The following is a 144,179-nucleotide window of genomic DNA, read 5'->3' as shown; positions in this document are numbered from 1 at the left end:
TACCCTGTGGAGAACAAAACAACCCCACCTCCTGTTGATTTATAGTTCAAAAATGTGTCAAAAGGTTTCTGAGATGAAAGATCAGAACCTGGGATTATTACAACAATGGATGCAAGACATGCTATTGAATTCCCTTCCGGGAATGTACAGAAATGTGTTTATAACTGGCTCAACCAAGCAGAGAAAAGGAACAAGCAGGAAGAGAAAAGAAATATGACAGTCATCCGAAGCCCTTCTGTAAAAGAGAAGGAGAAATCGCTCCTCTCTCTTTTGCTCTCTCTCTCTCTCTCTCTCTGAAGCCAGGATGTCTTCATCAGAGTGCAGACCTGAACAAAGTCAACTCCAGACTATAACAATGACAAATAAAACTGGGAAATGCTGGAAATACTCAGAAGGTCTGGCAGCATCTGTGGAGAGAGAAACCGAGTTAACATTTCAGGTTTGTGACCTTTCCGATGATATCCAGCAGAAGCCATAAATGCAGGAGCATACACTTGTGATAAGTTTAATGCAAGTTTTTACTTTCACTTCCCAAAAATGCAGTTCGCATACGGGAGATGACATCATATATCACTCTGTTTCCCAAAATGTTCTCCGCATTCTGATGCAATCCCAGGTTCATTTAGTCTCTACCTGCTGGACCGTGAACACAATTCCATTTTGCAAGTCTTGCCTAGTTGTACAAATTCATCACCCAGATGCCAACAGGAGAAATTCTCCTTTCACTTTGGAATGGGATATTTGGTTCCTCCATTGGAGGTTGATCACCTTTACAAACTCTTACCAAGGATAAGTCGTTTATAAATTTGACAGTCATCCATTAAAAGCCTCTCTTGAAAGGATCCTCTCTCACTTTAAAAAATCATTTAAAAAAAATTATTTCAGGGTGAAACTTCCTTTATTTTACTCCGCATTGCTTGTCTCCTTGGCATCAAGAAAGTAGTTGATAAACTCTCAAAGTCACTTTTATTAAGAAGATATTTATTTATCATAAATCCTAAGCATGCTTTCTTCATTCTATTGAGCTTCTGCCTGAGAAGGATGATTTTCAAATAGCTTGAAAGTGCCATCATCCCCTTAATTGAGGATAATGATTTTCAGCATCTCTAATGTGTCCAGATATTTATGGCGTCTCAACACTCAATGACAATCGTTCTTTGATGAATGGGATTTCATATCTTGATCTACCTCAATAGATAGGTTGCTGACGTCACATTCTTTTGTGCAATGAACTTGAAGATGTGTATCACGGACTTGTTTAAAGGTCTTTTGGGTAATACAACATTGAGTCTGGCTGTTCCTTTCACAGTTGCCTGGCTGAAGGGTGAAAAATGGCTCCAGCCTAAAACTCACTGATGTACATGTTAATCAGTGCTCAGTACGGTTTGGACAATAGCAACCGCATGTTAAGTACAAACAGCAAACATCCCAGTGTAATTGTTTGATTCGGATAGTAATCCATGGCACATAAGCTACTTCAATGTTTTAATAGCAAACTCTTAGCTTTATTCTGGGAGCTTAAAGGACTGTGTGAAAAAAAATAGTACTGGCAAATAAGTTTACCTCAAGAACAAGTGACAATTTATATATTAAAATATTAAATTAAAGCAAATTATTTACCACACATCGGTTTGAATGACTTGCACTACTTTGCATCATTAGAATAATCTTACAATACTAAATTGGTACTTTGCAAATTAGCAAGACTTATTTGATGCAGCTACAACATCAGATGCCCTACTATTGTTATTGGTAGAACCAATTTCTTTGAATAATGAAAGGCAAAGATTAAAGCTAAATTATGTAATCATAAAACTTACTCAGGCTTAACCATTTGTTCACAGTTCACTAGGATTTAATAGTTTCCAAGAACTAATTGTATAAATTATTTCTTAAAGGTTAGTAAAAAGAGGCAGCCAGTTACATATTAGTTTAAAATTCACTTATCTGTGAAGGGTAAAGTAATGAAATATAAGATTTCAAACAATATTTGAACTAATAATTTGAACTGTGTATGGATGTATAGGCAATTTGATACTCCATTATCACTGTTTTTTTACCATTTAGTTCTTCATGGCTACCTCCCAATGCCAAACTGCTACCTTTACCCAGGTGGCCTGAACAGCATTGCATGGCCCTTGTTCCTCTTGTACATTGGGAATAAGATGCTGGGTGGACGAACAGGAAGTGCTGTCCTGTGGAGTGGCAAGTTGTCCTGACAGTTCTTCTTTCCCCCCTCTTTGAGATGAGTTGGGATGCCAAGTTTTTTTTAATGCTGCCAAGTGTGAATTCTTTCCAGAAAACTCAAGTATCTCCAATATGTTGCCAGAAATTCTGAATGGAACTACACTTGACCACATGAACTTTTTACTTCTGTCAAAAGTTTCAAATTTCTAACATTTATAATGAGACAACAGCCGTGAGACATATTTTTGACAGGGCTATTTTTGTTCTTCAATTCATTGTCCTTTTCTAATCCATTAAAAGCATTTCTGTTTTAAATTTATATCCAAACAAGTATATTTGGCATTCATTGCATTGGATACATTAATACTTCAGTTGGACTCGATGTCATAACATTGACCTACATCACAACAGTAATTGCACTCCAAAATTAATTTATTGTGTAACTATGTTGAGGGAGTTTGATGCGGTTACAAAAAACTTTGTAAATGCAGTCATTTTTTGACATTGGATGATTTAGACAGTCATGTTTAGCCGCAGGATAAATATCAACTCCAATAAATCCTTGCATATTGTTATATCTATTATAAAGTGGTTTGCTATTTGTAGTTATCATTGACCAGTGAAGGACGCTTCATTTGAATGCTTGATTAACAATGTTTTTGTTACAATGACATCTTTTATAACTAGCCATTTATCTCATGCTGTCTGGGATCTTGCCATGCACATATTGGTTACCATGTTTTCCTACACAATAACAGTGAGGCTGTGAAGATCTATGAGTTTTGCTGAAGGGATGAAAGGCCCTATATAAATGTAAATTCTTCCTTTACCTATATATTCAGCTAGCAAACTTAAAGGTGACCGAATGAGTGTTTGAAAGTTTTTTTTAAGGAGCCTTTTAAAGACAAAGAATGAAGCAGCAGAATGAAAAAGTTTAGGGGCAGCATTCCAGAGGGTTGAACGTGGATGGCTGAAAGCTTTGTCAGTATGTGAAGAGAGGGGAAGTGTATAGCTCGTAACTATAGTATTATCTGGCCCTCAGCAGAAACTATCATCCTGTTAATCATGCAGGGTGGAATTCTTTGTCAGCACTCATGAGTTTCTGTCAGTTTGATAAAATGTAAGGAAAAAGTGTGACAGTCTGATGCAAGACAAATCACATTTATTATCTATGGGATTCAAACCTCTTGAAGCACAGACATGTGATCAAAGATGATTGTGTGAGACATGGGGGAAGCAAAGTTGCCATGTCTACATATAATGCTTCACCATCATGAATTGTTCCATTTAGTGCCTTTGTTAAAAGCTAGTAAAAGCATATCTAGTGACAACAGTTGAAGCTGGATTGAAAGACTGCAGCAAAATCTTTAGGGCATCATTTCTGAAGCCACTATGACAACATTCCTATAATTTAAAGAGACCTTGCTATTTTGTGGGAACGGGCATATTGCTTGCATTTAACTACAAAAACCTTTCTATAATATTACGAATAAATAACTATCATATGCTTAATAGTTAAAGCTTTTAATGGGCATCACACATTTTTAAATTTGTAAAATGTCTGAAATAAATCTGTGGTGATTTTTTTGGTGAGAAAAAAATAAAGAAAAAATAGATTTGAGGAACTTTTCAAAATCTTGATGATTTTTCCTGGCTCAGGAATATAACTACGCTCATGGATAAAACTTCAGGATTCCTCTGATCATTATCTTTCATGTCTTCTCATGTAAAATATTACTATGTCATAGATCATTGATGTCAGCCCTTTATTATTTATTCTTTATACATTGGACAATGTTAATGCTTCATAGATAGTTCACTATAATTTAGTTTTCCTGTTAGTTGAATGAAGGTCTTGTGTTGCAGTGGGTTGCGTCTGTCTTTGAGACAGGACTCTGTGTTCAGGTCCCACCCCAGCACTTGATGGCCAAGAAAGGTGCATTCATAACGTGGCCAAACAGGTTGAGGTATCAATCTGTAAATCCTCCCAACACATTCCAATGGCAGGATGTAAGAGCGGGAGAGATTCTGGGTCAGCTATGTGATGGATTTACTTCCATGTGATGGAAAGAAAGTTGGAACCTCCACCATCACGATCCATATCTCCAGGCTACAGTTTACATGTGAAAGTGTACACAGCAACTCAGACTTCCTGAGTGAACTGTAACACGCCACCACCACCAGTCAGTTGAATAGGTAAATAAAAGCAAAACACAATGGATGCTGGAAATCTGAAATAAAAACAGAAAATGCTGGAAAAACTCAGCAGGTCTGGCAGCATCTGTGGAGAGAGAAACAGAGTTTGAGTTTTGAGTCCAATATGACTCTTCTTTGGCCTCGAAACATTAACTCTGTTTCTCTCTCCACAGATGCTGCCGGACCTACTGAGTTTTTCCAGCATTTTCTGTTGTTATTTTAATTAAACAGATAACCTCGCTTTACTTCAACATATTTGCAATTGCGGCTTTCCAACAGGTTGGGCCTAACCCCATTGGAGTTTAGAAGAATGAGATCTTATTGAAACATATACGATCCTGAGGGGTCTTGGTAGGGTGGGTGCTGGGAGGATGTTTCCTCTGGTGTGGGATACAATTTAAAAATAAGAGGTCTCCCTTTTAAGATCCAGCTGAGAAGATTTGTTTTCCCTCAGAGGGTCGTTAGTCAATGGAATTATCTTCCCCAGAAAGCAGCGGAAGCTGGATCAGTGAATTTAGTCAAGGCTGAGTTAGTTAGATTTTTGATAGTCAAGGGAGACAAGAGTTATGGGAGACAGACAGGAGTGGAGTTGAGACCACAATCAGATCAGCCATGATCTTATTGAATTCTGGAGCAGGCTCAAAGGGCTGAATGGTCTGCTCCTGCTCCTAAGTCCTATGTTCCAATCATTGTATTGGTTAATGAATTGCATGCTGGAATAGGAAGCCACATATCCAAATTGGCTGATGACACAAAGCTAAGTGAATTGTAAGCTTTGTAGAGGGAAGTTTAAAATTACAAAGAGATAATGATAGATTAAATTAATGGGTGAAATGTGATAAATAGATTTCAGTGTAGGTAAATGTGAAATCTTCTGCTTTAGGCCTGAAAATTATAGAACAGGGCACTTTCTAAATTAAGAAAATCTACAAACTGTGAAGTCCAAAGAGGATCTAGGTACATTGTTAGGAAATAGAGATAGCTTAAGTAAGTTATACTTGTATTAGTGGGTGTTAGGAATGAGTTTAAGCTTTAAAGTTTAAGCTTGATTTGTATTTCTGCATTTGTGTGTTAAGAAAGGTCAAATGGAGTTTTACTTTCACTTTAAGAGGCTGCTTGCATTTCTAATGAGACGTTTACGACCCCTATAAAGTGAAAGTAAACACACAAGAGTAGGAAAAACAGTGTTGTTGCCTAGCAACAGGGGGCCAGATAGATAGGTTCCACCCACAGACATACACACAGAAGAAGAAAGACAGCAGTTTGTTTTGGAAGCTGTTTGAGTTCAGTTGGTTTGAAGACAGTTGTAAAGCAGAAGCAGCCTAAAAGGGAACAGATAGCAAGTCCCAAGCTAAGAAAAACCCTCAAAAGTCCAGGGGAGTGAAAGAAGAGAAATTCCAAAGAAAAACTTCCAGTTAAAGGAAGGACAGGGACCTGGGCCAGAAATTTTCCCCCGTCAGGGGGGTTGTATAAATTTTTATTAGATCTTAAAACATTTCATGAAACTTCATCCCGCCCGTGGCTGAGGTTTCATGAAAAATGTGAAGGCCGCCTGGGCTCTTCGCCTGCCCGCCAACCTTAAGGTTGAACGGACAGCTCATTAAATTGAGTTAATTAGTTGTTAACAGGCCTTAACAGGCCTTTGACAGTTTGGCGGGCACACAGCCGAGTCGGCTGCACACCCGCCGAACCGACAATCTAAATGTCGCGCGATGCCGCCGGGACACACGCCCAACGTCAATGAGCGCCATTTTACGCGTCAGAGAGTGGGCCCCCCCCCTGCTCGCCACCAGAAAAATGCTGCCCTTGGAAAAGGTCCTGTTAAGTGAAGCTAAGAGTAAAGGGCAGGGAGAAAGGCTCCAAGCTTCAGATTTAAAGTGAGAACAGCTTGCAAGAAGCAAGAAGGTTCAAAGAGACAACTGAAGGCCTGTAACTCTTTCTTATGGGCATGTGAAACAGTGGTGTACTGTTAACACTGAGTTGCTGAGAAAGAGTGCATGGAAGATAGCTTGAGTGCATGTGGTGAACCAGGGAAGAGGAACATCAGAAGGAGAGTTTTAAACCCTGAAGGTGAACCCTTGAGGAAGACATCTGAGTGAAAACGTCAGTTTGTGAGAAGATTCCAAGGCGAGGTCTTGGAGAGTGGAGATCAGAATCACTCATGTGATGGACGGAACTCAGTGAGACCAGTTGGCTCATGGTGTGGCAAGTGTCTGGGGGGAGTTGAGGAGAGATCCATAGCATCTGTTTGAGAGGAGGCATCTTTCACTTGGTTTCAGAATGTGGTGTGTCTGACCACAGGGTGCCATAGACTGTGGACTTACTGTGAACATTAGAGTATAAGATAGCTTTTGTAACTTGTATTATCCTTACAAATCTGTGTACAACTGTAAAGGTATAGTTGTGGGTGAAGAAGTATTGTAATATAGCTCATCTTTTCCTGTTGAATAAATTTTGTTAAAAGTTCATCAGCTGACTCCTGTGACTCTGTTCAGTAGCTACTCTCCACGTATCTACACAAACAAATAAAAGTTAGGATCTATCAAGTTGGGTTCCACTCTGGGATCAGGCTTGTCTAGGCTCAGCTGTGAGCATAACAACATAAATCATTAAAATGCCATGAACAGGTGCAGAAATAATCAAAAAGGCTAATGGAATGTTGTCCTTTATATCTGGAGGACTAGAATACAAAGGGGTAGAAATTATACTTCAGCAACACGAAACCTATCAGACCACACCTGGACTACTGTGAACAGTTCTGGACACCACACTTCAGGAAGGGTACATCAGGACTGATGCAAGAATGCCAAATTCTGATGCATACAAGATGAAAAGCTTCAACATCGTGGGCAGAACCTTGCCCTTGTCAGGCGGGCCCAGCAAGGGCGAACGAGGGCGTTCGGGAAGCCGACCGCCGCTTGTGATTGGAGCCAGAAGGCGATTTCACACTGGTGGGCCAATTAAGGCCCACCCAGTGTGAAATGCGAGCAGCAGCGCTACCCGTGTGGGCAGGGGGAGGATGGCAAACAGGGCGAGAGCGAACTTTGCATATGCGCGCGAGTGCGCACTTGATAATCTCTTGAAAAGTTATATAAAAAAAAGACATTAAAAATGTAATAAAACACATCCCCTCATGTGACTCTGTAATGTAAAGGTATAGTTGTGGGTGAAGGAGTATTATAATATAGTTCATATTTTCTTGTTGAATATATGTTCTATTCTTTTGTTATTTTTGTTATTCTTTGGTTGACTCTGTCACATGAGCAGGGACATGTTATTAATTAAGTTTTTAAAAATTAATTTTGTTTTTATTTGCTTTAGGATACCTCATCCCACCCGTAGATGAGGTTTCCTAAAAAGGTGCAAAGACCCCTTGACCTTCTCGCCAGCCCACCCACCATAAGGTTGGATGGGCAGTGAAAAATTCTATTTAATTGATCATTTAATGGCCTTAACAGGCTTTTTCATTGTCAGCGGGTGTGCTGCCACCTTCGATGTGTGCCCGCTGAACAAATTATCATGTGACTGCACGTTGCCGTCGGAATGCTCGCCCAACGTCAACGCGTGTCATTTTATGTTCAAGCAGGTCGGGTGTGCGCCCGCCCGCCTGCCGAGCTAAACATTTTGCCCCATGTCTCTTTTTTCGGCAATACTCAAGGAAATATTGGTTTTGGAGGGAGTGCATCGTAGATTTACCAGGATAATACCCCAAGAGTTAAATTACAAGAGGAGATTGCGAAAACTAGGGTTGTATTCCCTGGAATGTCGAAGGTAATGGGCTGATTTGATCAAAGTTTTCAAAACTTTATGGGAAACAGATAGGGTAGATAGAAAGAATATATCCTTCAGGATGGGGAGTCTAGGATTAGAGTACATTAAAATTAGAGCCAGGCCTCTCAGCAGTGAAATTAGGAAACACTTCTACATAAAGATTGTTAGAAGTTTGGAACCCACTTCCATAAATGATCATTACTGTTAGATCAATTATTAATTTTCAAACTGAGACTGATAAATGTATTGAGGTATTAAAGGACATGGAGCACAGTTAGTTCACAGATTAGGCCACCGTCTCACAGAATGGCAGAACAGGCTCCAGGAACTAACTGGCTTATTCTTGTTCCTATGGTGATTGTACTGTATTAGAACTACTTGTTAAATAATTCTGCATTGCTTATTTCTAAACTCTTCAATAGCAATTCCAGAGACACATAAAATGCCATTTAACTCATTGATCATGATTACATCTCCACATTATGTATCATGCATAAATACCATGCCAGATATATGTTGCATGACCTGTTGTTGCTGTATTACAGGAATATCCATGTATGTCCCACCTTACACCTGCGTTAAGTTCTGTCAATGATATTTTAAAAAGCTAAAATCGGGCAAAATGTTGACGATCAGTTTATTTAAATGATATGCAAATACTTTATTATGTTTATTATTTGGGAATGTCTAGCCCACATCTTTTGTCCATGCAAAACCTTCCTTTATCCAAAAGGATAGGAAAGAACTTTATTTACAAGTCTCTGTTTATTCCGTTTTCTAACGACATCTCAGGCTTGGCTCGTAGGTTGCACTCTCTCCTCTGGGTCAGAAGTTTTGTGAGATCAGGGACTTGAGCACTTAATCTATAATGACACTTCAGGGGAGAATCAGAGGATTGTGGCACTGTTGGAGGGGCTTTCTTTTGGATGAAGCACCAAACTGAGATTTCAGGTGCACATTCAAAAGCATTATTCAAAGAAGAACAGAAAGTTGCCCTGATGTCTTGGTCAACATTTCTCCTTCTATCAACGCCACCACAAAACAAAACGTTAATGATTTCAGTATTGTGTGTCACTGACTGCTGCCTTTGCATTCCAAATAATGGTAAGTGTATCTAAAAGTAATTAATTGGTTGTGGTGCTTTGAGATATCCTGTAGGCTAGATAAGGCATTATATGAATGTATGTGATTTATTGCAACAGTTGAAAAACATTTCCCTTCTTAAACATTAGCACTCTCTATACAAGGTTAAATAAACAACACTACATGCTGCATTAAAATATTTTTAATCATTCCGTTTATAATATCCACAAATGTTAATATTCTAAAAATTGGTTAATGTGCATCATTTTTAAATATCACAAAATTGTCAGTTGTCCACACAATGACATTGCATATGGTGAAGGAATGCTTAATCCCCTTATCTCCTTTCTTTCATCCAGTTATTTTTGCTTTAAACCTGCCCAATTGAAGTTGTAGTAAATTACAATCATCCATATTCGGAGTAACAGTTTTACAAAATATGAACATACCTTATTTATTTTGGCAATGGCTAAATCTGATAAAGGATGTATCAATTAGATTCATCTTTGTGACGGTCTGTTATTGCATTCCACTTCAATTTCTCCTTCCCATTACGATAATCCTTTATTTTGTTTTTATTTTCTCTTGGAGCAGTTTCGAAGGATTGTCTTCTATTAAGTTTTAATTCAGAAAGTCACCAGTCCATAACACTTCATCATTAAATTCAACACTGCATTTTCCTGGAGCAATAGCGTACTATTTATCAAAAGCATTATTTGTTATGTCCCACTTTTAATATCCACTTTATTTTCTCCTATTCTCTCTGTTTCTCCCTTGGCTGTGCATTATTCCCACTGAAAAAGTGGGCAGGCAACAGGCTCCTAGCGTTTTACTTATATTTCCATTGACTTGGTTACTGGAGCAAAAATAGACCAGCATGACAGGTATGGCAATTTTCCATCTATCCTGTTGAGTGAAGTGCTTATCTCCATTTGGTAAATTCCATTGGTGGTAAAGGTGTAATTGAGAAATCAAAATGTAGGACTTCGTAGCAGGAACATTCATCTACGTTGCATGGTATGCATGCTCTGCCTGAAGGCAGCTCTTTGGCCCATTGAGTGCTGCTGCTTCATCTATTGGAGCAAAGGTGCGGTGTGCTATCCTCTTTAAGTATATTGATTTTGCACTTGAACTGACAGTACCTCGAAAGAATGCTATTGGACAAGTAATTTGATTTGCAATCACATAATTTGGTTTGCAGTCTGGAATCTCGATGGAGTGAAATTGTAAATTTGTTAAGAGGTTCACAAGCTATACTGTGATAGGTCCAATAAAATATTATCATTTTAAATTCATACCTAGTATCTCATGAATGAACAGCTAGAGCTAAAAATCCCATAAACCTGACAATGGGCTTGGGGATTGCATGCACAATTAACCCGGACCCAATGAAAGAATGCAGGCTCAATTCTATGTTTGTGGCTAGCAGGCCAATGCTAAACATGTGACTGAGTGCTGCACACTCAGCAGGAGGGCCGAGTTTGTGCACCAATTAAACATAGCCCGCACTTCTTAAAGTCAGCCCGCACTTTTTAAAGGGGTTGCCCATTCTGACTACTTATTTATTTGGGTTGGAAACACATTAGGAGCTGAGGGAGCCTGAGTAATGGTGCAGCAGCCCAGGGGGAAGGTTCCAAGGTTTTTGAATGCAGTGCTGGAGGCCTTAGTGCAAGAGGTTGAAAGGAGGAGAGAGGTAATCTATACTAGGAGCCCCCTAGCCAGACACTGCAAAGGCAGCAGAAGCAGGTAGCTTGGTCAATGCCAGGACTAAGGTTCCAAGGACTTGGATACAGTGCTTGAAGAAGTTCAATGACTTTACATGAGTGATCAAGGTAAGTGAGTGCATCTTCAACTGTTACCCCTTACCCACCGTCCCACCACCCTCACACATTGCTCGATGAGTGTGGCAGTTAAAGATCAATAATTCTCCTTTCAGTTCCTGGAAAATTCTTTTCCTACTCTTTACAGGCTTAGGTTCAGCCACTTCTAAAAAAGACGCCGTCCCCTGAGCAATTGGGTTTCGCTAATGGGCGATTTACAATGGATGCCATACTTCCTCTCTATCAATTGTCTGAGCTTCATGGCAAATTCAAACACCCCCTTACAATGGAATGCATAGATTTCAAGACACCTTTGATTCTAATCATGGAAGCACCCTATTGAAGGCTCTGCAAGACACTGGCAGCCTTGACAACCCCTGAGGTTAATTCTGTGTTTACATAATGAACCTGGAGCATGGGTCTGACTGGGGAAACTACAAGTCTGAGAGGTTCTACACCAGATCTGGAGTTAGGCAGGTTTTCTGGCTCCAACCCTGTCATGCAATGGTCTGGAAGTTCTACATCTCTACAAATGTTAATGTTACTATCGATCATGTGTCTTTTACTGACCATGTTATCCTTCTCCGTCAGGACATGTGTGTTGTTAGGGTTGAGTTGGAGAGCTTTCAGTCAAAGGAAGCCACCTTTGGGCTGTTGGTATCTCAGGCAAAGACAGAGGCCCAGAGTCTCAGAGCAAATGCTGTGGCACAATACATTCAAGTTGATGGACAAAATCTACCTGGGTAACAGAATGTCATAAGCTGGGAGAAGTGAATCAGACGTCCTGGAGAGAATATGCTTAGCAGCTCCAGCAATGAAGAACCTGCACAGGCTCTGTGTTGTAGGGTGTTAAGAGTTCGGTAGGCCTGAAGAAGTCTTCATAGTCATACATAGGTTAACTGTAAGTCTTTACTCACTCTTAGAACTATTTACAAGTATATGGTAAAGGGTACAAACTAGGAGCTGTCTCCATGCTTGCTGGCACACCCGGCTCTGTCCAACATTCAACTGAATCTGGGTGCGGGTCATGTGCTCTCTTACATCACTGCGTGGGTGGTACTGTACTCAGTCCCACATTAACCCTAATATGTGCCAGCCCCCTTATACTACAGTCTGGAGTCAAAAGAAGATGAGAAATCCCTTCAAAAGCACAGATTTATCAGGCCTGTGTCTTTCCGATACTTTTGTATGGTACTGGAACATGGACACTTCTTACACAAGAAACATTGCATGGTGCTGTCAGATGCAACTAAAGTTCAACATTATTCTTTAACAATGAAAACCAGTTGCCAGAAGATTAAAGCCATCATTAATCATTGTTGCTGGGCACCCTTTGGTCATGCCGCCTTGGAGACTAAGTCCCTGTCAACAGGTCACTAAAGGTCGGAATTGAGATCAGGAGAAGGCTCCGAGCTGCTACAGATTGAAGGGGTCCACACAGTTGTCCTCAGTGAACCTTGTTATATCGGATTCTTGACAACCCAATGAAATTCTCTGGCACTAGGAATAGAGCCTTACAGTGTGGCCATGGATGGTTGACATTACAGGCTTCAGCTGGATGAACATTATTGCTGTCTTGCTCACATTCTTGCATAATCCTTATGTGTTTTCTTGCCCCTGGTTTGCTCCCTTTCTCACCTCAGGAGATGGAAGTTTGTGCTAGTCTAGGATTCCATTCCACCAGCACCTCACCCAGGTCATCCTTCATTTGCGAATATAGTTAGCGGGAATTAGTGAGCTACTTCAATTAGGACACGTTACAATTGAGGATGATCATGTCCTCGGCCAGCTTCTGCTCATGTCTTTTCCAGCAGAAGTCACTGGATAGTGATCAAGAGTGGGAGCCTTACATGCTTATTTGCCTCTCTAAGCGGAAACCAGTTATTTGCAACCCTATCATCATCCCAGCTGAGGTTAGCTAACAGAACATACCAAGAACCAAACTTTCCCAGTCTGGAAATGTCAGCCGCAGACTGGGGACACTTTGGAGTTAAAACCAGTTGAAGACATTGCATTAACATTAGTCTCCAGTGCCATCTGTATCCCACAAAATGTCTGGAGAAAGTTTTAGCATTTTATTTCCTAATAATAGTGATATCTTAAAATGCCCTTACTTTTCTAATTCTTCCTAAAAACACATACAGGACTGACGTATGGACAGGAAATGCTGGAAATACTGAACAGTTCAGGCAGCATTGTTCTGGGAATGAAAAGTCATCAATCTTTCTTTTATTCGTTTATAGGCTGTGGGTGTCACTTGCTAAGCCAGCATTCATTGTCCATCACTAACTACCCTTGAGAACTGAATGCTTGCTAGGCATTTAAGAGTCAACCACATGTGCTGTGGGTCTGGAGTCACGTATTAGCCAGACCAGGTAAGGACAGCAGACTTCCTTCCCCAAAGGACATTAGTGAACCAGATGGGATTTTACAATAATCAGCAATGGTTTCATGGTCATTGTCAGATTTATAATTCCAGATTTTTATTCAATTCAAATTTCACCATCTGCCGTGGTGGGATTCAAACCTGGGTCCCCAGAACATTACCCTGGTCTCTGGATTACTAGTCCAGCAATAATACCACTGAGCCACCACCTCCCCTAATCTGAAATATTAGTAAGAATTTTACCAGCACGCTGTGTGTCCCGATGTCGGAACCAAATGTGGGTCCCGAGCTGTGGAGGCAGACAGCAGGACCTTGACAGCAATTTTACCAGCAGCGACCATTTAAGAGGCTGCAGTCAGGGCTCCTGTCCAATTAAGGACAGCGGCCTGCCTCTCCGAGCAACTAGCCCAGTCAGAAGGCCGGCAGCTCTGCAGCCTTGGCAGCACCACCGCTAACAGTAGCCACTGCTGAGGCTGCAAGAGGAAAGGGAGGACGCCTCCATGTGGAGGCGTCCTCAAGAGGTTTGGTGATGTGTCTGAGCCAGGCAGGCAGGCAACTGGGCAGGTGAACTCTCCAGCAGCGGCGTCAAAGCTGCAGGAGTAACATCACCGCCAAGGGCCCTCCCATGACACATGAAGCCCCCGGAAAGGAAGACCCTCCCCCAACCCCTGGGAAGCTTCTTGGGGGGCCAGTTCGATACAGCTAGCAGAATCACCATGCCTTTCCCATAAAATCTCAGCCGCCCGATAAAATGGATTTTGAACGGGTCAATTAACGGGATTGATTGGCCACCCACTGCCAGTTGGTGGTTAGCTGAGCTGCTACCCTTTCCACCTTTGGTAATGTTCCCTGGTGTCGGGAACGCATCGGGTTTCTCTCTTGACGCCTTCTGCCACCATTTTGCCACCCTTCCCATCACCCAGGCCATCTCCAAAGGGCTGATAAAATCCCAGCTGTTAATTGTTTCCCCACTGCTACTGCTGCCAGGTTTGCTGAGTATTTTCAGCATTTCCTGTTTTTATTACAGCCTAGGGCTGAGCCCTTTTGGCACATACAGTATCAGCCTGGTTTGCTCAATATTACCTTTATTCAGCAGCATTGACATTTTTGTGCATTATTTTGTTTCAGTTAAGTTTAAAGAGCTTGCCACTTGACAGCTTGAACTACTTTAGGAATAAAAAAAAACATCTATTTGCCCCCATTCATCTTCCCAGAGTGGCTACGCCTGTTATAAATTAGGCACTCCCTGTGAACAATAAATATTATGCGGTTTGCTTTTAAGACAATCAGAGACATTTCTGCATAGTTGTGGAATGGACACTAAGTTGAGTAAGTTAAGTTTCATCTAACTCTGCAGTAGTGGATGAATGCTGAAATCAAGCCTTGCACACAAAATATACTTTGACGAAAAAGAAACCATCGGCAGAATTTTACTTTCCCGCACCATTGGATTTGCAGGCAGACAGGGCCCATAAAATTCCTCAGATGTCTTTCCCACCAGGCTCCCAATCGCAGATGAGCACTAGGCCAGACCTTGTCCCAGCTGAGGCCATTCAGCTGCCAACGAATGACAACATAAGGGCCATTTCCCGCCTGATGTGAGGAGTTCAGGGGAAGCCCAGAAAGTGACCCTGCTCAGGCCTCGGGAGGGAGGGAACTGGGGGGGGTGCAAGTCACCTCCATCAACGGCCTCCTTTTAACATCGAGCACCCTGCCCTGCCCCACAACAAGGTCTGCCCTGCGCGGGTGCTCCCTTCCACCTGGCCTCTTCACCAACACCCCCAACACCTCCCCCTACCCATCCCTCGGATTTACCTCCCCTCCCGTCCCTGACACCCCCACACTTACTTGGCCCCGGACTCCTGGGACTTCGACTACTACTGCTTGTAGCCCCAGCGCTGTCCACCGCAGCTTCTAATGCTGCTGGGAGCAAAGAGTCGCCAGCCAATCGGATTGGCCGACAACCCTCTGTGTCGGGGCTTCCCCCCGAGTGAGGGGGGAGGAGGGGGGGTGGGGGTTAGTGATGCCCTGCCACCAGTCCATTAACGTCTTTTGGAGCGTTAAGTGGCTGCAGGGCAGCCAGCACTGGCGACGAGCGGCAGGGTTTTTTTGGGTTGTCGGGCGGGAGCGGTGGGAGGGCCTGGGCGTTGTCGGGAAAAGGTCCTCCGCCCGCGATCGGACCCCCCACCCCCCCGACTGCGATTTCACACCTGCTGGTCCACTAACAGGCAGCCCAGTGTAAAACATACACTGAAAGGCTCACTGCTGCCGGGGTGGTGGGGGGTGGGAGGCTGGAGTCTGGGCAGGCGCTGGGGAGCGCCCAGTGGGAGAGCTGCCCCAGGGAGCTGAAGGGTTTTAAAAACAAAAATGAAGATTTGGAAATTCTGGGGAAAAAAAATGCCCCCACGTAGGACTCAACTCACCGGAACATACAGGTTGTAGGAATTCTGGCAAAATAGATATTTTTTTAATTACAGTTGGAAATCTCATCCCACCCGTGGGTGAGGTTTCCTCAAAAATTCGAAGGTCGCCTGGTCGATTCACCCGCCCGCCAACCGTGACATTGGACGGGCAGCGAAAAATCTCTCTTGTTTAATAAATTAACGGCCGTAATAGGCCTCTTAATTGTCGGCGGGCGTGCGCGAGTCGGCGGCGCGCCCGCCAACTGAAATACCGTGCTAGTGCGCGATGGCGTCGGGAGGCTCATCCGATGTCATCACGCGCTATTTTACGCCCGATCGGGTTGGGCGCGCGCCCGCCCACGGGGCGTAAAATTCTGCCCGGTGTGTTCCCTGTCGGCCACTCGGGTGTGGGAAACCCTGCCATCCTCAAAATTTTGACCCATGCCTACATTAAAAACAGTAAGGGCATCTAACAGGAAGTGACCCGATGTATAGAGGAATAAATGGGGTCAAATCACACTGCGCGCACTATAAGTATTTGAATCAATCTGTAAGAAATTCCTTTGTCTGAAATTTAATTGGGAGCTTTATCCCTCTTATTTTAAGTTCTTCAACTAACATGGCAAATAAAGAAATGTTCTAAACGTTAATTAATGCTATTTCTTAACTGGTCATTTTAAAACACAGAATCTACAGCATAAAGAAATTGTTTAAATAATTCAAAGAAAAACTGTAAATTTTAATGGCTGGAGAGAATATAAAAAGCGAATAAGTTATACTTTGAAAATTAATAAAAGCAAAATGCTGCCGGGAATCTGAAATTAAAACTGAAAATTGCTGGAAAAACTCAGCAGCTCCCGCAGCGTCTGCGAAGAGATAAACAGGGCAACCATTTCAAGTTCAACACGAGCCTCCTTCTTGTACAAATGTGGCATGAGCATCTCTTGCAGCTCACAGCTGAGGTGAGGTGAATGTGACTGCCCTCGATTTCAACTAGGCTGCATTTGACCAAGTGTGACACCAAGCAGCCCAGTAAAATGGATGCCAATAGGGATGACGGTCTACTGGCTAGAATCTTAACTGGAACAAAAATAAGATGACAAAGGGGTGTTGACAGTGGTGATATTACCCCTTTGCCCTTTTGTCTATGACATCTTTGGCAGTCTCTTCTTGGCCTCCACCTATCACTGGCCCCCCCCAATCGAGCTCTACCTGTCCCACCCACCTCCCTCTACCAGTTTATATTTCATCTCATTTCTTTTTGTCTTAGTTCTGATGAAGGGTCACACGGACTCAAAACGTCAACTGTATCCCTCTCCGCAGATGCTGTCAGACCTGCTGAGTTTTTCCAGGTGTTTTTGTTTTTGTTCTAGATTTCCAGCGTCCGCAGTATTTTGCTTTTACAAAAATAAGATGCTTGTGGTCGTTGCCTGACATCCTTCAGCCATACTTTGTGCAAGTCCACCTACCTGAATGGGCTGTGCGATTGTGGAGTCATCCCTTAAATGTGGCAGTCTGATGTGCGAATTAGTTCATATGATTACCTGAAGGTCAAAGGACTGTTAATGACTGCGAATGCCTGTGTAAGTCAGGATTTGACAGTACCCTCATTGCTAATGCTGTTATCTATTCTGCCACTGATGTTCTTGGATTTTACCATCAGCATTTAGCCCAGTATTATTCTCATGGGTCCATAATAGTGCATCATATTCAACCACAACTTGGAATCCGTTCTCTCTTCCACCATCCTCACCCTGTAACAAATACCCCTGGACTGCACTTTGGCTGAAGTCCTATAGCTAAAGATTGTTTCTTAAGAAATCTGACATTTTAAAAGAAAACTTTGCTATTTATCTTAGCCTGTGCTGATTTAATGCAGCTCTGACAAGATAATGTTACTTGTAAGAAGATAGATCTTCCTTCCAACGTTGATTTGGAGATAAAAGCAAAAAAACTGCGGATGTTGGAAATCCAAAACAAAAATAAAAATAAAAATACCTGGAAAAACTCAGCAGGTCTGACAGCATCTGCGGAGAGGAGCACAGTTAATGTTTCGAGTCCGTATGACTCTTCAACAGAACAAGATTTGGAGATGTTTGGTGTGATAAGATCTTTTCTGGGACTGGCATCACATCCAGTCCGAATATACTTTCCAAATGTTAAAATTTAGAGATGTCAGCACCATCTAGTGGAAATAAGCTCTCATTACAACCTCAAAGAACAGACGAGGCTTTTTAAGGTGGTCATTTTTAGACATTCAGAATGAATGTCAATAGCAATTTTGATTGCTCGTGTCACCACATTAACCCTGCAGCATTGGGTGACTGTCAATCATTGTAAACAGAATAGCATTAGATAGATAGATAGATAGATAGATAGATAGATAGATAGATAGATAGATAGATAGATAGATAGATAGATAGATAGATAGATAGATAGATAGATAGATAGATAGATAGATAGATAGATAGATAGATAGATAGATAGATAGATAGATAGATAGATAGATAGATAGATAGATAGATAGATAGATAGATAGATAGATAGATAGATAATGCAACAAAATGTTAATTATGGTAGCAGTATGATTAAGATAAAATAAAATAAATTTGGGATCACCCCCACACCCACACCTCAAATACTACACAATCAAAATATGTCAAATTAAGGGCAGGGTTTAGTGGAACCAGGCATGATGGCAAGGGGTGGCAGCAGAATCAGGCAGGAGTACCCATATCTGATTCCCAGCGTAGGGAAAACTGTACCCACTTAAGTTCAGGGCAGGAAGGGCCCTACAAAAGAATCCTGGCCACTGGCAGTGGGATGTCAATTAGGTTCATTAATGGGACACATGACATCAATTGTCCCTGAGCCCACCAGCGTACTGTGTGGCAGTGGCTCAGGGATTTAACAGGACTTGCACAGGTCTCCCATGGCTCCTGAAGGACGCCCAGCAAACCCTGTCAAGTTTGCCTGCAGCCTCCTGATGGGGGCTTTCTTGCTGACAGTCTCTCAGTGCCCAATCAGGGGCAAGGTGTCGGGAAGGGCAGGGCCACTGAAAGCCACATCCTGCTCTTGCCTCTGAACCCCTTGCACACACCCCCTCCAGTGACCCCCTTCCCTTCAATCCCCATCCCACCCCACTCACCTGTGTCCGGGGATCAAGCAGTGACCCTCTGAGTAGGCCTCGGAGCATTAGCAGCAGCAGCCACTGCTCCCAGTGGTGCTGAAGGCAATGGAAGCTACCGGCCAATCCTGGGGGCAGTATTTCCGCTGTCTGGGGTCTTTGATCCCGTGGGAGGACCAAAGCTAGCCAATCAGATGCCTGAGTGAACTAAAATTGTATCGAGCTTCCCCCACTGAAGTGACACGGGGCTCCCAGCGAGTCTGCAACTGGTGGAGGGACCCACAATTCAGGAATTGAATTCCGCCCTTAGTATCAGTAGGTGTGTAAGGCCAAGGAAACCAGGCTAGTTTCAAGTTGGATTTTATTTTGTCAAATAGTTTGGAAAATAACAAGTCAGCGCAGCAAGTAAACAATAAATCTAATGGGGCCTGAATGGTGTGGGGTTGCTTCAAAGTTAGATGCATGTTCTGATGGGTCAAAGAACAGGAGACATAAGCACCAGCTGTTTATCCCTACGCAAAACCTCCACTTTTGTGCGCGCAGCTAATAGCATCCAGGTCATTGGGAAATAAGGCAATTGTGCTCTTAGCTAAAATTGCTCTGACATGTAAGCACAATGTGTCTCAAACAATATCAATGCTGCACAGTGTCAAAATGTAATCACTGGGAATTCTCTTCGAGCCCCCTGTTGGCCTCTGACACATCTGCACTGGACACACAGTGTAAGAAAATTTCTGGTGAATACAAGTTACGTCAAGCAGAAGATTAAGCCGCTCTGTACAAATTGCACTGAAATCCAGCATAAAGCAGAATGTAACTCTTAGTCCAACATGTAGGTTATCAAGTTTATTTAATTATGGGCAGAATTTTACATCTCACGGGCACGCGCCTGACCCGATCGGGGGTAAAATAGCGCGCAATAACGTCGGGTAAGCGCCCTGACGTCATCGCGCGCTCGCCGGGTATTTCAGTCGGTGGGCCACGCCCGACATTAATTAAGAGGCCACTTAAGGCCATTAAAAAGGCAACCAATGCCAATTCTTTGTTGCCCGTACCTAGTTTGCTGCTGGTGACTTATTGGTACTTGGCAGCTTCATCTCTGCTTCATTGTCAGCATTTCCAGGCTTCATTTCAGATCTCCTTGGTGTCTCCATGGCACCCAGAGTATTCAGACCGTGTGGACTCTTCCAGGTATCAGACAGCCTTCCGTTACCCTGGTAATTAGGATTGTGGTCTCCGCTTGTGTCACATCCTCTGAGGAGGAAAACAGGGGCAGAAGGGAGAGGAGGGCAAGTGTCCCAATGCAGCTTCTGAGGGAGGGACCTGTGTGAGGAGAGGCGCAGGCACAAGGGGCACCGGGCCAGATGGCAGTCCAAGGCGGAAGAGGTCACTGAAGACGCCACTATCCTGTTGCCAGGATTTACAGGCAGCGATGCAGCTACCTTAATATGTCTGAGGTCCAAAGCCGAAGGAGGCTCCGTCTCTCCAGGGAGACCATGTCAGGTGATTGCACCCGAGACCAGCTCTGACTGTGGGTGGACACCCCATGCCAGTAGACCTGAATGTCACGGTGGCCCTCAGCTTCTATGCCTCCGGCTCTTTCCAGGGCTCAATGGGGGATCTGTGTGGAGTCTCCCAATCAGCTGTCCACAGTTGCGTCAAGCTGGTGACAGAAACTCTGTTCAGGTGGATACTGATCTTTATTCTTTACCATACGGACGAGGCCAGCCAGGCTGAGTGAGCCAGAGCCTTTGCAGCGATTGCTGGGTTCCCCTGTGTCCAGGGTGCAATCGACTGCACACATGTGGCCATCAAGGCACCAGCGGGTCAGCCCGGTGCCTTCATCAACAGGAAGGGCTTCCACTCCATGAACGTGCAGATAGTGTGTGATCACAGGATGCTGATTCTGCAAGTCTGTGCAAGGTACCCAGGCAGCTCCCATGACGCCTATACACTGAGACATTCCCAGGTGCCGAGGCTATTAATGCTCCAGCCCAACTGGATGGATGGCTGCTGGATGACAAGGGCTATCCCTTGAAAAGGTGGCCCATGACGCCTCTCCACCATCCAAGAACAGAGGCAGAGCAGTGGTACAACAGGAGCCATGCCTCCACAAGGGCAGTGGTAGAAAGGACCATAGCTCCTCTCAAGATGTGCTTCCAATGCCTGGACTATTCAGGGGGTGCACTACAGTACCCCCCAGAGTGGGCGTCACTGATAGTGGTTGCATGCTGCACTCTCCACAATCTGGTACTGGCAAGTGGGGACCTACTGGAGGTTCAGTTGTGAGTCAGAAGAGGAAAACGGTGAGGAGAATGCTGAGGGCATAGAGGCAGACCTCAGTAAACATCCAGGGAGACAGGGACACTAGGGGCACTGTTGTAGGGTGGCCGAGTTGTGCTATTAATGATAGAGTTGATCTGCAGACACTTCTTGGTCATAATTACTACAGACGCCTTAATCCAACGCTCCTTCAGCTAGGCTGTCAAAGACCTGCTTCCACCTCATGCCAGGGCTGCTGTCTCCATCCCAGATGTCTGAAATGACCCTTTCATTTGCACCCAAAGCCCACTCAATGCCTCTGCAATAAAGTATCCAGCCACTCACGCCCAGCATTACATCCTAGCATAACCTGCATCAGAAAGAAAAAATGTGAAGCTTACTCGGGTCATCAGAACCAAAGCAACTTTAATGTTATCATCACATTGAAATCATTATGACATTACAATTATTGGTGTTGATGTCCACACCAGTAGACACATAAACCAAACATAAATTAACAGAAAATCGCCTGTGAACTGTCCCTCTCGTGCTCAAACTTACATTTGCAAGTGCTACATCTTGGTGCCCAACCCACCCCCACCTCACTGGCACCGGCATTGGAGAGAGCCTGCAGACTCTGGTGCCTTGTTGGCTTTGATGACCTTGATGGTCGCCCTCTGGTCAGTGGAGCCTGTGCTGGCCCTGCCTGGTGGAAGTTGAACCTGGGTCCCCAGATGGTTACCCTGGGTGACTGGATTACTAGTCCAGTGACAATACCACTATGCCATCACCTCCCCCATGACCGAGCTGCTGCTGAGCCTGCAGAGACGATTAGCAACTCATGCGCCAACGTGAGGTCACTCTGGTCCTCCCTGGTCACCATGGATGGACGGGCACCTCACTGGGATACTGGGTGCCTCATCCATCTCCCACACTGGCACTGATCACCTGAGCTCAGTGCCTGTGTGAGGGTTTGCAGGTCCGAGCGCAACCCCAGGAACCCCTGATTCTGTCCCTGGAGCTGCCTCTCCATGAGAGTCGCTGCTCTCTCATTGGAGGAGGCAGTGCGCTAGACCATGACGGTCAACTCAGTGCTCACACTCTGCATGAACTCATCCATAACTCCGCCAGATCCTCCCACATATCCCGCTGGACATCCAGCATCTACTGCCTAATGGACAACTCCAGAGGCTCGTCATCTGCCTTCACCTCAGTATCGTCCTGGTCTCCAGCAGTCCTCCAACTGCCAGCGCCCTGGGCACTCTCTGCCTCTGCCTGCACCTCAAGCGAGTGTGAAGTGCCCTCACCAATGTGCACCGATATTCTAGCCGCCGATCTAATGCCCACCGAGGTGCTGGTATCTGTGCAGGGGCCTGCTTCAGAGAACGGGTGTGACACAGGTGCAAGTGAAGCCCGGTGGTCCTCCGGCATCAGGGGTGGCCCCTCGGGGCCTGCACAGCGAACGCCTGCTGACGAATCTAAAAGGGAGAATGAAGTCACCACACTGTCACTGTGCATGCCAGGCACCCTGGTGAGACACTGGAGATCTGCATCATGGTGCCATCGTCTTTCAATGATCAATGGGGATCCAGGTTTGAGGCTCTCACCATTGAAGAGACTACAGTAGAATGGTTGCACAATTTGAAACTCTCACCTCTGTGCCCTGCACTCTTACCTTCATCTGGCACCCCCGCCTCCCCATGCCCAGTTGAATGGGGAGCATGCCAGCCCTTGAGCTCTAGGGTGTCTTGATCGAAGCTGCTGAGCAGCAGCAGATTGAGCAGGCCTCCACCTCCTCTGCCTGGTTATAGCCTGTCTTCTCCTGAAAGGATAGTGGAGCATTGATTAGTCCACTCTCTACCTGCAGCGCCATTGCAGCCTGGCCAACCCTAGCTGAGGAACACCTCGCAGGGCTCAGCCCATTCGTGACCCTGGAGCTGCAAGGCACTCAGTCCAAGCAGCCAGGGCTCACCCCCCTTGGCCAGTTCCAGCGTTGTTGACAGTTGGCACTCAGGCTCTAGCCCCTGGAGGTCCACGGCGGGCGAGGGGGGTGGGCAGATACCTGAGCACTTCTGCACATTGATCCATGCCAACGTGTTACATGCCCTTCTTGAGTGCAACAGGTCATTGAACTGCTTCCGGCACTGCAGCCGTGTGCACTGCACCACATCATAGCTGCTCACCAGCGCTGCCACCTCCTCCTATGCCCTCTTTGTGAGGTGCGTTGGCCTCCCCCTCCCATCTCTGAGGACAATGGTCCCCCCCCTGGGAGCCACCCCCTCCAGCAGGACCGTGAGGCACTCATCTGAAAACTGGGGGCTGAGTGCCCACCCGACCTGCACCCCCCCCGCCCCCCCCAGCTGACATATCCAGTCACACTCGGCTCCGTCAGGACAACACAGAACAGACATCGCTCTGTGGTACCTTACTGGGGCTGCCTGGGCCGCTTTTAAACTGGCCGCCAGGTCACCATTGGACCCGGAGTCTGACAGGGCCCCCGCCCGCACTCGACCTTTCACAACCAGTGAAGAGCCGTGTTTCACGCTGGGAGGGTCTTATTCATCCTGCCAGCATGAAATTGTAGTCAGGGGCCGATCGTGGGTGGCGGGCCATTTCCCCAGCCGCTCCTGGCCCCGCCAACCAACACCCCCGCTACCCGCCCACCTACCTCAAAATTCTGCCCATGTATTTTACTCACTTATCAATAGCACAGAATAAAGTTGAGGAGGGGAAAAGGCTACTTAGGCCACGTGGGCAGGATTTTTAATATGGCGGGCATGTGCTCAGCGGGAGCGGGCAGGTGTGGATGTGGAGCCAATCGCCGCCCGCGATCAGCTCCGCGCCGCCATTTTACGCAGGCGGGCCAATTAGGGCCCACCCAGCATAAATCGCGGCTCGCGAGGTCAGCGGGAAGGGGCAGGAGGCGGCAAGAGGCCAATGACCATCAGCTCCAGGGGCGACCAGGCAGCCTGTTCAGAAACGGCGCAGGCAGCCGTCCAAAGTCTGCCACTGATCTCGGTCAGGAGCATGATGGAGGACATCCCCGGAGAGCAGGCCAGGCGAGAGGGCAGGTTGGCGGGGCAGCTGGCCCCGAGGTTCTCCGATGAGTGCCCCACTGCCCTCCTCGAGGAGGTGGCAGAACACCACGAGACCCTGGTCCTAAGGGACGGGAGGAGGAGGCCCCACCCCCCCACCTAACAAAACGTGCCTGGGAGGAGGTGGCAGAACGGGTCAGCTCCCACAATGTGGTGAGATGCATCTGGGTTCAGTGCTGCAAGCGGTTTAATGACCTATTGGGATTGGGAAGGGTGAGTACCATGTTGGCATGGGTCACTTAGCACAGCAGTTAAGTTGGCCCCCTCACACCTCAGAATTTTGTTTTTGTAATCATTTATTCACAGGATGTGGGCTTCGCTGGCTGGGCCAGCATTTATTGCCCATCCCTAGTTGCCCGTGAGAAGGTGGTGGTGAGCTGCCTTCTGGGTCCACTGCATGTGGTGCAGGAACGTCCACAGTGCTATTAGGGGCTGAGTTCCAGGATTTGGAGCCAGTGACAGTGGAGGAACAGCGAAATATTTCCAAGTCAGGGTGGTGAGTGACTTAGAGGGGAATTTCTAGGTGGTGGCGTTCCCACCTATCTGCTACCCTTGTCCTTCTAGGTGGTAGGGTTCTTGGGTTTAGAAGTTCTTAGGGTGTGAGTAGCACATTTGATGGAGGCAGCATCTGGGCAAGGGGGTGAGCCCTGGCTGCTTGGAATGAGTGTTTTGCGGTTCCAGGGTCATGAATCGGACGAGCCCTGCAAGGTTTTCCTCAGGTGGGGGTGGCAAGGCTGCCATGGCAATGCAGGTACAGGGTGGACTAATCAATGCTCCTCTCTCCTTTCAGGAGAAGACAGCCCACAATAATGCTGAGTGGCTGTGGACTGGCGGAGGGCACCAGATACGAGCAGAGGGCACTGTAGCTGGAGAGGCGCAATGCGCCCAGGTCAACCGGCCATGGTGATGTTGGGGTGCCACTGGGAGGTAAGAGTGCCGTGCACTGAGTCACAATGTCTGTCAGTGCAACCATTCCACTGTTGACTGTATATTGATTTCAGCCTCCAACATGGGATCCCATTGATAATGGGAGGAGGAGCGCATCCTGATCCGGGTGCCAGGCCTGCACATTAACAGTGTTACGACTTCAACTAATCAAATGTCCTTGTTCTTCCTTTCAGCTTCACCGGAGCAGCCCGGACTCAGGAGGCAGAGGGACCACCACTGACCCCTGAGGGCACAGAAGACATTAACACACCAGCATCGCACCCTCTCAGCCAGGCCGGCACCGGCGCAGATACCAGCACCTCGGTGGGAATAAGATCATCGGCTAGTATCTTGGTGCACAGCGGTGAGGGCACTTCACACTCGCTTGAGGTGCAGATGGAGACAGAGAGCGCCCAGGGCGCCGGCAGTCGGAGGAACGCTGGGGACCAGGCACATGCTCAGTCAATGGCTGATGATGGGCCTCTGGAGTCGTCCCTGAGGCAGCGGATGCTGGAAGTCCAGCAGGGTGTGCGGGAGGATCTGGCGGAGATACATGAGGCTATGCTTGGCTTGGTCTCCGTGATGGAGGAGTCCATGTGGAGCATGAGCAATGCAATGACCCTCATGGCCGAGCGCACTGCCTCTTCCATGGAGAGAATGGGGACTCTCATGGAGAGGCTCCTCCAGGAGAACAATCAGGGCTTCCTGAGGATGCGCTCAGACCTCCAAGCCCTCACAGCAGCAATGACTTCAGGTGGTCAATGTCAGTGTGGGAGATGGATTGGGCACCCAATATCCCAGTTAGGTGCCCACCCATCAATGGTGAGCAGGGTGGTGTAAAGTGACCTCATGTTGGCGCACGAGCTGCCTGTCATCTCTGCAGGCTTCTCTCAGGGTGCTCCGGATGATAACAGCAGCTCCTCCCCCCCTCTGCCAATGACTGTGGCATCTGATGAGGCTGCAGTAATTGGGGAGATGCCAACTGTGCCACTGGCCACTCCCTCCCAGGCGGAGCCAGCACAGGCTCCACGGCCCAGAGGACACCCGCCAAGGTCAGCAGAGTGAGCAGGCTGTCTCCAATGCCGGTGCCAGCGAGGGGGGAGCACCTAGACGTAGCACCCAAAAGCATAAACATAAATCACCTTAGGCACAACACGGGCTTATCACTAGAGATTTTCTTTTGCCCTACTTTTAGGTTACTGTTAAGTTGGTGTGCTGTTCAACACCTTTTAATGTACTTTGATTTCTGTATGCCAAGTTGTCAATCATTAAATGTTTTGGTTCTCAACAAGCCTCTGGGTACTTCACTAGTTCTGCAGCTGAAGGGTAACCCATGACATTATGAGTGACTTGTTTGTCATTGAGCTTTATTGAAATGACACATAGTGCATGTTGTTCACTAAGCAAATGTTGCTTTCAGGCATCGAGTATGGAGCCTGCAGCCCTGGCATGTGTTGGTGGTTCATCTGTGGTGTGCTAGCTGAAGAACCGTTCGATCAATGCCTCCCAGGTGTCCCTGCCTCCCTGGAGGTTGCCCAGGTCAGCTTCTATCCCTTCAGCGTTCCCCTGAGTGTGCTTGTCCTCGGACTCACTGCGGGACTCATCATCTGCTGCCAGAGCAGCTGCGTCTACATCTTCTTCCTCCACTGTGTCCCCCGCTTTCCAGTGCCAGATTGTGGAGAGCGCAACATGCAACCAATATCAGAGACACACGATCTGGGGGGTATTGCAGTGCGCCCCCTGAATGGTCCAGGCATCAGAAGCGCATTTTGAGAAGATCGATGATTCTCTCCACCCCAGACCTTGTGGAGGTGTGGCTCCTATTGTACCACTGCTCGGCCTCTGTTCTTGGATGGCGGAGAGGGGCATCATGAGCCACCTTTTGAGGTGATAGCCCTTGCTGTCCAGCAGCCATCCATCCAGTCGGGCTGGAGCACTGAAGAGCCTCGGCACCTGGGAGTGTCTCAGGATATATGAGTCATGGGAGCTGCCAGGCTACCTTGCACAGACTTGCAGTATGTGCATCCTGTGGTCACACACTATCTGCACGTTCATGGAGTGGAATCCCTTCCTGTTGACGAAGGCTCTCGGCTCACCCGCTGGCGCCTTGATGGCCACATGTGTACAGTCAATGGTACCCTGGATATAGGGGAACCCAGCAATCATGGCAAAGCCTCTGGCTCGCTCAGCCTGGCCGGCCTCATCCGAGTGGTAGTGAATGAAAGTCAATGCACAACTGAACACAATGTCTGTCACCAGCGTGACACAACTGTGGACAGCTGATTGGGAGACTCCACAAAGATCACCCACCGATCCCTAGAAAGAGCCGGGGGCGTAGAAGTTGAGGGCAACCGTGACCTTCAGCGCCACTGGCATGGGGTGTCCACCCACACAGTCGGAGTTGAACCCAGAGCCGATCCACTGACAGATGGAGGTCACGGTCTCCCTTGAGAGGCGGAGCCTCTTTCGGCATTGCACCTCAGACATATTGAGGTAGCTGCATCCCCGCCTGTAAACCCTGGCAGCAGGATAGTGGCGCCTTCTGCAGCCCCTTCCGCCTTTGGTCCTGTGCCCCTTGTGCCTGCGCCTGTCCTCCCACAGGTGGTTCCCCTGGAGGCTGAATATGGACTCCTGGCCTCCTCCCCCTTCTGGCCCTCTCTTCCACCTCAGAGGAGGTGCCTCCAGCGGAGACCACAATCCCCATTCCCAGGGTCAGGGAAGGCTGTCTGATACCCGGAAGGCCCCAAGTGGTACGACTCCTCCAGAGTCCTGAACTGAGGCCTGTTCTTTCTGTCAAAGCAGCTCTGAAGCGAAAAGAAGTTGTCCTGTTCACACAAGCAAGTAGCAGCAAGTAATAAACTAAAGTTCTAACAACTCGCATTAGCGAGCCCACTCACCCCTCTTATCCCACCCGTGGATGAGGTTTTTAAAAATGTGGCCTACCCGCCTGCCTGTTGCGCCCGTGCGACACGTTGAAAATCGCACGGGCTGCGAAAAAAGCGTCTTCAATTGCTGCCTCAGGGGCCTTAACTGGCCTGTTAATTAATGGCGGGCGTGCCTCGGAACTCATAGCGCACCTGCCTTCCGAAATATCGCGATGGTGCGCGGTGACTTCAGGTCGCACGCCCGACGTCATCGCACGTCATTTTACATGTCAGCGCCCACACGCCGACCGGAAAATTCTGCCCAGGGTTCACTGCAAGTGTAAAATAGCTTCACTTTGCATGGATGCTGCAGTTACACAGGATTAAGTTTCAATTTCAAAATGCAACATGGGTAACCTTGCCCGCATGCCTTGGATGTCATACAAGCACAGGGGTACTACCCACAATTTCCAGATAACTAAACCAACCGGGCAAGGCTCCTACTGTTAATGCCCCTTCATTCTGCCAATCTAACATAAAAATACTGTTTCAATACATTAGTAAACAACCTTCAGCCAATTGGAGCAAAATAACCATAAACGGATGTGTAACTTATCAGAAATCTAGCACACCGTAATCTCTTCAAACATGTTTGTTTTCGTATGGGCAGGATGATATCATTAAGTCACAATGCCTCCTATTGTGTAGCAAAAGGGCACTGATATCCATGAGTTTTTAAGAAAATAGCTTTGGGACCGGTTTGACAGTTTTAGAAATATCTTAAGTGATAACAGCGATGTGATGCCAGAGAAACAAAGAGAAGTTTCAGTTAGAGCAAGATACATGATTGTCACGTGATAGTGACAGGAGAAGATATAAAAGGTGATGTTTAGATAAGGAACTTGGATTCAACCTAGAAACAGAGACTCCTCACTGCAACTTGCTCATTCTTCAGGCTAAGCTTACACTGGGTCTCAGATTGCTTTATGTTTCAATAAGCTGTGCCTCTGCAAGCACATTTGTATTTGAGGTCTTGAATTGACAAGGAATGAAGGACCATTTCAGCAACAACACCATGTATACCTGACATTCTTGGTAGATGATTCCAAATGTTTAGTACCTTATAAGTAAAGCAATATTTTCTGATTTACAGTTTAGCTCAGTTAGCTAACTTATGACAACAGTGTGGGTTTGATTCCCATTGCAGCTGAGGTATTGGGATCTGCCTCCTCTCTGCGGTCCACCAATTCTGGCACCTTGAGCATTGCTAACTTTAATCATTCCACCATTGATGGCTATGCCTTCAGTTGCCAAGATCCTAAGATCTGGAATTTCTTCCTAAATCTCTCAACTTATCTACCTTTCTTTCCTCTTTTAAGGCACTCCTTAAAACCTATCTCTTTGACCAAGGTTTTGGTCATATGACCTGCTGTATGTTGTATGTTCAGTAGGTGAAGACGTTCTGAGTCTTGTATTGTTAAACATTAAGTGTTTATTGGTAACACATAACTATGTACATGTATACAGGGTATAGTCCAAGCTAGGAGCTAACTCCATGCTGGCTCCTACACAGGTCTCTGTCCGGTCCACAACTCTCTCTAGTCTTAGGTCATGTGTCTCTTTACATAATCCTGTGGAAGGTACTATACCCAGTCCCACATTAACCCTTGCTATGCCAGAAACCCTTATACACATGGCCTGATGCCTGCTTTTAACTCATTCAAGACACACCCACTTACACTTTTGTTTGGTAATGTTTGTAAAATGCCTTGGATGCTTCATTCCATTAAAGGCGCTCTATAAATGCAGGTTGTTATTGTTGTCCTCTGTAGCTGAAGGGCTCTGAACAAAGTTACACCCAGTGCTCCAAATACGGTTTCACCAGTGTACTATAAAGTTTAAACATGACCTCTGTTGATTTATATTCTTGTTAATTACAAATATCTCAATGCTCCATTTTCCATTTTAATCCACCTTGTTTGACATTGTCAATGAGAATGCTGCTACTACTCCCAGGGCCCTGTCTAAATTTCTGAGGCTAATTATATTTCCTTCAATGTATACTGGCATTGCTCAATTTCTAATCTAATACTTGAAAGTTGCTCATATTAAATTCCATTTTCCATTTGCCTGTCTCATTTCATAACTTAAATATTCTTCACTGTAGACTCTTCCCTAATGCTGGTGCTTATGTCAGTGTCATTCACACATTGAGCAAACTTACAATGATTTCTGTGTCTAGGTTAATCACATAGATAAAAAAGGACAGGGGTTCAAGCGCTGACCCCTGAAATGATTTACACAATACTATTCTCCAGTCTTCCATTACACTCCCTAAAGTGCTTTTTTTCAGTTATTATTCAACTTCTTCTCCAATTCTATCCTGGATGTTGATGGCCATTAGAAACACAGGGTGTGAATCCATCATGGGTTGTGACACAAACCAGGCAAGAATGGATCGAAAGCTTCTTTCACACTACAGCTAATTTTTTTCCCCCATTGACCTCAGTTGAAAACAAAATCAGGCAGAGTGTAAAATGGCTTGCCAGTTTGCCATTGCCCTTTTGGCATGAATGCCCAGGCCAGGTCTCGCCCCCAGAATGAGCAAGAATCTCTTTCTCTCAATACAATTCTAACAGCAAATTACCTGCTTGACCTATCTTTCTCAAATTATTATTTTTTAATTAGTTTTATGAGGTGTGAGTTCCATGGCAAAGCCAACAATTGTTGCTCACTCCTAATTGACCTTGAGAAGGTGGTGGTGAACCGCCTTCTTGAACTGCTGTAGTCCATCTGGTGTAGGTACGCCCAATTTGACTTTTCCATACAAGTGAGGATGGATTGTCCGGCCATTTCAGAGGGCAGTTTAGAGTCAACCACATTGCTGTGGGTCTAGAATCACATGTAGACCAGACCAGGTAAGGACAACAAAATTTCCCTGAAGGGCATTAGTGAGCCAAATTGTTTTTTTACGACAATCCAATAGTTTCAAGGTCACCATTACTGAGACAAGCTTTTAATTTCAGATTTATTAAGTGAATTTAAATTCCACAAGATGCCATGTCCCTGGAGCATTAGCCTGACCTCTGGATGACTAGTCCAGTAACATTACCGCTACGCCACTGATCCCCCTGTGGCTTATTTTGTGCTGGCATTGAATGCAAAAAATGTGAATCTGTGCTAATACCGGAGCTATTTTTTGGGAGGAAGGCCATCTTATTTTTATAAAGTAAAAACTTACATTATGGGGAGAATTTTCTCCCCGTTGTGCAGGCTGGGCGGGTGTAGGCGGGCGCGCTGCCGATCGGTGCCTACGATCGGCTGCGCGCCGCCATTTTACATGGGCAGGCCAATTAAGGCCCACCCAGCGTGACGCACACCTGGAAGTGTTCAGCGCTCTCTGTGCAGTTGGGTGGGGGGGCGGGGGGGGGGCCTGCACTCTTTCGCACATGCGCGTGAAAAAGCGCAGAAATCTCCCTGAGGCGTGGAGCTGCCTCAGGGAGATTACTTTCATTAAGAAGACTTCAAAAAAAAATAGAAAAAATTATTCAGACATGTCCGCCCATGTGACAGTGTCACATGAGCTGGGACATGTCAATGAACTTTAATAAAAAATGTTATTTCATTTATAAAGCCTTCACGAAACCTCATCCCACCCGTGGATGAGGTTTCATGATAAATGCGAAGGCCGCCTGGGCTCTTCGCTTGCCTGCCAACCTTAAGGTTAGTCGGGCAGCCCTGTTAATTCTTTCAATTGGTTGCTCAATGGCCTTAATAGGCCTTTGACAGTTCGGCGAGCACATAGCCGACTCCGGTGCGTGCCTGCCGAACTGATGATCAGAATGACGCGCAGTGACGTCGGGACGCACGCCCGATGTCACCACGCGTCATTTTATGCGTCGGCAAGCGGGACCCACCCCTGCACGCCAACCAGAAGATTCAGGCCTATGTATTGATAGATTTATTTTCACAATTAAAAAGGAATTCCTTCTTTTAAGTTCCAAAACAGATAATTGCTAAAATGGAGAATTTTCAAAAATATGTTATGCAGGAATCGAACCGAATGTAGGCAAATCTTTTGATAATTTTGGAGACTCATTCAAAACTCACCATCGCTTAAGAGGATGGCGCATTCATTTCTGAATTCACTGGTATTTTTTACTATACATGCAACTTGCGACATTAATTACTCTACCAGTATATTTTGTATCATCTCAAATAAATGAAGTGTTTATGACAATCCAATACTCTCGGGGCATAAGACTAGCATCTAAATTACAAACAATTTTTTTCTACATCTTGCACTTTTGGTACTTGGCAAAGTTTTCGCCCTCCTAAAATTCTCATTAGGTTGCGAGGTACATTAATGGGCTATCTTGCCTAATGTCAGGATCTGGGAAGCAAGAGAGCCCAGATCTAACTCTGCCTCAGGGCTAGCTAAGGAAGGTTCGGGAAAATGCAGTGACCCATTCACATTCAACTGACAGGACTTACTGTGGATGATAATGTGTTTATACTGTTTCCATAGCTCCCCCTACCAAAAAAAAAACCAAAGCCCAGAGCAACTAATGCTATAAGCTAGCACAGAATTGGCTTTGTTTTCTTCCCGAGACAACAAACAAAAAAAATAGTCGATTTTAATCTGTCTAGCCATTATATTTCCTCCGTTTTTTTTTTAAGAGGCCTGATTGTTAAAGCATTCCTTTTCACCTTACTGCATGCAGAGGCTGGACAGTTTTCTTGTAGGAAGGACATTCGAGCCGTCTAAAAGGTACAAAATGATTCACGAGACTTAGGCTAAAAATGAAAAGCTGAAGTTGGGAAGAAAGGCTTCGAAAATTTACACTTGAACAGAAATAACAAAATCGGATTCTCAAAATTCTGAAAGGTTTTGAGGGCAAATGGAGGAGACTGTTTCAGCTGGCTGGAAAAATCAGTAATAAGAGGCTATAGATTTTAGTTCATCATCAGAACAATGAAGATGGAAATTAAATGATTTATTTTCAGTCAGAGGGTTATTAAAGTTTGGGAAGCTTTACCACAAGCGGTTACTGAGGCAGAGACTATAACATCACTTCAAAGGAAACTGGTTAAGTGTTTGAAGAGGCAGGATATAAAAAGAGACAGGGAAAGATTAAGGAAATGGAACTGTGGTGGAGAGCTGCCTACAGGCACAATGGGCTGGCCTCCTCCTGTGCTGTATATTCTATGATTTCCTGGTCCTCCAGTTCGACATAACTTCTATATATTGTGTCCCCATAAGTTTTCAGCCTTCCGCCATTTTTTCGAAAGGGGATCATCTTCTTATGCAAATAAAGTTATTATTGCCATGTCCTGAGAGGCTCTTCTTTCAGCAAATCCTATCCAGAGACAGAGCAGTCAGTGAAAAGGTAGCATAATTAGCATTGCCAATAACTGAAAGTGCTTGAAAATACATGTAAAATGCTGCACGTTCAAATATAGAATAAATCCTTTCCTTGCTGGTTAAAATGGAACTGCACTTAACTGGTGGATTAAATTCTATCTCAATCACACAGAATAAATATACTTCCATATGAAAGAAAGGGAGAAGATAGTGCGCATATTAAGTACAGTAAGATGTGCTACACACTAAATAGCCGTGCCATCGAATTTGTTGTTAAGCAACAAATTCGATAGAACATTCGTTGTTCTATTTCCTCTATTAAAATCTTTTGGCCCAATACGTTGGAATTTTGTTCACTAAAATAGATACAACAACAATTTTTGCTTACACAACACCTTCAATAAAACGTTCCAAGACATTTCACAGAAGCATTATAAAGTAAAATTAGACACTGAGCCTCAGGAGGAGATAAGCCATCAGATGAGCAAATGATTGGTCAAGGAGATAGGTTTTAAGGAGCTTGATAAAGGAAGGGAGACAGGTAGAGAGATGGAGAGGGTTAAGGAGAAAATTCCGGAGTTTTGAGTCTGAGCAGCTGAAGGTATGGCTGCCAATGGTAGTGTGATTAAAATCAGAGATGCTCAAGAGGCCAGAATTAGAGGAGTACAGATATACCAAAGTGTTACAGGGCTGCAGGAGTTTACAGAGATAAGAAAGGGTGAGGTAATGAAGGGATTTGAAAACAAGGATGAGAATTTTAAAATCTAGCCATTGCTTAACTGGGAAATGATGTAGGACCAGCAAGTATAGGGGTGATAGAGGGGAATGGGGCTTGGTGTGAGTTAAGGCATGGGCAGCAGAGTTTTTGACTGCCTGAAATTTATAGAAGGGTAGCCAGTTAGGAATGCGTTGGAATAGTCTAGAGGTAACAAAAGCATGAATGAGGGTTTCAGCAGCAGATGAGTGGAAGCAGAGGCAGAGCTGGTCAACGTTATGGAGGTGGAGATCGGCAGCCTTAGTGATTGTGCAGGTATTTGGTCAAAACTCATCTTGGGGTCAAGTGTGACAGCAAGGCTGGTTCAGCCTCAGACAATTGTCAGCTAGAGGTATGGAGTCAGTGGCTTGGAAATTGAGGTTGCCACATGGATGGAAGACAATGATGTCAGTGTTCCCAATATTAATTGGAGGAACTTTCTGCTCATCCAGTACTGAATGTTGGATAAGCAATTTAGATATTGTGGACGGGTCAAGAGGTAGTGTTGAAGCAGAACTGGGTGTCACCAGTGTACATGTGGAAACTGATGTTATGTTTTTGGATGATGTTGCCAAGGGGCAGCATATGGTTGAGAAGTAGGAGGGGGCCGAGGGTGCATCCTTGGAGGATACCAGAGGTCATGATGTGTACGTGGGTGATTCTCTGGCTATAATTATGATGATGTTAGATTTGGGTGAGGAAAACCATTTGGCCATCCATACATGCCCTGAACATATTGTCCAGCTGTTTTCAAATGATTCCAGCATCTGTCCTCTATTACCTAACTGAGGCATCCAGTCCACTTACTGATTATTCCTGACCCCAGTCTGAAATTTGACTTTCACTAGTTTGAAGCTTTGTTCTCTTGCCTTTCTGTCATGAAGGTGCTCCAGATTAGCTAATTCTATGCAGTTTCCTATCTTACATAACTGTATAACACAATCTCTCAATTTCTTCCTTTCAAGCAATGGTTCGGTTTGCAGCCCCTTAACCAGAAGATCATGGTTTCAAGTGCCACTCTGGAACCTAGACACAAAATCTCGGTTGACACTCCAGTACCAATCCTGAGTGAGTCCTGCACTGTCAGCAATGACGTATGAGTCATTAAATCAAGGCCCTGTCTGCCCTCTCAGACAGAAGTAAAAGATCCTATGGCAGTCATCAAAGAAGAACAGGGGAGCTCTCCTTGTTGGCCTGGCCAATATTTATCTCTCTATTAACAACACTAGAAACAGATAATCTGGTCATTTATTTAATTGCTTTTTGTGGGATCTTGCTGTGCTCATATTGGTTGCTATGTTTCCTACATCACAACAGTGGCTGCCCTTCATAAAGTACTTCATTGGTGCTTTGAGACATCCAGCGATCATGAAAGGAAATGTATAAATGGAGGCTCTTTTTTATCTTAACAATTAGCTTAAGTTTCTCAGGTCTTTCCCACTAGTTTAGTCCTCTGATGTGAGGGACCAGGTTCAGAACACTTTTCATTGGAATGTCCTCTTGTGCCTTGCTGACTATCACTGGAGTAACCAGAGCACTGTACAGTTGCAGCGTGTGTTCTTTCAACTATTAATCTCCTATTTAGATTACATAGCTCAGTGTTTGACTTGCTTTGTTGTCCACAGCTTTGCAGTTGTTGGACATCTTAAGCAAGTCAACCAATATCCCTAAATATCTTTTGGCATCATCCTTTCAACATTATTCCCAGAAGACTTATATCCAACCTTTTGTTTTATTTTTATATGAAGTACCTTATAGTATATAGTTCACTTGTCACAGTTTGGCCCACTCTTATGTTTCATCTGATACATTTTGTAATTCTCGTGTATGTCTTCAGATTGAAGACTCCTGTCCCTTCCCCCAAACACCATCACCCCCCCATTCACTTTTGTTATCACCTGTTATGTAAGATAGGTTGAGAACAGGCCGAATGTATATGTCCAATGGAAATGGTTAGTCTGTTTTTTATAGTTTTGCAATTTTCTTCATAAATGCATTTTGAGTTGATAATTTGATGATTATCAAATGATTTGATAATTTGATAATTTGATGATTTTCATAGGCACAATGGTATTTATTAAAAGCAAACTGAAAATTAAGTGGTGCAGTAATTTAGAACTAGAGACAAGCTCTGATGTATCTTTCAAATCCAATTGATTTAGCCAATAGACAAATATTGACAATAATTTAGTTTAGATTTAGACTTGTTTATCTGCATAGAGAAGCAATTTCCATATTTTGAATATTTTGCAAATATCCAATGGTATTTCGACACTGCACAGCCTTTCTGTCTGCTGAGCTATATTTCCCTCTGTCATTAATGGGGTGGTAACCTTTTCTGTTCATGAATTTTGTTGTCTAGAGTTTTGTTGCCATGATGGCAATATGTATGCAGCCACTGCCTGCTCCCCTTAAGGTAAACTAAATAGTCCTTCAAAAGGCATTATATCCCTCATGTACATATACAAGGGGCCCAATGCTTTTTTTAGGCAAATTTAGCAGTGACCCAAATGTTTGAATAGATTAGCTGCGGGAAGTCCCACTGATAAGTAAGTTGACTAACACCTATTTTACGCAAAGAAAGGGGGCACAATGTGCACCAATTTCTAACCCTTTCCCTGCTTCCAATGAGAAGGATGTGACCTTCTTAATCAGTTAGCTGCCTGACTAATGTGATGGAGGTCACCAGATGTTGCCTGGAATGATTCAGTTGTAAAGAAATTCAGGCCAATGGTAACTTTCGGGGTACTTTTTGGTTTGGGCATCAGGCGGTAAACAAGCAGTCAGGGAAATGGTTGCCCACCATATATCCTTTCTATTGGCACTACCCATTTCTAGTCATTGGAAATTATAACTGTAGTATATTGTAAACTTGCCCTCTCTGCTGCCCTCTCTGTTGGGGAGGTGTAAATAAGGTATTTTATAATAATGGCTGCCTGCAGTAGGTATGTGTTTGTCTTACTCAGTGCAAGACACAACAATAACCATGGACTCAGTAGCTGGACGATCATTGGTGCTCAAATTAAATGACAGAATGAAGTCATTTTCCAAATTAATTGCAGCATTCCTTCCCATTTGGAGCACTCATTCTTCAGGGGTGGAGGGTTTGGTTCAAATCCAACCAAAATCTGCCTCTCATGGTCTGTTTCTAAAGATTCAAAGTGAATAGTGGCATTTTTTATTTATGCAGCTTTTAATAGATGAGTCCATACTACAAGACTGTTCATAAATCAACACTAATTGTCACTAGTGCTTTGAAACACACTCTTTAGAGGTTGGGTTGAGAGGTATCCTTTCAGCAGTGTTACAGAAACACTTAAAAACAAAAGGCGGAATCTTGTGCCCTTCCTGTGGCAAGTTTGGTGGCCGGGTGGGGTGGGGGGGGGTGGTATTTAATTAGGTGGGAGGGTGGAAAATGGGGACCGCACCACCTTCCTGCCTCCACCCTGATTAAGTCCATGGCAGGAAGGTCTGTGGATAGCATTCCCACCACTCTGCCAATTGAGGCCCTTCAGTGGGTAATTAATGCCCACTTGAGGGCTTCATCCTACTACCACTTGTATTAACTCAGTGGCGGATGAGGGACTCACCAAACATGAAGGACAGCAATGCGGGCTCCCAGGAGGACTCCCTTTCAGAGGTGCTCAGTGCTTGATCAAGGGACATGGCACCAGGAAGGGGTGGAGATGCTGAATTCACCCCCCCACCCCCAAGCCATTGCTGCCAACATCCCTCCACATGCCCCCATAACCCACACATCGTGACCCCCTTCCTGCCATCACTAACCTGTTCCTGGGTCCGTTCCTGATCCAAGGCCTTGAGTGGGTGCCATACTGGCAGCAGCCATCACTTCCAGGGTGGCACTACTGAGTGCAGAATAGTTGGTGGTCCTTGAACAGCTGGCAGTGCTTAGCGTGCGGCACATCTGCCCCTAGTGTCCTTGATCCTGATCCTGTCCGGCGTACACACGATAAGCTGAATAGTCTCTTTCTGTGCCTTAACTTTTCTATGGTTCTAAGTTCTTGAGTGGCAAAAGATGCAGCAGGCCTTCTCAAAGGAGGCGACCCAGGGCTAGCCGGTGGCTGAGACCCCCGTATCTTCTACCCAAAATGTGTGTCAATCTTTTATGAGCGTGTTCGATGTTGTCTATTGGATTGAACTCTCAAGTTATGTTAATCTTCATGGTCGCACAAAGCAGAAAATACATATAAAAAGTTATTTATTTCTGTTGAGTTCTACATCATATTGGTATGAGTCCATCGCTGTTAAGGAATAAAATGCCAGATTTGTACAGCAACATATGGCATACATATGGCTGATTTTGCTATGAAGTCTTAGAAGTGCCTTTGTTGCACACAATGGAATATCAAAGGAGTATCACGGAACTGCAAACTTATTAAAAAGGCTTTCGCCTTCCAGTCATAAATGTGAGGCTAGAAATTCTAATTGGGCTGCTGTGTCACGTGACCTGTGGAGGGGGTGGGGTTTCCAGCTGCCAATCAACCTGAGGTTGACGTATCACAAATTCTGGAATGGTGCCATTTTCATCTAAAGAATGCGATCCAGACCATGGTTAGCTCCCTATGGCCATTTAGCCACTCTGTTGTGAGACACAATCTGATCTGGCTGAACAATTAGCTCTGCACCAATCCAAACCTTCTCTCAATTTAAATTTCCCCTTTGGAGTCCTGAAAGGAGGAATTAGGCTGGATTGGCCATCTGGTTATTGATTGGGAGGCAGGAGAGGGTGGGACGAGGACAATGGACAAAGGCATTGAGCAATAGTAAAGATGGGAAGTATATGTGTAAATGAAAATAATAAGGAACATGAGCAACAGGGAAATGTGAGGTTAAAACAATGTGAAAACGCAGAAGGCTCTTTTGATAGAGAAGAAAAGATGAGCATTAAACCCAAACTTAGAGCTTTCCCATGTCTAATGACACATGAGGCAGACAAAGCACATGCTTATGTCTATTTCCTTGGCTAGTTTATTTCCTAGAACAGGTCACCAGCCTGTTGCAAGAGGCTATAGCTTGAGGGGCACCACTCTGCATCAAGCATAGCTGACCAAGAGACTCTCCTGCTCTTACCACCTACCATAGGCACATTGGAAGGATTTGCAGGTTGGTAATCAACCTGTTTTGGCCATGTAATGAATGCCATCCTGTCTTGGAGTGGGACTTGAACCGGGAACTTCAGACTCAGAGGCAGGGACGCTACCCACTGCACCACAAGACCTCCCTGTTAATCCCAAAACAGCTCCGAAAATGAATTACCCAGACTGTGATTAAATATACATTGTAATTCAGCTCACTGAAATCTAAGGGAAAATGGAGAGGGTCTCTGTCTTAGCGAAAGTGGCTGTGGAAGCATGAATACGCAAGTCCAGCCCCCACATCTGGCTCCCGCAATTTTTGCAGTGGGAATAATGGGGATGGGTTCTAAATAACACATCCATAATTCACAGAGGTAAGTGTACATCTTAAATGCAGCTGCCTCAGTCAGATCTGATTTTTATCAGAGGAATGTCCAAAACACGACTTGTGCAGTTTAGACCTGGTAGGGGAAGGTCTAAACTTACCGGAGTCCTTTGGAGTGATAGGGTACCCTTTTGGAGAGCTAATATACCCTTTGGGATATGGTCCCGGGCACCTTTGGGAGAGGTCAGGTACCCCTTGGGACTGTTAAAGTAGACATGAGTATATGTGAAAAGTGGATAAACTTATTGGAACTATCAAACTCATTAGAACTGTCAAGAGAGCTGTCAAGCTATCAGGGAGTTTAAATCTCCTGCGAACTAGATTTAATAATAAACTATCTGCAGTGTTAAAACAATCAGTGCTTGCAATTTCACTTTGTCTGATGACATAAGCCTGAGGGGTGCCAATAAAGAATTAGTGTTGCGTGACTGATCTCAAAATCTATCATTATCACAGTAGGATGCCAGTCACTTCACAGTTTTATTGACAGCTGTAAGCACTTATAAAGTCTTTGATGTAGGATTATGAATATGAATGCTTGTTTTTATAAGGGATTAAAGGAAATTAAATTTGGCGAATGATTTTTAATCTCTGAGAGTAATTTTTTTTAATAGTGAATTCATCAATAGACTGAAGACATTTATTTAATCTCAGCATGGGTCCTGAGGTCTACCCATGGTGGATACTAAGTGAGTTGACATGCAGGGTGCAAAGATAAAGGGTGTTGGGTGGGGGTCATGAATTGGCATGGAGAGCATGAGGGGCCAAGGTATTGGTAAGGGCTTGAGGTAGCATGGGTTGGCATATAGAGTATGAGGAGCCATGGTGGTGAGTGGAGGGGAGGATGAGGTGGCATGTGTTGGAATGGAGGGTATGAGGGGCTATTGGGTGTGGGTGGAGGTATGATGCTGCATGGTTGGCATGGATGGGGCATGGGGAGTGTGTGTAGCAGTGAAGGCATGTGTAGGATGAGGACTGCTTTTTGTTTTATTCCTTTCTTTCATAGCTTTGACAAAGTGCCAGGGCACCGAGGCCAGCTTTTCACCCAGCATGTACCTACCAGCAGCCTCCAAAATCTTTCTGGGGTTGGCAGGTATGATTCTCATTTTCACGTCACACTCCCCACCCCACCCCCTCCCCCCCACACCCCACTGCTACCCCAGAATGAAAATCCAAATTTCCAGAGCACTTTCTCCCAGGTATGGTTTGCAGAGATGGGAATTGTCCCAATGCTGCATTCCCAAGTCAGGGGCGAAAAGTCAGGCCTAAATCTTTTACTTCTGTGGAATACAAATATTTTATTTGGCCACGATGATATGGCGAGAAACAACTAAATCGAATGCAATAGCTTTAGCAAACACCGGATGAAAGTCATGCCATCAATTGCCACATGTTTGAATGCCACACGATCAAGTAACACGTGAACAAATAACACACGCTCAATCAGGATTGGCAATCCTGATCCTAAAACAGAAAAGCAATTGCAGAGGTTCTGACCACAATCTTTTCAACATTGTTGGAATTGGAAATGGTGGCAGGGGATTGGAAGGTAACAATTCCCATCAAAAAAGGGAAACAAAACAGGAAACTATAGACCAGCGGATAAGCTTCTAGTTACCTTTAAACGGGTTTAAATTAATGTTCACTCAGTACCACCTTGCAAGTTTATTCACGTCCTCCTTTAATTTATTTGATTTCTCCTCAGCTTGACTATTCTGCCCTTTCCAATTTGATGTCATGTGCAATTTAGCAATTATATTTTTGATTCCAAAGTCCAAATCGTTAATGTAAATTGTGAACAGCAGTGATCCCAGCACTGATCCTAATGGAAAACTTCCCACCTTATGCCATTCTGAATAACTACCCTTTAATCCCACCCTCTGCTTTCTGTCTTGAAGCCAGTTAGCAATCGATTCTGCCATTTGTCCCTTGACTCCACATTCTCTGACCTTATTCATTAGCCTATAAGGTACACCTTATCAAAGGCCTTTCGAAAAACCAGATAAATTACATCCACTGAAGATAAATTTCTCTCTCACTCTTTACCGTCCCCTCCCCCCTGGCCATTTTCTCTCTCTTTTGTTTTTTAGAGAAAGAAACTGGCATTTGTGCACAAGGGCACAATATGATGTTTAGCAAAGAGTTGGCACAGATATGTTGGGCTGAATGGCTTCTTTCTGTGCTAAAACCTTCATTTCTTCCAAGTCATCACAGGTCCCTATTTCAATTGGAACAATGCACTCTGGCAGTTTTAATGCAAGTGAAAGGGATACCCACAATTAAGACAATTAAACACATCGAATTGTGCACATCCATGAAAACCAATCTCTGCTACTGTTGAAACCAAAAAGGTCATGGGCTGGGGGTAAAACTATGTACTTGCCATGGGCTGCGCTCTCCTAAAGTAAAAAACCTTCAGGGGATATGTAAAAGTGAGCTGGCCTCTCATTTCTCTGCTGGTCGTGAAGGATAGCACTATTCTGCTTCGGGCAGAGGAGCGACCTCCCAGCCTGTCACTCTGCAATACAGGGCAGAATTTTTACCTCGGCAGGCGGGTGTACGCCCGAGCTGCTCGTGGGTGAAATGACACGCACGTTGGGCAAGTGTCCCAACGTCAATGCACACTCTCGCAATATTTTGGACGGCGGGTGTGCACAGGAGCAGGAGCCGCACCCACCATTAATTAAGAAACCAATTAAGGCACTTGACACCCCAATTGTTGGCGATTTTACGTTGCCCGTGTGATTTCTTGGCTGTCGCATGGGCAAAACGGGCAGGCGGGCAGGCCACAATTTGCAAAACCTCATCCAAGGGCGGGATAAGAGGGGTCAGCAGCATTGTCAATATGAGTAGTGAGGAGTTTTGGAGATCAAGTGCTGCTGGTTACTTATTTGAACTGGACAGCTTCACCTCGCTTCAGAACTGCATTCTGAGCATTTCTAGGCTACATTTCAGGACTCATTGTTGTCTTCCAGGCGCCGGGAGGATTCAGACCGTGTGGACCCTTCCAGGTATCAGACAGCCTTCCATGACCCTGGTAATGGGGATTGTGGTCTCTGCTGGAGGCACCTCCTCTGAGAAGGAAGAGAGGGGCAGAAGGGAGAGGACGCCAGGTGTCCCAATGCAGCTTCCACAGGAGGGACCTGTGGGAGGAGAGGCGCAGGCACAAGGGGCGCAGGGCCAGTAGGTAGTCCAAGGCAGAAGGGGCCACAGAAGATGCCATTATCCTGCTGCTACAGGCAATATGTCTGAGGTGCAATGCTGAAAGAGGCTCCTCGGGGAGACCATTAACTCTATTTGTCAGGTGATCGGGCCTGAGATCAGCTCTGACTGTGTGGGTGGGCACCCCATGCCAGTGGCTCTGAGGGTTACAGTGGCCCTCAACTTCTATGCCCCGGGCTCTTTCCAGGGCTCAGTAAGGGATCTGTATGGAGTATCCCAATCAGCTGTCCACAGTTGCGTCAAACTGGTGACAGAAGCTCTGTTCAAGCAGGTATTGACTTTCATTCATTTCTGCACGGATGAGACCAGCCAGGCTGAACGAGCCCGAGGCTTTGCAGCGATTTGCTGGATTCACCCGCATCCAGGGTGCCATCGACTGCACACATGTGGCCATCAAGGCGCCAGAGGGTGAGCCCGGTGCCTTCATCAACAGGAAGGGCTTCCACTCCATGAACGTGCAGATACTGTGTGATCACAGGATGCAGATTAAGCAAGTCTGTACAAGGTACCCTGCCAGCTCCATGACGCTTACATCCTGAGACACTCCCAGGTGCCGAGGCTCTTCAGTGCTCCAGCCCGACTGGATGCATGGCTGCTGGGTGACAAGGGCTATCCCTCGAAGAGGTGGCTCATGGCGTCTCTCCTCCAACCAAGAACAGAGGCAGAACGGTGATACAACAGGAACAACACCTCCACAAGGGCGATGGTAGAGAGGACCATTGGTCTTCTCAAGATGCGTTTCCGATGCCTGGACCGCTCAGGGGGCGCACTGCAATACCCCCCAGAGTGGGTGTCACTGATTGTGGTTGTATGCTGTGGTCTCCACAATCTGGCATTGGCAAGGGGGACCCAGTGGAGGAAGAGGGAGTTGACGCAGCTCCATAGGACGATGAATCAAGTGGTGAGTCTGAAGGCGAGCATGGTGAGGAGAATGCTGAGGGCATGGAGGCAGACCTGGGTAACCTCCACGGAGGCAGGGACACCCGAGATGCTTTGATCCAACGCTCCATCAGCTAGGCTACCAAATAAGAACCACCACCACATGCCAGGGCTGCTGCCTCCATCCTCAGTCCCAGAAAGGAGCATTTCCTTGGCCACCAAGATACACTCAGTGCCTGTGCATTAAATTTTGAAGACACATGTCCATCATTAAATATTAGCCTACCCTGCACCTACAGAACAAATGAAGCATACTTAGGCCAATGACACAAAATCAAATGTCATTTAATTTTGGAAGTGACAGATTCCTGAACTGAAAAATAACCAGTGTTGGTAGTCACACCATTAAAAAACTAAAAGCAAAATGGGAGAACAAAACATCACCCATGACCAGCCCATCTTGTGCTTAAGGTGCTTTAAACTTATGTTTATGGGTGCTACATCTAGATGCTCCCCCCTTGCTGGCACCAGCATTGGAGGCAGCCTGCTTTTGTTGTCCTTGATGATGTTGGCGGTTGTCCTCTGGCCAGTGGAGCCTGTGGTGGCCCCGACTGGGAGGGAGAGGCCAGTGCCACGGCTGGCATTTCCCCAGTCACCACAGCCTCATCAGATGCCGTGGTCACTGGCAGAGGGGCAGAGGAGCTGCTGATGTCAACTGGAGCGCCCTGAGAGGAGCCCGCAGAGATGACAGGCAGCTCGTGCACCAACATGAGGTCACTCTAGACCTCCCTGCTCACCATTGATGGACGGACACCTAGCTGAGAAACTGGGTGCCACATCCATCTCCCACACTGGTAGTGACCACCTGAGGTCATTGCCTGTGTGAGGGCTTGCAGGTCTGAGCACGTCCCTAGGACCTCCTGATTCTGTCCCTGGAGCAGTCACTCCATGAGAGTCACCATTCTCTCAATGGAGGAGGCATTGCGCTTGGCCATGAGGGTCAACGCAGTGGTCGTGCTCTGCAGGGACTCCTCCAAAACAAGGCCCATGGCACACATATCCTCATGGATCTCCACCAGATCCTCCTGCACACCCTGTTGGACACCCAGCATCTGCTGCCTAATGAACGACTCCAAAGGCCCATCATCAGCCTTTGACTGAAAATCGTCCTGGTCATCAGCAGTCCTCCGATTACCGGAGCCCTGGGTGCTCTCTGCCTCCACTTGCACCTCAAGCGAGTGTGAAGTGCCCTCACCAAGGCGCACTGAGATACTAGACGGAGATCTAATGCCCACTGATGTGCTGGTATCTGCACTGGTGCCTGCTTGAGAGAGCGGGTGTGGCGCAGGTGTATGGGAAGCATGGTGGTCCTCTGGGGTCAGGGGTGGGCCTTCAGGGTGAGTGCGAATGCCTGCTGGTGAACCTAAAAGGGAGAAGAAGAACATGCCATTAGTTTAAGTCATCACACTGTCACTGTGCATGCCAGGCACCCTGGTGAGACAATGGAGTTCTGCATCATGGTGCCCTCGTCTTTCGATTATCAATGGGTTCTCCAGGTTCGAGGCTCACATCAATGAAGAGACTACACTAGTATGGTTGCACAAGCCAAAACTCCCCCCTCAGTGCACTGCGCTCTTACATCCCAGCCTCACTATGGCTGGTTGACCGAGGTGCATGCCACCTCTCAAGCTCTAAGGCCTCCTGCTCATAGCGGGAGAGGATGAGGAGACGTGGAGCTCCCCTGGGGGAATGGCCAGCCCTTAAAACTTCTCCACACTGACCCATGCCAACACGGTGCTCGCCCTTCCCGAGCGCAGCAGATCATTCAAGTGCTTCCAGGAATGGAGCCAGGTGCGTCGCACCACATCATGGCTGCTCACCCAGGATGCCACCTCCTCCTAGACATTTCAGGCCTGTTTGCAGTGGCCACTTTAAGGGCCCAATTAGTTTCCTCAATCCTTGGTTCTCCCAGAAAGAACATGCAGTTTGCCCTTTGAGCCTCCACAATTGTGTTGGGTTCCTGCAAACGGCATCGGATCCCAAATTAAATATTTCACAAAGGGCAGTATCATCTGCTGCCATTGGCATCGGGCGTCATGATGGGTGTGAGCGGACAATATGGCGGGGAGTCCAAAAATCGGTTTCACGTCATTGTGAAACCAGTTTGCAATTGTCCGCTCCACCCACCAATGGCGGGCTGCCTTTTCCACCACAGGATGGCAGGAATGTCATTTTAATACATCTGCCTTTCATTATAATTTCTGCTCGCCAGAATCATCTCCCCATGTTGGATCATCTGAGCATGTTGGCGTGTTTCACGACTGTACATAAGTGACGTGCACTTGGCAAGCTGCACTTTGCTCGGGACCGCGATGTTTGTTTGCCTGCCTTTCTTCAGGCAGCGCTCGTTGTCATCAGCGCCAGGCTTCGTAGGCAGCACCACATCACTTTTAGGCCAGGTCTCTACCTACCAAACGTGCCATAAGGCAGGTGTGGCTTTTCAACTGCTGCAGGGCTAGGGCATGCTTGGAGAAGGGAGAGAAATGGCCTCAGGCAAGGGAAGAGACTGCAGGGCGAGGGCTGTACTGGAGAAGGGGTGTAACCCAGGGTGTGTGTGGGGGCACATGTTGATCTGTGCAAGTGGCCTCAAGATGGTGAGGGCTGAGGGGGCAGTCTCCAGAGGAGATGAAGCCAGATGGAGATGTGAGGGTGTGTGTGAGAGAGTGAGTGGTGATATCCCTTGAGCTGGCAGTGAGTGAGATGCCTCTGAATGTGTGATGCCTTGTGAGTGTGTGAGTTTAGAATGATGAGATGGTTGCCTTACCCTGGCAGCACGGATGAGATCATTCATCAGTTTTCAGCACTGGATGGCCGACCTCTTGTGTGCAGCATTGGCACTGACCACCTCTGCCACCACCTCCCAAGCCAAAATGGTGGGGCTGATGGGCCTCCTGCGGCCAGAGCTTGGGGGGGTAGAGGACATCATGGAAGGAATCCGCAGCATCCAGGTGTCCCAGGGACGCATAACTGAATTGGGTGGCTGCACTCTTCTTGGCTTTTGGGGCCATGTCTTCACCGGTGCCCTCCTGGGCTGCAAGCATTGAGAACAGTGGTGATGCAGCAAGGTAATGGCATGGTGGGCAAGTCGGAGGCCACCTGCCAGTGCGATGGCGTGTTTCCTGTGTTTAATGAGGTGGAAATGGGACAATACTGCTCGAAAACCCGCTATTGCGGCCGGCAAGTAAAACGGCCTTTCTTCTGTCCGCTAACGCACTTTGTGCAAATCTTGGACGATTCCGCCCAAAGTCTCCTGCCTATTTTGTGCAGGTACACTGGCCACTTATTTTGAGGCCCAATCAAGTCAGGGCAGAGAGCCCAGGGTGAGCAGTAGGTTTTAATATTTTATCAGCTCCCTTTTTTTCAGCATGAATGGGATGGTAGCAGGAGTAAATCACCCTCCTCCTAACTCTGTTCCAAAATGTACAATAAAATGAGTTACCTTCTCCCAAATAATTCTGCGATGCTTCTGAAAGTGTACACCTCAGGTGCGTGAATTTAATTCGCAAGTAAGGCTTTCCACTATGAGCACAAGGTTGCAAAATTATATCATTGCTTGTTGGAAATTGAGGCAAAAAGATACAGCAATTGTAAGGGGCTAGATATTACGTTAAAAAAAGTTAAAAAAAATCCAGGGCCGGGATTTTCTGTGCCCGCCAGTGTTGGGCGTGTTCAGTGGTGTGAGCGGACAATATGGTGCGATCGGTTTCATGTTGGCGTGAAACCAGTTTGCGATTGCCCGCTCAGCCCGCCAATGGCGGGCAGCATATCCCACCATTGGACGTTGGGAACCTCATTGTATACGTCAGTATATCATTATAAGGCCAGCCCGCCGGAATCATCCATCCATATCGGCAGGAAAGCGCGCAGATGTGTTTCACAACAGCAAATGAAAGGCGTGCACTTGACGGGCTGCACTTTGAGGGCAACTCGGAGGTGAGTGCACAGCAACAATGTGCAGCACACTCCAGGGTCACCTGTTGGGCTTCAAGCTTAAGGCCTATTGGTGGGGATGGTGGGGGCAAGGGTTGCCTTGTGGTTGAATATAGTGCACAATCATTCAGGGTGGGAAATAGGGTGGACGAGGGAAGCGGCCACGCATTAGGGACACCATATGTAAAGCGACTATTCCTCTGCAACTGAGACAGTTCAAGCGCAGCCATTGATCTGATTGGAGCCGGGCTTCTAGCTTACCTGCCCACTCAAACAAACTCAAACAGAGGCGTCGAAGTGGCACCAAGTGCTCCAGAGCTTTTCAAACCCCTGGACACAGACTGCAAAATCATGAGCATTTTAGTGTACTACGCTCCTGGTCTACGGGCACCTGGTGCGGAGTGGGGCTGGGAGGGAGGAGTATCTCCTCATGAACCTGCTCCTGGGCCTGGCCAAGTTGGCCATTAACAGGTTCAGGCAGCGGGTGATTGAGGGGGTTGTCTGGCCTGGCTGTCTGCCCCTCTTCTACGGCTATGTTCGCGGCCGGGTATCCCTGGAGAGGAGCACACAGTGTCTGCCAGTACCCTCGAGGCCAACCGTGTTTGGTGGGCACAGTGGGAACTGGGGTGCTTTATTGACCCTTTTCATCACGTTTTGGTTTAATGTTTGTAAGTTTCATTTAAAATTTGTTTTTTGTTTTTGCAGTTTTCCCTTTATCCCTTTGTCCCTGATTTTGTTAATTTAGTTTATTTGTTTGTAACCCGAAAGAGTTACATCTTCGTACCCTTTAGCACAACACGGAGGGGTTTCCAGTACGGGCTGTTGCTGCACACCCTTCGTTCCTCACCCTCGCCCTCACCCGGACTCACCCCAGTGTGTCTTGTTGCCGTCCGGCAGCGGCGATCCCCAGTGGAGGGCCATCTATGGGGGTGTCCTCCCACTTTTCATTGAGACCTGGGGTGGAGGGTATTGCACGCAGCAGTCCCATACAACCATAGGATGTGTTAGTTCACAGACCCCCAAGATGCCTGCATTTTCTGCGACCTTATGGAGCGGGTGGACCATGCACATGTAGTATGCTGCACCCCCTTTTTAATTATTTGAAGAACTTTATGCCTTTGTTTTGTTTACACTTCAGTCCCACGCTCCTGACCTATGGACACCTGGTGCAGAAGGGGGGCTGGAAGGGAGGAGGACCTCCTTGTGAACCTGCTCCTGGGCTTGGCCAAGTTGGCCATTAACAGGTCCAGGCAGCGGGTGATCAAGTGGGTCATTTGACCCGACTGCCTGCTGCTCTTCTGCAGCTACGTTCGCGGCCAGGTATCCCTGGAGGGTTAGCACGCAGTGTCCGTTGGCACCATCGAGGCCTTCCATGCTCGATGGGCACTGCGAGGATAGGGGTGCTTTATAGACCCCTTTGATTACATTTGATTTAATGCCTGTAAGTTTTCTTTGAATTTGCAGTTTCCCTTTAAGGGGCTGCCCTTTAATTTATCCCTGATTTTGTTAATTTAGTTTATTTATTTACAGCTGAAAAGAGTTACATCTTCTTAACCTTCCTATCCCTGCCACTACATCTGTTACATCTTCTTAACCTTCCTAACCTTGACACTACATCTTGGTGCTCCCCAGACATCCACAGCAGAGGTGCAGGCAGCCTGCTGTCTGCAACGCCCTGTCTGCGATTATTTTGGTGGGTGTCTTCTGGAGGGCCAAGGTCTGGAGGGCCCTGGTCCGCTTTCGGGGACCTGCTGTGTGGCAATGGCACCCTCCTTGGCCTGTGGAGCTGGAGCTGCTGAGGTCATAGGAAGAGGAGATTCGGAGGGGCTGGACACTCCTGATGTCACCTGGATGGATAGCTCTGGGGTGTGCACTGCTGATCCTCCTCCCTATGGGTGTCCCAGGGCCCCTGGCTGACTCCTTGAGGAGAAGGGGTAGCTGGAGTGAGATCAAGCTGCCCTGCATCCTTCTTGTGTACACACTGTTGGAGGCCAGCTATGGCATCAGCAATGGAGTTAAGCCCGTGCTGCAGTGCAGGACCGAATTCCTGGACCAAGGTCATGATGATGGCAGCCATCCTACCAGTGTTGACCTCACTGCATTGGCATGCCGCGCTATCACCTCAGCCTGAAGACGGACAGACCCCTCCATTGTGCCTTGCAATCTGAGGAGTGCAGTGGGCATCCCTTCCTGATGTTCCTGAGCTTGCCTTTCAGCTCCAGCAAAGCTAGATCCCACTGAGGTGTGTGTCTCTGCGCTGGTGGAGGGTGTGGGTGAGCGCTGTGATGGAGGGTGTCTCCAGATTCCTCTTCAGAGGTTTCTTCAGGGTTTGATCAGAGGCCCTGGGACATAGACTCCGTTGACTGTTTCCCAGATGTGCCTGTAGAAGCAAGGGGAGGTAGTTAGTGCATGGCAGTGGCCTGTAAACATATTACTCACAATATGATTGTCTGATGGATGTTGCACTGCTGGACCCTCACTTGGTAGAGCATCATCAACCTCAGCGTCAGCACAGGTCCGGTCCAGATCCTCGCTGGCCAGCTGGATGGTTGTTTTCAAAGTCCATGAGGACCCTGATTTCAGGCATTCCTCCACCAGTCTGAGACCTCTCCCTGTTGTTGTGTGCCAGCTTGTCCTGCTTAAATAGAGATGGAGAGAGTGTAAGCAGGACGCCTGCCAGGCCAGATGATAGGGATGTCTGGCATGTGTGGGTGGTGAGTGGTCCCATGGAGAGGATGAGAACACCGAAGGTGAGTGTGAGAGAGTGAATGGTGATGTCCCTTGAACTGGCAGTGAGTGAGGGCCCTGTCGATGTGTGATGGGTTTGTGAGTTGTGAGAGTTGAGAGTGACGAGAAGAGTGACTTACCCTGGCGGAACAGAGGAGATCATTCAGCCTCTTCCAGCACTGGGTGGCTGTCCTCTTTTGGCAGGGCGTTGGCGCTGACTACTGCTGCCACCCTCTCCCAAGCCTGGTTGGTCATGCCGCTGCCCATCCTGTGGCCAGAGCTGGGGTACACGACATCCCAGCGGGTCTCCACGGCATCCAAAAGGCATTCCAATGCCTTGTCACTAAACCTGGGGACTGCAGTCTTTTTTGCCTTTCATGGGCATCTTCCCTGCAGCACTCTTGGGCTTGAAGCACTGAGATGTGGTGCGCACAGCTGGACTTTAAATAGGGCGCCCGGCGTGATGAAGCAGTTATGCGATGGCGTGACGGGTGAATGAGAGCCATCGAAACAGCGTGTTTCCCGGGAATGCATAAATAACGCGGTGGGTTTGGGACGATACGGCGTGAAAAGCCGCCATCTCAGCCGGAGGTTAAAACATCATTTTACCTGCCGCTAACACCCTTAGTGCAAATCTGCGGTGATTCCGCCCTTAGAATGCACTGCCTGACAGTGCGCTGGATACAGATTCAATACTAGCCTTCAGAAAGGAATTCAATAAATACTTGAGTGAGAAAAGGTTGCTGGGATATGGAAAAGAGCAGGGGATTGGGGTTAACTGGATCCCCCTTTGAAAGAGCCAGAATAGACTCAATGGGCCGAATAGCCTATTCTGTGATTTTTTTTTTATGTTGTTATACAGCCACCTAATTGAAAGGTTGACCTGTTCAAATTAAAAGAGAATTTAATGTGCAAACGTTAATCATTCACAAAATAACACTGCTGACACTAAGGGCGAGAATTTTAGGTCCCACATCAACAGAACTTATGCTGGTCCGTCAAATTTTCCATATCACCCATGGCGATTCCGGTGGTGGACGGGACCAGAAAATCTTTCCCTAAGTTCCGGATGATGAAGTATCTATTTAAACTTGTTTTTGTTACTTAAGAAATGAAGCCACGTCTACTAAAGCTTTGGAGATAAAAGTCCAGATCATTCATTGCACTTATGCCAGGGATAGGGCATTACCCACAAACAATGCAATGGAGCTCCTCACTTGCCCCTGCCATGTGGCATTTACTGTCAGGAAAGGCAGGTGGTGAGGGGATAGTATAATCGATCATATAATTTCATTCCAGTTTGGTGCAAGCATATTCATAAGCCATTACGAAAATGTTGCAGGTGACATCCCTTCCAACTGAGCAAGTGCAAAGCATCGCAATGTACGGTAAAAGGAGAAATTTATAAATTTCAAGGCCTTTGCAATTGATCACAGGATCAGAGAAGGGAGAATTATGCCTGAGTGATCTCCAGCTTCTCCTGGTGACAAGCTGGAGGAGCTGAATAGGCTAAACATCTCTCATTTTCAATGGCAAATCAGGTGGAGAACGTAAATAGGGTAAAAATGCAAATGATCAAAGCGCACTACTTAAGTTCGAACAAACCTCTTTAGAAACAAGTACAACCACAACAATAAAATGCACAAATGTAGTCCCAAGCCTATCACTGGGTGTTTAATTTCACATGAATTTTAACAAAGGCTACAGAGCTCCAGAAGAACTCAAGATCCTAAACCTTCCTCTGCAGGAAAAGTAAAGTGGTACCTTTACTACAAGGAAACCAACTTAACAAAATTAACAAAGAATTTAATCAAAGGCCTTATCAGTGTTGAAAAAAGCTTTTTTGCATCAAAATGTTCAAACAAATCCAGGCAAATATACATATATACACTTTGCAATATGCAATATAAATATATAGCTTATTCACTAAATATTCTAAACCACAATAAATATCTAAAATAATTAGGCACCAAATTAACTGTACTGATCAGTTTGATAGTAGTCAGTTTTGACTCTTGAAAATAGGACTTTACCTCTTCAAATTAATAATAGCAAACACTTTACACAAAATATACAGCCAGTTTTAAAATTACAGCTCCCTCTAGCTATCTGTAGCTCATGCCAGCCACTCACTTGTGGTCACACAGCAAAAAAAGCACATAATCTCTATTTTACATACAACTGTTAAAGGGTAGATGCTGTTATCAGTCTGTCGAGGGGGAAGTTCCTCTCCTCAGAAACATCAATGGGAGTAGGCCTGTTTTTCACTAGAATTAACAAACTAGCTAAAATAAATTGTAGTAATGCATGGTGTTGATATATGTAAATTTTGAGAATATTTTGTTAGGTTACCAATTATGGAGTATAACTGGAATTCTTAGGGAAACATTCCATGGTGCTGCTCCTCCTCAACAGGAGGCTGCAGTGTGGGTGGCCCAGAAATTCGACCTCCCCAGATACTGGACCTCAGCCTCATTGTAACAGCTCACTGGCAAAGTGTAGTGAACAATTAGAATGCTGCTATAGTGCTAGTGGTACATGAATCCAGGGGAAAGGGACTGGAAAGGGATCTAGAATCTGGCTGGGGTGAGTGCAGGGGCGTGGGAACATGGGGACAGGGAGCTCAGCCTGGATTAGGGACCATGTTGGGGATCATTGGGAGTAGTGGTGATTGGGCAGGGAAGTGAGGTGGGGGATCCTTTTAATAGAGTGTGCTCCTCCCAGCTCCACAATCAAGCTATTTTACTTACTTACACTCTTTGCTGACTCAGAATGAACCAATCTTGGAAAGGTGACTTTAAACAAGTGCTTAGACCATTTGCATATGCAAGTAACAGGCCAACCACCTGCTTTGTATTCATTTGTGGGATGTGAGCATTGCTTGTAAAGCCAGCATTTATTGCCCATTCCTAGTTGCCCTCGAGGTGGTGGTGGTGAGTTGCCTTCTTGAACTGCTGCAGTCCATGTGGTGTAGGCATACCCACATTGCTGTTGGGAAGGGAGATACCTCTTAACAATCCTTACCCACTACAGCAGGCAAAGTACTTCTGACTAGAAAACTGCCCATGCTTGCTGCCCACCATACTGGGCTTTAGTGGTCTGAGTAGCATCCAAAAATGGGTGCTGCGTGAATTAATTCCTGGGCTTGTGTGTCAGAGAATTGAAACCTCAACACCCATTCATGTCCCCTGCGGATAGGATTGAGAAATTACCCTTTACATGGCAGAAAAAAAGTGTTCCCACTAAATGTCTTTTTTAAAATAAAATTCTGAGAACGTACTGTGGTTTGATAAGCTACTAAATAATTTAGGATAATATCAGTTTGTATATTGATTCAGTGTTGAAATCCGTTTCAAATATTTGCATAAGTTACAGAAAAGTTGAGGAATGAAAAACTCAAATTTACTAATCTCAGTGACATGGTGAGAAAGAATACTCTAACTAGGAAGTAAGTCGGTGTCCTTTGAGAAAAACAACCTTTCTTTTTCCTTAGAGGGATCACTGAATAAAATCTGTCGGATGCAGAAATGTATAACGTTCAATTTTGCTCACAGCTACTTGTATTTCAGACAGTATCATTAATATGGAAAAATATAGTCTATCTACAGGATATACATGATACATGTGCCACATCAGTACTTTGCGTGCTTTTGAGTGGCAATTCTGCTCAATGTAGCAACATACATATAGACGGGCAAAGCTTGCTCAGACGCTACAAGTCTGATTCAGGCATGTCAGCCATTAAGTACCCAATGCCATAGCGGCCATTTGGAGCCGTGTCTGCTTCTGGGGTGGGGGATCCATTTTGTTTGCGGTAGATGCTATTTCCAACCATTGGGGAGTGCATCTCACTTGAGGTCTTGCTGTGTAGAAGGCTGGCGTCGTCTTCCTCCAGGTTGGGGTTCTCTTTCAGAATCCGTCCTTTCTTGTATGAGACCGAGGCCAGGGAGTTGGAGCCATCATCGATTATGTTAAAACAACGGATGATAAAGACTATTGGGACAGGGAGTATTGCCACTACCACAAGGCAGATACAGACAGTCAAGCCCCATGTTGGGTAATTCAGAAATTTTTCACCGCCCTAGGAAAATGGATAGAAGAATTCTGTAACTGAGTCACTTGAATAATCAGTCATTTGCTTTTATCATGGATTCAGTAATTCCTCGATTTTGTTTTGAATTAGTATTAATTCTCAAGGGGAGTGAAATTGGTCTCCACCAGCACTCAAAACAGGTTCATACAGGGAATGGGCAACCTCTTCTACTTCAATGCAAAATGGTTTGAAGCAAGCTGCTGATTCACTGTAAGACTGTTTCGTATTCCTGCCCCGCAGAACCTTAGATTTTACAGTCTCACTTTACAGTTTTCAGTATTTCTAAAACTGAGCTTGACTCCAACGCTCAAGCACCCTTGGTGGAATCTAATGTGGCAATGACGGATAAACAAATGAGATGCACACAACTATTCAATTCAAAGATCTAAAGGCTTCACATAATGAATTAGGGACATTTCAGGTTTAAAATTTGCCAGGGCTCACTCTTAAAGCATGCAACTAACAAGGATGACCAATCTAGTGGTGTTGGATTTGGCCCCAAGATGAACTTCTGACTGCATATCACTATAGACTATGCCTATTTCCACCTCTGTAACATTGCCCAACTCCACTCACCTGCTACCGAAACCCTCAACCATGTTTTCATAACTTTAGGTTTGACTATTTTAATACACTCTTAGTTGACTTCCATTTTCCACCCTCCATAATTTTAAGGTCCTCCAAAACTGCAGCCTGAGTCCAAACCTGTGACAGGTCCCATTAGCCCAACGTCCCTGTCCTTGCTGACCTGCTTTATCTCCAGGAGGGGCAATGCATTGGTTTTAAATATGCTCATCCTTGTTTTCAAATCAATTTATGGCTTGCCCCTCCTACCCTACAACAATCCAAAATATCTGTGCTCCTCCAGTTCTGGCCTCTTACGCATCCCCGATTTTAATCTCCACCATTGGTGGCTGTGCCTTCAGCTGCCAAAGATTCAAGCTCTGCAATTCCTTCCCTACACCTCTCCACCTCTCTAACCTCCCTTTCCTCCTTTAAGTCACTCCAAGACAGAAATCGACAGATTTCTGGAGACCACTGATATCAAGGGATATAGAGACAGTGCAGGAAAGTGGCATTGAGGTAGATGATCAGCCATGATTAAATTGAATGGCGGAGCAGGCTCAACAGGCCAAGTGGCCTACTCTTGTTCCAATGTTCTTATGTTCCTATGTTAAAACCTAACTCAGAACAAGCTTTTGATCACCCACTTGGAACGTTTTACTATATTAAAGCCACTATATGAATATAAGTTGTTGTTTATTTTGGAGAGTAAGCTCTTCCCTGAGAGCTCTGAAAGTGACACATATAAGAACATAAGAAATGGGAGCTGGGGGGTGTGGGGGGCGCAGTAGGCCATTCGGTCCCTTAAGCCTGCTCCGCCATTCAATACGGTCATGGCTGATCTTACTGTGGACCTAACCCCAATTTCCTGTTTGTCCCCCCATAACCCTCGACTCACTTGTCAATCAAAAATCTGTCTAACTCAGTCTTGAATATATTCAATGGCCCAGCCTCCAGTGCTGTCTGTGAAAGGGAATTCCAAAGACTAAGGACCCTCAGAGAACAAGGTCCTCCTCATCTCTGACTTAAATGTAAGACCCTTTATTTTGAAACTGTGCCCTTTAGTTCTAGATTCCTCCACGAGGGGAAACATCATCTCAGCATCTGTCCTGTCGAAACCCTTCAGAATCTTACATGTTTCAAAAAGATCATCTCTCATACGAGCACCATTACTTTCCAGGTCTTTTATGTAAGTCTGGTGCCTTCCCCTGTCTAAAGCCAAACAATTTCTGCTTCATTTTGGAATAGTATTAATTTATGCTGCTGACAAATGTACCTTTCTAAAACCCTATTCAAATAATTGGATGAAATTAATTGAATCCTGATTTTAATTAAGGGGAAGGAGGTGGGTAGTGAATTGTGGGTGAGCGTACTGAAGCAGGCGGCAATACGTTTGGCCCTCTATTTTAACCCCAGAGCCCATTTAGTTGCTTCAACATTGATTTCTGGCAGGAATGATGGCCACAGTGTCAGGCAGGAGTAGATATTTCCAGGGAGTCCAGCTGCCGCCGCGGACCCACAGAAACAATTCCCAATAAGTTAACGGGACGGGGAGGGAATTGGAAAAGTTCACCTTTGGGGATGGGGCAAAGACAGAGGCAAGGGAGGCCTAAGGTATCTTTATGGGGTCAACAGCAGAATTCCTGCTCCACTTGGCCAACAAGGAACCTGTAAAAAGCCAAAAGTATAAACCTGCCTGGACGTCCTGTGGTCAGGATGTTGCCTCTCGCTAGCTTTTGTTGGCAGGTCAGTGACTGCGACCCTTGGTCCGCCCACAGTTAAACTGGTGTATGTGGCCTGATGACATAGATGCGAACACACACACGAAATAGGAGCAGAAATAGGCCATTCGACCCCTCGAGCCTGCTCCGCCATTCATTAAGATCATGGTTGATCTGTTTGTCTTTCGAATTCCACATTCCCATCTATCCCCAATGACCTTTGATTCCCTTGCCCAACAGGAATCTATCTACCTCCACCTTAAAAAAGTATTCAAAGACCCATCATCAAGATGTGATTTTCCCAATTTAAATTAAGCCCCGCTCCTTTGTGACAGGTTGATTTCGGGCAAGTTAGGGTTGCGGGGGCAATGTGGCAATCCATTGCCAAAACAATGCTAACTTAATACCTAGCCAGTGTTCCCACTTAAGTTCCCCCTTTTGAATTCAAACTCTGAACACAAATAAAATATTTCCTTTGTAGATCTCTAACTCGTCTATCCTTTCCTTAAGGTAATATTGCTATGATACTGTCAATGTTGTTCCATGACTGCACATATAAAATCCAAGGCTAACCTTGTCCTGACAGATTTTCCTCCTGCACTGATAGTTCCTGAAATGTTGGAGCTGTGAAGGCTAAATGATAGTTATGACTGGGATTCAAATTTATTGCCCTTGGAGCACCCTACCATTAGCAATACAAGGAGGTTATAATCCCAAATAACATCTCTGCATGTGTACACACACCCACTGAATCATCACCTGGACCCACAAGCAGAATCATAATGCAACAGAAAATAACTAATGGGTTTAAACAGCACTCACCAGTTCACTAATCCAGGCTTGGTAGCCTGGTGGACTCAAGCACATCTGGACAATGCTTGCCATGAGCAAAGCAATTAAAATAAGTGGAGAAACGTATTTCCACATGTAATAGTAATATTGGAAAGGAGTGAATCCAAGCATATCCTTCAAGTCCTCCATGAACCTAAGAAAATTCAACACAAAATCAAATGGCCCTTTCATTTGGTTACTTTTAGCAGCCTATGAAAAAAAGTTCCCAAAGGTAGAGCCTCTTATTGCGTTAATTAGTTGTGGCATATTCATTTGTGACGTGATTCTCCATAGGGTGAGCTGGGATGTTTTGTAAAGTGTTGAGTGGAGATAAAGTTCTTCATTTCAGAGATGGTGAAATAAATCTGAGAGCAGGTTAAGCCAGGCAGTTCATGCCCCGCTCCCAGCAACAATCTAGAAAATGAAATGGTCAGCGGTGATGACAGGACAAATCTATTTGCTTATAGTGGGAGAATAGAGAGAATAATAACTAAATTAAAATGGGTCTCTAAATTGATTTGTTCAGGTTGCTCCAATAATGTGGCCTTTGTTGTAATATGCCTTTAAGGGACAGCAGAATGGCATCATTAGAAGGGAAGTATGTCATGCAATCCAGTCTTAGTTTCACTTTTGCCTGTGAGCAGAACACAGCCCTGCTGCTGATGTCTTCAAGCTTTCTACCCATCGGGCAGAATTTTTCAGTCGGCGTGCGGGGGCAGGCTTGACACACCGATGCGTAAAATGATGCACGATGACGTCGGGTGTGCATCCCGACGTCATCGCGCAGACCCACGATATCTCATTCGGCGGGTGCATGTCAGAGTCAGCTGCACACCCGCCGATATGTAAACGGCCTATTAAGGCCATTAAGAAACTAATTGAAGTACTTCTTAACGCTGCCCATCCAACCTTAAGGTTAGCAGGCAGGCGTAAAGGCCAAGTGGTCTTCCCGTTTTTTAGGAAACCTCATCCATAAGCAGGATGAGGATTCCAAAAGCTTTAATTCCACAAATAAAATTTTTTCCTAAATATAAAAACATGTGCATCTCATGTGACACAGTCACATGAAGGGACGTGTTTAAATAAATTTTTGAACCTTTTATTTAATAATTTCCAGAAGCCCTTCAATCTCCCTGAGGCAGCTCCAGTTGCGTCTTACACTGGGTGGGCCTTAATTGGCCCACCCACGTAAAATGGCAGCGCCGAGCCGATCGTGGGTGGCGATCAGCTCCGCAACTGCCCTTGCTCACTCCTGCCGAGCCCACCCGCTGCCTGCAAAATTCAGGCCATGTATATCTGTTCACATGTTCTTAGTCTAAATAAATGAACCCACAGCACGTTTACCCAATCCCTTATGAGTGATTAGTGCCTCATATCACTATCATGACACACGACATGACACACTTCCCTTCTAGTGACGACATGCTGCTATCCCTTAAAGGCATATCACAACAGGCTTGAGCTTGAATTCAGAAAGATCAAGCGTGACTTCACTCAGATGAACTCCAAGTTACCCTATAAAAGAGTGAGTCTCACTGGTTCTCATTGGTTCCACTAGGTGGAGCAGTATGGAGTTACAAGATGTCCTACTGTCGGTCACAAAGAATAACCACTGCCTGTTCGGCTGAAAAAAGATTGTACGATAAAAGTGGGATATAGCTAATGTAAAAAGCAAAATTAGAAGAATCAATATTGTTCGGTCACTTTTTGTTACACATTTTACTAAGGTTTAGATGTATCATAGGACTGCCGGTACATACTTATTTGTGCCATAAACCCAAGCGACAACGACATTCTCCAGGATAACCACAATTAGTAGGGGAAGTGTGGCTGAGTAATCATCAAACATGGTTACAAAGTAGTTTCCAGAACGCTGCACAAAGAGGAGGCCTACACTGAAAGCCACGAGACAACAGCCAACTGGAGCAAAGGAAAATATATATTACAGACCTGACAGATGGCCAAAGTGCATTGCAAATCACCTACAAATAAGCGGACTGTAATCCTGTAATTGCTAGCAGAGTAAGCATGAAAAGGAAGTAGAATTCAAAAATCGTAAGACTTTTCCACACAGTACGATACTACATGCAATGTTCGTTGAATAAAGGCACCAGTGTTCCTTGTCCAAACCCTTTCATGGGTCTACATTGAAAATAAAATTTATACATTGTCCACTGTGAGAGTTTCAGCATTTATTTCTTTCACGTACGAAGTCAGAGACAGAGAGCTCGCTTGTTGGCCGATTTTGAGTTTGAAAAATTGCCCTGAAGTCAAAGCTAGACAATGAGATGCTGAGCCTTTAATATAATTCCCATGGAAGATCGAGCCACTGGATCAAAAAAAGGTATGCTAAGTAAGCAAGTTTCTGTTAGCTCAGTTGTGGCTCTTTTTTAGTAACAACAGGAAAAAAAACCCCTGTTAGGTTTGCCATAATTTTCCAAGCTGTTGATAGCAATCAGCAGTCAGCATGCATAGCCAAGTGAGGACGTGGGCAGAATTTTTAGGTCGCCTTGCGGGCGCGTGCCCAGCCCGATCGGACGCGAAATCACGCGAGATGACATCGGGCGAGTCTCCCGACGTCATCCAGCGCTCGCGCAATATTTCGGTCAGCAGGCACGCCCGAGTGTCAGAAGCACGCCCGCCGACAATTAAGAAGACAACTAAAGTTGTTGAAGTTCCAACTGTCCCCGATTTTTGGCGGTCCATCCAACCTTACGGTTGGCGGAAGGGCGAATCTGCCAGGTGGACTTGGCCTTTTTGATGAAGCCTCACCCAAGGGCGGGATGAGGTTTCCGTTATTAAATAAAAAAGCAATAAAAATCTATGGATAGCATTTTCACCCTGTATATGTTCAGGTGACTGATTGTGATGCGTGGGCATTTTTTCACGATTATTAAAACTTTATTTGTTGTTTTTAAAGTCTTCAGCTCCCTGGGGCAGCTCCCTGCCTTCGGAAAGCTATCATTCAGCGCTCACCTGTGCCCGCGCTTACAGCAGCGCCCGCCCTCCTCCCGCCCCCCACCCCGGCAGCACTGATCATTCTGGCGCACGTTTCACGCTGGCTGGTCATTAATTGGCCAGTCAGCGTGAAATCGCGGTGGGGGGAGGGGGAGGGGGCCAATCACAGTTGGCGGCCTGTTCCCCGGCCGCTCCCCGGCCTGCCGATCACGCCCACAGGCCGACCTAAAAATCCTGCCCGTGGTGTTCGAGAGTCCCCATTAGAACAGTAATGGGTCCTGGTGGAGCTCAGCTTCAGTATCTGAAAGCACTGAGGCATAGGCCATGGAGTAAACAGAGGGGCAGTATTAAGCTGATTGGGGGCTTCTTTAGAGACTTTAAGCTTTAGACTATATACTCCAATGTCTGCAATAGGATTAAGGGCGTTGGAAAGATCCATTTCTGCTGCAATTTCAAATCCAGTTGATATCTTGTGGGATCAATCTAGCCAACCAAAGGAGCTTTGGTCCCAATATACTCATTTTCTATATAAATATAACTTGCTATTTGACAGCCACATACATCCAGTAAAATACTATAAGAAAATCGGTTGATGAAAATATGCCCTTTGAATATTCACAGGTAAAGACTAGCCTTCCTAAATCCTGTTCAGTTACATTCAACCAAGGCCTGGTGCATGCATCATACATTTATCATAGGTATAAATTACAGCTTATTTTGGAACAACTCTGAAAGTTTCACATAGTAACGGTGCTACTTACTGGTGAGAATTTCTTTGCGCACTTTGAATGTATCTACGAGAGGTGTGAGTATTCCTTCAATAGTGCCAAACATGCTGCCCAGGCCCAGATTTACTAACATCAGGAAGAATAACACTGACCAGAAGGGGGACGCTGGGAAGTGAGTCATGGCCTCAGTGAAGGCAATAAAAGCTAAACCAGTTCCTTGCACAGCCTACAAAACATAAAACAAGTGAAGGGTATGTTAAGAATAAGATGGTGGGACACTGCACTCGTACACTAAAACACTGCAGTGGAGTCATCGTACTCACGACTCTTGCAGGATATCTTGGACCCACAGGCAAATTTGACACTTTGCAGCCTGTCTGAAGGAGGCAATGAAGTTCCTTTGGGGCTCCAAAGACTATAGTTAGACATGTTAAAAGTGCCTCCAGAAGCTGAGCAATTTATGTTCCTATGTCTAAATTGTGACTAATCGTATGGGCACAGAGTGTACCAGTCACTACCACCTTGATCACGTGTGACAATCACAAGTATCAGACTTCTGTCCGTCTCAAGAGATGATGGGCCGCATCACTTCTAGATGTCACTTCTAGATTGAGCATCATCTGTTGTGGGTACAGAGGCTGACTTGTGAATGGCAACCACAAACATCTGCTTTATTCAGGCACAGGCACTGTTGAGTGCATGACAGGTGAAAATGAAGAGATTTTGGATGGATTATATCATCCTGCAATTGTCCCATCATTTCCATACGCCTGCTGGGAGCGAAGTGAACGCTTCTTGCATCTGCCCCCAGTTCCAGCAGAATTTTTCACAGATGTCAAATGGTTCAGCATCCTACGCCAAATCCCTCCCCTTACCCAGATAGTGTCACCCTTGCTCAGAAAAACTGGAGGAACACCAGCACTCTATACTTTTATTAATCTATTTTGTTACAGCCTTACCTGGTTAAGTTCATCCTCCAGCTGACATGAATCCAGGCCTAACTTTAGAAATTCTTCTTCCTTTACTTCCTTTATAATGTTGTACATCTGATGGTAATCTGTTGCTGAAACATCTGACAGGTTAACATGATGAGGGATAAGATCATGACTGACTGCACCTACTTTTAGCATTTCCAGGATCTTGTCTGCATTTCTGCAATGTAACACATGGAGCTAAATCAGTGTGACAAACACATGCAAACATGAGCAAAACAGATATGGAATAGGGAATCAGTACCCACCTAGCAATGCATTTTTCATTGATAATGTTTGCCTTAAAGCCCAAGACGGCAAACACTACAAGGGTTGCTAAGACAGATGTGAAGAAATTGATGAAGGACACAAGGACTGCATCGAAATGGCAGTTGTTATCTCGTTTATTGTAGCTGGAGAAAGCAATCACACCACCAAATCCCAGGCCCAGGGCAAAGAATACTTGGGTTGCAGCTCCTCTCCAAACCTGAGGGTCCGACATGATCTCCAACTGTGAGGTTTGAAAAGAGCTTGTGATTAGTGCATTGCGTAAGCTCAGACAATCCCACAAACCATGCTTGAATCAAAACTGTTAAAATCAGTAAAATCAGGAACGTGAAGTTGAGGTTACAATCAAGTCTGCCATGATCTTATTGAATGGTGGAGCAGGCTCGAAGGGCCAAATGGCCTACTCCTGCTCCTAACTCGTATGCTTGTACGTAAAATTGTCCTAAGGGTACCAAGCAAACAATGAATAGAAATAATTTGCATTCTTGCAATAGAGCAATGATTTTCAACATCCGTGAGATTTGCTATTATAACCTGCGCTGGCTGGGAAATATTAATATTTCAGCATTGGCATGGCCATTGTCAGTGGGCACTCCATATGAATTTTATGGACATAAAGGCCAATAATAATTTAAAGATAGCTGTTGATTGTCACAGAAGGTTCCAGCTGAACTTGTACTCATTATCTCCTTTTCCCTACAAATCTCCCTCCTTGTCAGTCTCAATGTGCTGGGAATTATTTGCATAAACAACTGCAGCTCGAGTGTCCTTTATCTGAAATCCTCGGGGCCCACTGCACTTTGGATTTCAGATTTCGGTATATGTTGCAGCGTATAGACCCAGCCCTAATTACATGACAATGGCCTAAGCCTAGACTACCTATAGACTAAATATAATGCCTAGAAAAGCAAGATGTATCACTGAATAATAAACACAGGGTATCTGTAATAAGTTTCTTTTTGATAAGTTCACCACAAAAACCGCAAGGTAAGCAGTGCGGACAAACAACTGGACTTCCTGCGCAAAGGGTCAATGAGGTTCAAAAAAAGTGCGGTTTTTGGATGTGTCTGGTTTTCGGGTCTACAAAGGATGCTCAACCTGTAATATCTTCAAACTACTGTAATAGGAAGAGGTACTAAAGCGAAGTGAAGCAGGCTGCTTCCTTGAATAAGTGCACTAAGTAATAGCTGCTAAGCATCATTTTTAAAAGGGCACAATTATTCAGAATTTGCAACATGGACAAATTTTCACCATGGTCTGTTTAATTAAATTGTGTCTATGACAAATTGTATTAGTAACTAATTATAGTACAATATAAATGATAATGCTAGTATAGAATTATGTGTAATTTACAATACCAAAAATACGTTATTCAGCTCAACAGTTTATGCTGGTGTTTATGTTCCACATGCGCCTCATCCCACATTATTTCCTCTAATTCTAACAGCATATCCATTTGTTCCTTTCCACTTCATGTACTTATGTAGCCTCTTCTTACTATTCACCTCATCTACTCCACATAGTAGCAAGTTCTACATTCTAACTACTCTCTGGATAAAGAAGTTTCTCCTGAATTCTTTATTGGATGTATTAGTGACTATATTTTCTATTTATATATATATATTATACATATATTTATATATATGAGAACTTTGCATCTTGTAATTGTTATAACCAATCATGTTTGTCCTTTGCGGTATGGCAACCTTTATAAGGTCTCTTTTGCTGATGTAGTTTTAATCCACTCCACAATACAACCAGAACCTGTTACTGAAATTGCGAACTAAAAACAACCATTAATTATATTGATAGATACATTAATCACATAGCATATGCTTTTCTGAGCAATACTAGGCTGGTTTGTGATTTTCTGTTGATTTTTGGAATAACATTCCGTTAAGAAAAGAAATGAAGATCTTAGATTTGTTTATTATTTTTGTATCAGCTTGTGTGCACAGTTTGATCTGACTAAATTTATTCTAGTAACAGAATAAACTGGTTTGCGCTCATTGTCATATAGATACTAGTATACTGTACCACTAGATGGCATGCAGCATAACAATCATGAGTGTTTATCTGAAATCCCACCATCAGATCATACTGACAGAGTCAGCAAGAAGCAATTCCAATTTAACAATAAAACTGAGTAGAGCGTACCTTCGGGGTAAACATGTATCGGATGCCATCCATAGAACCTTTTAGAAGAAGACCTCGAACCAGAAAGCAGATAAGTACAACATAGGGAAACAGAGAACTAAAATACATCACCTGAAAAAAATGTATCAAGAGGTAGATTATTTCAGCAAAAGAATGACAACACCTTTTCTTCATGTCTAAAAGATGTGTGAACGCTTAACAATTTGATAACTGCATTTCGACCAAGTCTGCAGGATCAAAACTTTGCTAAATGTAATGATACAGAGGCATCAGGATTAGCCTTGTTGGTATCTCCTGTATAGTCGTGGGTGTTAATACAGCTGGGCATGAGGAGCAGTCAGATAACAACAACATTGTCTAGATTAAAGATGCACTGAATGTACAAATGATCAGCAATTAAACCTTCCTTTGTTTTATCTTCAACAATTTTCTCCTTCCCATCAATTTCCTACCAATCTCCTGAAGTCAATGGCTCTCTAACTGGCGTACAATGGTACAAATGCTAGTCACTTTCTGGCATGTCACCTAAGCGGCTATTCTTCAAAACGAGCTTCACCAGCAAATTTTCCTGTGGGGTGGGGGGGGGGGGCGGCGGGGGGAGAGGTGGAGGGGAGGGTGGTAATCACACTGGTGCCTGACGTTCACACTGAAACAAAAAGGTGAATTTGTCAACTCCTTTTAACACGCTGCAACTTTTCTGGTCCAGGATGCTTGGGAGCAAGTCATTTCTGGATTTCAGGACTTTCTGGATGACAGAATGATGTTGGAATGCAGGCAGGTCAAAAACTGATTGCATCAATTTCACCCGCTGCGGAGATCAGGGCAGATATTTACAGTTATATTGATCTTAATTTGGAAAGATGGATAAGCTGCAGGGCCTCCGATGTTTAAAATGTAGCAGCCTGAAAAAAGCCTTTAGTATCTTAGGGCTACTAACTACTATGGATTGCAAGCCTTGCATTATACGAACACAACTTTTGAGTTATGTTTAACACTTTAATACTGTATTTGATACCCACTCAGCTTGCTGAAAAACTGCACTTAAAAATATTGTGCCCACAATAAGGAGGGATTAAATGTTCATCATCTTTACTGAGCCCATGCCTTCTCAATTTGTTGTAGTGCCCAAGCAGTCGAATGGCCAGTCAGTGAGTTGCTTGGGCATGATCAAAAAATTTCTGGATAACTGGTGTTTCCAAACAATACATTTCCAGACTAGACAGGTTACAGTGTATAGGGAAATGTTTCAATACTATTTACAGAGGCTTCATAAGACAAAAATCGATACCAAGCCAAAATAGTAAGGAAGGCAACCAAAAGCTAAGCCAAAGAGATGGGTCTTAAAGGAGGTTACGGAAGGAATTCCAGCAACTAGGGCCTTACTTGACTGAAGGCATAGCTGGCAATGGTGAGGCGAAGAGGTTTTGAGATGCACAGCGGTCAGATTTGGAGGAAGGCACAATTCTCAGAAGGTTGAAGGATTGGTGAAAGTTACAGAGATAGGGATGGAGCCAAGCATTGGAGGACTGGAGGTCAGTATAGGTCAGTGAGCATAGGCTGATTGATGAATGGGACCTGGTTCACATTAGGACAGCATCAAGGTTTGGATAAGCTGAGGATTAAGAAGACAGGAAGGCTGGCCTCTAGGATGGTAAAGTCCAGAGTAGACCAAAGGTACGGATGATGGTTTTGGCAGCAGCTAAGCTTTGGATGGAACAGGGACGTGTGATGCTTTGGATGTGGAGATAGATGGAGAGGATATGGGTTAGGAGCTCTGTTATCAGTCAAACTGAATGCCATAGTTGAGAACAGCTGGTTCAACCTGAGGCAATGACTGGGAAAAGTGACGGAATCAGTGCTGACAGTATGAACTTTGTGGGAGGGCAATGACTGCTGTCTTGCTATTGCTTAACTGGAGAAAAATGCGGATCATTCAGTCATGCATGTCTGATAGTATACAGTGCAGGAGTCGAGGTGGGTGGAGCTGGTGTGGTCCACATATGTGTGAAACTTAAACCCGTGTCTTTGGGTGCTGTCACCATGAGGCCGTATATAAATAAGAAATGAGGTCAAAGGTAGATCCTTAGGGGAATCCAGATGTAATGATCTGTGGATGGAATGAGAAACCATTGCTTATGATATTCTGACATAGTTGGATAAGGAAGAATATAGTCCCTCACAAATTCACTGAGGTGTAAGGCTAGATTATGGGCTCAAGTCCCATTTAGTTGAGTGGGGGGTGAGCGTTAGAAAAAAATATGGTTTCCGGGATAGGGAGAGGAAGCTTTGGTGGAGGTGCAGCTTGGTGGGCAAGAGGAAGACAGCCATGTGGCAGAAGCAGCTGAATAGATGGCCCGAATGCTTTTGACAAAGATGCCCAGGAGCTCTTCATACTTGTTGACAGTGTGGGGGAAATGGGAAGATAAGAGGGGTTTACGGAGGTGATTAGTAATGGAGAAAAGGACCGAGGGATTATCTTTGTATTCCAAGATCATCCTGTCATAGAGGAAGATTTGGCAGAGCACAGCAAGACCCAATAGTGACTGATGTAGCCTAGCAAGATCTGACGATGGATAGTTAAACCAATTGTGAGGGCATATAAGGAGCTGGAAGTAATGGTCTCAACGCCAGCCAAAATGCACACATGAATGGATATACAGGAAATTCAGGATACAAAGGCACAGCAAAGATCAGGGGAGACATGCCCTGGTTATAAACAGATGATAGAGAGGAAAGAACCCAAAATTAAAACCTGAGATCCTGTATGGGATGAAGATAACTTTAGACAGGGTAAAGTTGGCTTGGAGCATCAATGAACAAACGTCCAGGTTAGGGCCCAGTTGTGGACACAGGCAGACTTTTATCAGGGTTTGCTTGATCGAAATAAGAAGGGGAAAAATTGGCTGCTTGCCCTCCGCATGCTACAGCAAACTGTAACTTCCCTCAGGCTGAGCACAGATTGGGAGGTCAAACCTTGGGACCTCCCACCTCTGCACAGTCAGCTATTCTATAGATTCATTTTTTTCCGTTGTTTTATCAACACTGCTTTGACCTTTGATTTTCCACTGAGTTGTCTTAAAAAATAAATCTTATCAATGCTTCATTTTTTTCTAGTGGTTTTAAATGTCGCAGGTTCTTTAATAAAAAAACATTTATATTGGATCACTGTCATAGCTTTACATCAACGAAACATAACCCTGGAATTGTTCAAGGGTTCCATATCAGTGACTTATTTTGGTGAACAGCATGCTCTCTAATAATCTTTCCTATCCAGAACATAGGTTTCACTTGCTTTTGATGATCAAAGCCAAGAATCACCTTTGAACTTCACTGACGAAATTACGAGAAAACCCAAAAATATCCATTCAGCCTCCAGACACAGGAGCCAGTTCAGCTTCTATTAAATCAACCTATTTTATTACATTTGTTGAATGGGGAGATTTGAATAGTTAGCATAGTTTTTGCCTATTGACTATGCGTGCACCAAGGGCGTACTGGCAGTACTCTAGGATAGAGGAGTCTGTCTATAAGCTCATTTCATTCTTTAAATGAGAATCTGAGGCCTCCCAAGGGGCTCTTTTTTTTTAATGAACTCAGTGCTCCTAAAATATCTTGGATGCTTTTCCTCTGATTATGTCCTTTCTATGATTTCTGCTCTGACATTAGGTAAGGATAGCCGTATGGGAGCAATCAAGCCACTTTCAGTCAGGGGCCTGCACAAATACTAGCCTGAAGGAGTTCTTGTGGTGTCCGACATAACAATCCTTTCAATGCCACCAAAAAATGGATGAGCTGCTCCATTCATCTCCTTGATGTCCACTGGGCATTGCTAACTACTCCACAACAGAAGTCACTGCTCTCCAAAAGTCATTACTTGTGGTGTTACGAAAAACGACACAAACAACGTCTTTCTAAAAATCACATACAATATTTTTTGTAGCTCCATAAATTTAAGTTACTGATTGTTTTCCACCATAGAATTGCCTGATACTTCATTAAAAATATGTGGAACATTGTTATCCAGAATGAGGGCAACAATGAAGGAGAGACACCCCACCAAGCGGACAGTAGATAATTGGTCTTGTTTGTATGGCACAGCAAAATCCTTGAGACAATAATAAAGGAAAATATAAATGACAACATTTAAATTTAATCTTTCTTTGATCGCTGTGTTGACTTATGCAAAACAGGGCAGTTGGTGAGCCGTGAAGTGGGAACAAAGTATTGGAAAGGCTGTCTATGCTTGGGGTAGATAAGTCACCTGGTCTTGGTGGCTTGCATCCCAAATTCCTAAAGGAAGTGGGGGTAAAGATAGCAGAAGGGGTTGGGCCTGTACTCATTGGAGTTTAGAAGCATGAGAGGCTACCTTATTGAAACATAACAGATTCTTAGGGAGCTTGACAGGGTAGATGATGAGAGGTTGTTTCCCCTTATGGGAGAGTCTAGGACCAGATGGCATAGTCTCAGAGTAAGGGGGCGCTCATTTAAGACAGAGTTGAGGAGGAATTTCTTCTCTCAGAGGGTAGTGAATTTGTGGAATTCTTTACCACAGAGGGCTTTAAAGGCTCGGTTGTTAAGTATATCCAAGGCTGAGATAGACAGATTTTTAATCAGTAAGGGAATCGAGGGTTATGGAAAAAGGCAGGAAAGTGGAGTTGAGGATTAGCAGATCAGCCATGATCTCATTGAATGGTGGAGAAGACCCGATGGTCCAAATGGCCTACTTCTGCTTTGACGTCTTATGGTCTAAGGGCTCGCCTTAATTTTTCAATCTTCCCTAGATAGGGGTAGGTGCCTTAGAACAGAGGGGGCTAAGGGGTAACTTAATTGAGGTGTACAAAATTATGAGATGCCTAGATCGGGTAGACAGGAAAGACTTGTTTCCCCTAGCTGAGGGGTCAATTACAAGGGAGCATAGATTTAGCATGATTGGTAGAAGGATTGGAAGGGACACGAGGAAAAACCTTTTCACCCAGAGGCTGGTGGGTGTCTGGGATTCACTGCCTCAGTTGGTGGTTGAGGCTGAAATGCTCAATCCATTTAAAAGGTACCTGGATCTGCATCTGAACTGGTGTAACCTGCAAGGCTATGGACCAGGTCCCAGGAAAGTGGGATTAAAATGAGCGGCTAGTTTCTTTTTTCCTCTTATTAGCCGGAGCAGGGCTCTTTCTACACCGTAACCTTTCTATATTTCTATGGTCTAGACAGTGGTGTTCCCCAAGGGTCAGTGCCAGTACCACTTCTTTTTTGCTATCTTTAAATAGCTTGGATCGTGGAATATGGAGTAGAATTTCAAAATTTGCCAGTGATACCAAACTTGGAGGAGTGGCAAAGAGTGAGGATGATATGAATTACCTGCAACCGGACAGGGAGAAGTTAGCGGAATTGGTAGATAGGTTGCAGATGGAATTAAATACAGAGAAGTATGAAGTGATGCATTTTGGCAGGAGGGATAGGAAGAGGCAATAAGGACTTAATGTCAAGTCCATACTAGAATTAAAAGAGTGTGTAGGAACCCACAAACCTGGGGTACATGTGCATCAATCTTTGAAGCTGGCAGGACACACTGAGAGGGTGGTTAGCGAAGCATATGGGTTCTTGGGCTTCATAAATACAGGCATTGAGTTCAGATGCAGGGAATGTTATGCTGAACTGGTATAATGCTCTGGTTAGGCTCCAGCTAGAGTATTGTACCTAATTCTGGTCACCACGCTTTAGGAAAGATGTGCAGGTCCTTGAGAAGCGCCACTGGGAGCAGAGCAGGCAGGGTCTTCTCATGTAGGTGGCCCTTGCCGCCTACAAATCCCTTTGTTTGAGCATAGGCTGCCAAAGCCACAGGCATGCTCCCCTGAATATACCAGAATTAGGCGGAGCATTAAATTCCGTCCATTCTATGCAAGAGTTATCCTGCAAAAAATCTGGTGGAAAATAAGGAAGGGAATAATTGGATGCCCTACTATATCACCATCAATTTAGGATCTGGAAATCAGACTATTATCTGACCGCTCACCCCTATAGTTATAGATGGATCACTGAGGTCCAATCTACATCTGTATGAATTATGTGTATATAGGGAAGAGTGTTTTGTCGAAGTAGTAACACTGGCAATATCGGAACTCAAAATTTAAAGTGGAAGTAAACAGAACATGCTGGAAATACTCAGCAGGTCTGGCAGCATCTGTGGAGATAAAAACAGAGTTAAGGTTTCAAACACTCCTTTCAAGTGAAGCAGCATTTCACTTGCACTTCCCTCAATTTAGTCTACTGCATTCGCTGCTACTAATGCGGTTTCCTCTACATTGAAGAGCCCAAACGCAGACTGGGTGACCGCTTTGCAGAACACCTTCGATCTGTCTGCATGACCCAGATCTCCCTGTCGCTTGCCATTTCAACACTCCACCTTGCTCTCATGCCCACATGTCCGTCCTTGGCCTGCTGCATTGTTCCAATGAAGCTCAACGCAAACTGGAGGAACAGCACCTCATCTTCCGACTAGGCACTTTACAGCCTTCCGGACTGAATATTGAGTTCAACAATTTTAGATCATGAACTCTCTCCTCCATCCCCACCCCCTTTCCGATCCCCCTTTTTTTCCAAATATTTATATAGATTTTTCTTTTCCCACCTATTTCCATTATTTTTAAATGTATTTCCATCTATTGTTTTATCTCTGCCTTTTAGCTTATTTCGATCTCATCCCCCTACCCCACCCCCACTAGGGCTATCTGTACCTTTATTATCACATTCCTTAGATAATATCACCAGCTTCAACACCTCTTTGTCCTTTTGTCTATGACATCTTTTGGTTATCTCCACCTATCACTGGCCCTCTATCCAGCTCTACCTGTCCCACCCACCCCTTAAACCAGCTTATATTTCACCTCTTTTCTATTTTTCCTTAGTTCTGTTGAAGAGTCATACGGACTCGAAACGTTAACTGTGTTCCTCTCCGCAGATGCTGTCAGACCTGCTGAGTTTTTCCAGGTATTTTTGTTTTTGTTTTGGGTTTCCAGCATCCACAGTTTTTTGCTTTTATCTTAAGGTTTCAGGTCTGTGACACAGATGCTGCCTGACCTACTGAGTATTTCCAGCATTTTCTGTTTTCATTTCTGATTTCCAGCATTTGCTGCTTTTTGGCTTTTGTCCTGAGAATGGAATTTGCGAATTTGTATTTATCCTTTGTCTGCTGAGAGAGACTGATATTATCTAAGTTACTTTACAGAAGAAGGCAAGGAACCAAATATATGAGTGTGCTTTTGTGAAATTCCACTATCTGCAATTCAACAAAGGCAGCAAGTAAGCAGTTAAATGTTTTTCTTGAAATCACAGGCAATGGACTTCCATACAAACACATGTCCTTTACTAATATTGGGAAACATGATTTCAATGCCATAGTATTACATATCGCAAATAATTTTTGTTTCACCAGAAAGACAGCTCTTACAAGGCAGGACACTGTCACGCCCACTGATAGAGGCAATAGAAATGTATATTCTGCTCATTCTGTGAAGACAGATCTAAGATTATCAGGAACTTGTTTATTTTTTCTGGTAATACATCCTGGGAATTATGCTGGAAAACAAAATCCCTTCACGGGCCACCTGCTTATCCTGGTATGTTTGGATTATGACTTCTTGTGGTTGTCACGTGTGATCAGGCTGTCGGCTGCTGATAAGTCATGATTGTCAGGTCTCTCTGTCAATTTGCTTCTTCCTGGCGTATAAGTGTCTGTGTATTCCTTTTTTTTTTGATGTTCATCAATCATATTGCACAAAATAATTCTTCCTAACATCACATCCTCTAACCAACCATATTTGAGGGAAAATAATTGAACACCAGACATGACAGTTCCCCATCCCCATGCAACTCTTCCCAACATACTCTCAAAATGAGTTAAACGTAACATATTCACATAAATCATAAACATACCCATTAACCCAGCTTCAATTCCTCTCCCCTTATGAACTTCAAGTACAGTCTTCTCTCCCATACCTCACGATCTTCACCTATCACCTAATGTTCGATGTTCTGAGACTCCCACATAAACAGATAAAATATATTTTCATGGGAAAGACTATAACTCCTTTGAACTAGTGCATAGATGGGGCTCAAACCCACAAAACAAAGGGATACCTTTCTTTATTTCATGTGGCATAGACGCCCTGAGGCGTGTGTGCTCAGGGATTCTGTCTCCAGTGAATAAGCTCCTGACTTTATTTAAGTACTGCTGCTGCCTGGCAATCAGAGAAACAAGCACATGGGGCAGAATTTTCTGATCGGCGTGCAAGGGCGGGCCCCACACGCCAACGCGTAAAATTATGCGCAGTGATGTCGGGCGTGCGTCCCGACCTCACCGCGCGTCATTCCATCTTTCATTCGGCGGGCGCGCATTGGAGTCGACTGCACGCCCACCGAACTATCGGAGGCCTTTTAAGGTCATTAATAAGCCAATTGAACAATTTAACAGGGCTGCCCATCCAACCTTAAGGTTGGCGGGCAGGTGAAGAGCCCAAGCGGCCTTCGCATTTTACATGAAGCCTCATCCACGAGCAGGATGAGGTTTCATGAAGGTTTAATTGAATAAATAAAAATTTTTTAAACATTTCATAAACATGCCCCAGCTCATGTGACACTGTCACACGAGGGGACATGTGTAAATGACTTTTAACTTTCTTTATTTTAAGCTTTAAACCTGAACTTAATCACCCTGAGGCAGCTCCGTGCCTCAGGGAGATTTCTGCACTCTTTTGCGCGTACGCAGGCCCCGACTCTCCCTCCTCCCCCTGCCCGCACAGGTAGCATTGAGCACTACCGGGCGCGCGTCGCGCTCATTGGCCCGCCCATGCAAAATGGCGGTGCGCAGCCAATCACAGGCAGCGATTGACTCCGCACCCGCCCGCGCCTGCTCCCGACCGGCCCCCCCGACGGGGAGAAAATTCTACCCAATGGGGGTCAATTCTCATGTTCACTGCCAGTGTGATCCGTTACTGAGACCAAACTCCTGCCCTTTGTAAAAGCTTTCTGGTTTTCATTCCATGACTGCCATTCAGGTGGCGAAAATGAAAATTTATCCCATCCTGTTGAGCGAAGGGAGAGAGATCCAGCTGAGGATGGATGGGAGAGGAAGAGAAAGCCTCGAGGGAGAAAGATCGAGCTAAAAGATACAGTGGCTAATTGGGGTGCAGCAGGAATGCATGAAAACACTGCCAGGAGGCCCGACTGATTTTAATTGTTATAGTCACATTTAAATGGAGAAGGCGCGCTATCAGTGAGTTGCTTGTCATTTGTGGAGGTGCAAAACCTGGCAGGGCAAATGCCTAACAGGGGCATACAGCTGCAGCTTAAAGAAAGCAGTTCGACTTAAATAGAGCAGCAGATTTCAACAGCAAATCTGATGACAGACAGTAGCAAAGAGTTGGACTTACGGCAGCGTTTAAGGCTCAGAACTCCCAAGAGACTGAAGAAATCATGCTTCCAGCAAGGGGGCCATTAAACTGTGCCACATTAGCCTCCTTTTGACTTGTATCACCTATGGTTTGTGGGCAGGTCAAGAAAGTAATAGCGCCGTGCAAATTAACACATAACTGGTATAAGAGTCCTGGCAATGTCACTTGGCTCCTGCTTGAATATTTTAATTATTCTTCCACCTGATTGTACTCACAGTTGTAAATGTTGGGGCAATGGGACAAAAATTGGCACCGCTTTCTTGGAGGCTAAAAAAAATGCTTTTGGTATACGGAAGGAAGAAATGCGCACTATTTTGAGTGCAGCAAGGAGAGAGGAGGAGATACCACGCGCGGTGAGATGGATACTTTAAAACTGCCTGGGAGTGGGAGGAGATAGAGGCGAGCCAGGAATGTTAAAGCAGGATTATATCTTGACCCTAAGGACCAAAACTGCAACTGAGCTATTCTAAATAAACAAAATACGTAACAAACCTGATTTTTTACTGGTGAAGTCCAGGAAAAAGGAGACAGTAGTCAAATTACATATAACATTAATCCTCATTCTGAGTGAAAGGGATCTGTGAACGAGTGGACAGGCCAATTCCCTACCCCAGAGGATTATGGATGCTCCATGGTTGAGTGCATTTTTGGTCGGACAGATAGATTTTTGGGCCTCTCAGGAAATTAAGGGATATGGGGAGCAGGCAGGAAAATGGGATTGAAGCCCATGATCAGCCATGATTGTACTAAATGGCGGAGCAGGCTCGACAGGCTGTGTGGTTTTACTCCTGCTCCTATCTCTTATGTTCTTATGTTCAAAGAGGCTGCAAAGTTGCTAGGGATATAGCTGGAAGGGTACAAATGTCATATTGCTTCACTAACTACTCCGTTATCGTCTCTCTACCCATTGTTCAGTGGTTGCTGTAGTATTCTGATTAAGTGAATCCTCATATGATTCAACTCAAATTCAAATCAAGGACATACCATAAATTAGCTGAAGTGTTTAATTTGTGAAATTTCCCCTAATCATTTTGTGCATCAAACTTAGTCCGAGCTCAGGTTAGAAACATAGCAACAAAAGCAGCTAAAGCTTTGCTCATGGCTTGGCTAGGTCTACTTAACAGCCCATCAGACCGAAGTGAAAGGGTTGATTTTGGAATATAACTTGTATAAATTAATTAACTGTCAAGAAATTGGAAGTATTTAAAATATCTAGCCAGGTTGACAATTTTTCATGCTAAATGAGGACTAGATTCCCAGAATATTAAAATTAACGACCAGAACATAGACAGTGCTACGAATTAAGCACACTGATCTCTAAATCCTCCAATTTATGCTTCCACTGAGCAAGTGTCAAAATTTTCAAGACTGTAATTTCTACTTGACAATACTCTACATAAAAATGACTAAATACAGTCATTCATATTTTCAGATGTGAACAGGAAGGAAATAGTTTGCCTCACTGGGAAGAAGGTCTATTAAACACAAATTAAAGGCAGAAATCTTAATTTCTTAATTGACTTAAGCAGCCAAGAAAACCACGAACCTTTCCTGAAGATTGAATGCCTTTGATCATGGCAAGACAGACCATAAGCCAGGCTATGAACAGGCAGATGGTCATCTTCCAATTCAGACCCCCACTCTCCGAGATGGAGTTAGATATATCCAGCGCTTCTCGGTACCAGAAATAAGTAGTGGCAGAGCTTTTTTCACATTCAGGCACAACAACTGAAAGAAACAAGAAGACATCACATTGTTCACATGACTTAACACAAAATGACATTTCATGTAACAACAGGATATTACTGTTGGATACTCACAGGTCTTAGTGCCATTTTTCTCCAAGGGACACTGATCCCAGGGTAATGGATGCTGAAAGGACTTGGACAAATAAAAGAAGCTCCAGCCAATAATGACATTGTAGTACAGAGCTACAAAGAAACACACCTACAATCAAAACAGCAAGACATATTTTATAATCCTTTCACTGGGATGAATTGAAGATACCCCACTGACTTTTTTCTAATGAACAATACTTAAAAATAAAATCCTTTTCATTTAGTACAATTATAATCTGCAAATTATGCTGTGCAATATCAAGTACTTAAAGGTAGACCTATCAAATGTCTTTTACTAGAGTTAATGCCTCTTAGCGAGTTGATAAAAGTGCACAAAATTAAAGCATTCTATATTTTTCCAATTTTCTAGATCAAAAGCTTGTGCCTGTCAAGTCATCTGAGTCATGACCACCAAAACTGTTGTTTGTTATTAACAATATGACTTTTGATGAATGAGAAGAAATCACATTAGTAGTTTATTCTATTTATTATAATCACTGATGAAAAGATTGCAGCAATCTTATTCGGACCTGATCTGATCTTCACGTATTTAGGTGTAGAAAAACAGTAAGCACTCTTTGGGATTTTTGCACCTCAATTAAATGTGAAGACCTTCAAATAAATCAGTGTAGGAGTGTGAAAGTAAAGCAGGGTTGTGTCAAACTGGGGGGAAATCTGTCTTGTGCATAGTGTATATGAAGGGCAACTGAGAGATTGAAGCAGCAACACAACTTTGACAGGAACCTGCACTGTGGTATATACCTTTGTGGCATCTTTTCACCTTAAAAGCGCCCACTAAAGTTTCGATATTTACTTGGCGGGTGCGGGTGGCAGTGGCAAATTGGACATCATGGGGAGCTTGGACATCGCGGCAGTCGAATCGGAGGGGTCAACTTGTTGGGATTGGGGATAACAATCCTGCTTCTCCTACTCTCTGCAGTGCAATGAAGACACTTGCCAAATGTATCCAGTTCTTCTCACCTCCTTTAACCTTTTGGCATTCCTGAGACTCTGGACTCACAGGCTCCATGTGTTAAAAATTAGCGTCCAGATGAAACAGAGACGCATGGAACCCCCTGCCACAACCCCTCCCTCATTAAAATCAGGAGTGGGCAGGTTTGGGGTCAAGTTTGAGGATTTAAACATTTTTACCTCCCACCTGCCCTTAGGTGTTAAAATTTCTCCCGAAGTTGCACACAGCTGCACTTCAACAGCAGAATATTGGTGTTGCACCATGTATTATCCTGTTCTTTTAAAATAATGTAACCTCTGTTACTGTGAACAGCCATGGGGTGTGTATTTCCCAAGGCACTGCTGACACTCAGAGAATTATGGTGATGAAGTCAGTCAAACTGGATCTTTAGTGCATTCTATCATGGAAGATTTTCCAGTTTGACTGGATAAGTCCATATTTCTCTGAAGTTGTAAATCTGTGAGTCTTGATCATTATGTCTGTTTAGCTATGCACTGATTTTTTTTGTCGAAATGCTTTTTAAAGTGCAAAATATACAGAAAGATGATAGAGTAAGTATCCCAGATGATTGGTGGATATGGGTGACGTTGGGAGAGTGGTTCTGGAGCCTGGGACTCCTGGGAGAGTGGCGGATCAGAGGGTTGTTGAGATTTAGGAATATTACAGAGAGGGGTTCCTTGAGCCTGGGAGTGAGGGATCTAGAGTATGGGATTAGTAGAAGGAGAATCTAGAATCAGTGGGAGGGAGGTGCTCAGGCTGGGCTGTGTTGGGACCTGGGTATTCGGGCCTAGGGGCAAAGTAATTGGGTGTGGAGGCACGGGAGGAGGTCGCATGAGGGAGATTCTAGGAAGTGGGGACGGGAACATTGACTGGTAAATTACAGGAAGTTTTCCAGGGTCTGGAATCAACAGGAGGTGTATAATAAACTTAATGCCAATAAATAAAGTATAAGCAAATATGTATTATCAGCAAATGCAGTATACATGCTCTAAATGTGAAGAACACCTTTTGTGGTAAGCTGCCACGGCTCACACAGAGGCCTTATTGCTAAGTTCCCAGATATGACCTGGCTAGCTTGAAATTCCTTAAAGCACTTAAGGTGCTTTTACTATCTAAATAAAAAATGCAACAAACGACTTGAAGAAATTAATGCTGGCTCCCAGTTCACAGGTGAGGATGTGGCAATGTGCTCTTCTTTGGAGTGGGGTAAATGGCAGCAAGGAGTGGCGGCAGCAGGGTTGTTGAGGGGCGGTGGGGGGGGGTTGTGTGAGGGGAGGCAGGGGTTAACAGCCAGTTTTTAGATGAGGCAGATTGGAAACAGGGAGACAGCAACAATTCTTAGGGTGGAGCATGGACAGGGAAGGGATATTAGGCAGCAGCTAACAGTGGGGAGAGACAGTAAGGTTTCAAGGGAGTCTGATCTTCATATGCCTCAGGCAAATGGAACTATTGAAAGCCGTGCAACCTGCAGCTCGAGGGACTGAGGTTCAAGTGAATCACATGGGAAAATGAAATCAGTCAAGAGCAACTAGATGAAATGCAACTATAAATCGGAAGTTTAAGCAAGAAAGCTTGAGCCTTTTTGTGCTGTGCCTTTTGTTCCTACATTAATCAGATATGTCATCTTTGGTACTATATGACAAATAGTCAGTGATAATTCTCATACTGGTACAGCAAAGCTGATTAACGTTTATAATGAATGGAAAGAACTAAGTCACTGATGAAGTCAAATTCAGCTTTGTTTCTGATATCATTATGCAACAATCCTGATGGGCAGGAGGGTGAGAAAGTGGAGTTATGGCCCTTCCTAGCCCTGGGCAGAAAAGGGGAGAAGCTAGACATATAAGACCAAGCCCAGGAGGTTCTGGGGAGAGAGGGAGAGGGAAGGTGAAATGCTGTTCCAGATACTGACCTGTATCACGGGCCAGAATTTTTCCCTCGTCATGCGGGCTCGGTGGGGGCAGGCGGGAGCAGTGGAAAAGCCGATTGCTGCCCGCGATCAGGGCCGGGCCGCAATTTCACGCTGGTGGGCCAATTAAGGCTCTCCCAGCGTGAAACGCGTGCTTCAGCGCTGCCTGTGCGGTGGGGGGGAGGAGGGAGAGAGCGCAAGTTTGCACATGCGAGTTTTGACAATTAAAAACAAAGATTTTTGGAATGTTAAAACAGTTTTTAGATGCGACATGCGACTGTTAGACATGTTAGAAATTAGGGCAAAATATTTAAAATTCTTTTAATGACGGATTGAAACCTCATCCCGCCCGTGGATGAGGTTTCACAAAAAACGCAACAGCCACTTGGCCTTTTCGCCTGCCCACCAACCTTAAGGTTGGACGGGCAGTGAAAAATTTGAATCAGTTTCATTGTTAATGGCCGTAATAAGCCTTTTAATTGTCGGTGGGCGCGCTGCTGATACCCGCATGCGCCCGCCGACCGAAGTATCGTGCGAGTGTGCAATGTCAGGACCCCCGCCCAACATCATCACGCGTCATTTTACACTCGAGCGGGATGGGCGCGCACCCACCTGCTCAGCAAAAAATCCTACCCCATGGTTACCAGTTATTGTTAGATACACTCTGCTCTCTCTACAACATCACAAGCTGGATTTTACCAGGCCTATGGGGATGGGCTGCAAAGCGGGAAGTCTGGCAAAATGGCATGGGAAAACAGCAGGTGGCATGTCCATCATTTTCCCACTGCCATACCATCCTGCCAATGGCAGGAAAGGTGGCATTCTGGGCATTCTGCCCACCCACCAAAGCTGAACTGAACCACTCAAGTGAACAAGTGAACAAGGGCTGCTTTCCTCTTCTGCTGGCATTTTACCAGCACTTGGGGATCCCTCCACCATGTGGAGAAACCACCAGTTACACCCTGACAGCCTCACAATGAGCTCTGGGGAGGGGGAACACTACATTTTGCAAACTCTTTGGCCCACAGAGGTGCCCCATCGCCCCCCCCCGCCGCACCTGGTGACAATGGCCAGCCCATGGCAAAAGCACCTCCTGTGCTCAGCAACTTCCCCGCTACCACCACCACCACCACCCCCGCCCCATCCCCACTTGCTCAAGCCTGCCTGACTGGCCTTGACATCCCCAAGACCTACTTACCTGACTTTGAGGGTGTACAGCCATTGATGCGCCCTCACCCTGCAAGTGCAGCCCCAGCAATGGCCATTGCTAGCAGTGGCGCTGCTGAGGCTGCTGAGCTGCTGGCCCTCTGATTGGGGGGCAGCTACTGGGGACAGCCCACCATCCTTCACAGGAACAGCAGACATTTAACAAACGGAATTAGAACTGTTTCATCCTGTGGTGTAGGCAAGTTTTTCCAATCCCAAAAGCAAAATAGCAAATAGCAAAAAAAAAAGTATGATATTTTTAATACTAACTTTTGGAGAATTACAGTACATGAAATAACATGTGGTCTTTGGTCAAACAGACATTATAAGGTTGATTCATCCATCAAGCATGATATCAAGGCCTTGTGGAGAGTAGTGGTTGAGAAGTCATAGGTCCACAGCCCCTGACTTTGCAGTTGTGCATTTACATTGGTTTTTTGCTGCTGTTTACTTTTCATTTCTTGAGGTGTAAGACTTTGAAACTCTTGCTTCTTCTAAGCCACTAGTGAGGGCTAATTGGATTATCAGGAATTTTTAATCAGGTTGCAAGTAGATTTTAAAAATGATAATAAAGCATGATTTCTCGGATAACAGGATTTCCCGCCCTGCTTCCCGACGTCAGTTAGGAACGCATCCCCGCCCATCACTGCAGCCCCACTTAAAGCTGTGAGGAGCATTACTGGCTGGAGACGGGACCTGCTCACTTGATAGGAAGTCAAGAGAACTGCCAACCAAACTGATTGGCTAGCAACTCCATAGTCCCACACCGTCAGCAACAGCAGTATCCGGACTGGGACTACAGGCAGTCTTCAGATTCTAAGTCCCATAGTCCAGGAGCAGGTAAGCGCGGGAGTTCTGATGGCAGGGAGGGAAGCGAGACCAAAGGGAGTTAGGGTCTTGATGGAGAGGCCGGGGGGGAAGGGATCATCCTCAGGGAGCAGACCTTGGATGGGGAGGGGGCGGGGAGCCCAATGTGGAAAGGGGGGCCTTGAGGCACCCCGCCACTCCCCCACCTTCCTTCCCAAGGCCCAAATAGGATGACCTGCTGGCTTCCCCTCTGTCCCTGAACTTCTCCTGCCAGCCTTTAAATTGAGGCTCATAATTGGCCACTTAGGGGCCTCAATTGAGGCTAGGGTAGATGGACCCCTTGGGCCTCACCCCCGTAAGGTTGCAGACAGGTCAGGGGTAGGCAGGAGGGCAGTGGGAAGGCCACCTGGGGGATTTTACTGGCAACCACCTTCCCACCCCACCCCCACACCTGCCAATGCGCTGTCGGAGGACCGTAAAATTCCTCCCATAGATTCATTGCTATTTATTTCTTCAAAAAGGGAACCCGATGTGTAAAATACAAAAAGTGATGATCTAAGACCACCAAATGTACAGTTATTCATGTGTTAAATAACTTACTAACTCTTTGTACTTACCTCCCGCTTGCCAACCTTCCCGCTCACTCTTGCTTGCTGCTTCCCTCTGCTGTGAGCAGGCAGCGAGAGAGAGGTGGTGAGTGAGGGAGCAAGAGGGGAGGGTCAGTGAGTGGGAAAGAGGCAGCAAGCAAACCGCACTAAAGACAAGTGAGGGCCTCAAGTGGCCCACAGGATACATAAAGGCCAGGATTTCCCAGTCGGTGAGCGGGGGGGGGGGGCGGGGCCCGCTCGCCGATGCGTAAAATGACGCGGGATGACGTCGGGCGGAACTCCCAATGTCACCGCGCCCCATTTAAATTTTCAGGTAGGCGGGGGCTCAGCAGAATCAGCTGTGCACCCACCGACCTGTCAATGGCCAATTGAGGCCACTGACAGAGTCATTAAACTAATTAATGGACCTGCCTGTCCAACCTTAGGGTTGGCGGGCAGGCCAGGAGCCCTGGCGGGCTTTAGAAAAGGCATGAAACCTCATCCACGGGCGGGATCAGGTTTCATGTAGGTTTTAAAAAATGTAATTAAAGTGTGTGTAAAAGTTATGGACATGTCCCAACTCATGTGGCAATGTCACATGATGGGACATGTCACGGATTTTATTTTTCTATTTTTCAGATTTTTAAATGTACAGCTGATCTCCCTGAGGCGGCATTTAGCCATGCGCATGCGCGAAAGAGCGCACTCTCAGCTCAGGGTATCCCCCCCTCCCGCCCACACAGGGAGCGCACAGCGCTTCCCTGAGGACGTCACGCTGGGCGGGCCTTAATTGGCCCTCCCACATAAAATGGCAGCGCGCCCCCAATCGGGGGCACCGATCAGAGGCGCGCCCGCTCTTCAACCTCCCCCCTGACGGGGGGAAAATTCTGCCCAATGAGTACCGTTGCTCTAAATGGTCTTACAATTTATTTTGCTGCAGTAACTCTGATGTTGCTGCAAAAAGACACTGCATTTCACATCAGGAAAGCGGCTAATGGAAGGCCAAAGCTGCACTGAGATCTCATGCTAATTATTCAAATAGCCTGACCCACACATAACTGCAAGCAATCACCTCAGTGCATTTTTGACCAATTTGCAAAAAGAGCTAGCTATTAAATTAGAGTGTATAATTACATGTGGAGTGAGTTTTAATTACAGTTGTGACTGATCTGTAATTTTAAAATAACTGTAAGCAATGCTGAACATTTTTGTCCCTTCGAAAGAACTCAAAGGGGTGAGGCAATAAGATGCTGTGCCTGACTTCCACATGCTGGCAAGTACTCCAATATATGATGGTGTGGTTTAAAACACCTGGATTTGAATCAAAAAATGCTCGTGTAGTTGCATCAGGAAGAAAGAACTTTTTATCTCTGAACCAGAGTCATGCGGACTCGAAACGTTAACTCTGTCTTTCTCTCCACAGATGCTGTCAGACCTGCTGAGTTTTTCCAGCAATTTTTGTTTTTGTTTCAGATTTCCAGCATCCACAGTATTTTGCCAAGAACGTTTTATGTTCTATGAGAGAGGAACTGGACTGTGGGGAAAATCAAATTATTACCAGGGGCATTATTTACTAATGCTTTGTAAATTTACACAGTCAAAACAAAAAAAATATTTTTTAAAAATCAACATACAATGCAGCTTGAAAATCCTATTCCTCCGAGTCTTGGGCTGATGAAGTTCCACACACCAATGCTGCCTCGTCTGATTCTTTGACCCACTGCAAGCTCCAAGAAAAACAGTGGAATCCCAATGACAAGCAGCAAAAGCAAATAAGGCACGAGGTAGGCACCTGAAGAAGAGAAAACATGGTTTTATAACCTGCCATCGCCATCCCATAGTAAACCTTTGTGCAGCTCAGTTTTAACAAATATCTGATTTAATAAAAGGTCCTACAGAGCAATAACATCATATTTTTATGAAACATGTTAACTTTGATTCATCAATTTTGTGACATACTTTTCACATTGGTAGAGGTTGATTATAAGATCAGATTTTCATACTCTTGTTTCACGTAGATATATTTTCACCAATGTTAAAAACTATTTGAATTTTAATACGCAGCTATTGAAAGTGAGATGCATTCACACAATCTGATTTTTTTTAAACTGTGTGCATAACATCTCATAAATGTGCAAGAAAAACTGTTTTATTAAAAACAGAGAATTCCTGTGTCATTATACAATAAGCAAGCTTCATAATACACGCCTTAGGCTTGGAAGTGATCACAAAACTCCACGTCCAATTAAATTATTAAACTTGGCCACACATAAATTTGAAATTGGAATGCAGATTATAATCCTCCCAACCATAAGGAATCTAACTATGCTTAAATTATAAGATAACACAGTAAGTTTTCTAAATTTCAAACCCAGCACCCAGTGGTCACAGTAATGACAAGGTTTTGAAAAATACAAAGAACTATTTTATGCAAGCTAAATCGTGTCTCCATTTAGGAGCACACTATTTTATTGCTTAATGTGCTTATTAGATCTAAGGTAGATTATTTTGGTGGTTTCACACTTACCTCCACCATTTTTTTGACATAAATATGGGAATCTCCATACATTGCCTAAACCAACCGAGAATCCAACCTGTGCCAGAATGTATTGAAGTTTGCTATTCCAGGCAGGCCTTTCATCTTCAGTATCAGATCCTTCTTCAATGTCCACATCTTTGTCAGTCTGAGGATCATCAACATATAATGCACTCTTCTTAAACTGATCGTCATTCATGTCCTCATTGGAAAGAAGATCCTTGACAGACTCCGTGACATCTTCATCCAGTTCCCTCTTTGCAACTTTGCTATTTTTAGGCATTGGAAACACTAGAAACGGATTCTGTAACACTGCACAAAAGTCTAGCAACAACACTTTCAGCCAAGTGTAACTTGATGCAAACAGGCGATGATACCAACAGACAAACAGAAGACAGCTACTGAAGGTCTGAGGTGCAGTAAGTCTGAAAGGGTATTCTGTACTTCAAAATCTGTTTGGAGAAAACAATTACAGTTTGGTCACCAGAACAACAAATATTAGAAGCAGTAGTTGATCCAACATTTTAAAAACTTGTAATTATATACTATAACTTGCACTCTTCATGTTATTCTTGAAGATCGGCTGCAAAGTAATAGCTTTGCATTTGTCTAACACCCTTCACCTACCATAAAGTTTCAGAAGCTGGATGAGGAGGGCATTACGCAGTGGCAGGAGGAATTAAAGAAATGGACCAAAAGCATGGTCCAAGAGTTTTAAGCAGCATCTGAGAGCAAGTGGGGGTGTAGTTTGGGGAGATATGCCGAAGGAAGGAGTGTAGTGACTGAAGCATCTATCCCAAATGACAGAATAAAAGAGAATAAGGAGTCAGGCGAGTGGAAGATGGATGCTAGGTCACATGGTCGAAAGACGCTGGTCAGCTTGAGAGATATAAGTTTATGGGGAAATTTGAAGACGGGGTCCTTGAAAATAATATTCTGGGGGTTACTGAGCCAGTTGGGTCTGACGGGGATGGACTTAAGTATCAGTAAGAGGGCATATGCCACAGAAATTTGATTAATTGGAGTTTCTGAATTATCAAGGAGAGGCCAGTCAGGAGGTTGATACTTGATGTAATGAAAGTGGGGAAAATCCAGAAACAGAGAAGTGCTGTCTAAGAAATAGTTAATGTAAGTTGTGTATTTCATTAGTAAACTGTTCCTGTTCCTACTGTGCATAACGATTGTGGCTGTTTGGAGAAAGCAACTGATCAATGCAACTCTTGAATTAATTAGATTAAAGCAGCGATGTGTGAGCTTTTCCCAACCAAGGAACAACGCATTTGCTTTGCTTGCACAAAAAGATGGCAAAATTGTGTAGTGAAAGCATGTATAATATTGGCAATTTAACTGCTAAATCAAAAGAGTCGTCAAGTCTCAGCAATTCCTGCATTAAGTGCTGTGAGGTGTCCGACCTCAGAGCAAGTTGTTGTTTCTAGCCACCAAAGGTACCTTTTACAATTGGTAAGAAACGAATTAGCATAAAATAGTTGTCATATCCAACATTGCAGGAGTAAAAAAAAAATCTGAGCCAATTAGATCAAAGGCTCAACGCACAAAAATCTTTCAGGATCTGTAAATTATTTAAACAGTTCTTGTGGTTTCAAAGGGTGTGTGAAAAATGCATAACACTAGTAAGCAACACATGACAATTGAAGAATGGGATTATAATAATTCCATTTCGTCAAAGAAACGTTCAAGGGTAGAGTAATGGAGGTTGCTCTTGCCAAGGTATTGCTGTCCTTTATTGTAAAATTAGCTAGCTTTGGACTGAGTGATCACTGCAACTTGTAAGTGACACTCCCCAAAGTAATGGAAATGGTTTGAAATAAATGTGAATTTTCCTACAAAGCAAAAATCTTTACACTGGCAGCAAAAGGATTGATTTTGCTGATGGACAAGTTATAAATTGTGTTCCCGATAAAAAATGGAAAACTGTTTTCCATCTGAGTTATACCTGTCCGGTATCGTCTAAGAAACTGTCATTCTTTACCTACCCAGACAGCTTGTCAGGGGTGATGGAATATGTAGTTTTTAAAAAATAAATCTAAATAAGCTGATTTAAAAAAGTGTCACACTGTACAAGGGCAGGAGGGCTGCATCCCATTGAATGCTCCCTCCTAATCTGTGTAACTATGCCGAGCTCAGTTCTACTGTAATTATGTACTGAAAATTACAAGATGGTCGTTGGGCTTGAGTCCAACATTGATTTTATAAGGAGATATTCTCCTCCCGTGAATTAATGTCTGATTTCTTAATTTATTTTCTGTTCGAACTAAGGTTAGACAATCAACATTAAATGCATGTTGAAGAATGGTAAAATGTGTAAAATGTGCTGTTAAATAAACTAAAATGATTTGTTTGTAGAATACACTATCTTAGGAGGTCATAAATCAATTGCCGTTGTAAAAAGAAAATAGATGCTTGCTTGGGAAGAAGGGTATTGAAGAATATAAAGAAAGGATGGGAAATTGTGCTTTAAAAGATAGCGCCCCCCCTATGGCTAACAAAATGGTGGATCAGGCTCAAAATGCGTTGAAATCCTAACCCTGTTCCTTTGTTCCTAAATTTGATTATCGTGCAAAAACTTGACTGTAGTATTCAAAGCATTAGCTTTTTGAATCAATAGGGGTATTTTGGTGTCCAATCTGAGCAATTATTTTGTTTACTTAGCACTGTGTATGGGAAGGGATTATGTGAAGAGATTATAAACCTAGAAAAACATTTGCAACCAATAACAATATTTATTTATTTTTAACCATGTATTTCCATCACTGCACCTCAAACCTGAGTTGAACAATTAACACCTCTGGCATAAGCTTGAGGTTTATCACTTTCTATATTCATCAGCTTTTAAACTTATAAGATTCTCAATATGAGAAGCTTAAGACGAGATGTGATAAAGCCCACTTAAGAGAGGTTTCGATAAAATTAATAGAATAAAAACTACTTCTGCTGCTTGTAAGGGATTAACCAGTGGGCGTAAATTTCAGACTGTCACCAAAGAAAGGGTTAGTTTTTTTTTAAATGCAGAGGGTTATTAAGATATGTGTCTATAATAATATTTAAATGGAAAGTTGATCATTAGTGGGAAATTTTTAGGAGCTTAGGGGGAAAGGGAAGGGAGTGGATCTGAATGGATAACTTTTTCAGGCCTGATGGCTGAATGGCCTCTTCTAGGCTATAAAATGTTATAACTTTGGCCATCAAGAAAATGAAGATCTAAGCCATCTCCACGCCTTCAAAGACACTATCAGATGCAATGAATGGCCTTCAAAGGTGAACCACACCTTAATGATTCTGGTAGATTCTGGTAAATGCGGTCTCCTCTACATTGGAGAGAACAAACGCAGACTGGGTGACCGCTTTGCGGAACACCTTCGGTTTGTCCGCAAGCATGACCCAGACCTCCCTGTCGCTTGCCATTTCAACACTCCACCCTGCTCTCATGCCCACATGTCCGTGCTTGGCCTGCTGCAATGTTCCAGTAAAGCCCAACGCAAACTGGAGGAACAGCACCTCATCTTCCGACTAGGCACTTTACAGCCTGCCGGACTTAATATTGAGTTCAACAATTTCAGATCATGAACTCTCTCCTCCATTCCCACCCCCTTTCCGATCCCCCTTTTTGCAATAATTTATCATTTTTTTACAAATATATTTTTCTTTTTCCACCTATTTTTAAATTTATTTCGTTCTATTGCTTTATCTCCACCTTTTAGCCCATTTCAATCCCTTCCCCCCTTCCCTCCCACCCCACCCCCACTAGGGCCACCTGCCACTAGCTTGTCCTGCTTGCTGCCCTTAATGTCCCCATTAGCACATTCCTTAGACAATAGCCTGAATTTTCCCATTGACGATTTGGGGGCGGGGCCTGCTCACCGACAGGAAAATGACACGGGATGACGTCGGGAGGAACCCCCGACGTCATCCTGCCTCATTTAAATATTCAGGAAGGCGGGTGGACAGCAAAATCAGCTGCCCGCCCGCCGACCTGTCAATGGCCAATTGAGGCCATTGACAGGGTAATTAAGGTAATTAAAGGCCCTGCCCGTCCAACCTTAAGGTTGGCGGGCAGGCTAGGAGCCCCAGCGGGCTTCTGAAAAAACATGAAGCCTCATCCATTGGCGGGATGAGGTTTCATGTCCGTTTTAAAAATCTTAAATAAACTTTATGTGAGATTTATTAACATGTCCCATCTCATATGACATTGTCACATGAGGGGAACATATTAATATTTTTTTTTATTTTTCTATTTTGACACTTTGAAGGCTGTCAGTGATCTCCCTGAGACAGTCTCAGGGAGCAGTGTGCATGCATGCGTGAAAGAGCGCACTTTGACAATTGGGGAATCCCTCCCCCCCTCCCCCGCACAGGAAGTGGGTAACACTTCCCGTCAGGCAGCCTGCTGGCGGGCCTTAATTGGCGCGCCCACTTAAAATGGTGGCGGGGCCCGTTTTGGCGGCGGAGTTCGGCTGACCGCCCGCCGCCGAGCCGGTGGGGCCCACACGCCCACCAAGGGCAAAATTCTGCCCAATATCACCACTGTCAACATCCCTTTGTCCTTTTGTCTATGACATCTTTGGCAATCTCTTCTTTGCCCTCTGTCCAGGTCTACCTGTCCCACCCCACTCTACCAGCTTATATTTCACCCCATTTCTCTATTTCCTTAGTTCTGATGAAGGGTCATATGGACTCGAAACGTCAACTGTATTTCTCTCCGCAGATGCTGTCAGACCTGCTGAGTTTTTCCAGGTATTTTTGTTTTTGTCCTGGTGGAGAAACTGTTGGGTACTCTTACATTATTGTTGAAGGTGCCGTGAGTTTTGAAATAAAAATAATAATTTGTTTTTCTTTATCAGTATTATGTATTTTGCATCGGTTTCTCATGGAAAAATAGCAGCCAAAAGTATGTTTTTTTCCATTATGTTACCTTTTCTCTTAAAAATGAATGTTGACATGTATCAGAGCTTGCTAACAATTTCTTGACAATGACTTCAGGGAAATGAACTGCCTCTGCCTCCAAAGCTAGGTAACCAATGTGCATCTTTGCCTTGCATACCGGAAGTGCCTTGGGATGTTACACTACATTAAATATGCTATATAAATGCAGGTTGTGTTGTTTTAATTGCTTTCCTAAATATAGTATGCTCATTACTGATGCATAGCTAGTGCCATATGATCTTTATGGCCACAAACCAGGGATATGGGAGTAATCTATGTAGATACTGCTCCATGTCAATCAACAAGAGACATCCTTGGAATGAAGTGACTGAAAGCTGCTGGTGTCTTCCATCCATATAATTCCTGAGATGTTCAGAATTTTCCAAGTGTAAATAAACCCGCTTCCAACCCCCTTGAAAAACTTGCAAAGAAATGGTACAACTTAGAGGGAGTGCAAGAACAGAGACATTTGAGGCTTTATGTACACAAATCTTTGACTGCTTAAGTTAAAAAAGCATACGGGATCCTTGGCTTTATAGACAGAAGTATAGGATTTTTAAAAAAACAAGGAATTATGGTAAGCTATTATTAATCACTGCTCAGCTAGAGTATTGCGTCCAATTCTGGGCACCACACTTTAGGAAGGATGTCAAGATGTTAGAGAGGATACAGAAGAGACTTACCAGACTGGTATCAAGGATGAAGGATTTCAGTTATGTGGAGAATGTAGGATTATTTTCCTTAAAGCAGAGAAAGTTAAGGGGAATTTGACAAAAGCGTTCAAATTCATCTGATCAAAGCAGACAAGTTTTTATTAGCAGCAGGGTTGGAACCAATGAACACAGATTTAAGAAAACTGGCAACAAAAAAAATCCAGGAGCAGTTGAGATTTCTTTTTTTATATACAGCAAGTTATGATCTGGAACGCACTACCTAAAAAAGATGGTGGAAGCAGATTCAATAGTAACTTTCAACAGGGGATTGGAAGTATACTTGAAGAGGAGGAGCTCGCAGGACTGTGGGCAAACAGCAAGGGCATGGTAATAACTGGATTGCTCTTTCAATTAGCCAGCAGAGACATGATGGGCTGATTGGTCTCCCTCTGTGTTCCAAGCTCCTGTGAAAGGCAGTCCATCACTTTTGTACAATACAAATGGTATCAGCCTTCAAACAGTTCACCAGGAAAATATGCTCCCTCAATACTTCACTTAACAACATCATGAATCCATTTATAAAGAGCAGGCACGTGATTCAGGTAGAAACACATGAAACCCCAGCCCAACCCGCCTGGTAGCTCAATAAAATAGAAACGTGTGACCCATTATTTAGTGATAGTTCTGAATATTCCCCGTGCCAGGGACCAAGTTCTCCAGCAATATTAGATCTAAACAAAACTTTATTTGTAGAGAGAGCTTATTTCCAAATAATATATCATTTATGCAAAGATGTGATTAATTCAGGCATGTTGAGGTCAAGATGTACCTAATGGAGGATTAATTGATCTGCAGGACAATCGCTTAACCACATTTATCATCTGTATGGTTTCAAATGCCTAAAATACACAAATTTCACCTACAAATCTGTGCTAAAAGCAAAAAATTTGTGTTAACGTTTGGCAGGATTTTTAATGGTTGTTTTTAAACAGAAAATATGGCAATCAACTATCGTCTTCAGCAAATTGACTCCTCTCTAGACTTAATTGCACCGTCATTAACATAAACCGGGCATATTTATGTGTACTAGCAATCTGCAATTTTTAAACAAGTAGTAACTATCATGTGCCTCGTCAAATAAATCTTTCCCAATTCAATAACTGTTTAAATCTCCATGCCTTGCGGTAGTCTCCCAATGGTAAATGGAGACTCCGCTTCTCACATCTGAAATCTTGCTGAAACACCAAACCAGCCGAACCAAATGTCACAATGTTCCCTGTTAATATCTGAGAACGAAACAGGACGATGCAAAAATGGGGCTGACCGCTCGGGGAGGCGGTTGGTGGTTTTAAAGCAGAAAATGATAGTTTAATGTTTTCAGCCTTATTTGATCAGGAACCAGCGATCGTAATATCAGGAAAGGTGATGCAGTTATTCCAAATGAAATGTATTTTTACATCAGCTGCGTCTCTCGAGAAGGAATCAAACAGATTGCACTCCAATGCCTGTCAAGTTGTCCCCATGAAATCAATAGCCTCTGACATCGCAGTCCGATTGAAGCCAGCCAGCCCGCTATCGTATTACACAGGCTGACTGGCAAATCATTTCATGGGCATTAGGCTAGTGTGTCGAGTTAAAATGAAATTCGCTGCAAAAGACATGCACAGTCATTATGGCAGGTGTCAGAATGAGATACTCAATGATTCCCCTTGCATCACCCTAACACATTCAGGAATTCATCATTTTATTTAATAAGCAGGTTACAGGAGTGATGCTGGCTGCTCCCCGCAGTCACGGGATGCTGAAAGGCGAAGGCGCAGCTGGACCAGCAACGTCGTGTCCCTGGCAGCAGCTGCGTCTGCACAAACGGACCTCTTAGTCTCTTCTATGTACACACGCTGAAATCTGTCTGAGACCTTCGTCCTTGACAGGGCGGTTTGTCAATCCTTTAAACCCCGCGTTTGTCCACAGAAAGGTAATCGGTTCTGGGGAACTGTGTCACTGACAGATATATCCCCCTGTGATCATCACATAGAAAGCAAGAGGAAGCCAACGTGATTTGAATCTTAAAAAAAAAGATTATCGTTCAATCTCGACAGGTGTGGACCAGGCAAACTGAAAGAGGCGGGCTATGGGGTGGCAGGAGACACTGTCGTGTCACCTTGGATGGTAACTTGCCCAGTATAGGGGTGCCGCAGATCAAAACCAGCGCAGACTGCAGAGACTGTACAGCGCGGTTGTATGATCGAGGACAGAGGAAAGATGCCTCTGTGCAGTGTGCAGGCGCTGGGCGTGTGGGTGGGTGTCTGTGTGTATGTGCATGTCCAAGCATTTAACGTTTACATGCATGTCCATGTATTGGGGATGTGTATTTGTATCCGTGCCTGCTTGCATCTGAATGTCTTCTGTATGTGTCTACGTGCTGCAGTTACTGTAGGTGCAGCCCAGGGAGAGGCGGTGGGCTGAGCAGACAGCACCGCTCCTTGAAATTTGCATACAAACCCAAACAGACAGACAGACACACCGTCAATCCACGGTACCGGGAAAACCAGACAACTCCGACGGCTTACCAGCCGGTGCAGGGTCAAATAAAAATAAAATAAACTAGATCTCGTCGGCCTCTATCCCGAGCCCCGCCAAGAACATCGTTTCTTCCCTTCAATGCAGTAAAAGTGTAGACGCTGCAGCGGGATGAATGGAAAAGGCTGGGAAGCCGAGTCAGCGCCTCCGCGCACTGTCAGGGATGGTTTCCCATTGTCAAACGCACGGACCTATTCCAGGGGATTCACTCCGCCTTCATGTGCCGCTGCAATATATCCACAATTACAAATTCGTTGTGAACCAGGTTTGGCTGCAAAGTGAAAACTGCGTTCTTTACAAAAGAAAATTCCCATTTGGGCTATGATTTACACAATTTGCGCATCATCTTACCTCCGTAACGATTTGGGAAATGAGTGAGTGAGTCCGAATCCGGGTGCAGGATGTGTGTCGGTGTGCTCGGGGACTCAAGTAGGAGCTTTCACATGATAAGAGGGCTCAGTGTTTCTAACAGAGAGCCACACCTTCAACCGAACTCCAACCCTCCAGAGTGACGACAGGCAACAACACAAACCATTCACTTAAAGGGAAATGCTTTTCTAAATCGGCTTCAAGTAACGTCAATCCCACCACTGATTTTCGATTTCGTGTAAACAAGAGGTTTTTTTTAAAAATAATTTAAGCAATGTATACTTCCCTCAGGTTAGTATCGTCCTATTCGAAGGTTTGACCACCAAGAGCCTGATAGTAGACCGGATTACGATTGCATTGTAACGGTTTACAACTTGCTGTGTATCTACTTTGGGTAAAATGTCAGGACCAACTCATTCCCCTGAGTAGAGATGCCAAGTGTCAGTTTTCAGATACCCCTCAATCTCAGCAAAACTCTTTATTTTGAGTCTGCAAATCTATACAGTGGGCATCTCATCTCCATAATAAATAACTTTTTTTTTTACAGTTTGACTATTTCAATCACTCTGAAGGGATGTTGTCTTAGAAACTGGCCAGAGGGATTGGGGATTTTTCCAATGGGAAATGGAGGTCTTGTGGTGCAGTGGGTACTGTCCCAGCCTCTGAGCCAGAAGCTCCAGGATTTGATGGCCAACCAAGGTGTGCTCATAATTCAGTCAAACAGGTTGAATATCTATCTGCAAATCCTTCCTTCCAATCTACGTCAATGGCAGGCGGTAAGAGCGGGAGAGATTCCTGGTCAGCCATGTGATGGAAAGAAATTGGAGCCTGTATCATCACTATTCATAGCTCCCGATTACCACATGCATGTAAAAGTGTATGTTGCCACAGCAACCTAGGCTCCTTGGGGCATCAGTTGGCTGGTCACCTCTGGGGATCAGATTGGTGCCAACAGCATGGGGTTCGGTCCTTGTTCTGGGGTAGATTTGCAACCTGCCTCCTTGCCCTACTTTGTGGTGGAAGTCGTGGTGCTATGGGTTGGACCTGCCTTTGAGATCAGGTGTAAGCCAAGCCATCACAGTACTATCCATCTAGCAGGATCAATAGATCCAGGTGTGCTTTTCAGCTCCTGTTCCAGGAGCTCTGTCTCAGGAGACTGTGCTTTAGTCATTAAGCTTTAAGAGAAGTTCAGTTTGCTGCTGCAGCCAGATCTGCCATTGAGATCCATCACATTGTGGCAGAGAAAGTGAGCATGACTGTAAACTTCTATATCATAGTCTCATTCTGGGAGGCACAGGGAACTTGTGCAAGATTAATACATTTGCTGTGCACTCTTTTAAGATACATCACCAATGCTGTCTTCACAGAATCACAGGATTGTTACAGTGCAGAAGGAGGTTATTCAAACCATTTAGCCTGCACTGGCTCTCTGAATGAGCAACTCATTTATTGCTATTCTCCCTGTAACCCTCCATATTCTTCCTTTTCATTTAACAGCCTAATTCCCTTTTGAATGCTTTGATTGAATCTGACTCCACCACACTCTCAGGCAGCGCATTCCAGACCTTAACCGCTCACTATGTGAAAACCATTTCTTTCATGTTGCTTTTGCTTCTTTTCCAACTACTTTAAATCTATGCCCTGTCGGTCTCAATCCTTTCATGAGTGGGAATAATTTCTCCCTATCTGCCCCATCCAGACCCCTCATGATTCTGAGTACCTCTATCAAATCTCCTCTCACCCTTATTTTCTCCAAGGAAAAGAGTCCCTACTTCTCCAATCTGTCTTCATAACTGAAGTTCTACATCCCTGGAACCATTTTTGTGAATCTTTTTCAGCACTCTCTCCAATGCCTTCACATCCTTCCTAAAGTATGGTATCCAGAACTGGATGCAAAACTCCAGATGAGGCCAAACTAGTGACTTGTACAAGTTCAACAAAACCTCATTGCTCTTGTACTCTATGCCCATATTAATAAAGCCTAGGACACTGTATAATTTATCAACCACACTCTCAACCTATCCAGCCACCTTCAATGACTTGTGCACATATACATCCAGGTTCCTCTGCTCCTGCACACCCTTTAGGGTTGTACCCTTTATTTTATGCTGATTATCCATTTTCTTCTAAAATAAATCACTTCACATTTCTCTGCATTTAACTTCATCTGCCACCTGTCTGCCCATTCCACCAACTTGTCTCTGTCCATTTGAAGTTCTACACCATCCTCCTCATAGTTCACAATGCTTCCAAGTTTTGTATCCTTTGCAAATATTGAAATTATGCCCTGTACCCTGAGGTCCAGGTCATCAATATATATTACTAAAAGCCTTCTACTAAGCCTACTAAAAGATTCTCAACACTGACCCTAGAGAACTCCACTACAAGCCTTCCTCCAGCCTGAAAAACATTAATTAACCGCTACTCTCTGTTTCCCGTCACTCAGGCAATTTTGTATCCATGTTGCTAATATCCCTTTTATTCCATGAGCTATAACTTTGCTCACACTTGTGGCACTGTATCAAATGCCTTTTGGAAGCCCATGTCCACCACATCAATAGCATTGCCCTCATCAACCCTCTCTCTTACCTCTTCAAAAAACTCCAGCAAGTTAGTTAAACATGATTTTCGCTTAAGAAATCCACGCTGGCTTTCCTTAATTAACCCACATTTGCCCATGTGACTGTTAACTTTGTCCCAAATTATTGTTTCTAGAAATTTCCTCACCACCAAAGTTAAACTGACTGGCCTGTCTTTGCCAAGATGGCTCAATTTATAGAATTTGATAGCTCTCCAGCATTCTAATCCTGAGACATAATATCAGTACATTACCTGTCCACCATTGTCATTCAAGAGAACCAAACGCCAAACAATAGTCCAATGATTCATTGTAAATATTTACAAAAACGTCAATCCTGATTTGTAACCTAATTTGCCCAGTGGGAACAAGGCGGATTCAGGTCAAACACCCTGCCTGATGTTACTTTCCATTGAAAGCATTGAATGCCTGCACATTGAGTTAACTGATTTGCCTGGATCACTCGTGAAGTTTTGCAGATGCTCCTGCAGCTGCCACTTTCTCCAGGCTGTCCTGCACTGAGTTGAGCCCTTCTCAGATATTGGCACACAGGACTCCATCAATAACCCAACCATTTGTTGCATATCTTGAGAGAGGACACTCAGAACCTCCATATATGTTTGAAGCTTTTCTAGCATTATTACCTTCATAGCAAAATCTATTTGGTCTCCAGCCAGGAGTTACATGGCTTCTTTTTTCTCTCAGTTACATCAGCCCTCTTTTCCACATCTGAAACCTTTGGTTTCCTTGTGCTATGTGTCTCATCACATTTCAATTCTTTATATTCACTAAGCGCACCATCTCAAGATGTTGTCTCTGATCTGTTGTATAAGGAAGAGGGTGGATGACAAGGTGGTTAACAATGTTGCCAGACGTAAACAGGACTGCAAGGTCACATATTCTTCAGCAGTGTTCTCCATTGTCTTGTGGCTTGCAACCTCTGAAGAAAAAAACAGTTCAATTAACTTTGACGTGTTTTATTGTATTTCTACCTTTCTCAGTTGCTATGTGGATTTCTTACAAAAAAGCTGTAGCTGGGGAAGAGATTGAAGAATACATACAAATATTTTAAAGAGGTAGACTTTCTTACAAGTTCACTGAAGGGACAGCTCCATACTGAACTGCCAGCTGAGAGTGGAAGCCATTTATAGCCATTACTTCCTATTCATGTGGTGTCACATGCCAGATGGTGGTACATTACGTGCCGCCTTTTGAAGGAGGAATGGATAGTGTTAATTGGCTGCTGCTGTCTCTAGATTGTAAGAATTCATGGAATGGTTGGAAGTAATGATAGTTGTCAGGGAGAAAGTACCTAGGTTTTGCTCACATGGATAACAGGCACTAAATGTTGTCAAGTGACTTTCTTTCTGGGGCAAGGAGCATTGTGTCATGTGATACCTTAAAAGGTAATCCTTGACTACTGTGATTGTTGAATACCATTGCGCTTCACTGCAGTTTAGTTAACTCCCTTGCTATTCATCTTATAATATTCTTGTCTTTGCTGACCTATGAATTTATTAAACTTCTTCCACCGCTGCATGGAAGTCGTCTGGGGTTATGGGCTGCCCACTCACAGCCGCATCCATCTCCTTTCTCATGTCCTGTCCTGTTACATGTGATTCCCATTTCCTGGCATTGCAATAAGAAACTCCAGCTTGTTTAGCCCCTTTTCTAAGAACTGTCTCAGCCATTTAACGGCATGAAGCTCTTTAAATACAAAAGTTCTGCCCTTATTAGCTGACCCCAGAATTCCTGACAGTTTCTCCAAACCCTTTGATGTAGTCAACATTTAACTTTCAACTAATATCACACGAAAGCAGATTAACTAGTCACTTATTATTTGTTGTGGGACCTTGCTGTGAACAAATTGGCTGATGCACTTCTTTATATTACAACTGTAACTGCACTCCAAAACTAATTCATGATTGTGAAATGCTTTAAGATGAAACGTGCTACATAAATACAATTTCCTTCTTATGCTATTGAATTATTAGTTATGCTTTCTGAATATATCTTCTTATTCCAAAACCATTACTGCACTCTTTGGTGATCCTTTTATCTAGGTTTCTTGTTGAATTAAACACTAGTGATTTTTTTTCTCTGTTACTGTTATCACTTTCTGCTAGATTCACATTCGGTAGCTTCATCCTACAGTTTGTCATGCTGCCTGTCTCTTGTGAGCAATCCCAGGGTGCTCGTTCTTATCCTTTTATTTCTCACTGCCGGTCTGATGCAACACACTTCTAATCATCCTACACTGACCATGCTCATTATGCTGTTTTTTCCTAGTAACAGTGATTCACTGATCAATTTTCTGTTATTTGTTTTTTGGAGTTATGCTCTTGTGCACTTTTTCCAGTAATGGCAACATGCGGACTGGGTTTATCCTGCACTTTCTTACTGATGGTATGACTCTCGTCCTTCAGCTTCTCACAAACAATGATTCACTAATCAATTTCATCTCCCGCATTCCTGTTAATATAGGTAATCTATACTTTTGGTTCCAAAAGCCACAGATGAGTGAAATCAATCATTGGCAATGATGAGAAACCAGGATGAGACAGGCATTTAGTGAGAAACTGTGAGATGAGTGAAATCAGGAAATTTAAAGTGTGCCACAGAACTACAAATAAGTGTTTGACCGTGGAAAAATAAAACTGTGATTTTAGTAAAATCAACAATAAAAGAGTTTGTCAGTTGTATAAATGTTGTGATGGTTGTGGGGTGTTGGTTACATCTTGTTAGGTTTGATGAAGTCTTTGTAGTCTTTAGCAGGTTAACTGTAAGTCTTTATTAACCACAAGAACTATTTACAAGTATACAGTAAATGGTACAAGCTGGGAGCTGTCTCCATGCTTAGGTCTGCACGCGACTCTGTCCAACACCACAGTAGCCCAAGGTGCGGGTCATGTGCTCTCTTACATCACTGTGTGGACGGTACTGTACCCAGCTCCACATTAACCCTATATGTGCCAGACCCTTATACCACAGTAATCATGTTTTTGCAAGTTGCAGCGCAAATGTTCTGCATACATATCAAACAAATTCTCACAGGTAGCACAACTACTTTCCCTTAACAAGTTGGATTGCCCACAATATTCTGTATTTCTGTGAGTTATTGCACTCTAGTAACACTGCCCCCAATCTGGTTCTTTAATAACATGTCTATAAAATATCTAAAATAACACACCTGTAACATATATTTAATGTATTTATTTGAATTCTGTGTGGGTTAACAGGAAGGTTGAGCTGAGCAATTTGTTAGTCAACAGCACTGTTAAATCAGTATAGCAAATGGCAGCATTGGTGAGTTCTTTATAAAATGCATGCTTAATTGGATGTACTTTATATAGTATTTTTATCATTTGTGTGCAATATTCTTTTATCTCAAGTAATATTAATTTATTTTAAAAATATAAAAACATGTGTAACAGACAGAAATGTTTATTTTATGTTGCTATATCAACTGGCAAATAAATAACTCCTCAGACTCTTCCTTCAACAGATTGACAATTATTCTTCACTTTTCCTCGGGTGGGTTAATAATTCTTGATCTGGTGAGACACGTTCTTCTCTCAGGTAGAGGGGTGGTCCACTATCTCCTGAATACCCTGCTTATATCTCGTTGTAGTTGTCAATTGGCTTCAAGTTTGGAACCCAAAGTTGTCTGTAGATTGTATTAAGTTAGCAGTGTCATTTAGAGGCCATAATAGTAACTATTGTGAGGAAAAGAGTATCACATTAGTGCAGCAGTGACTGCTTTTGGAGATTAGCTTCAATCCACATTATTGACAAAAATTAATCAAAGATTAAAATAAAAGCAAAATTCACGTTACTGGCATATGAGAAATTGTTAAACAATTTGGATTTGTATAGAACGTATCCTACCTGGTGTCAAAAGAATTTATTTAACTTTAAGGGGAGCACAGTTTGTATGCATATTAAACTCTGCAATTTAAGAGCAGTAAATGCATCATTTGTTATGAGTCACGTGACACAGTGTATCTTTTTGATCATCATCATATGGCCATAAGGAAATGGAATGCTACTAACACAAACTAATAAAGTGAAATAAATCAAATTAATGGGTGGAGAATTATGAGGATTGTGTCCTGTGCTCCCGATAGATGACGTTCCCTGCCAGTTGCATTAATCCAGAAAATAACATAATTTAAGTGAAATTTGATAGATTTGCCTTCATAAAGCACCTTTCACAACCACAGGATGTCACACAGATGGTACAGCCAATGGAGTACTTTTGAAGTATAGTCATTGTTGCTGTAATTTCTATGATTCTAGGAAATAGCCTAAGATATTTTGGAAGTAACTATTCCTTCCAGTATTATATATCCTTGGTCTGATAGTGAATAATCAGTGAAATTGCTGACAGTTACACTTACTAAAATGAGCATATAAAACAATATCTTAGAATTTCAACAAAAAACTACTGCGGATGCTGGAAATCCAAAACAAAAACAGAATTACCTGGAAAAACTCAGCAGGTCTGGCAGCATCGGCGGAGAAGAAAAGAGTTGATGTTTCGAATCCTCATGACCCAGCTCTGCCGAAGGGTCATGAGGACTCGAAACGTCAACTCTTTTCTTCTCCGCCGATGCTGCCAGACCTGCTGAATTTTTCTTAGAATTTCAATTGACATAAACCAAAACAATTGTGAACTATGGCTCTGACTGAGTTATAAAAGCAAGATCTTCTGTAGATCAATGTTAACCTAATGCACTATAGGCTGTCCTGTAGCAATGACCAAATGATGACATTTTTGTCTACTTTTTTCCTCCAATGAAGCAGTGGCAGTGGGACCAAACTAGTTTTCAAAGCCTGGATCCCTAATAAAGCTACTGATTTTCCCTGCAAAAGGAAATAATTATGCCTAATTCAATAAATGTATATGCCAGCAAGGACTCTGGATATTCCCATGGTACCATGGGTATTTGCTGCTGCCATGTTAATGAGATGATCGCCCCTGATCCCAGATCGGGGGAGGGGTCAGGAACAAACGTCAGAGTGGGGCTGAGGATTTCCTGCTCCATTCTCCATGTTTGTTTAACCCTAAAGTACAGAATACTGCTGGGTTTATTTTTTATGGACACCCAGTTCAGAGTTCTACCCTGCTGGTGTTCAAAAAATCTTTCACCCTTCACAAATATTAATTGCAATGACAGTAGTTTATGTTGAAGCACTGAAAAATACGATTGTTTATTACATTTTTATTGATGTTTACTACCATTCTTTCACTGGAAAGCTAATAAAGTGTCATTACAGTTATAAGGCTCCTCCACATTGAACACTGATGTTTCTTATTACCTTTCTTGGCATATTAGGAGACATTTACCACAGCGTACATCTTACAAGGAGCAAAATGCTTGCCTTTAGCAAGATATTTTATACACAAATATAGGATGTGAACAATTAGTATAAAATCAATTTGGAATTATGCCCTGATTTAGCCAATTTTAAAGATGAATCACAACACATCACCCGGAAAATAATATCATCACTTTACTGCAATCAGGTGGTCCTCCATTTCACATCTTGTACATTATCTTAAATGATAGTCAAACAATGATATTGACTTTGTTTCTAGTTGAATGTTTAACTGTTCATTAGAGTTCAACTTACGTACCTATACATATACCAGCAATTAACTCAGGCTTGGGGTCCTGAATAGAGCAAGTGGAGAAAAGTGCCAATAGAGGCATAATAAAACTGTATGGCATTTAAAAAGAAATGCACAAGAAAGGAAGATATGATGATGTGACAAGATAAAGCTTGTTTGCCTATTCTTAGGCTTGAATCTTCTGTTTGGTGTGCGGGGGCGGGACCCGCTCGTCGACACGTAAAATGACGCGCGGTGACGTCGGGCGTGTGTCCTGATGTCACCGCGCGACATTCCGATCTTCAGTTCGGCAGACGCGCACCGGAGTCGGCTGCACTCCCGCCAAACTGTCAAAGGCCTATTAAGGCTGTTAAATAATCTAATTAAGCTGGCTGGCAGGTTAACCTCAAGGTTGGGGGGCAGGCGAAGAGCCCAGGCAGCCTTCGCATTTATCGTGAAACCTCATCCATGGGCAGGATGAGGTTTCATGAAGGTTTTTAAACTTTAATAAAAATTTATAATAAAATTCATAGCTCATGTGACACTGTTATATGAGGGAACATGTCCGAATAATTTTTTTAAATCTTGTATTCACTTTTTGAGAATGAAATTAAACTCTCCGAGGCAGCTTTGTGCCTCAGGGAGATTTCTGCGTTTTTTTGCGCGCATGTGTGAAAGTGCGTAGGCCCCGACTCAGCCTCTCCCCTGCCCCCCCACCCCCGCCCCCCCCCTGCCCACACAGGGATCGCTCTCAGTGCTTCCAGGTACGCGGCACGCTGGGCGGGCCTTAATTGGCCTGCCCATGTAAAATGGCGGCACGCAGCCAATTGTGGGTGGCGATCGGCTGCGCGCCCGCCTGTGCCCGCTCCCATTCACATACCCAATGGGGTGCAAATTCTCCCCACAGTCTTGTAGCAGTTCCTTTGATTCAATCACAATACCCGAGGTAACATTTTCTGCTTTGAAAGGATTCCACCAGATCTGGGGTGGAGCGGAACTTCTATCTGCCCCAACACCCAAGGTTACCCCAGCCATTTACCTGGGGCCAGCTTAATTATTTAGGTCCATGGTAAACTGATATATCATTTGAGTAAGCACACAATGAGAATCCTATCCATGAGCATCAGAGAGAACACCTCAGGGGAAGGTGAGAAGAATAAAATTACTGCAGTAGGTCTTGAGCAACAGCTGTGGCAGTGGGTAAAGCTGCCTCTGCAACAGATGAAGAGGCGAGTCCATAATTTGAAAAATTGTCTTCCATGTGTAATTGGTCACCCAGTGACTGATTATGTCCCTTTGGAGGAAGTTACATTTTAAATCCCTTCCTTCCAGCCTTAAGAATGGGCAACTACATCCTACTGGTGTCCCTGGTGTCCAGTATTACTATGGTGCTAATGATGGACAATATGTCAAATGACATCATCCCACCATTAATGCTCAATTTGCGCACTCACTCTGCTGTAGAGTTTGGTCTTTGAGGTAGGAGCCAAGCCACATTCAAGTGAGCATTCAGAGCCAGCAGTGTGTGAGGAGCCCAGGCTTTCAGCAGCACATTTGATAGTACCTTTTTAACCCAGCCACTGTGTTTGCATCTGACTTCCAGGTTTCCGGGACTGATTAGAGCTGAGAGACATGATGATGACCTGCATCAGTCTGCTCCAGCTCCAAAATTTAAAGGGACCCTGCCACGGTCAGAATTGAAGAATTCTATATTCGTTATGACAAGACCGCGAACTGCACAAATGGACACTCAAAAGTGACAAGGGAGCGCCAGGTTTCAGCAAGTTGTTTCCCTGAACACGATGCTGCGGGCTGGGAGGGCCGGCGGGGAGATTCTGTTCCCTGCGAATGGGAGAAGGAAGGCAGCCTCAGAAAAGAATGAGGCATCGCTGGAAGTAGCCAAGAAGATCAGCAGCAGGAATGAGGTGCACTGCTTCTGAATGCAGTGCCGCAAGAGCTGATCAGGACAGGAAAGGTGAATGGTATGACACATTCGAGTAAAAAATCTCCTCACTCTACTTACCCCAGTCTTCTCTGGTGCATCACTTCTTATATCAACACACCTTGCACACTTTGCAAGCACCCCCATCCTCCTCTGTTGAGGCATGTCCTTACATCCCTATCTGAGAAGCCATCACTGCATTTAGTCTCATTTTATGGCAATCTCACACCCACCCCTAACAGTGGGCAGGATTTTCTGACCCCACCAGCAGCAGGCATCATTGCGGACAGGATGGGAAAATTTGGAGATAGGCCAAAAGTCAATTGACCTTTGGCCACTCTTGAAATTTCCCTATCCCACCTGCAATGATTGCAATACCGTAAAATCTCGCCCAGTGACTCTCCGCAAATGTTCAACTTGGATCCTCTTAATACTTTCCACCTCTCACACTCTTGGGTGTCTTCTCTCCTTGCAGGAGAAGAGAGCACAGAACACCAGGGAGAGGTAGACAATCAGAGGTAGTCATCTCCTCCTTGACACTTGCGAAGGAGGACTCTCCGGAGATAAGCCTGGTTGTTGATGATGGAAAGGTAGGGATTTCCCAGCTACATGGTGACAGAATTAATTATCATCCACCCACATGGCATACAACACTCATTCATGCTGACTTAATGTCAACAGTCACTGAAATATGATGACCTGCACAATAATAATGTAGAATTCTCTCATCTGTCAGTTCTAATTCATGTCTTTCATCTCCCAGAGGATCTTCAAGTATCCCTTGGGAAGTGGTGCCAGAGAAGGCTAAAGACCCCTCAGAGGAAAACTCATACTTATCCTTCATCAGCTCAGATACAAACCTCAGTGGGGCCTCTAACGCAGGGAATTGGGTTGACAGATGTTGCTAAAAAATATCACAAGTGATGGAGATAGAGACGCCAGTGGGGAGTCCCTATCAGAGGGGGCAGGGTCCTCCTAACTCTGCGCAGCTGCAGACAGATGCTGAGCCTCTGGGGTCAACAACATAAAGGGTTATTCTGGAACAGGAGCAGAGACTGCGTGAGTTTCCGTCAGCATTTCCAACACAACTGGAGAGAGGTTGGAGGAGTCCATCTCGAACATGAGTACAGCGATGTTGCCGGCCTTCTCACTGAAGCCTAGCTGTCCATGGAAAGAGCGGCCGCCTGCACGAAGCATCAATGTGGCAGTCTACCTGCAGGATGGGCTCAACCAACGACTCACACACTCAGACTTCACCTTGGCTAGTCAATGCCTCACTGATGTGCAGCAAGGTGTTCTAGTTCTTAGCTAGTGGGGAAACGTGGGTGGGCCAGGAGAGAAAAAATGGAGAAAGGGACATAGAAATGGGGACTCTGCTCGAAGTGCAAACAGCACTCAATGTTAGTGGACATTTAATTTAGTTGGCATTTTCAACTCCACATAGGAGACCTTCTAGAATGATATATTGTTGATCCAAAAGTATCACATCTTTGCTGCTGCTTAATATTAACAGTTGTCCATCATCACTCACACAAGGACCTGCAGTGAGAAATTAGAGGAACAGTTTCTGAATGTGAGCCCACAAAATTAAGAGGATTTGACTAGCATTTAAAATAATACAAGTGCCCACAATATCTGCAAGGATATTAAAACGTTCAGCAATAGGACAAAATTAAACAAAAGGAACTGGTAAGAAAAGGGGATGACGTACAAAAGAAAACAAAGCTGGTGAATTAGCAATGATTCCAGGCACTCCATGAAAAACAGCAAACAGGAGTCACTCTCTCCTCAGCCTAGAATCAATCCAGTATTGCTTAATTCAGTTATTAATTTTTACATGAGTGGAATAATTCAACAACACACCATGAAGCAACAATAAACATTGAATACCACTGATTTTCTGATCAGTTACACTGATTGCTCAGCACTGAGTCAGTGAATGGGGATCAAAAATTTCATAACAGGAGGTAACAAAAATGTATTATTTTTGTTTGTCCAGGTTGCACTTGGGAATCAATGATAAAGCTGGAAATTTACCTATTAAGCACCTTACGCAATATACAACAGAGTCACTTCACCAAGATATTTGAATTTTAATTTAGGCTGAGCTCAAGTCAAGGGAATCAACAACATTTGAAAAATTGCCAGTACAACGATGTAGAAAGCAAACATGTATCTCTAAATCGAATTACATATGCAGCTGCACAAAGACCAGTACAGTACAATAAAGAAAACACACAGAAATAGCTCACTACATATGCTCATAGAAACACTTGTTTGCCCTAATATGCAGAAATGCAAAAATCAACTCAAAGTGATAGTTTTATGAGTTACCCAAGTTTCCAATGTATGTGTGGCCCCTGCTGCATGTCCTCATACAATTGTCACTTAAATTCTCAACAAGAAGTCTAATACTAAACAGCGTCTGACTGGAATCTTTAATCACAAAACCTTTACAATTACTAATGAATCAGATCCTACTTTTGCAGTTTGATTCTGAGTGTTTTTACAGAAAATTAAATAACCAAGAATAGTTGGATACTTCGTAAAGTGATAATGATTATGCAGCAGAACCCCCAAAATAATTATTCTTCAGCTCTCTGCCTGAAGACAGGTCCGACCACAGCACCACAGTCTCCACCACGGGTAGGGTAAGGAAGCCAATCCAGCTGGATAGGCATCAAACCCTGTGCTGTTGGCACCAATCTGATCCACACCAGCCATCCAGTCAACTGAGACAACTGGCTGCCCCAAGAAATCTGAGTTGCTGTGCCAACACACACTTTTACGTGCATGTTGTACTCCACAGCTATGGATAGTGATGATAGAGGCTCCAATTTTCTTTCCGTCATATGGCTGACCAGGAATCTACATAGGAACATAGGACTTAAGACAGGAATAGGCCATTCAGCCCTTTGAGTCTGCTCTGCCATTCGATAAGATCATGGCTGATTTGATTGTGGTCTCAACTATACTTTCCTGTCTGGCTCTCATAACCCTGACAATCAGAAATCTATCTAACTCAGGCTTGAAATAATCAGTGAGCCAGCCTCCACTGCTCTCACCGCCTGCTATTTGTGTGTGTTAGAAGGATTTGCAGATTTTTACTCAATCTGTTTGGTCATGTTAAGAATGCACCTCTCTTGCTATCAAATCCAGAGTAGGAGTTAAACCTGCAGCTTCTGGCTGAGAGGCAGGGATACTACCCATTGCGCCATAAGACCTCCTTCCCCAAAATAATAGAAACTCTTTACGTAAACAGCATTGCACTTAAAAATACAAAGATATGAACATACTAATTAGGTGCAGGAGTAGGCCATTAGGCCCCATGAGCCTGCTCCGCCATTCAATAAGATCATGGTTGATTTTAATGGTGGCCTCAACTCCACATTCCCGCCGACGCCAGGAACCTTCGACTCCCTTGTTAGTCAAGAATGTATGTGACTCTGCCTTAAAAATAGTCATTGGCCCAGCAACAGTGAAGCAATTGCCACTTCCAGTGCCTAGGTCAACGCCTGGTGGTCTGTCCAGTTTCATTCCTTTTTTGTAACTTGCTCAACCCAATGCAGGTACAGACCAGGTAAGGATGATAGATTTCTTTCCCGAAAGGACATTAGTGAACCAGATGGCTTTTTACAACAGCCAACACTGGTTCTATGGTTGTCCCTAAACTCTTTTTAATCCCAGATTTTAATTGAATTCAAATTCCACCATCTACTGTGACAGGATTTGAACCTGGGACCCCCAGGACATTACCCTGGGTCTCTAGATTACTAGTTCAGCAACAATACCACTACACCATCACCTGCACCCTTCACCATGTTTAGCCACAGTACGCTTGGATGACATTCATGACCTAATCAGTTTCTGTAACACTGTAAAACTATCATTTTTATTTCTTTCTGTTTATGTTTATAAACAAAAAAATACCGGAGACATCACAACTCACTTGCAACTTTGTCAGTTGTTAGATAAGCATTGTATCCAAGAGGAACCTGGTATGTATCCTCCATTTTCTTAATTACTATGTTGGAATTCTTCTAATTCCATTGTGCAGTATTAACACAGTTACTGATTTTCACAATATTGACATCAGATTATGAAAATGTTATTGAGAGAATAAAGAAATAAATCTTTCTTAAAACTAGATCTGAATAAGCAGGAAAAAAAGAGTAACAAACATACAAAGCTCCTTCAGAAATTACGGGGTTACAGACAGTTCACAACTGTTACTTTCCTGTGACCTTGGCTCGTACATTACTAAAAATTGAATCTTTGTTGTCAGCCTTTATCAATGCTTCAGCTTCCATGTATACAATGGATAGTTATCCAGCTTCCTAGGGGATGGTAGCATAGTGGCAATGTTACTGAATGGGTACGACAGATGGGCTAATACTCTGAAAACACGAGTTCAAATCCCACCATGACAGTTGTGGGAATTGAAATTCAATTTCTTAAATCTGGAATGAAAGGCTAACAACTGTTATGAAACCAGTGGATTGTCTGTTCATTAATGCCCATCAGGGGAGGAGATCTTGCAGTCCTTGCTGAGTCTGGCTTACATGTGACTCTGGACCAACAGCAAATCTTAACTGTCCTCCGAAATGGCTGAGCAAGCCACTCCATCATGTCAAACTGCTACAGAAAGCACTGTGAGTGTACATATGCCACATGGACTGAAGCAGTCCAAGAAGGCAGCTCAAAGGCAACTAGGGATGGGCAATAAATGCTGGCCTTGCCAACAAGCATGTATGAAAAAAGGTCCATTAGGTATGTGCTATTAACATAAATATTGACTCAATAATTTCCTATTGAGCTTATGCAATGACTGGCCAGTGACATAAAAGCTATGGTGAGTTGATTTGAAAAGCTGGTGGTGAAATATACTGCATGGTGAAGGGGCCACCTTTTCAATTCCTACATCGTCAGCTTCTAATTTTAGTTGGATCATTCTAGAAAGCAGGGAGTAAGGGCTGGTTTTAACCCAATCACACTATTGGTTGTAACTGTTTGGGGCAAGGGGTATTAACTCAATTTGGAATGTCAACCTAGCACACAGTCCCCATAATTCCGCAAGCCATCAATTTAATTCTGACTCAATTTAGATGGCCTATGATGTATTTAGGACCCTGAAAACTGTCTGCGGGCCCCAGTCTACTGATTCATCACCAATCCTCAGTGCTGATGGGTCAGCTCTGCTCACAAGCAAAGCCTAAATTCTAGAAATATGAGTGGACCACTTTAACCACATCCTTAATCAATGAAGAAGCAACCAACAGGCTGCCACAAGTTACCATCAACTGATCTCTTAATGACCCTCCCATGCTGTTAGAATCAATGAATGCAATCAAACTTCTGTTAGCGTCAAAGCTCCAGGATCTGATGCTATCCCAGCTGAGGTCTTCAAGGCTGGAATTCAAAGTCTGATCAAGAAATTCACTGAACTCTTTCAGTCCATGTGGGAGGAAGGAACATTACCACAAGAGTACAAAGATCTCTCCATGGCCCACCTGGTTTTTATTTGCATGGCTGGGGAAGCCATATAGTTCAAGGTTAACAATCCATTCAACAGCTTCAATTGACAGTGTGAATGGTTGAGTTTCCACCAACAATGGCTCTCTCAGGACAGGAGCTCAGTTTATGGGCAATGGTCTGACGTGAATGGCCAGAGTCACAATTTAAGCTGTTCCTCATGTGGGACAAGTGGCCACAACTTCCCTGGTCCGTCCTTAAGCAGTTGAGGGTTGTCCAGATTTCCCATGGAAGATTGAAACCTGAGACTTCACCACTCGGATCAGTTACCAGGTTGCAGCTGGTGATGTTTACAGTCAACCAGGAGGTGGGTCATCGAGGAGCAGGCTGTTATCAGTTTGTAGGGCGTGGAATGTGTACAAGTAGGGGCCCCATGTCATCGTTCGCTGTCAACTGGTGGTTTGAGGAGGATGCTTTCCCTACGGATATCAGGAGTTTCAATATGTGTTAATGCAGGAAGCCACTCAGGTTGTGTTGGTCTCAAAGTCCCAGGAATAATCCTCATGACTTCCCAGAGCTCCCTATCTACCACATTTGTGTGGCAGCTCCTGAGACAAGCTGAGCTGCAGCACTCTGCCATTGGAGAGACCAGGGGAAGTGAAGCAGTGAGTAGAGTGTTGGCTCCTCTGCAGCCCTAGGTAGTACCTGCTAGTTTTTATATCAGATTCACTCTAGCCTTGACCTTGGCTCTGGTATTCTGGAAGTGTTGCTGATAGTTTAATGTACGGTCAAGAGTGATACTAAGGTACTTTGGCATTGGGTCATGGCTAAGCATTTGGTCACAGAGCTGAATATCAAGTTCTTCCCTGGCCTTCGAGTTGGGAGGCTGAAATGGCAGTCTTGACAGCATTTGGTCAATGTCTCCATTTTCTGAAGTAGGTTTCCAGAGAACATAGATCTTCAGTGAGCGCTTTCTCAATGTCCTGAAGTTCTTTAGACTGGGAAGCCAGAGCCAAGTCATCAACAAATGTGAAGAGCTGTGACTTTGTAGGTGTGAAGTCACTGATATATATGTTGAAGAGAGCATTGATCCCTTGTGAGAGCCCTTTGTTGGTAGAGTGTGGGTGGCTGATTTGATCTCCAATATGTACATGGAAATATCAGTTGCTGATCATGAAGTTGATTAGCTGTCGGGTTTTCATACAGCAAATCATTTTGGAGTAATTCAGTAGCATGCCAGTGGGCCACAATGTCATTGGCACAAGATAAATCAACAAAGGAGGTTCCTATCTTCAGGTCTTTCTGGAAACCGGCCTCAATATGTGAGGTCAGTGTCAGGGCCTACTCAGCGCTATTGAAGCCTATGCAAAAACCTACTTTTGGGATTCATCGCTGCTTCCAGGCTGGGACTCAGTCTGTTTAGCAGGAGGCATTCCAGGACTTTATATGTTATTGAGGTCAGGGTGATGAGGCGGTAGCTGTGTGGTTCATTGAGTGGTGTTCCTAGCTTGGCAACAGCCACTATCTTGAAGTTGTGCAGGATGATTGGAATGGTGCCTGTGCTGTGGATGTTGATCCATTGAACTTCAGGAATTTTGGGTAAATCCCATCGGTTCCTGCTGCTTTGTCTGACTTAGTTGCCATCAGGTTGCTACCCATTTCCGCTTATATGTAAAGGCTTGAGAAGTCTGTCTGCTCTGAGGCAGTCTTGAGAGACTGCCTCAGGGCCATTTTTACCATCTGTCCATCTTCCTTGCTGGCCAGTATCATTGAGTTTATTAAGAGCTGTGAAATGATGGCATCACTGTTGATTCTAGGCCGTTGGTGTGGTTGATGCTCGGCTGCTCCCAGGAAGCATAGGAGTTTCCACATTTTTCGGCTTGGGTGCATGAAGTCAACCTTCTCCACTGTTTCCTACCATCTTATCAGGCGTTCTTCATCAAGGGGCTTGAGGAGTGCTGTTGTCGGTGTCTTCACTTTCCCTGTATTCCTCATGGAGATCTTCACTTTCCTGGGTCCGCCATAGAATGAAACGTTTTTTTTAGCCCTGAGGAACAAATTTGGTGGCTGTCACTTTGAAAAGTCAAGTAAAGCAGTTGTAGTTTTTGAGGAGGGGTGGGATCTGGTGAATGGTAGTTTCTAAGTATCTGCTGTAGGCATCCCAGCCCCTCATTGTCCACCTGTACAAGCAGATAGGAACTCACCAATATTGAAATCCTGTGATCCCAGCTGGACAAGTTAGCTCCCAGGTGGAACCTGGCTTGTTAGATCCGAGCTTTTGTTTTTTGTTTAGAAACGTGGAGGGCAGCTACTGAACAGAGTCACAGGAGTCGCTGATGAACTTTTAACAACAGAATAAAACATCTATTAAATAAGATAAGATGAACTATTTTACACTACTCCTTCATCCCAACTATACTTTTACAGATACATACAAATTGGTAAAGGTAACACAAGTTACAAAATCTATCTTATTCTCTAACGTTCACAGTAAATATATAGTCCATGTAAACTAGTAGGCAAACTGTGGTCAGACACCACATTAGGTAGGTAGGTAGGTCAGGTGTTTCTCACATGTTGGTGCAAATTCAATGGGCCAAAGGGCCTCTTCTGCACTGTGATTCTGTGATTTCAAAACCAAGTTTCTATAGATTTCTCATAAACTCCCCCAAGACGCTTGTCACACTGTGAGCCAGCCGCTCTCACTGAAACTCTGTCATTCTCACCAGGATTTCCAAACTCCATGCTTGAAGAACTTGCTTTGGGATTCTCTCCTAAATGACACTTCCACCCGAACATCTTCTCCAAGGTTTCAAACCTTCTTTCCAATGTTCCATTTCCGTGAATCTCTACATGCATTCAGGCTTCACCCTCCATGCACGTTCTCAGACATTTGGCTGTGCCAAACAGGACACCACTGCTCCAACCTTCGGCTATCCACTTGGATCTTCTGACTTCTCACAAGCCCACTTTGTTCCAAGGCTGCTCCCTGCAGCTCTGTCTCTTTAATTAAAGCTCCTTACTCTTAACTTCACTTAACAGGACCTGATTCTGATTCTGTCCTTGTTCCTTGACTTAACTGCCTTCCTTGTACCTCTTTCTGTCTGGCTCCCTGGTTTTTGGGACTTAATTCTTTTCTTTGGGATCTGCTCCCTATAGCTCCCATCCTGCCTCTTCTGGCACTCTCTGCAGAATAGCGTGCTCTTCTGGGTCATCTGACCCTCTTTTCACACTGTTTCACTTTTATGTTCTTCTCTTCTTCTGCGCAAGTGCAGAGTTGGCTTCCAAACCTAAAAAAAAAGCGATCTGTGGATGTGCACAGGGCCACTAATCAGCTTGAATACATTGAAATGGACCAACTGTGCATGTGCAGCCAGCACATACACAGAGCCACCAAAGATTGAAAATAAGAATGATCTCCGCATGTGCGGCCTTTTCAGAGCCAGCGCATGCGCAGAGATCACCGGGACCCGATGGAAACTCTAGTTCCCAAACTCTGTTTTCATAAGGTAATTTTTTCTTTTTTTTTCTTGGGTTTATCACAGAAACCACCGTACAGGAATCTCACTCCTCTCCATCACCAGCAAAATCTTCACCAGAATCCTTCTGAATCCTTAGTGCAAAATCTGAACCAGGATCTGCTGCCAGGCAGTCAGTGCGGTGTCAGGAAATATTGAGGAACCACTGATGTGGTGTTTGCAGTTAGACAGCTGCAAGAGAAATGCCAAGAGCAGAACATGGACCTCTACACCATATTTGTTGAACTGACCGAGGCCTTTGGCACATTCAGCCATGAGAGCCTTTGGGAGATAATGGAGAAATTATGCTGCCCTGAGAAATTCACCACAATGGTCAACAGTTCCATGAAGGCTTGCTCGCATGTGTCCTGGATGATGGTGAGTCTTCTGACCCCATTCCCAGTCACTAATAGAGTTAAACAGGGCTGTGTGCTAGAGTCAACTCTCTTCATATTTTTCTTTGCCATGCTCTCTGATGCCTTCCATGATGGTGATACTGGTATCGAAATCAGGTATTGCAAGGATTGGATGGGAAGCTGCTCAACCTGATAAAATCCCAGGCAAAGACCGAAGTCTCCAATAACACACTTTGCCATTTGCTGTCTGCCAATGACTGCGCACTGGCTGCCAGTTCGGAGCATGGAATTGTTCTCCAATTCATCCGACAACTTTGGCCTTATGATCAGCACAAAGAAAACCAAAGTAATGTACCAGCCTTCTATAGGAAAGCCCTATGTCAAGCCCAAGATTTCAGTCCATGACCAGAACTTGTTGGCCGTGGACAAGTTCACTTACCTCAGCAGCACACTCTCTCGAGCTGTCTGTATTGACAATGAAACACAAGCAAGTGTAGCCTTGGCACACTTTGAACATCAGCTGAGGAATGAAGAGGAGTTAGTCCGCCCTCCAAACATAAAGTCAATAGAGCAATAGACTTGCCCACTTTGTTCTATGTATGCAAGACTTGACATACCAACGTCATGCCATGAAGCTCAACCACTTTCTCTTGAGCTGCTTTCGGAAGCTTCTAAACATCAGATGGCAGTACAAAATACCAGGCACTGAGGTATTCACTCGATCTGGCATGCTAAGCATTCACACCATATTGAAACAGTCACAACTGAGTTGGGCTAGTCATGTAGCCAGAATGCCTGACATTCACTTACTAAAGTGAATTTTCCATGGAGAGCTTAAGTCTGGGGTGCGTTTTCATGGTGCTCAAAGAAAGTACTACAAGGTCACTCTGAAGGATTCACTTAGGAGCTTTGAGATCGACTTTGAGTCCTGGGAGAACCAAGTAAAAAACGACGTGGCCTCCTTTGAAAGCAAGCGCCTATCAGAGGCAGAGAGAAAATGCAAAAAAAAGTCTTGAGCTAGCAACTCGTCCAAAATTCAATCATCTGTGGTATCCAGCTGTCCTATTTGCAGCAGAGCCTCCCAGGTGCAGATTGGCCTTAGCCATCATTTTGTGCACACTGGAACCCTAACCAACACCCCAGATGATGGATATGGTCATCCTCGCCTCGAAGGATGAACAAGATATCCTGGTTTCAAGTTATCACGGAAGTCCTTAGCACATCTTCAAAGGGCTTTACATGACAACACCTTGTAATAAAACTTTGTAATAAAACTGAATTTGGCTTGTAAATTTGGTTTCCCTTGTTTGGAAGATTGTTGAGTGATCTAACCAAATTGTTTAAAGTAATAAAGGATTCAGTGGGATAGATACAGAGAAACTATTTCCTCTGGTGGAAAGGGTAGTGGAAAATTGGAACTCTCTTTCCCCAATGTCAGATTTTCAAGATTGAGATGGTTTTTGTTAGAAAAGCGTAACAACAGATATGAAGAAACAGGCGGCAGAAAGGTAGACATTGAAGCAGCATTTATCTGAAAAGAAACATTCTGTGATCACTAGGGGAAACAACAAAATCAAAGCAGCTTAAAGTTTGACTTCAGTAGTCTTTTAAGCTGATTTCTGCCAGTCAGGTGATGCTTAGCAACCTTGGACTTATCTTGGACATAGGTATTCTCATATATAACAGGAAATTCAATGTTTGATCCCAATAAGTCATTTACATTGAATTTTAATATGTCTGCCCATATTCAGGTAGGGGCACCCTTCACCTCCAGTCAAAATTCATTATTGGACTCCCAATATGTCGAGATTCAGCATAGTGTACCCTTACTCCAGTTTGCACTTCTACCCATCCCAAAAGCCACCTGAAAGTAAATGGTACTATGTCAGAAAATGAGGCTCAATGTCCCTCTATATCTTGGGACTCAATACAATTATCGATCTTGCTGTTCAAAAATTTAAAGCGATGCTCCTTTCTTGTCAAGAAAGATCTTTGCTGGTTGTTGCATCATTATAACTTACAGCATGTTGATGTTTTTGTATTGTGTGAATATTGCAGAGTTCCCCACGTCTTGCTCTCATGCTAAAAATGATGCTTCCTGGAAGCTAGCCTTAGCAAACCTCAACATCTTTACTTTCAGTTTGCATTTGGTTGGACTTGCTTAGGTCTCACTTAATATAAAAGTGCTTAGCTTAACACAACACAAGGACATTATTCAAGCTCTAAGCACTCAACATGTGTAACTCAATGGGGCACCCATAGGCTTGATGTGACTTGCAGTTTCTCAGGATTAGTCACAGTCTGCCAGCATGCTGTAAACTGGAAACATTAAGTTGTTTATTTTTCAGAGGTAGTACACTTTAAAATGCAATTAAGAGGCTTCTGGAAATATGTCTGTTATTTATTTACAACTTGTACAACTGCGCAATCTCTTCCCAGCAAAGGAAGGCATTAATCAGAACCAGGACTGTATGAAATACTCAAAACTACAGTAGCTTTTATTTAGTAAATTACCAAAATTTAGAAATAATGTAAAATTGCAACAATAATAAATGGTCATGCTGTACATAGTGAATGAGGATCACACTATTATCACTGATTAGCCATTGGCATGGAAATTGGACAGTGCCCAAAACCAGGCATGATTCCCCTGTTACGCAATAATGGGGGCCAGAACAGAAAGGTTGGAAAACTGTTCCAAATGTGTCCTTATCATCTTAATTCCAGTGAGCTGTGTGTGTCAGTTGGGCTCCTTGATGCAGCTTGCTGGTAAGGGCTTGAGCAATTTTTGCAAAGTGCACAAGAGAGGAGAAGCAAGATGTGGACCAAAAACACCAGCATAGACCTGTTGGGCTGAATGGCCTGTTGCTATGATGTAAATAATGTGTAATATTGGCAGGCGCTGAAGTCCACAGATAACTTCAGACAGAGGGCAGGATGCAATAAGGAGGGGGATGAGTGTGGAGGGGTGCATGGGGCAACAGCCTGTCATTGGCATGTGGAGTCAAGAGGAGCTCTCCTAAACCATACAATCCCAATAAAATTGAAATTTCAACAGTATTTGGGCTATTTTTTGAGCAGTCTCCAGTGGTCTCTTTCAGAAGCAATGATTAACCTGTTTAAGATCTGGAAATAGTAATTGGAGCTTGTACAAGACAACCACCGGCCAATCTAACTCTACTTAGGAATCCAGGATGAAAATGGGCTCAGGGACCTTATTTCGATGTTGAGATGAGGCCTACGTACATTTGAGATGGCCCTGCCTGAGTTGTCAGTGGTCAAAATGCCCATGCAGTGTGGGTGCCAGCCTTTGTGCTGCTTAAATTGGTTATCATTTTGCCTGTTTTATGCTCATGAAACAGGAACAATGTTGAATTTATGTCCCGTTGTGCTTAATGTAAAGCTATTTTAATTAATTGAAAAGTCAGACAGTCAAGGGCATACAATGAATACATTAATAGTTCCAAGTATTATACTGGGATTAATATCCTCACAGGGAAATTTGCTAGTGCTGTTGGGGAGGGTTTAATCTAGTTTGCCAGGGGGATGGGAACCTGAGGGGTAGCTCAAATTGGAAGGAAGTAAAGCTGGCAACAGGAAGTAGAAAAGTAGCAAGTGAAATTAGAAGGTAGGCGAAACAAAGGCAAGCATCAACTAAGCTTAGAATGCGGAATAATGTCAAAAAGACGAAGTTAAAGGGCATTCTATCTGAATGCATGCAGCATTCGCAACAAGGTAGATGATTTAAAGGCATAATAGAGGTAAATGGGTATGATCTAATTGGCATTACTGATACGAGGCTTCAGGGTGACCAAGACTGGGAATTGAAAGGATATTTGACGTTCAGGATCGACAGACAGAAAGGAAAGGAGGTGGAGTTGTGCTGATAATAAGGGATGGGATCAATACATTAGTAAGGGAGGATCTCAGATATGAAGAACAAAATGTGGAATATGTTTGGATGGAACTAAGAAACAGCAAGGGGCAGCAAATTTTGGTAGGAGCTGTTTATAAGCCATCAAACACTAGCGGCTGTGTGGGGCATGGTATTCATCAGGAGATTAGAGAAGCACGTAGAATGAGTGATACAGTAATCATGGGTGACATCAACCTGCATATAGACAGGGTAAACCTAATGAGCACTAATGCTGTGGAGGATGAGTTTCTGGGGTTTGTAAGGGATGGTTTTCTAGAGCAGGATGTTGAGGAATCGACTAGAGAACAGGCTATTTTAGATCTAGTATTATGTCACGAGAAAGGGCGAATTAAGAATCTTGTTGTAAATGGACCTTTAGGGGCGAGTGACCATAATATGATAGAATTTACATTATGTTTGAAAGTGAAGCAGTTAAAGCTGAAGCCAGGGTGTTAAATTTGAACAAAGGAAGTTATGAAGGTATGAGAAGCAAATTAGCTGAGGTGGATTGGGGAAATACATTAAAAGATATGATGGTACATAGGAAATGGGTAATCTTTAAAGAATTATTACATAGTTTACAGCAACTATGCATTCCTCCAAGGCACAAAAACCCTAAAAGAAAAGGCAGGTAACCATGACTAACAAAGGTAGTTACTGATTGTGTAAGATAAAAAAAAAAGACCTTTAAAGCTGTCAGAAATAGAGTAAATCTGAGGCTTGGGAGCATTTTAGAAAACAGCAAAGGAGGACCAAGGAACTGATAAAGAAAGAGAGAATAGAATATGAATGTAAATTAGCCAAAAATACACAAAAAAGCAACTGTAAAAGCTTCTATAGGTATGTAAAACTCACCTGGATGAGTGCATTCAGAGTGTTAAAAGAGGTAGCTATGGAGATAGTGGATGCATTGATGATTATCTTACAAATTTCCATAGATTCTGAAAGGTTCCTGCAGATTGGAAGGTAGCAAATATCACTTCACTTTTTAAGAAGGGAAGGAGAGAGAAAACAGGGAACTACAGTTCTGTTGAAGGGTCATGAGGACTCAAAACGTCAACTCTTTTCTTCTCCGCCGATGCTGCCAGACCTGCTGAGTTTTTCCAGGTAATTCTGTTTTTGTTTTGGATTTCCAGCATCCGCAGTAGTTTTTTGTTTTGAACTACAGACCTGTTAGTTTTACATCATTTGTAGGGAAAATGCTAGAATATATTATAAAGGATGTGATAAATGGACACTTGGATAATAATGATCTCATTGTGCATAGTCAACATAAATTTATGAATGGGAAATCGTGGTTGATGAACCTGTTGGAGTTTTTTGAGGGGGTTACTAACAGAATTGATAAAGGGGAGTCAGTGGACATAGTATACTTCTTTTTTCAGAAGGCTTTTGATAAAGTCCCTCACAAGGTGTTGGTTAGCAAAATCAAAGCACAATGGGTTAGGAGGTAATATACTGGCATGGATTAGGAAACAGAAAACAGAGAGTAGGAATAAACGAGCCATTCTCACGTTGGCGGGCTATGACTAGTGGGGTACTGCAAGAATCAGTACTTGGGCCCCAGCTATTCAAAATATATATCAATGATTTGGATGTGGGGACTAAATGTAATATTTCCAAGTTCACGGATGACACAGAGCTAGGTGGGAATGCGCGTTGTAAGGAAGGTGTAAAGCAGCTTCAAGAGGATTTGGACAGACTTAGTGAGTGGGCAAGAACAAGGCAGACGCAATAGAATGTGGAAAAATGTGAGGTTATCCACTTTGGTAGGAGGAACAGATATGCAGAGTATTTCTTAAATGGTAAGAGTTAGGAAGTGTAGATGTACAAAGGGACCTGGATGTCCTTGTCAATAAGTCACTAAAAGTTAACATTCAGGGGTAGCAAGAAATTAGGAAAGCTAATGGTATGTTCGCCTTTAACCCAAACTCATTAAAGTCTTGCTTCAATAGTATGGAACCTTGGTTAGACTGCACCTGGAGTACTGTGTGCATTTTTGCCCCCTTACTTTAGGAAGAATATTATTGCCATAGAGGGACTGCAACAAAGGTTCAACAGACTTGTTCCGAGGATGGTGGGATTGTAGAAACTAGGATAAAAGCAAAATACTGCAGATGCTGGAAATCTGAAACAAAAACAGAAAATGCTGGAAAAACTCAGCAGCTTTAACAGCAGCTGTGGCGAGAAAAACAGAGTTAATGTTTTGAGTCCATATGACTCTTCTTCAGAACTAAAGCGAAGTAAAAATGTGATGAAATTGGCTTTGTTGAAGGGAGGTGGAGCAAGTGAAGCTGGATAGAAGGCCAGCGATAGGTGGAGGCTAAGGAGAGATTGGCAAAGATGTCATGAACAAAAGGACAGTGGGGGTGTTAATGGTAATGGTAAAAGTTAAAGGAGGTGCTGGTAGTGGCATTAATGTAAGAAAGCAGAATGTGATAATAGCAGGACAAGGGTAAGCACTCTGAAAAGAATAACATGAACAAGTGACAAATGCCCTTTGTGGGGGTGGGGTGGGGGGAGGGGACGGTGGTGGGGGAAAATAGATCAAAAATAGGAAAAAAGGTAGGAATAAAACAATGAATAAAAATGAAAATAAATAAAAATAAGTGGATAAAAAATAAAAATTAATATTGAAAAAAAGCATAAAAAAGGGGTGAGGATAGAGGAGAGAGTTCATGGTCTGAAGTTGTTGAACTCAATGTTAAGTCCAAAGGCTGTAAAGTGCCTAATTGGAAGGTGAGATGCTGTTCCTCCAGTTTGTGTTGGGCTTCACTGAAACAATGCAGCAGGCCAAGGACAGGCTTGTGGGCATGAGAGCAGGATGGTGTGTTGAAATGGCAAGCGACAGAAAGGTCTGGGTCATGCTTGTGGACGCACCGGAGGTGTTCCTCAAAGCAGTCACCCAGTCTGCCTTTGGTCTCTCCAATGTAGAGGAGACCGCACTGGGAGCAGTGAATGCAGTAGATTGAAGGAGGTGCATGTGAAGTGCTGCTTCACCTGAAAGGTGTGTTTGGGCCCTTGGATGGTGAGGAGGGAGATAGTAAAGGGGCAGGTGTTGCACCTTCTGCAATTGCCTGGGAAGATACTGTGGGAGGGGGTTGAGGTGTTGGGTGATGGAAGAGTGGACCAGGGTGTCCCGGAGGGAACAGTTCCCACGGAATTCCGACAGGGAGTGTGAGGGGAAGTTGTGTTTGATGGTGGCATCATGCTGGAGTTGGCAGAAATGGCAGAGGATAATCCTTTGAATGCAAAGGCTGGCGGGGTGAAAAATGAGGACAAGGAGAACCCTATCATGGTCTGGAAGGGAGAGGAATGTGTGAGGGCAGAGGAGCGGGAGATGGATCAGGCATGGTTGAGGGCCCTGTCAACCACAGTGGGTGGGAAACCTCTTTGACGCTGAACGTTCAGTACTCAACAAAGGACTCAGTTTCAAAACCTTACACCCTTACCTCAATGAATTTCAGGCTTGGCACGATGCTGAACTCTTCTTCCACCGCCTTTGTCTCCGTTCTCACTTCTTTGGGCAGGAATCTTCCCCCCGTTCAATGGATCCTTTCACCAACCTCCAGTATTCTCCCTCCACCTGGACCCCTCCCTCTGGCCTCTTACCTGCTCTTGATCATTTCATTGAGAACTGTCAGCGTGACATCGGACATCTCAATTTCTCTGCTCCTCTCACCCACTCTAACCTATCTCCTTCTGAACTTGCCTTATTCCATTCTCTTAGGTCTCACCCTGACTTTGTTATCAAACCTGCTGACAAGGGTGGTGCTGTTGCTGTCTGGCGTACTGACCTTCCTCCTCCTCTGACACTTCCTCCTACCTCCCCCTGGACCATGACTCCACCACTGAACATCAAGCCATTGTTTCCAGGACTGTCGCTGACTTCATGTCCTCTGGAGATCTTCCCTCTACAGCTTCCAACTCATAGTCTTCCAACCCTGGATAGCCCGCTTCTACCACCTCCCCAAAATCCACAAACAGGACTGTCCTGGTAGACCGATCATGTCAGCCTGCTCCTGCCCCAACAGAACTCATTTCTTCCTATCTTGACTCCGTTCTCTCTCACCCTTGTCCAGTCTCTTCCCAGCTACATTCGTGATTCCTCTGATGCCCTATGTCATATCAACAATTTCCAGTTCCCTGGCCCCAACTGCCTCCTCTTCACCATGAACATCCAATCCCTCTACACTTCCACCCCCCACCAGGATGGTCTGAGGGCTGTCCACTTCTTCCTTGAACAGAGGCCCGAACAATCCCAATCCTCCGTCTGGCATAACTTGTTCTCTCACTGAACAATTTCTCCTTAAACTTCCTCCAAATAAAAGGTTTGGCTATGGATACCCGCATGGGCCCCAGTTATGCCTGCCTCTTTATAGTGTGTGTGGAACATTCCTTATCCCAGTCCTACTCAGGCCTCCTCCCACAACTCTTTCTTCGGTACATCGAAGACTGTTTCGGTGCCATTTCATGCTCTCATCTGGACCTGGAAAAATTTATCAATTTTGCTTCCAATTTCCACCCCTTCATCACTTTCACATGGTCCATCTCCAACACTTGCCTTCCCTTCCTTGACCTCTCTATCTCCATTTCTGGTGATAGACTGTCCACCGATATTCATTACAAGCCCACCAACTCCCACAGCTACCTCGACTACAGCTCCTCACCCCCTACTTCCTGTAAGGCTCCATCCCATTTTCTCAATTCCTTCGCCTCCGTCGCATCTGTTCCGATGATGCCAGTTTCCAAAAAGCACTTCTGACATGTTTTCCTTCTTCCTTAACCGAGGTTTCCCACCAACTGTGGTTGACAAGGCCCTCAACCGTGTCTGACCCATCTCCTGCACCTCTGCCCGCACACATTCCTCTCCCTCCCAGAACCATGATAGGATCCCCCATGTCCTCACTTTTCACCCCACCAGCCTCTGCATTCAAAGGATCACCTCCACCATTTCCACCAACTCCAGCATGATGCCACCACCAAACACATCTTCCCCTCACCACCCCCTGTCACCATTCCGTAGAGACTGTTCCCTCCGGAACACCCTGGTCCACTCCTCCATCACCCCCAACACCTCACCCCCCTCCCAAGGCACCTTCCCATGCAATTGCAGGAGGTGCAACATCTGCCCCTTTACCCCTTCCCTCCTCACCATCCAAGGGCCCAGACACTCCTTTCAGGTGAAGCAGCACTTCACATGCACCTCCTTCAATCTACTGCATTCTCTGCTCCCAATGCGGTCTCCTCTACATTGGAGAGACGAAAAGCAGACTGGGTGACCGCTTTGCGGAACACAATCTGTCTGTTCGTAAGCATGACCCAGACCTTCCGGTTACTTTCCATTTCAACACACCATCCTGCTCTCATGCCCACATGTCCGTCCTTGGCCTGCTGCAAACATCCAGTGAAGCTCAATGCAAACTGGAGGAACAGCACCTCATCTTCCGATTAGGCACTTTACAGCCTTTGGACTTAACATTGAGTTCAACAACTTCAGACCATGAACTCTCTCCTCCATCCTCACCCCTTTTTTATCCCTTTTTTCAATGTTCATTTTTATTTTTTTATTTTTATTTTTTATCCATTTATTATTTTCATTTTTATTCATTTATTCATTGTTTTATCCCCACCTTTTTTCCTATTTTCGATCTTTTTTTCCCCCACCACCATCCCCTCCCCTCCCCCCACCGCACACCCACAAGGGCCACCTGTCACTTGTTCATGTTGTTCTTTCCAGAGTGCATTCCCTCGTCCTGCTATTATCACATTCTGCTTTCTTACCCTAATGCCCCTCTCAGTACTTCCTTTATCCTTTACCACTACCATTAACACCCCTTTTGTCCTTTTGTTCATGACATCTTTGCCAATCTCTCCTTTGCGCCCACCTATCGCTGGTCTTCTATCCAACTTCGCTTGCTCCACCTCTGTTCAGCTGTAGAAATTTCATCACATTTTTACTTCTCTTTAGCTCTGAAGAAGAGTCATACGGACTCGAAACGTTAACTCTGTTTTACTCTCCACAGATGCTGTTAGACCTGCTGAGATTTTCCAGCATTTCCTGTTTTTGTTGGAGAAACTGGGCCTGTATTCTCTCGAGTTTTGAAGAATGAGATGTGATCTCATTGAAAAATACAAAATACTTAAAGGGATAGACAGGGTAGATGCAGGTGAGATGTTTCCCCTGGTTGGGCAGTCTAGAACCAAGGGACACAATTTCAAAATATGGGGGAAGCCATTTAGGACCGAGATGAGCAGAAATTGTTTTACTCAGAGGGTTGTGAATCTTTGGAATTCTCTACCCTAGAGGGCTATGGAAGCTCAGTCATTGAGTATGTTTAAAGTAGAGATCGACAGATTTCTAAATACCAATAACATAAAGAGATATGGGGATGGTGTGGGGAAAAGGCATTGAAGTGGATGATCAGCCATGATCGCATTGAATGGTGGGGCAGGCTCGATGGGCTTAATAGCCCACTTCTGCTCTTATGTTCCTATTGAACCTGACTATTGTTTATAGGTGTGATATACTCTGTATGTGAATAAACCCAATACGTTTTTTTCAGAACTGTGAAAATCAGACTCTCAGGCACCTGTTCTATGTGAGTCCTTTACTTTCAGTAGGTCATGGTCAGGAACACTGGCACACAATCTCAGGTAAAATAAAAGCAACTTCCAGGAGATTACATGGTTGCAGGGGAGTAGGAGGGGTTGGAAAGTGTCGAGTCATGATACTGCATCTCTCATGGGGTGTGAAGTGGGATTGATCGACAAGCTGACTCTTTCTCTGCCTATTAATTTAGTAAGCTCAATTTCACATGTTTGTAAGAAATTACATCGGCTGTAAATTACTTTACCACTGTCATATTTTGCCTTATACCTGCATTACCTAACTAGGTATTTAAAAAAAAACACGACTGTCATGATTATATTTAACTTATAGGCAACTGAAGGAAATTCAACTTCTTTGACTCAAAATTAGCCTAGTCACTAAACAAGTGTAAAAGCAAAAAACTGCGGAAGCTGGAAATCCAAAACAAAAGTAAAAATACCTGGAAAAACTCTGCAGGTCTGGTAGCATCTGTGGAGAGGAACACAGTTAACGTTTCGAGTCCGAATGGCTCTTCAACAGAACACTAAACAACTGTGGCAGCTTTGGTAATTGAAAATGTTTATTAGCTATCCAAACAGATACTATTGCTAACCATAAAACTGTTTCTATTGCTTTCAAACATTGTGTTAACCCAGGGTCAGTCAGTCAGTTAAAATGGGCTGTCATAGACAAACATCATAGACTATCAACACTGATAGCTTTTGTTTAATGTACTTAGCAAGGAGTAAGTAATTAGCATGGTCAACAAAGAACCATTGGCATCTCTCTCCATTAGAGAGGGACAATTGATTATATACAGCACGAGGGCCACCGCTCTACAAGCTAAGCAGATATTTGAATGTCCCATGCTTCCACAAGAAGGAGGCAGCATTTCTATTAGTGTGCTAACTGCTTAATGGATCAGTGAGTTTTCCTCGCATTTCTTAAAGGCTGCCTTTTCTCTCTCTCTCTCTCCTACTCTGCTTGAGAGTAAACTTGTGCAGCTTGGAACAAAAAATTGCAGAACCAATTAGGTTTGGATTAGTTAGCTTGAAAGTGGGCTTTCACCTTGAATTGCCACTAAAATTGTAATTTTTACTTTCTTTCATTGAACAAGGGGTGTAGGAAATTATGAACCAACCATGGAAACTGTATTTTATTCAATCAGCAACAGCCAGAAGGCCCCAGGTTGGTAGCTAGGAGAGCACCTGGAAGTTACTCAGGCCTATAGCTGCACTCAACTTGTTCTCCCATTTGCCAGCCACAAGCTCCTGCAAGAGGTTGAACCTGAGGTGTGTCCAAGACACTAAGGTCGTAATTCACCATGCCAAACATCCATAACTATAATCAATGATCATTTTTATGGGGTCATTGTAAGCAAAGGGCACCAAGAAAAATTGCTCTGAAATATTTTGATTATAATTTTATAAAAGAACCATACACCTAAAATACATAAGTTAGCCTGTTTGACATTTGGATACCATGGGCAGAATTTTTCTCTTGTCGGGCGGGCGTGCGCCCGACCTGAACGAATGTAAAATGACACGCGATATTTCGGTGGGCAGGTGTGTGCGGGAGATGGCAGTGCGCCCACCGACAATTAAGCGGTCTATTAAGGCCCTTAGTCAATTAATTGACTTGAATTTTTTGCTGCCCGTCCAACCGTTTGGTTGGCAGGCAGGTGAAAAGGCCAAGTGGCCTTTGCGTTTTTGGCAAAACCTCATCACGGGGAGGGATGAGGTTTTGACCAGTGATTTTAAAAAAATTTAAAACTTTTAACACTCATATTTAACATGACCCTGCTCATGTGACAGAGCCACATGAGGGGACATGTTTTCACTATTTTTAATATCTTAATTTTCATTGGTAAAAATCTTCAGCTCCCCGAGGTAGGTCTGTGCCTCAGGGAATTTTTATTGGTGCTCCCAGACCCACCCAACAAAGGCAAAATTCTGCCCCATTTCTCCCTTAATGGTAAAGCTCATATTTGATTAGTTCATGGATGTATGCTTACAAAATAAAATAAAAAATTATGCATAGGTAACTTTTTCCAAAAGTTGTGATATTTTCTTTTGAACTGTCGTCATGGTTGTGATGTAGGAAATGTAGCAGCCAATTTGCACATAGCAAGGTGCCACAAATAGCAATGATGGGGTAATTTTAACCTCCAAATGGAATGGGGGCTGGGTACAGGTATATGCATGGGGCTTAAAGAAGGAAAAAATGGCGGCATGTCAGGAATCTGATTTCTGCATTTAACTGGTGCGCGTTTCATGAAATATGGGAATCTCACAGGAAAGAAGCACCTCCGTGTTTTAATTAAGCAGAAAGTCTGATGATTTAAACATGCATTCTAGCTTTAACTACTGATGCGTGGGCCTCGCAGGTTGTCTGAAACTTGCCAGCGTCAACATGAGGAGAACACAGTTCAAATGCTAGCTCTGTGAAATTAAGAAGCTTGAATTGGGAAGCATAAAAACAGGCCTTCTGCAGTGCTGTTTGTCTGCACTAGAGTGCTGCTTTGGATGCATTACAGTGCTTAAGTTGGAGTTTGGTGAAGAGGGGAAGGAGAGGCAACTTCCTTTTTCTACATTTCCTCAGCCTCCAGTAGCTGGCTCTTACTTTGCTACAGGGGAAGAAGCTGACTGAATGTCATAGGAGCCCATAAAGCATCAGAGAGAGAGCCAGGAGTTAACAGATGAAATCTAAAAGTGACGTTACAGGAGACCTATAAGTTGATTGTTTGGTATGTATAGACCTTTCTGGACTCAGCACAGAAGACACGATTGATGAGTGACAGGTGAGTTACTATATTATATTATACATTACTTTAGTAAACACTTTATATAAAGTTTAAGGTATGTCAGTGCAGCTTGGCCATGTGGAATGTACATCCTGCAGGATGTGGGAAGTCATGCATGCACAAAGTGCCCTCAATGACTACATCGGAAGGATGTGTCACCAGTTGCACAAACTTGAACTCCGATTATGGAACTCAAGCGGTGGCTGGAGTCACTGTAGTTCATCCGCAAGGCCGAGGATTATGTGAATAGCATGTTTAAAGAGGTGGTCCCACAGGGCATTTCTGAAGCTATAGATGTGACTCCAGGATGGTATGTTGCCTCCCCTGGTGCCAGGGGAGCAGCTGCAGGGCATTCTTTTAGGGGAGGGTGAACAGCCAGAAATTATGGTCCCCATTGGGACCAATGACATAGTTAGGAAAAGGAATGAAGGCCTGAAAGCAGATTTTAGGGGGTTAGGAAGGGAATTAAAAAGCAGGATCTCAAGAGTAGTCATCTCAGGATTGCCCCCAGTGCCACATGCTAGTGAGCATAAGAATAGAAAGATTGAACAGTTCAACACATGGCTGGAAAAATGGAATAGGAGGGAGGGCTTTAGATTTTTGAGGCTCTGGGGCTGGTTGTGGGTCAGGTGAGACCTGTATGAGAAGGATGGGTTACACCTTAACAGGACTGGGACTAATGTCCTCGTGAGAAGGTTTGCTAGTGCTGTTGGGGAGGGTTAAACTAGATTGGCAGGGGGATGAATCTTGAGGGGAAATTCAGAGTGGAGAGGAGAGTGGGAAGTAGAGAAGAAAAAAACTGATATGGAGGATATAGCAGAGAGTAGTATCAAGGTAGATAGAGCACTTGGAGAGTTTGATAGAATTAGAGTAGGCAATAGTAAGTCATTAGATGGGGTCAGAATAAGACGGAAAGTAAAAAAGCCTAAATCAGGGTTAATGTGCATGTATATGAATGCACAGAGTGTGGCTAATAAGATTGGTGAACTACAGGCGCAGAGTGACAAATGGAATTATGATATTATTGCTATAACAGAGACCTGGCTCAAAGAAGGGAGGGACTGGGCATTAAATATTCCTGGATACAAGGCGTTTAGGAGAGATAGGGAAGGAAGAAAAAGGGTGGGGGGGCTATGGCAGTATTGATTAAAGCTTGCATTACAGTCCTGGAGTGAGGATGTTCCAGAGGGCTCAAGGATGGAATCTCTCTGGCTAGAGGTAAGGAATGAAAAAGGTACAGCGTTGGTCGGTGTAGTTTATAGGCCACCAACTAGTGAAAGGGATGCAGAGAAATAAATTTGCAAAGAAATTACAGTGAGGTGCAAGAATTATAGAGTAATTTTAATGGGGGACTTCCATTATGCAAATATAGGCTGGGACAGGAATATTTCAAAGGGGCAAGAGGGGTGAAAGTTCCTGGAATGTGTTCAAGACAATTTTCTGTAGCAGTATGTTTCCAGTCCAATGAGAGGGCAGGCACTATTGGACATGGTTCTGAGGAATGAGTTGGCCCAAGTGGATCAAATATCAGTGGGAGAGCATTTAGGGGACAGCGACCATTGTATCATAAGATTTAAGTTGGTCATGGAAAAGGACAAGGAGTGGGGATAATTAATTTGGGGAAAGCCAACTTTGATGGGACAAGAATGCACCTGAGTCAAGTGAGTTGGAGTCAAATGTTGGCAGAAAAGACGATGGCTGAACAATGGGCCGCCTTCAAAGAAAACATATTGCAGGCAATGTCAAGGTATGTTCCCTTGAAGGGGAAAGATAGAACAAATAAACCCAGAGCGCCCTAGATGATGAGAGAGATAGAGGTGAAGGTGAAAATGAAGAAGTCTGCATACGGCAGATGTCAGGTAGAAAATACAATGGAGAATTGGGCTGAATATAGAAGGACCAGAGGTGAAGTGAAAAAACTAATAAGAAAAGCAAGGAGAGAGCATGAAAAGAGATTGGCAGTGAACATAAAAGGGAATCCCAAGGTCTTCTATAAGCATGTAAATAATAAAAGGGTGGTAAAAGAAAGAGCAGAGCCGATTAGGGATAAAAAGAAAGGGAACTTGCATGTGGAGGCAGGAGAAATAGCAGGGCTATTAAATGAGTACTTTGCATCTGTCTTTACAAAGGAACAAGATGCTACCCAGGTCAAGGTGAGAGAGGGGGTAATTGGTATACTTGAAAAATTGAGAAGGAGGAGGTTTTAGAAAGGCTATCTTGACTTAAAATTGATAAGGTACCAGGACCGGACGATGTGCATCTAAGGGTACTGAAGAAAGTGAGAGTAGAAATTGCAGAGGCACGAATGATAATCTTCCAGTCTTCCTTAGACACAGGAAGAGGACTGGAGAATTGCGAATGTTAAACCCTTGTCCAAAAAAGGGTGCAAGGATAAAGCCGGCTACTACAGGTCAGTCAGTTTGGTAGGGAAACTTCAGTGGTAGGGAAACGTCTGGAAACTATAGTTCAGGACAAAATCAATAGTCAGTTAGACAAGTGCAACATAATTAAGGAAAGCCAGCATGGATTCATTAAGGTAAAATCATGTTTAACTAATTTGCTGGAGTTGTTGTGGCGTATATGGATTTTCAAAAGTCACTTTTGAAAAGTGCCACACAACAGACTTGCAAGCAAAATTCTAGCTCATGGAATAAAAGGGGAAGTAGGCACTTGGATAAGGAATTGGCTGAGTGACAGGAAACAGAGAGCAGTGATAAATGGTTGTTTTTCAGATTGGAGGAAGGTTTGTAGTGGAGTTCCCCAGGGGCCAGTGTTGGGACCCTTGTTCTTCCTGATGTATAATAATGACATAGACTGTGGTGTGCAGAGCATGATTTCAAAATTTGCAGATGATACAAGGATTGGAAACGTTGTCAACTGTGATGAGGATACTCTTGAACTTCAAAAGGACATAGACATGTTGGTGGTTTGGGCAGGCAAGTTAGGCAGATGAAGTTCAATGCAGAGGATTGTCAGCTGATTCATTTTGGCAGGAAGAATAAGGTGAGACAGTATAAAATATAGGGAGAAACTCTAAAGGAGGTTCAAGAACAGAGGGACCTCATTGTATATGTACATAAGTCATTGAAGATGGCAAGGCATGTTGAGAGCAGTTATATAAAGCATTTAGTATCTAAGGCTTTATTAATAGGGATATTGAGTACAAGATGAGGAGGCCACTTTGAGCTTGCACAAGACACTAGCTAGGCCTAATCTGGAGTACTGCCAAGTTTTGGACACCATACTTGGGGAAGGATATAAAGGCATTGGAGAGAGTGCAGAGGAGATTCACAAGAATGATTCCAGGGATAAAGAACTGTAGCTATGAGGATAGATTGGAGAGGTTGGGACTGTTTTCCTTGGAGAAGAGAAGGTTGAGAGGACACCTGATAGAAATATTCAAGATTCTGAGGGGTATGGACAGGGTAAATAGTGAAGAACTGTTCCCAATCAAGAGAGCATCAAGAATCAGAGGGCACAAATTCAAAATAATTGGCAAAAGGAGTAAAAGTGGAGGAAAGATTTTTCACCTGGACAGTGGTTGGGGTCTGGAACAAACTCCCTGAGAGGGTGGTGGAGGAAGATTCGATCAAGGTGTTCAAAAGGAACTGGATTGTTATCTGAAAAAAAAGAATGTGCGAGGTTACGGGGAAAAGGCAGAGGAGTGGGACTAGGTAGAATGCTCTTTCAGAGAGCCAGTGCAGGCTCGATGGGCTGAATGGCCTCCTTCTGCACTATGACAGTTGTTTTATTGCCTAAGTGGAAAGGCTTTTGCTCACAGGATTTGTTCTGATGGTGCGCTTTCACTGTTTTGGAGGTGATTTTCAAGAGTTTGAAGGTTATTTCTGTTACGCTGGACTTTTTTGACTTTGATTTCTGGTTCCCAGTTGCCAAGCTACCCAGCAGCAAGGAGCAGCTAATGCAGCTCTACGTTGGACCTTTGGTGAAGAACAAGACAAGCAGCACCAGTAACACCACCAGCAGCAGGAGCAACACCAGCAGGAGCAGCAGCAGCAACACCACCAGAAGCAGCAGCAGCACCACCAGAAGCAGCACCAGTAACACCACCAGCAGCAGGAGCAGCACCAGCAGCAGGAGCAACAATAGTAGGAGCAGCAGCAGCAACACCACCAGCAGCAGGAGCAACACCAGCAGGAGCAGCAGGAGCAACACCACCAGAAGTAGGAACAAAACAAACAGAAGCAACACCAGCAGGAGCAGCACCAGCAGCAGCAACACCAGCAGGAGCAGCACCAGCAGCAGCAGCAACACCAGCAGGAGCAGCACCAGCAGCAGCAGCAACACCAGCAGGAGCAGCACCAGCAGCAGCCTCATCCTCAGCCACCTGCCATGCCACAGTCCGGAGGGGATAAAAACAGATACAGCTCACAGTTGGCGTTATCCACAACACAGGGTATGCCAACAGAGGATCATCTTTCTGGACATGACAAAGCAGCAGTGCCTCAGGAGGTTCAGATTTCCACAGCAGGTCGCTGCTGAAATCTGCCACCTCCTGGAACAAGAACTCCTGCCCAGTGACCGAGGAGAGCGGGCATTGCCAGTGGCTGCCAAGATCACCACAGCCCTTAATTTCCTTGCCTCTGACTCCTTCCAGGGATCTGCAGGATTTCCAAATCTGGTGGGCGCAAGTGACTCTCCTAAGTGACCAATGCCATGTTCGTCAGGGCTGTTACTTTGCAACTGATGAGGTCAGTCAGAACAAGAGGGCTTTCAGATTTGCTGTAATGCTTGGACGCTTGCAAGTCCAGGAAGTCAAAGATTGCACCCACATGGCAATCAAAGTATCCTCAGATCAAGCAGGAGAATACATCAATTGGGAGGCGATTCCACTCCATCAGTGCTCAGCTGGTAGGTGACCACTGGAAGGTTTTCATGTACGTCTGTGCAAGATGCCCAAGAGGGTGGCATGATGCATTCATTCTGTGTCCGAGTTTCTCACAGATCCTCCAAACAGAATCAATGGCTGGCTCCTTAGAGACAAGGGATAGCCTCTGAGGACTTGGCTGATGACACGTGTTAGGAGCCCTACCATTGATTGACAGGAAAGATACAACCAGAGTCACATAAGCACAAGAGTGGTCACTGAGAAAGCCATTGAGCTGTTGAAGATGCCTGGGCAGATCTTAAGTATGCACCAGCAAGGGTGTCCAGAAGGCAGTTGTGTGCTGCACCTTGCACAATATAGCACTGTAGAGAGGACTGGAGCTGAAGGAGGATGAAGGCAACGGTCTCTCTGCATCTGCAAACGAGGAAGAAGAGAAGGAGCAACAGGAGGAGGAGGAGCCTGATGTGGCCAGGGTCCCTAGCTGCCAGGGATGCCCAGACAGGCACAATTCAGCTAACCTGAGGCTGTGCAACCATGTGACTCACCAATGCTGAACTCACTGCCCCAAACCTCCCACCCCCACCCCCCACAACACAAAGTATTCCCACAGCCAACAGTCATTCTGTTTCACTGATACCCACTGCTTGTCTTCTACTCCTGACATACCATTTCCCTCAAGGCTGTTATCCACTTGGCAAGAGGTAGCAATGGAGATGATTGGACAATGAAGACTTGAAATAAAGTTGATGGTGCATAAACATTTACAATGATCTTGACACATTAACACACATACAGGTAGTTTCCCTAGTGAAACTACAAAGGGCAGAATTTTGCCCTCATCGGGCGGCCAATTAACAGCCAGCCAGCGTTGAAACGCACGCTGCAGTGCTCAGCGCTACTAGGGCGGGGGCGGGAGAGCGTGAGCGCGGAAGTGTGCACATGCACAGGGGTGCACGCAGTAAAAGATCTCTGAGGCACAGAACTACCTCAGGGAGCTGACGACTTTTGAAAATAAAAAATAAAGAATTTAAAAATGTTAATAACTTGTCCCCTCATGTGACTCTGTCACTTGAGTAGGAACATGTTTAGAAGTCAGTTTGAAAAATTTTAATTCTTTTTTTTTTAATCACTGATAGAAAGCTCATCCCACCTGGGGATGAGGTTCACAAAAAATCCAAAGTCCACTTGGCCTTTTCACGAAAATTTTCATTTAATTTGAATTTTAAAGGCCTTAATAGGCCTGTTAATTGTCGGCGGGTGCGCCACCACCTCGTGCATGAGCCTGCTTACCAAAATATTTCGTGAGTGCGCGATGATGTCGGGATGCTCGCCCAACGTCATCGCACGTCATTTTACATTCATTCCGGTCGGTGTGTGCCTGCCCCACGAGCGCAACATTCTGCCCAAAGCCTTTATTTTCCAATTCCTATTACTGTCCCTGTGGCTTCAGCAGAGCTAGAGGCAGGCTGCTCATTCTCTTGCTCTGACAACTGAGATGCTCATGGTCGACATCCTCTGGAGCCCATGAGGGCCTCACCAAGGATTGTTGCAGCTGCACCTGTTCAAGGGAAGGCCCAACCATCGGGCCAGAAGTCAGCCTGTGTGGCTCTGACTGAGGGGGGGTGGGGGGCAAGGGGTGGACTAGAAACACCTTGAGCAGAGTCCCCACTACCATCTGCCGTTTCCCTACTTTCCTTCTCATGGCTAATGTGCATTTCCCTGCAAGGCGGGAGCTGGAGAGTAATTTGCTGCACCTCAATGAGGTGATAAACAGCCAAGGTGAGGCTTCACTTCATCCTATTTAAAGTAGCAGACAGACAATCTCTTCATGGGAAGTGAACATCAGATCAAGGGCCTGAGACATCACGGCACTTGCAAGGGGCAGACACGCCAATGGTACGCAGTGCCTCTGGAAAGACTGACAGTAGCTCCCACAATTTCCTGCTGCTATTCCAGAATAGTCTTTGTGGTTAATGACCCACGAGGCCCGGCAGCTGGGTCCGAGGGTCCTTCACCCTTCCTGTTCTTCGAATAGTGCCGAGGGATTTTTACTGTCATCTTAAAAGAGCAGTTTAACATTTCATCTAAAAGCTGGCACCTGATTGTGCAGCACACCCTCAGTATTATGCTGAATATTGCTCTATACCGTTAACATTAGTACCTGGCATAGGGAAGAGTCAGTCCATCAATTTTACTTAAACAGAAAAACAAAAAAGAAACTTGCTGAAAAAACCTGCTCTCTCCTTGAAAATTGAGGATAATAAGCATCTTTAAATGTACATGACAGGATTCCCCTCTCCCCCCTCCAAAGAAAACTACAAATGAAGGTAAATTCCATCCAGAATGTAATTGAAAAGAATCATTATTATTGTAATAGGAGGAGGATTAATTTGGTGTCAAAATGTTTAGTATTTTGACACCTACCAATGGTGTAAATCAAGAGTGAAGATATATTAGCAGAAACCAAGGCACTGTAACAAAAAATCTCGAAGGCATGGCATGTCATGTGAAATTAGCAGCAGCAGCTGTAACCTGCAGTTTCAATGTATAATTCATTTGCTCTGCTCCGTCTGTCTTTCCATGAAAACAGTTCGTTTACACATATACGGTTTCAGTATCAGGGATATCATGTAACAAAACATGCATTGTGCTTTTACAAAAGCTTCTTGCAAAATTGCTCAGCCTGATACTTTTATCTTTAGAGCAGGGTCAGACAGAAAAACAGAAATATCCAAGTCACACAATATAGAGGACACGGTATTTAGTGTACAGAGGAAATGTGCTCTTCATGGTGGTCACATTAACTTCTGCTCATTTTCCCTACAGTGTGTAGGTTGATTACAAATTCAGGAGGGTAAGTTTCCTATGATGATAAGCATGTGATGGTGAGCATGTGAGACCTTCAATGTTTCGAAGCGAACAGAAATGACAAGACTGACGTCAGAAGCTGCCTCAGACGATAACCAGATGTTTCATTATTCCTTTATTTCCTACGACACGATCGTAACAATGATGAATTAATTGGCGAAATTATTATAAAGCCGCGTTAGAACTGAAAGAAAGCATCTTTGAAACTTTGACTTTTAAAGTGATTATATTTTTAACTCAATGAAACAAAATGGCCCTCTTCAGCTTTTACCGGTAAAACATTCCTGCAGAATCATATTCAGACTGGAAGTATGCTGCTTTCATACACACCCCAGAGTGTGGAATAGCACATTACCGGTCATCCAAATGTTGTCTTTCCTGAAATTAGAACTTTTCACTAAAATATGCTTGGTAACCAGCCTCTCCGGAAGTTAATTATAACATTTGAATTAGAGGTCTGCACTTGCTATTTAAATGCAAGAAAAATAGAATGTTAGTAAGTTTTCCATTCATGTTCTTTTCTGTTTATATTAGTTGAGTCACATTCCTTAAATGTCATACTCTCAATCTGAGTTCTACACAGTAATTTTAGCACCAGCATTCAGAATGCATATGTTAGAAGTAAAGTATTTCAAATAAATTACTCACTTTTTAATTGTGAATTTACTGCTAAATTGCAAAATCTACAATCATAATACAGTGATGCTGCAATGATGTTTTTAACTGGCCAGTATATTCCATGATTCATATGTGTCACTTTATGAAGTGATAATCAGTAATTTTAGTTTGCATTAGAATGCATGATTGCATTAACCTTGAGACAATGTCATACATTATAAACAAAAAACAATGAACATAAAAGACTTACCAAGGTTAGAATAATTTAGTCAGAAAACACTCGTAAAATTGTAAGAATAACAATATGTTTTCATACAGCATCAGTACTTAGTCTTCATTTTAATAACTATGTTTAAGTCGGTTGTTGATATAAAGGAAGAACTAATAGAAATAAATGTCTCAATTTCTGCTACAAGTTATCAACATCAGATGATAGACTTTTTTTCCAGGTTACTTAACAATGCCATTGTAACAATGTCTCAGTATTGTGTTGTTGATGCAGTTTTATCTTCTGGTGCTGATACCAAATAATACCAAAATGGGCATTTCACAGTCAGATCTAACAAGAAATTTGTAGATTGCTGAAAAAAGAGACATGTCGGAGCTTTTTGTCTTGCACTCATCAGGACACTTTTCAAGAATACCAATACAAGGCGAAAACAACAATTTATACTGTATGAGAAGAGCGTGCTGATTGGTTGGCAAGTGGACTCTGATTGGTAGAGGCGTTGATAAGGAGAAAGCACCAGTGATAGTGACTGACAGTTAACTGCCAAGCGTTATTTGAAAGTTAAACCAGGCAGCTTAACCTTGATTGGTCAAGGCATTACCCTGAGGAATGAGTCAGAGAATGGCTATCACTTATTTTGTTTAGCTGAAACAGGCACAACGTGCCTATATGTTCTTTGTATCTGCAAAGAACAGGGCCCTGTGTATTAATATATGTAGCTTCCAGTACAGGCAAATATGCCACACTGCAAGCCCAACTGACGATCTTAAATTGGTTGTCAGCATAAGTCTTAGCATACTGAGGATTGTTTAGCAAATGTTGTCCAATTGCAGAATCACATCTAATGTTGGACACTGTATTTTGAGTTTTGCAAGCACTGGCTGGTTGGGTACTGCCTGTACCTTGCTCATTGAAAACAGCAGCTGGGACATGCTGTTTGATACGATCCACCAGGCTTTGAGAAGTATGGCCTACATACCTAGCATCACATTGGCACTGAAATTCATATACCACATTACCCATTTGTGTGATAGGCAGAGCATCTTTTGGGCTTGATGGCAGCGTCCTGTCAGTGGTGAATACCACCCATGAGCAGCAGCATGAAACAGCTAGCTTCACTGTTGCTCAAACATTTGAGATACCTTGCTCTTCCAGGGTAATCTGAGTCTACCTGGGCACTTTTCAGGGCCGTAAGTGATGGCCTTAGGCCCATTCATGGGTTTGCATGATATACAGCATGAAATGATCTGATCAGGGTAGCCATTGCCCCGCAGGATGCCATTGATGCGCCCTATTTCGGCATGAAGCTGACATGGTGAGCAAATGGCTTGGGGCCTATTTACAAGTTTGCTGATAAGACCATTCTTATAGTGTGTGGAACTGTGAGAATCCCAACACATATATTGACCAGTGAAGGAAGGCAGTTTCTCTATCTTGACATTGTTGCAGAGTTTTAATAATACAGCCGTTGCCAATCACAGCATTAACACTCAGCGGTGACATAAACAGGCAGCTTTACAAAACCAGGTTTCATATAGCAATTCGGCTGTAGAAAAATTCTACCCTGTCTCCGGCGTCAGGAACAGTTGCACATTCATCGGCGGGTCAAGTGCATGTGTGCAACTTTTTTTTTTATTTATTCATTCTCCAGATGCGAGCATTGCTTGCTGTGCCAAGATTTATTGCCCGTCCATAATTGCCCTTCAGAAGATGGTGGTGAGCAGCCTTCTTGAACCTCTGTAGTCCATCTGGTGTACATCCGCCCACAGTGTTGTCAGGAAGGGAGTTCCAGGATTTTGACTAAGCAACAGTGAAGGAACAGTGAGAAAGTTCCAAGCCAGCATGGTATGTGGCTTGGAGGGGAACTTGCCGGTGTTGGTGTTCCCTTGCATCTGCTACACTTGTCCATCTAGGTGGTAGAGATTGCAGGTTTGGAAAGTGCTATTGAAGGAGCCCTTGGTGAGTTGCAGTAGTGATTTTTGTAGATGTTACACACTGCTGCCACTGTGTGTTGGCGGTGAAGGGAGTGAATGTTTAAGGTGGTGGATGGGGTGCCAATTAAGCAGGCTGCTTTGTTCCTACTGTGCTTCCATTTGGCAGCAGGAGTTATAGTGCTTTAAGAACACAGTATTAATTCAAATGTTATTATTTTAAAAGGTTTTGTAAGGTGTTTTATGTAGTTAAACTTTCTCTAAGTTTTTTAAAATTATGTTTTAGCATTTGAAAATTATTTTAAACTATTTTAATGACATTTTAGCAGAGAGCTTATTATAACCAGAGTGTTTATAATATAGAATTTGCTACCATAAGGAGTAGTTGAGGTGATTAGCATAGATGCATTTAAAATAAAGCTAGATAAGTACATACGGAAGAAAGGAATATAAGGTTATGATAATAATGTTAAATGGTGGGAGGAGGCTTGTGTGGAGCATAAACACACAAATGGACTAGTTTGGCCACATGACCTGTTTCTGTGCTTTGAAAATATAGTGCTGCAGATTTCTCAGGAATTAAAAAGGTTGAATATTGCTGAAAGGAGAGATATATTGCCAAAGCCTTTCATCTTGCACTCATCCAGAAAAACTCAAGAATGCCAAATTTCAAACTACCACAACAGTTTATAATACAGGAGGGAAGGATGCTGATTGGTTGGCAAGTGAAAGTACAGGCTCCCCATTGTGCTCGCTATGGCAATGCCTCAGCCAATCAGAGTTGACTTGCCAACCAATCAGCACCCTTTCCCCCAGTAGCATAAATTGCTGTAATTGTTTGAAATTTGGCGTTCTTGCATTTGAGTGCAAGGTAAAAACCTTTGGCAACATTTCTCTTTGATCAGCAATAGCAAATGAGTTGGACCAGCTGTAGGCACAGCTCAAAGAGGAGACTTTCAACTCACCAAGATCTGAATCCACAGGTGTGACAGCCCATTGATTCTGTTTGTAATGGGTGAGCTGTTAATGTTATAAATGCTGTGACAATTGAGTGCATGGTCTAGTTGTGATTAAGAGCAGCTGATCCTAATTGGGGAAAGCTTAGGGCACATATATAAGAAGCACCCTTCCGTGACCGATGGGTGCCACATGGGCTGGAGTGCATCGTCAGCCCTGGGAATGACATTTTAATTTAATTAGATAAATTCCCGTTGAAAGATTTTTTTATTACACAGTGCCCCTTTAAGAGGCTGTCACCCATGTTAGTTGTTAATTAGTTTATTTTATTGGTTTATTGTTTATCCAAAAGAGTATAAGAAGCAGTTTTCACCTGTGTGGGAGGTACTGTGTGTAAGGGGAAAGTAGTTTGCACTTAAGTTATATGGAGTTTTGTGAATAAACTTATGCTGAAGACAGACTGGCACCAGTTTGATGATTGCACAATGTTCAGCACTATTTGCAGCTCCTCAGATACTGAAGCAGTCCATGTCCAAATGCAGCAAGAACTGGACAATATCTTGCTGACAATTGGCAAGTAACATTCACGCCACACAAGTGTTAGGCAATGACCATCTCCAACAAGACAGCATTTAACCATCATTGGTGTTCAACAGCATTACCATCACTGAATCCCTACTATCAACATCCTGGGGGTTACCATTGACAAGAAACTAAACTGGACTAGCCATATAAATACTATGGCTACAAGAGCAGGTCAGAAGCTAGGAATCTATAAGGGAGTGTTGCCTGTGTGAGAATGGATGTTATTTTTAGAAATATTTTTGGGGAATATTGTGTTATTCTGTAAAGAACGCTGTGTGTGTGTGCGTGCATGCTCATTTGTGCACATGCATGCATGTGTGTTTCAATTAAGCTGGGAAAGAGATCGACAGGAGTCAGGTTGTCTCTGGGGTTTGAAATATGAAAAGGCTAGAGGTGTTAAGTTTGAGGTATAAGTAAATAGGTTAGATCTAACATATACATTTTTAGATAAGTTGAGAGTTTGTTTAAATATCAAAGGGAAGTCAGAGGCATCAAGAAACATGTTTGCATCTTGCAGAAGTTCTATAGGTAAATAGTAGTGGGGATATTATATTACATTAACCTGAAAGCAAAGACAAGATGGTGACATAAAGAATTTTATATTTTGGAAGGATTTGAGTTTCCAAGAGGTGTGAGAACAATGGAACTGGAGATGAAAGGGGAAAAAGGTATCTTAGAGTTACTGTGGAGAGCTTAGCTAGAGATAACTAGAGCTGAGTTGGGAACTGTTAGCTCTGGGCTGGGAGAGGATGCCGTTTGAATCAGCCATCCAGTAAAGCCAGTAAAGCCTTGGGCTGCAACAAGCAGTTTTATTCTGAAGTGGATTTGGCCACAGAGTGGAAGAGGGAGAGGTCATGTGGTGTGACTTTATTGAAGCTACAGCAGTTTGCCTTGTGTAATATTACTGGATTTCATAGTTAGACATCTATAAGAGAGTGTTGCCTGGAAGGTGTTTACTTGTGGGTTTGACCAAGTAGAGAGTTTTGGGGAATGTTTTGTAAAACTAACCTTAATTGTGTAACCGTAATCTTGTGTGCTTAAGTTTTCTTTTATTCATACAAACATACGAACATATAAAAATATGAATAAAGAGCAGGAGTAGGTTATTCAGCCCCTCAAGCCTGCTCCACCATTTAATAAGATCATGGCTGATGTAAGGGGAATGTTTTGTAAGACTAGTTTTAACTGTGTAACTGTAATCTTGTGTGCTTTTTTCTTGTTAACAAAACTTTTACTTTTCATTTTTAAAATCCTCGAAGTGTCACTGGACTTCTTGCTGCTGAGATCAGTTTGCTTTCTTCTCATTTTCAGATTACAAAAAATAGAGTATGGCCCATAAGCCAGATTTCCCTCTGGGGTTTGGTTTGCTTAAAACAATTAACACCTGCTGTGGTCATAACAGCTTTTCTTACCAGTACATGCTGCTGCTCATCATGCTCTGTGTTTCCCCACACTCTTGAGAATACACCCTCCAGGCCACTAATCTCCAGGGGTTCATGCTCTGCTTGGGTAGGCATCACGATGTTAGGTATACCTCACCGAGTCTTGGTCCTCTCCCTAGCATTATCTGCAAAAGGAGAGGGTACAATCTGGTGAATAGCTGTTGAAAAATTAAGTGTTGATGAGTGGAATTTATGGGTGTAATGTATGCACTGAAAGCTGGAGAAGAAGCAAGATAGAATGAGGATGGGATGGTGATGAATGTGAAGCCAAGTGCATGGAGTATGAGGAAGGAGTGTTGGAAAGATTTGATTGTGCAAGTCCTAGGACATGAGAAGAGATTGTGTGGTGTGAAGAGATCAGAGGAGGAGGGGGCTGTGTTTGGAATGGGAAAGAAAGGCATCTGTACAGTGTATCCCTGTGATTATATGTTGAAGTATGTGATGAAAGAAAGAAAGTTATTGGGACTGGTGGCAAGGGGATGAATAGTACATTGTCAAGTGTTGGTGAGAATGATGCAGAGATGAAGAGCTGCAATCATCCTTGCTGCTCCTTTAAGGTCATTGAATCCCTTCCAATACTAAAACTCGGTCCTGGGGATGATTCTGCTGGTACTGACTCTGTGTTAAAATCACCTAGGCCTCAAACAGGCAATGTCATGGGGCTTCCTGCTTTTCCCAATCTGGCCAATTTCTGTCCTAAGTTAAAATCAGAGCTTATGGCCGGGATTTTCCAGCACCATCACCTGCAGGCATCGTTGCAGATGGGACGGGAAAATTTGGAGATCCGTTGACTTCTAACTGAAAATACTGCCCATATTTCCAGCCTCCATTGAGTTTGGATATGTGCCAGAATACTGGAGAGTACCAATGTAATATTTATTTAGGGAGATGATAACAAATGGGATTCCAAACTGATTAGAAGGGAGAAAATGGAGAGTAGGCATTGAGAGCAGTCTTCAGAGTGGTTGGAAATGGGTAGTTCTGTCTCACAGGCTTTAGTTCTGAGACCCTTTCTCTTTACAGTATATCGAATGGATATAGGTCTAAAAGGAATGGGTTTGAAATTGTAGATAACATCAGACTAGGAGGTATAGTCATTCTTTAGAAGACCACAGGAAACTGCAAAGGGATGTTGACAAGATGGAGGAATGGGCTAAAGATGGAATTCAATGTCAGCAAGTGTAAGGTAATACTCCTCTTCTTTCAGGCACTATGAACTAAGAGGGCATTGGAAACCATTGAGGGTCCATGATTATACTTGGCAAAGTACTGCAGTGGTTTTCCATTGCCTACAGCAATATGGCTGACCAGGAAACTCTCTCACTCTTACCGCCTGTCATATTGGAAGGATTTACAGGCTGATAATCAACCTGTTTGGCCACGTTATGAATGCACCTTCCATGGCCATCAAGCCCTGAGGTGGGACTGGAACCCAGAGCTTCTGGCCCAAAGATAGGGTTGCTAACCACTGTGCCATAAGACCTCCTAAAAAATGTAATTATACTCTGAATGGAAGTAAACTCGGTGTTGTGAGAGACCAGAAGAATTTGGAGTACAGGTTCAATAGAAATTAAAGGCAGAATCACATGTTGATAAGACAGTGTAAAAAGATGATGGATTGTAAATTTTAATCTCAAGGTATAATAGATTAAGACTAAGAGGCAATGATGAGCCTATATATGCCCTTAATAAGCCATTTGTTAGAGTACTATGTGTAGTATTGAACTGCACACTAACCAATAGATGTTGACAGTTCAGAGAATGCAGATTCATTTTCTGAAGAAAGGTCCTTGGTCTGTAATGTTAACTCTGTGTCCCTCTCCACAGATGTTGCCTGATCTGCTGAGCATTTCCAGCATTTCTGTTTCTATTTCAGGTTTCCAGCATTTGCAGTATTTTGCTTTTGATCACTAGGATACTGCTTAATATGGGCAAATTCAAAGAAAAGACTAGAAAAATTGATTTTTTTTGTTAAAACAATGTAAATTATGAAGCAGTATAAAAGAAAAATTTAAAATTATCAAAGGAAGATAGGCTCAAAATATTTCTAGTGGTTGCAGGATCTAGAACAAGTAGTTATTGTATGTTGGTTAGTCTAGCTTTGGAATGATTACTGAGAGTTGGTATATTCAAACAACAACCAATGCATTTTATACAACTGAACTATGTACAGCTATCCATGATGAAGCCATGAACATTCACCTGCTCCTCTCCTAGTCATGTGCCCTCTTACATCAACGTTGTGGGAGGTCCTATTTACACAGTCCCACACATCAGCTGTTACAAACCCTAATACTAAAGTCATAGCTACAAGATTATATATAGATTTAGAACAGAAAACAAGAGAAACCTCTTTACACAGACAGTTGTAAAGCTCTGGAATTTACTTCCAGGATTAGTGTGAATGATGGAGAAATTATATCAATGTTCAAAGTTAGATTGGATAAAAGGAAAGAAAACAAGATAAATGTATGATGGAAAAGAGCAGGTAAATCAGATTTAGGGCTATGATAAAAGCAAAATACTGCGGATGCTGGAATCTGAAACAAAAACAGAAAATGCTGGAAAAACTCAACAGATCTAACAGCATCTGTGGAGAGAAAAACAGAGTTAATGTTTCGAATCCATATGACTCTTCTCCAGGGCTAAAGAGAAGTAAACATGTGATGAAATTTATACTGTTTAAGGGGAGTGGGGCAGGTGATGCTGGATAGGAGGCTAGCAATAGGTGGGGGCAAAGGAGAGATTGACAAAGATATCATGAATAAAAGGACAAAGTGGTATTAATGGCAGTGGTACTGGCTAAAGGAGGTGCTGATGGTGGCATTAAGGTCAGAAAGCAGAATGTGATAATAGCAGGACAAGGATAAGCACTTTACAGCCGTCCAAACTTAACATTGAGTTCAACAACTTCAGACCATGAATTCTCTCCTCCATCCTCATCCCTTTTTAATTCCTTTTTTTCAATATTCATTTGCATTTTTAAATTTTAATTTTTTTATCCACTTACTTTTATTTTTATTTATTTTCATTTTTATTCATTGTTTTATCCTCACCTTTTAACCTATTTTCAATATTTTTTTCCCACCACTGTCCCTCCCCCCCACCCCACCCACACAAGGGCCAACTGTCACTTGTTCACGTTGTTCTTTCCAGAGTGCTTACCCTTGTCCTGCTATTATCACATTCTGCTTTCTTACCCTAATGCCACTATCAGCACCTCCTTTAGCCAGTACCACTATCATTAACACCCCTTTGTCCTTTTGTTCATGAGATCTTTATCAATCTCTCCTTTGCCCCCACCTATCGCTGGCCTTCTATCCAGCTTCACCTGCTCCACCCCCCTTAAACAGTATAAATTTCATCACATTTTTACTTCTCTTTAGCTCTGAAGAAGAGTCATACAGACTCGAAACATTAACTCTGTTTTTCTCTCCACAGATGCTGTTAGACCTGCTGAGTTTTTCCAGCATTTTCTGCTTTTGTTTCAGATTTAGAACGATTTGCCTACATGTAAAGTAAACAGGAACACAGCCCGGTTGGGCCAAATGACCTATTTCCATATTGTAACTTCTATATATTACTAAGTAATACTTTCACCTGTGCATTAAACATTAATGAATCCAACTTCTCACATTGTTGTGAGATTGTTCAAATTATTTTTCGGAGTCCTTTTGCAAATGTGTACACTTTTAAATGCAGAGAGCTCAGTTTTGCCACAGTGACCATGGTTAGTCTGAGCAAACTGACCATCAGTTTCTTGTATCTATCACAATTTATAGAAGCCTCTAAATACAGAGCTGGCAATGAAGCCAAGTTTACGATTGAGCAGTTCAAATTCGGCACGGAGTGATTGATTTATGGCTTGTCCTTTGCCCAAGTCTTGTAAAGCTGAATACAGATTTTCTGTTCCCACTGCTATATAATTCCCGAAATAGGACCCAAATGAATGTGAAATAGCACAAGATGACGTCGGTGAGCCCATCCTGCACATGAGCAATCTTCAGGTCACCGGGCCCACATGGGTGTCAGAGCCGCACCCGCCAAAAATTAAAGGGCCACTTATGGCCATTAAAAAGGCAATTGACCCCAATTTTATGTTGCCCGTGCGATTTTGCACTCATCGCACAGGCAAAATGGGCAGGCGGGCAGCCCACTTTAAACAGACCTCATCCTAGGGTGGGATAAAAAGGGACTGCAGTATTGCCATTGTGAGTATTGAGGAGTTTGAGATAGTTTGCTGCTGGTTGCCTATTTGAATTTGGCAGCTTCATCCCTGCTCTGAAATTAGTCTTAGCATTTCTAGGCTTCATTTCAGGACTCATTGATGTCTCCAAGGCCCCCGGAGGATTTTGACTGTGTGGACCCTTCCAGGTATCAGCAGCCTTTCGTTACCCTGGTAGTGTGACACCTCCTCTGAGGAGGAAGAGAGGGGCAGAAGGGAGTGGAGGCCAGGTGTCCCTATGCAGCTTCCAGGTGACCGACATGTGGGAGGAGAGACGCAGGCACAAGGGGCGCAGGGCCAGCAGGGAGTCCAAGGTGGAAGGGGTCACAGAAGATGCCACTATCCTGTTGCCAGAGTTTACAGGCAGCAATGCAGCACCCTCAACATGTCCGAGTCCGAGGTGCAATGCTGAAGGAGGCCCCACCTCTCCAGGGAGACAGTAACCTCCATTGTCATATGATTGGGCCTGAGATCACCTCCAACTGTGTGGGTGGACACCCCATGAAGTTCGCAGCAGCCCTCAACTGCTATGCCTGCAGCTCTCTCCAGGGATCAGTGAGGGATCTTTGTGGAGTGTCCCAATCAGCTGTCCACAGTTGCGTCAAGCCGGTGGCTGATGTTCTGTTCAGGCAGGTAATGACATTTATTCATTTCTGCATAGACGAGGCCAATCAGTCTGAGCGAGCCAGAGGGTTTGCAGCGATTTCTGGGTTCCCCCGCGTCCAGGGTGCCATCGACTGCACACACATAGCCATCAAGGCACCAGCGGGTCAACCGGGTGCCTTCGTCAACAGGAAGATGAACGTCCAGATAGTTTGTGACCACAAGACGCAGATTCTGCAAGTCTGTGCAAGGTACCCTGGCGGTTCCCATGACTCTTACATCCTCACATTCCAAGGTGCCGGGGCTCTTCAGTGCTCCAGCCCAACTGGATGGATGGCTGCTGGGTGGCAAGGGCTATCCATTGAAAAGGTGGCTCATGATGCCTCTCCG

At 44.1% G+C, this 144,179-nt stretch overlaps 1 protein-coding gene across 1 annotated transcript; it reads right to left on the bottom strand.

Moving 5' to 3' along the window:
* Positions 1-52,197: 52,197 nt before the first annotated feature.
* On the bottom strand, positions 52,198-92,814 carry slc6a15 (solute carrier family 6 member 15). The gene is made up of 12 exons (XM_078567926.1): positions 92,677-92,814; positions 84,143-84,603; positions 83,250-83,407; positions 76,116-76,242; positions 75,842-76,023; positions 64,850-64,960; positions 62,674-62,915; positions 62,393-62,585; positions 61,467-61,659; positions 59,508-59,667; positions 57,739-57,901; positions 52,198-54,619 (listed from the first exon to the last, which is right to left on the bottom strand). The coding sequence occupies exons 2-12, from the start codon at positions 84,432-84,434 to the stop codon at positions 54,251-54,253; spliced, it is 2,190 nt and encodes a 729-aa protein (XP_078424052.1). The 5' UTR covers positions 84,435-84,603; positions 92,677-92,814; the 3' UTR covers positions 52,198-54,250.
* Positions 92,815-144,179: the final 51,365 nt, after the last annotated feature.

This window comes from Cetorhinus maximus, chromosome 22 (assembly GCF_964194155.1).
Source record: "Cetorhinus maximus chromosome 22, sCetMax3.hap1.1, whole genome shotgun sequence".
In the NCBI taxonomy this organism is placed as follows: domain Eukaryota; kingdom Metazoa; phylum Chordata; class Chondrichthyes; order Lamniformes; family Cetorhinidae; genus Cetorhinus; species Cetorhinus maximus.
The sequence above is the reverse complement of the archived record's forward strand: the minus strand, read 5'-3'. Positions and strand labels throughout refer to the sequence as shown.

Bases quoted from the DNA above. Each gene is read 5' to 3' on its own strand.
- slc6a15 (XM_078567926.1), bottom strand. From the start codon at position 84,434: ATGCCTAAAAATAGCAAAGTTGCAAAGAGGGAACTGGATGAAGATGTC. The intron at 57,902-59,507 runs GTATGTACCGGC...GAATTTTCTTAG, and splicing joins TGGGTTTATGGCACAAATAA to GTTCATGGAGGACTTGAAGG. The intron at 54,620-57,738 runs GTGAGTGCTGTT...CCATTTTCCTAG, and splicing joins AAGCCTGGATTAGTGAACTG to GGCGGTGAAAAATTTCTGAA.